At 31.7% G+C, this 139,456-nt stretch overlaps 21 protein-coding genes across 21 annotated transcripts; 10 read left to right on the forward strand and 11 right to left on the reverse strand.

Annotated features, from left to right (window-relative positions):
• The first annotated feature begins 14,407 nt into the window (after window positions 1-14,407).
• Window positions 14,408-24,130, forward strand: LOC131848055 (uncharacterized). Its single transcript, XM_059197811.1, has 3 exons — window positions 14,408-15,004; window positions 19,169-19,401; window positions 23,198-24,130. The coding sequence occupies exons 1-3, from the start codon at window positions 14,425-14,427 to the stop codon at window positions 23,951-23,953; spliced, it is 1,569 nt and encodes a 522-aa protein (XP_059053794.1). The 5' UTR covers window positions 14,408-14,424; the 3' UTR covers window positions 23,954-24,130.
• On the reverse strand, window positions 19,069-19,594 carry LOC131848093 (uncharacterized). Its single transcript, XM_059197848.1, has one exon. It carries the CDS (start codon window positions 19,540-19,542, stop codon window positions 19,141-19,143), a length of 402 nt encoding a protein of 133 aa, XP_059053831.1. The 5' UTR covers window positions 19,543-19,594; the 3' UTR covers window positions 19,069-19,140.
• A 563-nt stretch (window positions 24,131-24,693) lies between the features above and the next one.
• On the reverse strand, window positions 24,694-25,827 carry LOC131848090 (uncharacterized). The gene has a single exon (XM_059197844.1). It carries the CDS (start codon window positions 25,555-25,557, stop codon window positions 25,036-25,038), a length of 522 nt encoding a protein of 173 aa, XP_059053827.1. The 5' UTR covers window positions 25,558-25,827; the 3' UTR covers window positions 24,694-25,035.
• A 716-nt stretch (window positions 25,828-26,543) lies between these two features.
• Window positions 26,544-27,420, forward strand: LOC131848088 (uncharacterized). The gene has a single exon (XM_059197843.1). The coding sequence runs from the start codon at window positions 26,801-26,803 to the stop codon at window positions 27,323-27,325; it is 525 nt and encodes a 174-aa protein (XP_059053826.1). The 5' UTR covers window positions 26,544-26,800; the 3' UTR covers window positions 27,326-27,420.
• Window positions 27,421-28,181: 761 nt separating this feature from the next.
• LOC131848056 (calphotin-like) lies at window positions 28,182-39,458 on the reverse strand. Its single transcript, XM_059197812.1, has 4 exons — window positions 38,544-39,458; window positions 36,729-37,363; window positions 32,441-33,012; window positions 28,182-28,877 (listed from the first exon to the last, which is right to left on the reverse strand). The coding sequence occupies exons 1-4, from the start codon at window positions 39,386-39,388 to the stop codon at window positions 28,197-28,199; spliced, it is 2,733 nt and encodes a 910-aa protein (XP_059053795.1). The 5' UTR covers window positions 39,389-39,458; the 3' UTR covers window positions 28,182-28,196.
• On the reverse strand, window positions 32,320-33,107 carry LOC131848100 (exported repetitive protein-like). Its single transcript, XM_059197854.1, has one exon. The coding sequence runs from the start codon at window positions 33,038-33,040 to the stop codon at window positions 32,420-32,422; it is 621 nt and encodes a 206-aa protein (XP_059053837.1). The 5' UTR covers window positions 33,041-33,107; the 3' UTR covers window positions 32,320-32,419.
• LOC131848087 (calphotin-like) lies at window positions 36,583-38,540 on the reverse strand. The gene has a single exon (XM_059197842.1). It carries the CDS (start codon window positions 37,273-37,275, stop codon window positions 36,679-36,681), a length of 597 nt encoding a protein of 198 aa, XP_059053825.1. The 5' UTR covers window positions 37,276-38,540; the 3' UTR covers window positions 36,583-36,678.
• Window positions 39,459-42,423: 2,965 nt separating the features above from the next.
• LOC131848094 (larval cuticle protein F1-like) lies at window positions 42,424-47,247 on the reverse strand. Its single transcript, XM_059197849.1, has 3 exons — window positions 47,144-47,247; window positions 43,234-43,410; window positions 42,424-42,712 (listed from the first exon to the last, which is right to left on the reverse strand). The coding sequence occupies exons 1-3, from the start codon at window positions 47,153-47,155 to the stop codon at window positions 42,623-42,625; spliced, it is 279 nt and encodes a 92-aa protein (XP_059053832.1). The 5' UTR covers window positions 47,156-47,247; the 3' UTR covers window positions 42,424-42,622.
• A 5,604-nt stretch (window positions 47,248-52,851) lies between these two features.
• On the reverse strand, window positions 52,852-53,778 carry LOC131848095 (cuticle protein 16.5-like). Its single transcript, XM_059197850.1, has 2 exons — window positions 53,677-53,778; window positions 52,852-53,290 (listed from the first exon to the last, which is right to left on the reverse strand). Exons 1-2 carry the CDS (start codon window positions 53,692-53,694, stop codon window positions 52,949-52,951), a joined length of 360 nt encoding a protein of 119 aa, XP_059053833.1. The 5' UTR covers window positions 53,695-53,778; the 3' UTR covers window positions 52,852-52,948.
• Window positions 53,779-55,222: 1,444 nt separating this feature from the next.
• On the forward strand, window positions 55,223-56,192 carry LOC131848091 (nematocyst expressed protein 3-like). Its single transcript, XM_059197845.1, has 2 exons — window positions 55,223-55,276; window positions 55,625-56,192. Exons 1-2 carry the CDS (start codon window positions 55,259-55,261, stop codon window positions 56,090-56,092), a joined length of 486 nt encoding a protein of 161 aa, XP_059053828.1. The 5' UTR covers window positions 55,223-55,258; the 3' UTR covers window positions 56,093-56,192.
• A 1,185-nt stretch (window positions 56,193-57,377) lies between these two features.
• Window positions 57,378-58,055, reverse strand: LOC131848101 (nematocyst expressed protein 3-like; the record flags this gene model as incomplete). Its single annotated transcript, XM_059197855.1, has 1 exon — window positions 57,378-58,055. A coding segment is annotated over one exon (678 nt), but the record flags the coding sequence as incomplete, so codon positions are not given.
• A 2,450-nt stretch (window positions 58,056-60,505) lies between these two features.
• On the reverse strand, window positions 60,506-61,070 carry LOC131848092 (cuticle protein 16.5-like). Its single transcript, XM_059197846.1, has 2 exons — window positions 61,059-61,070; window positions 60,506-60,964 (listed from the first exon to the last, which is right to left on the reverse strand). Exons 1-2 carry the CDS (start codon window positions 61,068-61,070, stop codon window positions 60,506-60,508), a joined length of 471 nt encoding a protein of 156 aa, XP_059053829.1.
• A 4,055-nt stretch (window positions 61,071-65,125) lies between these two features.
• On the forward strand, window positions 65,126-66,088 carry LOC131848057 (uncharacterized). Its single transcript, XM_059197813.1, has one exon. It carries the CDS (start codon window positions 65,126-65,128, stop codon window positions 66,086-66,088), a length of 963 nt encoding a protein of 320 aa, XP_059053796.1.
• Window positions 66,089-68,869: 2,781 nt separating this feature from the next.
• Window positions 68,870-69,694, reverse strand: LOC131848096 (cuticle protein 16.5-like). The gene is made up of 2 exons (XM_059197851.1): window positions 69,651-69,694; window positions 68,870-69,214 (listed from the first exon to the last, which is right to left on the reverse strand). Exons 1-2 carry the CDS (start codon window positions 69,660-69,662, stop codon window positions 68,870-68,872), a joined length of 357 nt encoding a protein of 118 aa, XP_059053834.1. The 5' UTR covers window positions 69,663-69,694.
• Window positions 69,695-77,756: 8,062 nt separating this feature from the next.
• Window positions 77,757-78,470, forward strand: LOC131848098 (vitelline membrane protein Vm26Ab-like). Its single transcript, XM_059197853.1, has 2 exons — window positions 77,757-77,837; window positions 78,190-78,470. The coding sequence occupies exons 1-2, from the start codon at window positions 77,826-77,828 to the stop codon at window positions 78,409-78,411; spliced, it is 234 nt and encodes a 77-aa protein (XP_059053836.1). The 5' UTR covers window positions 77,757-77,825; the 3' UTR covers window positions 78,412-78,470.
• A 3,458-nt stretch (window positions 78,471-81,928) lies between these two features.
• LOC131848097 (vitelline membrane protein Vm26Ab-like) lies at window positions 81,929-82,584 on the forward strand. The gene is made up of 2 exons (XM_059197852.1): window positions 81,929-81,991; window positions 82,308-82,584. Exons 1-2 carry the CDS (start codon window positions 81,980-81,982, stop codon window positions 82,527-82,529), a joined length of 234 nt encoding a protein of 77 aa, XP_059053835.1. The 5' UTR covers window positions 81,929-81,979; the 3' UTR covers window positions 82,530-82,584.
• Window positions 82,585-88,565: 5,981 nt separating this feature from the next.
• LOC131848058 (uncharacterized) lies at window positions 88,566-88,985 on the reverse strand. The gene has a single exon (XM_059197814.1). It carries the CDS (start codon window positions 88,983-88,985, stop codon window positions 88,566-88,568), a length of 420 nt encoding a protein of 139 aa, XP_059053797.1.
• Window positions 88,986-91,350: 2,365 nt separating this feature from the next.
• On the forward strand, window positions 91,351-96,442 carry LOC131848059 (cuticle protein 18.6-like). The gene is made up of 5 exons (XM_059197815.1): window positions 91,351-91,396; window positions 91,736-91,949; window positions 92,336-92,363; window positions 95,842-95,908; window positions 96,041-96,442. The coding sequence occupies exons 1-5, from the start codon at window positions 91,385-91,387 to the stop codon at window positions 96,440-96,442; spliced, it is 723 nt and encodes a 240-aa protein (XP_059053798.1). The 5' UTR covers window positions 91,351-91,384.
• Window positions 96,443-102,165: 5,723 nt separating this feature from the next.
• LOC131848060 (cuticle protein 16.5-like) lies at window positions 102,166-114,773 on the forward strand. The gene is made up of 4 exons (XM_059197816.1): window positions 102,166-102,255; window positions 104,074-104,262; window positions 107,996-108,136; window positions 114,339-114,773. Exons 1-4 carry the CDS (start codon window positions 102,244-102,246, stop codon window positions 114,771-114,773), a joined length of 777 nt encoding a protein of 258 aa, XP_059053799.1. The 5' UTR covers window positions 102,166-102,243.
• Window positions 114,774-122,427: 7,654 nt separating this feature from the next.
• Window positions 122,428-126,658, forward strand: LOC131848061 (uncharacterized). The gene is made up of 5 exons (XM_059197817.1): window positions 122,428-122,501; window positions 123,146-123,545; window positions 125,384-125,515; window positions 126,028-126,098; window positions 126,328-126,658. The coding sequence occupies exons 1-5, from the start codon at window positions 122,490-122,492 to the stop codon at window positions 126,562-126,564; spliced, it is 852 nt and encodes a 283-aa protein (XP_059053800.1). The 5' UTR covers window positions 122,428-122,489; the 3' UTR covers window positions 126,565-126,658.
• A 4,351-nt stretch (window positions 126,659-131,009) lies between these two features.
• On the forward strand, window positions 131,010-136,388 carry LOC131848063 (fibroin heavy chain-like). Its single transcript, XM_059197818.1, has 3 exons — window positions 131,010-131,021; window positions 131,226-131,705; window positions 135,647-136,388. Exons 1-3 carry the CDS (start codon window positions 131,010-131,012, stop codon window positions 136,190-136,192), a joined length of 1,038 nt encoding a protein of 345 aa, XP_059053801.1. The 3' UTR covers window positions 136,193-136,388.
• The last annotated feature ends 3,068 nt before the right edge of the window (window positions 136,389-139,456 follow it).

Genomic DNA, 139,456 nt, shown 5'->3' on the forward strand with positions numbered 1-139,456 from the left:
TAGGTGAGATGGAGATACGCAGAACATAAACGGAAATAAAACATTAAAACTTAGGTAATCTATACCTATTAGAGTACCTCTTCAGTTACTTACTAGTTATAATAATGATTTACTTCAGCGGCAGTTTAATTAATTCAGCGATAATAAAATACTAATGGCGTACACGTTCTGTCTGTATAATTGAAGTTATAATAATGTATTTAATATTAGTTTTTTATTTATTAAACTATTGCGTGAATTTATGTTATTTACATTGCTTTGAGGAAGTGATTCGGCGGTTTTTTATGTTTTCCTCACCGAGGTTTGATTGGTGAATGACTTTGATCTTGAAATACGTATATAGGTACTTTCGATGATTGAATTTGCTATTAAAACGCATTTTCAATTGCGTACGGAAGTACGATAAGTTTATATAGTTTAAAATATTGCATATTTATATTGACAATCTGAAATTCAGCAACTATAGCCTTGGTGTTATAGTTATAGCGTACCGTCTTATTTTCGATGGCAGCGAGTTTGTTTCCTCGCTCAGTACAAACATTTGTATCCATAGGTATGGTTGTTTATATTGTCAGAGTATATAATATACATAGGAAGAAGAAAGGAAAGATTTTTTAAACATAAAACTATTAATATATAAGTATTATATATCAATTGTCCAGTACTCATAGCATAAGCTTTGTTTAGCTTAAAACTAGATCGTGCTGGGTGAATTGTCCAAGGTTATTATTACTATACTTTTACTAGAACTCTGTCATTCATATATATATATAAAAATATATTTTTTAATCTTTCATACAAACCGCGGAATTACAGGCTTAGTTTTCCGTAAAATCTCATTGTCAAATTCTGAATATATATGGCCCTATTGCTCACATATCATGCTAGGTTGACCTCCACGCGGTCTCCCTGGTAACTATCGTGATACTTGCTGGTAAATTCATAACGATGGCATATATGATATATCCTCCTCCTATTCTATTCCACACCATTAGCACGGGTGGAGAAGAAAATTTCTTCACCATCCATTCCAAAACTTGAAGTATTAGGATTCATTAGTGGTTTTTCCTTTAGTTAACTCTAATTATATCTTGGTTCAGACAAGTAACAATGGCACATTGTAATCTTTCTCCACTATATTGAAAATATTCACGCCTGATGTAATTAAAACTAATACATAAATGGCATTTACGCATTAGTGGTAAAAGTGCAAAACGTTTAATCAGATTAAACTAACCATGTGCAAAAACCGTATAATTCCTCATTATGCAACGAATGAACATGACCTTTTGTTATGCTCTGTTAATCGAAATTAATATAATTAATTATATTAATACAGTATCTGAAGGAAAACTAAAAACTTAGAAATATTAGAAACGGCGTGCTCATCATCATGCAGGTAGGTAACTTTCAGAAGAAGTACGCAAGTAAACCTTTTGCTTAAATCATATTTGTTGTAAGCGGGTAGGAATTGACTTTCAAATGGCACGGAAATCTTCAAAGATTATGCAGATATCTTTTTTCTCTTATACATAATCATCCTCATTATCTGCTTCTTCCTTATCCCATTTAGGAAGAAGCAGATGATGATGTATAAAAGAAAAAAGATTTCATTTCATATTAAAATCTTTAGTTAATATCAAGATGCGATGAATTCAATAATTTTTGTTTTAGAGATTTAACCAAGCTGGAAATTAATCGTCCTAATTATCTGAAACCTATATGTAATAAATATGTACAGAATAAGTGAAAGTAGTATAATTATCAACTATGTTCTAGTTAATAAGTAGCAATTAATTTTAGGCAAACATGACTCATAGAATTGAAATTACCAAATACTCTATTTTTAATTACGGATGTTCGATAAAATATCTGTGTTTTAACTCGATCAATATCCACGTATTGTTTGTTATTACTTAGGGGCCATCCAAAAATTACGTCACATGAATTTAATTATTTTTTTTACCTCTCGTATTGTCCTTATCACATTTGTGAAACCTCTTCCGTAGTATGACGTCTCATTGTTTTATAAATCTATTGAATAGTATGGACTTTTATAAAACTTTCATTATTAGTTTAAATTAATTATTTTAATGCTCTCATATATTAGATTCGAAATGTGAAGAAATTTATCCACCACTTGTTACAAAATATCATTTTTCAATCCACTACCGCTCTTTATTTGTGACATAATTAATCACTTTGTACAAAGTTAAGCTTTGGGTAATAATGGTTAATATAATAATTATATTGGTAACAATTTGAGGAAATTAGTTAATATTTATGATGTATGTATGTATTAATGTGAATATAAAGTTCCTGGCTATCGTTATAAAATATGTTATAAAAATGAAATAGGTATTATTAATTATATGCAACTATTTTTTAGAGACTCAAGTTATATTTTACATCGCGGGATATCTTATTTCATTTACTACCATAAAAGTACAATACGATTAGGTAGTAGAGGTCGTAAGGTTGTAAAGTCTAGATAAAAATAGACGCACTTCAAGTAACTGTTTACCATGAAAGTCAATTAAGAAGGGCGAACTTTTTCACTTGTTTGAGAGGATCAGACATGTTTTTTTCTATTTATTGAATTTTTAATTCTTCAGTAATTGATCTTAAAATATCCTATTAATGTTTATTTTTATTAGATAATTTGTATAAAATGCGTGCTAAAAATTATGTTTCTATATAATATAACTTCATTACTGTTATTCCAGATAGTCCTATTGTGGTTAGTGCTTTTGACATAACCACTTCGGGTCATTATATTTCAAAGTGGAAGCGAGCCTCTTGCTATCTCTCGATTAATGACAAATATAAGTATTATTAAATAGATACATTTTATTGTTCTCATTAGATAATTAACAAAAAATATTATTATAAGTATTATAGCAGGATATAAATTTTTTTATGTTAAATTTATATGACTATTAATTATACGCTTTGAAATCTTGTTTGTAGGTAGTTGTGTTATCTGTGGTACTACTAATGTTAATTAGTAGTACACTAATGTTTTTGTAAACAAATGATTTTATTGTGGGCTGGTTGGGAGGTTTATATGAAGTATGTCAATCGTAGTACGAATCTATGTCGTGGCCAAATCACTGAATATCATTTTTATTGTTTGTATATTTGTTCATTTTTATACGTATATAACTACTATAATGTATCAAATAGTAAAGCAATAGTCTACTTGTTTGGCTGTTTATAAATTAGCGGTCACTCTTGGAAACCTATTTTGGTGAATTCCACATGTAGTAGGTAACTAACTGCTAACCTGCTTCATTATCAACGTACCATCTTTCACTAAAGCACCGTCAGCGTACAGCGTTAATCAAGCTTCGTGAAACATTCCATTATTATTTAAAAAAAAAGTGTTAAGGTAAGACAACCGTTAATATATTTTAAATAAATTAAAGTATTTACCGCCACCATTTACGTATACAATAATTCGTGGATTATTAGCGCCACTAGCGATAAATAATAAACCATTTTATAACCTTACAATTCTTAACCATATTATGAAGTGGCTATCTGTTTTATTATCACTTTATAAATTTACTAATTTGAAGAAAAACTGTTAATAAATAAATTATAATATATCGGGTTCCTTATATTTACCCTTGGTTCTTTGCTTTAAACAATAAAATCCTCATCGTAAACGATTCTTTCGTTAAGGTGTCACAGAACCATATAAACCATGTCACGTGACATACAGTTATACGGATACTTATTAACTGGAACATATAACATCCATCTTTTTCAATTATAAAGCAATTAAAGATCACCCCTTCACTGATAGACTACTTTATGCAGTGTAAATGTCTTCGATTTGGTCACGTCAGATATATACCTACATAAAAAATAAAATTCATATTATACATAGGTCATGTAGTAGATGACTACAATAAAAATGTTAAACTGATGATCACATTCAACCAGATTTTTTTTTATGTGACTTAGTGTATAATTTGCATAGTTTAGTTATATCTATAATTAACTTTTATTTATTGATCGTTTAGTTTGAAAATATTTTGAATTGCACTTTGTTGAACGGCGATGAAGTTTATTGGTTATACTATTTTTTTTAATTATAATATAATATAATGATGTTCGATAATGTGCCAATTTTTTTGGCATATCCTATTACATCACTAATAGGGAATGGTATTTATCTATTTTTTAATACATATAATACACTCAGACTAATACAAATAAAGAAACTGTTTTGTAACGTGTAAATATCAAACCCACAACCATCAAATACACAGCGACGTACTAAACCACTAGATCACGAAGGTCGAGTAGGTATAAATAATAATCATAACCCTGAACAACTCCCAAAGCGGCATCAAGAGCCAAGCTAAGTAGAGCTTGTAATATGGGTACTAGATAACAGATATAAATACTTATGTAGATACATTTATTTAATACATACAGAGAAAACACATAGAACGATACAAGCAATCATACTCATGAATACAAATGTTTGCACGTAAGGAACCCGCAAAGAAATCGAACCCGCTACCATCAGAAAAAAAGTGGTGTGTTAAACCGCTATACCATCGTGGTCGACGTATCTATTGCGTACATACTGAACTGGTTATTACAATGTTTACATGTGGTGGGTGGAGTTGTATCGAACGAGTCAAGTTCATATTAAGTATGTACTTCCTGACGTATGCTGTAACTAAGTACCATGTACCTTGTATATTCAAGTTTTCTAATATCTGTTTTGTATAATCTCATTTTTTTTATATAATTGAAATGACATACAGGCTAACGTTATGTAGTAATCGTCTCTTAATATAGTTGTTATAGTGACGTCAGTGATACATGCATTGTCAATCCGCACTAAGATGACATGTCTCTCATAAGGGGTGAGCCCTTTACCGACATATAGGTAGCTTACATGGCAAGTTGCTTGGCGGCTGAAAGAGAATAAATAGGGAATAAATATGGGACTAAGATGTCTTTTTACAAAGTCTACCTAAATTCTTAATTTCAGCATGTTTTATAATATGTATAATGTCAAGCGATTTTTTTGTTCCTAATTTCAACATGTCTAATGTTGAAATTTGGCAAAAAAAAATCACTTCCTTCCTGTAATCACCACAGTATTAAATCCACTTTTATTCATGTGTTCTTACTGGTCAATAACGAATGAAAAAACGCTAAATAAAAAAAGATTAAATATTGCAAAACGTTTCAAATTTTCGTGCTTATTACACTTAATGTGCATAATGAATTGTTTCCTATCACGATTGTCTATTTTTTATGATCTTGGTTTCTGTTAATTATGCACATTAAGTCAATTACAGATGGATAAGTAGCACATGTGAATATACCGGAACTAACTATACATCCAAGTATATTAAATAGATATATTGTACAGATCCAAATTACGACGGCCTGAGCCGAGGGTCGGTGTCCTAGCTGTGCCATCACATTAAAATTGTATCCGTCATGCAAGAGCTGGTCATCAGTTACTCCATAAGCCGTTCCGTGGGTTTGAGGGCTGTATCTGTACGCGCCCTCGCGCCTGCGTGTATCGTTCGGCAATGCTGTTAGTAGCGTCCAACAGCAGTAGAACAGTTTTTTTCGCTTAGTATTTTTTTCATAAATAAAATATTATATAATAACAATTATTTACCTAATATTTGGTGTATATCCATCTTTTTCAATCTCTATATGTTGTATATCTTGAAAACATTGCTTTACACATAGATTAAAGCTATAAATATGATAGTATAATACTTTGTAAGTATATGTGTACAGAAAATAATCAACAAAACAACAAGTACTGTTATGTGTATTTGTTAAAACTTGCCTCGAATAACTAGCTTACATCTTAAAAGGATAGGAAGTACCGTCAGAATAAACACCAATAACAATATCGAAAATATGAAGCAACCTGTTATACAATGTGTACTTACACTTAATAATGATGTACCTAACCAGTTATAGATGCGTGTTTATTTATCTTTTAGTCCTAATTCACACTGGTCGTTGTAATTTTATATAGTATATTTTTTGTTTTGCTTGTCATATTGGGTTCTGATAACGTGATTTGATTATGTATTCTAATTGAATTCGTTTCTGATTTGCAAAATATTGAAATGTAAAATTGTATGATTATATCATTTAACATATAATGTCATTATTAGAATAAGGAAAGAAAACTATAATTTTCTTGCTCATCATGTAAGTAGTAGGTAATAAATAACTTTTGTAATTCCTGCAAGCTATCGGAATTTTTCAATTTCTAATCAGTGTCTTAGAAGCTAAGACAAAATCTAAATCCGTGTTCTTGTAAATTATTTTGTACATTTCTAAACCTGGTGTCTCTTTAATATTATAAATTTACTGCATGATTTGATGTATTTGATGACTACGTTTTGATGGCTTAATCTTTAAAAACCAGAAATTCAATCGACTTTTTTATATGTCATACATAAGAAAAGATAGATGACATGATTTAATTTGCCGTTTGGAAATCTTACAAACTTTTTTATGTACATGAACCGATCTTTCAATTCTTTTTATTTGAAAATTGGGTCTTCCGTGTATAAATGTTATGTGTACCTGACTAGTAGTTTTGAGTTATCATTTATTAGCTATTCGCCCCGGCTTCGCATTTTCCTCTGGAATCACTCTATCTGTTAAAAAAAACTGCTTCAAAATCCGTTGCGCAGTTTTAAAGATTTAAGCATACATAGGAACAGACAGCGAAAGCGGCAGCGACTTTATTTTATACTATGTAATAATGATAATGCGATTGAAGACGGGTTTTTCGTCACACGTATAATTAGTAGGGACGCAGTTATATTCGAAATATTCAAACACCCTGATTTTGAGACGTCCCAATATTTAAGTTAATTGAAATGTTCCAAACGGGTATGGTCTATCCCACTTTTCGTTGCTATCCTGATGGAATACTGATGACCTTAATTATTTACTCTTTTATTCCATAACTATTCCAGTTACTTTATACATTTTGATAGATTTGTGGCCCAAGTATTTAATTATGAAAAAATATTCCGATTTAATCAAAAGGTGTTTTTAAAAAAAGCGAGATAATTTTTTAACATAAAAGGTCTTTTAACATTAGTTTAAAGTTAAAATTATCCCTCTTGACTAAAAAAAATGACAATATTGATCTGAAAGAACAATACAATGATTGTGTGTTCTCTACCTTATAGTTCTTCTTACAAAAAGCTTGCCCCGCGTGTCTGTACGTCGATTTGTATATAAGATCGCTACGAAAATGATGATCATCAGTCAGCAGTGACCTGTAGTGACGCCTATTCGTTAGACGGGATTCAAAATGCATAAACTGGTACGTTATATTGTAAATGGATAGTTAGTACACATATTTCTGTTATGTAGTATAAATATTACCATTCAATTAATTTAATAAAAACTAAAATAAAAAATTCTATGATTTTTCTTACAAAGGATAAATTGTTTTAATTCAGTGACAGATACAGTATGGAAATGTATGTAAAAAACCAACGGAAAATTAGTTGTAAAAGTGTCCATAATGTTATTTATAAACTAGCTGAATTCTGTACCGCCTCTAATTCAATTGATGTTTCGTATAAAATATATAAATTTCCATTATAAATTTTCCGATGTTTTCATAGTGTTTTATCTATTCGGGTCAGACGAATTCAAAAAATAAGAGATAATAAAAATTGGTTCAGGTATTCAGCTATTCTTGAATTGTGAATAGTGTAATTAATCCGACTTTGTTTTTTTATATAGAGAATAACAGTAATATTATTGTCTAAAAATAATGAATACTAGGTTAATTTATTTCAAATTCGTTAACAACATGCAATCGATAATATGAATATATATCGAAATTATATTTATACAGGCCCGTTATATGTTTTCTCTTTTATTTATTCTTACATACTTTTTATTATTCTTTACTACTAGAAAATGTAATTTTTCTTTCTACTTCATTTAAAGTTTATATACCGTAATTGAATTCGTATCGAATAGGATGAAATAATAATTAATATTCCTAAATGTGTATGCGTCTATTGTATTCAACATACGACTGTCAATTCCTAGAAAATAATAAATAGAATATTGTGTTATTATTAGAAAAATATGACAATAGAACACTGAGTTCCATTCATTTCCGTTTAATATGAAGTAATTAACTTTGAACACAGAATTTAAAATAATTTAAAAAATGGTATCGCATCCATTCCCAAACATTGTCTGGAAAAGGTAATTACGAAATGAGTTCATTGACCGACCCAAAGAAGTCATCTGGGTTATTACGTCGTTGTTATAACAATAAAGTTAATTCTGTATTAAAATAATCTAGTAAAAAGCCAGGTGGTGTTTTTATCCCGTATAGCTTAATTTAACACTAATTTGTCCTTAAGTATATACTTGTTTGTTTTGACTGAAATATCAGGTCAATGACATTTATAAAAAACATTGGGACTGTAAACAAAATTCAGAGTCTATTTCTTGTTAGTGTTTGGTTCATTTTAGGTACCTTTTATATTATATGCCGATATTTTCCTAAAGGGCCGAGAACAAAGTAAAAAGGCCATTGTACCGCAATGCGTGCTGAATCTAAATCGGTATAAAATTGTTTGAATATTCTGTAAGTTAGCATATAGTTTTATAAGTAATAATATTTATTATAAGTTAATCCACTTTCACATCCCTCGCAGTGTACTAGGGTTACAGAGTCGATTCTACAAAGTAAATAACACATTTTATAAATATATATATATATATATAGTTTTCAATATGTATATATATATATATATATATATATATATATATATATACATATTGAAAACTGTTTTTTTCATATAAATACAATGATATATTAGAGTATATATGATTTTTTATGTAACATAATTAGGTAAATTTATTAACTATCAATTGAACATGATCCAAGTTACTAGACAATTATTTCACCTATATTTTACTAAAGCACTTACATGCATGTTTGGCTTTTATCTCAATGTTTATCTTAATTGTTTTACAGCTGTAGTGGTAGAATGAGATCGGCTTAAGTAAAGAGAATATTACGTACCCTTATGTAACTCCTAAAACTAATTAGAGAGTCTACCGCTGTTTCTATGTTGATGTATATAATATAGATTTTAGATATCCGAACAACAACAATTAGTAGGGTTCATTGAATTATTTCAAGTAAACTTCATTCTTCGAAATTTAAGAGGTTCCTGTTGTCAGGGCAATTAATTTATGTTTTGTAAACAAATTTATGCTCATCAGTTGTTATACGGAGTATTATCCAGTACTTTCATCTTTATTTTCGCATTGTAGAAAGCTAAATTCTCTAATTAAGGGATACCAGTCAAAGATGCTGCTTCCCTCTAGAAATATTCTTATCTTTCATCTCTCAGTATTAATAAATTCTGGATGGGATGTGAACATATATTTATGAACGCCATTTGTTCGTTAGGTTGAAATAAATACTACCTAATTATATAATTTAACTAGTAACCTCATCTTACAAGATGTCCACTACGGAGTGTTGATGTGTAGGTATATTCTGACTACGCTATATTGCAATTCAATCCCAATGATAAAGTTTTTATACTCTTTTTACGAACTGTGATTTGAAATGCTGAAAATATAGTATTATATAGTAGCAGTATACCGGCAATTGGAAAGGTAATGGTTAAGACTATATGGCCTAAACATAATGATAAGATTTTTTTAAGTATTAACTTTAATACAAGTAACGAAATATATATTCATTGTCTAATCTGGAAGTAAGGAGGTTTTGTACGATACAATAACAATACTCTCCGACCTGAGTCATAATAAAGAAGGGTTCATTTGCTACGGTTATTTCTCTAACCTTTTTATTGTAGTTCATTTCATCAAATAAAATCACTTAGGCTAATTGAAATTTGTATATGTTAATGAATTTGATTAAACATTCGGAAATTGTTTTTTTTTTATTTACTCTGATATATGAGTAAATGTATTTAATCTGAGATGAATATATCATATGTATTCTATTCTTATTTTGTAGTTATTTACTTTCTAATAAATAGATGCAATATACTAAACTCTTTAAAAGTATAATTGTCGCAGCTACATAAATATTAGTCTACTACAATATCCCTTTAATGTACCTTAATATATCATGACAAGACACATACTGTGACGGAAGTGTCTTAAGGCTGGTTAAAAAGAGACACGCCTAGGAAGGTGAGGTAAAATGTGTATTCAGCTCGCTAGCAAAAACGTAAAGAACCAAGAATATGGCATTAGAAAACAAATGGTATATTAAAACAGAACCTCAAAATATACAATTCAAAAATATATAAAATGCTTATAAATAAAAACTATCAAAGAGGTTGCCTTAGGCAACATATACTATATTTCTTATTCTCTTTCAGGTTGTTTTATTCGCTCTGGTAGCAGCGTGCGTCGCTGCTCCTAGGCCCGGTGGTTTGGTAGCGTACTCCGCACCAGCAGTAATATCGCCAGTGGTGTCGCCAGCGGTCTCCAGTTACTCCAGCTACTCAACCGGTGTGGTCCATGGCTCACCAGTGGTCCCCGTGGTTCATTCGTTACCTGTGGCGTATTCCAGCGTAGTTCATCCTGTATATGTATAAATGATTTTTAAAAAACGAACAACTTATTCGACCAATGTATAATCAGATTTTTCAATAACTAAGAGTTACATAACATGGAATCTAATAATCATATCTGTTTTATATTGTATTTAAAACGAACTTAGTTAAGAGGTTCATTAAAATTCTGTGATACTTAAAATAAAAGATAAATCGATCGTACACAGGCAAAGTAAATATGAATGTGTTCATTTATATATTTTTACTTTATTATGTTTTTTTCAAATAAATGAATTTATGTTATTTCTGTTGGTATTAATAACCATAATCTCAATGATTTCATGTAGTTACCATTCCTTGATTGAGTAAAGAATATTGTTTTTGAGGTGTGGAAGCTACTCATAATAATGAAATGAATAGAATAGATTACAAAACCATATATATGTGACACGCTATATCTATAATAAGTATACATATAAAACCGTAGAATATATTTATTAAGAATATAACAGTATTTTGAATTTTAAAAATTATAATTAAAATATTTTATGGCCGTATCAATTTTCCTTTTTATTACTACTATGCCTTTCGAATCTTCCGAAGTTCCCAAAAGTAATTCATCCACACGAAGGGCTATGATTTATAAGTAACTAGCTACCCGTGTCGGTTTCCTACGGGTGTCCAGGTGTCGGTATGTATTACATACAAACCTTCCTCTTAAATAATTTTATCGATTGCTAAAATTACAGCATTAAAATCTGTTGCCAGATTAAAGCGAATAGACTGCGGAAGTGGCTTCATTTTATACTATATAAAGATTTATCGATATTCTTTAATTGCATCCAGCTAAGCAGTAAAATGATTTCTCAGATGTAATAATTGACATTTTGCGTTAACATACATACTTGAACAAAGATTTGATAATAACCAAATTCGATGTTATGAATTTTATTATTAAAATGTCAAGCTAGAACACACATTCATATTAAGATATAAAATATAAACAGTACTCCTCAAGTGTTCAGCGGTAGGTACAATATTTCCTGATAGGTGTTATGTCTGCATAATCAGCAGTTTCTTTGAAACAACATACAGGTGATTGGAGACCGGAATAGGTGACCGAGAGTTTCATGCAGTGAACTTTGAGAAAAATCTCCCAATATTATTTTATAAAATATATACGCAGTAATACCATCCAGACAAATCAAATATGAAGATATAAATACATTTTTAATATGAATTACCGACATTATGGTGGATTTCCAAATAGGCGCAATCATTCCATCAAATAAATTCTACTCTTTCGGCCGTTCACATGGTTTTATACGAAAATCTATTTTCCTCAATCACTCAATATCTCTGACATATCGAGAAGCTACGATTATTTTCGTAGAGACGCGATATTACTTCGGAGCAACGAACTGTTGATTTGGTTAGGACCCGTAGATACAAAATTGCCATTGCAATTTGACGTGATCGCTGAGTAAATAAAAAACCGGTCAAGACCGTATTGGATAATAAATACAAAGTGATGTCTGACAGATATAATGACACACTAATCAACTATTCAGAGAATCTAGTATTATTGTGTAGCAGGATGGAGACTATACCCTCTCTTGAATAGTCTGGTACCTATCCGGCGCTAATCTTTTGCCAATCTATTATTATTTCCTTGTAATTTTACAGAATTAATACGAAACTATAATTTGGGCGCCCTAACTTCCCAAGAATTTCTTTTTATGACAATGAAATCGAGTTGTAATTATTAATTAATTTAGTAACAATGTTCTAAAAACCTTTCAAATACATAGTTATACAAATACAATAATATATATGTGCTATAAAAAAGGTAAGATTTTTGTCTATATTTTGAAGAGCTACAACAACAAATAGAGGGGGAGCATTAGGCGTTGATACACATACGTTTACATAGATATCTATCAAGAACCGGTGAATCTTCGCTATAAGAATAGTTGGTAAAGTCTTGGTAACTAGTAGTAGTCATTTTTCGATTATCACGTAATGGAAGAAATGATTGTGTTTATTTTTTTGTAACACATACTTTACTGTACAGTAAAAAGGACATAATTTAAAAAGGTACAACAATCTTAAGAAATTAATTAAAATTGTACAATGGTGATCTTATTCTACATTATTAGTATTCCTTCCAATTATTTGAATGATTGAGATGATTTATGGAATGGTGGAAATAGGAGCTTATACATATATATGTAATATTTATTGCGTATTATTAAACGATTTTGTAAATGACCATTACGATAATACATATTCTATAAAATATGTATTTTACATGTAAAGATAAAATAGTCTAAATTAAGTTTTAGTGTAGGCTAATTTATGTTTAAAATAGTCGATTTGAAGATTTTCTTCCGTGTTTACGTGTTTCTATTTCTTCGGACAAAGTAGCTTTTTTGGGATTATTTTTAAGATAGATATGTAAAAGAATATTAATTTTACAATCTGTTTTGTATTGTACGTGTATACTTATTTGAAAACACTTTTTAACACAAACAATTATTTTGTCATGGTCATGATAGTAATCGATTAAAATATAAAAAAAAATCGTTTGTATTGATATAGGTATATTTATATTATATTAATGAATATGACTTACTGTCTGATTACCGGGTGTTGCATCATAATTTATCAATGTCAAATTATGTAGTAACGGGACTATGCTTGTCTAACATTTCATGACTTTTATTATTATAAGTTTCACTAAAATAACTGTTTTATAACACAGGTGATTTTAAGGCATGGTGTTTAATATAAATTAAAATCACCTTTAACGTATGTATATGTTACAAGATCTATAATTTGTATCAAATACTTTAGATGTACATATTTTAAAGGGAGTGAAGTCACTAAGGCCTAACTTTAAGATAGATTGTTCATTGCATTAATACATCACACTCAAATAAAACTAAATAACAAATTACACAGTATCTTGTTATTGTATTATTGATATTTACCTACATTAATTTTTGATTAAATTTGGTAATATCGAATCTACTCATAACATTAATCTGTCTGTTTCAATCAAGAGTCGGATAACGAGAAAAGCAAATACAAAACAATAACAATAAAATAAGAAATATACATAATTTTTGCATGTGCAGCTAATAAACTCTAGTCGCTAGTTTTTTAAATTTAGTTTCAATTTAAAATTCAGGAATAATAAAAATAACAAATATACTAAAATAAATAAATAATTGACGACCTTCCGCTATTTAGCGTATGGACATATGTAGCATGAGAAGCGCACTATGTGCATTACTGTATATTTTAAGAAAGATCTGTGTGTGAGGGTGATATGTGCAAATAAGCTCGAATACGAGTACCTTTTTATTTTTTGTAATTATTAAAACTATATTGTCAACAATATCTTAAATCTTCCAATGTACTCAAGTAGAAAATACAAAATGTATCTATGTGAAGAAGGCAGAAGAACAAAATTAAATTAATTAAGAAAGGAAACAATTGTTAACTTAATCAGTAGAAGTGAATGGCCGTTTATCAAATTGTTCAAGGCAAACGCGGAAATAGTTCGAGTCCAATAGGGTATTTGTAATATCACACTATTTACTGGTATATTTAAGGTTGCTAATAAATAGTTGGACACTTGGAGCCTATGACGTCCTATGGTTCTTTTCTTGCAGCTAACCTGTAGCCAACGCCTTGCATATTTGCCAACGACACAAAGGTATCTGGAATACGCCTACAATACAGAACCGTATAAAAGCTGAACTGAACAGGGTGAAAACATCAGTCTCTCATTGAATATCAAACAACACAGACCACAATGTTCAAGCTGGTGGTGTTGTCTGTAGTCGTGGCCCTGGCGGCTGCCAAACCTAGCGCCATTGCTCCTTGGGGCCTTGGACTTGGTCTTGGACTCGGTGGTCACTTAGCCGCACCTCTGGCGGCTCCTGTGGTTGCTGCTCCGCTTGCAGCCCCAATTTTGAGCGCTCCTGCTCTTGGCGCCTATAACTACAGAGGACCGCTATCGCTCGGACCTGGACAACCCGCAAGCATCGTGGCTGCTGATGGCAGGCCCCTTGACACCATCAGCGTGAATTTGGATCGTGCTGCTCACTACACCGCGAGGGCCGTAGATGCTCATGGACTTCATTTGTTGAAGAAACGGTCAGCTCCACTGCTCGCTCCCGCTCTACCTCTGGCTCACTCTGCTCGGCTTAGTTTGCCTGTGGGTCCCATCGCTGCTCCCCTCGCAGCTCCTATTGCGCCCTTGGGTCTTGGACCCATTGCGCCCTTGGGTCTTGGACCTATTGGACCTATTGGCCCACTAGGTCTAGCCGGTGGTTTAGGTCATGGTGGAGTTTTAGTCAATCCTTTGGGCCGTGCTGCTGTTCTTGGCCATGGTTGGTGAATACGTATTTAAAATATAATTAGAATACTCAACAATGTAAACCTACCCACTCATAGTTTATAAAGAGAGTTACCATAATATATATACATATTACTTTTATTTCAATTAATTCCTCTTAAAGCGCATAACCCTGATTATAGTTATTCGCAGTTTCGTATTAATAGTTATACCTAATTTATTTAATATATGTAGGAAAGTAAACTAGTATCCTATACAGTACTTATTTAGTCCAAAATACTTAAAAAGAGTAACCGAGATTCTTTTTCTTTGATATATGTATGTAGACATCTTTGGAAATGTATATAATAGTGCCTGATGATTCCAGGTAGAGAAATTCTTTATGCAAATAAATAATTTTTCATGACTCAAAGAAATTCTCATTTAGGTGTAACTATATTACTTCTTACAAATTCAGAAAATTATCATTCATTTTTTATAATATTAGTAGTAGATTATATTGAGAAATCTATTTAATGTTATGCATCACTTTGGTAAATACTTAGTTGTTTATAATCAGGATACATATGGTATATGAAATAAAATGTAGTGAATATTATACTACCGTAGTTGATGCATATTGTATAGAAAATTACAATAGCACGGGATCCTCAGGTAAATTAACAGTATAATTAGCTACTAGCAGGCTCTCATAGACCGTGCCTTTTCATAAGACGGATCATATATGATGTGTTCACTATTGTCATTACATTATATACCAGTAAAAGATATGCGAGATTTCGTTGATAGTTGTGACATAAATTTTTACATTTACGTATGTCACTCATGTAGAGGCGCAGGGGTACGAGGTCACAAAAAGTCACATGTTTCGATTTATCAATCTATTCATGCAAGTTCGTCGCCTGTGATCTATCTCTGTCCTTGCTCTTCCTTAATCCATTCTTTTCAAATGATGAAACTAATGCAACATCCCTTGTTCGATATTTATCACTACGTCATTTTTCAATCGTATGGATTTATGTATAAAGACATTATTTATTTTTCATAATATTATGTCACTCTTAAAAACATTCTATACTATTACTGTAATCGTTTACCATCAGTTAGGCTTAATTAGAGATTAGAGATGATACAAGTTTTTTATGCCCATCCAATGGCATAAAAAACTTGTATCATCTCTATGAATCAGTCATATTCTGCCTCTCTAGGTACAACAATGTGACTTTGATTCTAATGGATAAACTTTAAAACACTTCTGTAATAGATTTTTAAAATTCTTTTACTAATATAGGAAGCTATATTATTATCAAGCTGTATAATTGGCGATCTACTTGGCATAAAAGGGCCTTTAGTATTAGTTGAAAGGAACATCCTAGTGGTCACGGCCTTAGTCTTTAAGGAATCAACGAAGATCAAGTATCAATAATAACCTTTTATTACTGATACTTCATGTTATATATGTATCATCGTGTATGCTACATTATATAAAAAAAAATTGAAATCTCAACGAGTAATATAAATTTTGGGTTTAGGTGAAGATGGGGCGGTTCGCTAGTACGAGTATGTATAGAATTAAGCATTGTGTAGCACGTTAACCAACAAAACTATGTCGAACAACTGGCGGTCTTTTTCGCAAAAGTTGGAGGAGTCCTCCGCATGACTTATCTAGTACTTTGTCTTTTTGTAACCTAAATCTATTTAGCTGTTCTTTTCAAACTACTGTAATGTTATTGGCCTCCAGTGACCTCAGATATTTAGTGTACCTAGTTAGGTGTTCTGGAACATGTTTGTAATACCTAACTAGTACGAATTTTCCGTCTGAAAAGTTCACGATTAAGACCCTGAAGATATATCAATTAACATTTTCATGTGGATAAAATTTTTGGCATTCTATGGATTGAAACATGTTAGGTAACAGTTATGTCGAAGATTTTTGGTAGTATGTTGTATATAAACAAAATTACTGCAGGAGAACAGCGAATCTATTTTGGCTAAGGGTTACAACTGAAGTTGAATATGAAGATTATGTTCAAGATAATTTTATATGACATTTAGGTAAATAGAATAGAATAGAAATAATTTATTCAAGTAAACTTAATTTTAAGCACTTTTATAACGAGCAAGATATCTATTAGGTATAGCTGGTTATTCTTTTGAATAATTATTGATAATTTACATTTTTACGTCGAAATACAAATGGCATATCGTACTCATTGACAGTTAATCATGACTTCATCTCCTTTAGTGACATAAAGCTTAGCATAATATGTACATGTGACCTTATGATACAATCTTTCTTTACCGTTGTAAAGGTAACAAACAGACAAACGGACATAGACATATAGATACATATTTGTACTATGCATACTGCATCATGCAATAATGTGTCTGTGTATGTATGAATAACTATAAATATATATAATAGAATAACTATAATTCTTCTATGCAATGAAATCCTTTCAGAATATAGAAATAAATATATACCAATTGAATTTGAAACACGTTAATGTTTTTTTTTATTTTACGTTTTTTACATATTTTTTCGTGTTCATTATCAAATTACAATATGGAATGGGGTGTTAAAGAAAATTGGACTGCAGTGATCGCCTTGCACAAAGTGGATATGGAGCCGTCAGTCATTTTTCAGACACTACAAAAGCTTGGTATCAGACGTATGATCATACTATCAACAGATACAACAACACTTCATCTGTCGCAGACCAGAAAAGATCGGGGTGGCCGCGTGCTCTGAGAACTACAAAGTTAATGCTGTTAAAGCCAGAATTCGTCGAAACCCCAGTAGGAAGCAAAAAATCTTACCGTGAGAAATAAAGGTTCCCGCTAGGACTTTGTCGCGTATCATGAAACAAGACCTGAAGCTCTATGCTTATCGTCGATATACAGGACATGCCCTAAATTAATCTTTACAATTAAAGACAGTAGATCGATCAAAACGTCTTGTCGCGGCACAGCACAGAAATATCCTCTTTACAGATGAAAAAAATGTCACGATTGAAGGGCACTACAACAAAGCAACAAGTGTACAAGTACAAGTGTACGGTCACATTTCTAAAGAATCTACTCAATTGGTCGAAAAGGTACAACGTGGTTATCGCCCTGCATCAGTGATGGTTTGGTGGAGCGTGTATTATCAAAATTCACAACAACATTTTTGTGAAAAAGGAGTGAAAACTTCTGTCAAAGTGTATCAAGATACAGTCTTGGATAATGTTGAGAAACCTCTTAGCAAGACACTTTTTAAAAATATACCGTGAACTTTCTAGTTGGACTTTGCACCTGGTCACAAGTCTGGCTTCAAACAATGTTCCGCACTTTATAAGAGCTGAAGACTGGCTAACACGCCGACACCGAGTCTCTTAAAAAATCTTTAGATCAAGTTGTGGTGAAAGATTAAAGGCCTGTATAAGGGTGACCCAATGGTGGCCGTTTCGAATAGAATATTATTTTATTTTTTGATGAGGATTTAATAAATATGTAGGTATGTATGTAAATATTAATAATATTACATTACGTTATTAAAAAAATGTATATTCATTTTTAATAGAACTTATGGCTGGACTAGGTATATTAATGGTTATATATATTATACATTGGAAATATTCAGGTAAGTGGTAACCGTAGGCTATTCATGAATTTACCAGAATGAGCACCATGAATATCACGTGATCATGTGACTCCCATGATACTCATGCGTTGACATTCCGGAGAACTAAGGAGTCATACCTCGTATCCAGCAATTTCATTGCCATATTCTCATTTACCCTTATAACAAGCTGCTAACTTTGTGAACGATGTTGCTACAAAGCCTATATATATATACGGATGAAAGTTAGGAGCTATTTTATCAAACGTTTAATATATAATATAGTAATAACTTGTAGTGATTTTTTTCGGATTAATTTATTTATATAAATTAATAATTCGGTAGTAAAATCCTGGGATAGAAATTATGATCCATTCAATCCAGTTAATCAAATATATCCAGTCAATGTATATACACTATATTTATGTATTATGCTCAATATGAACATCAGTACATATAAGTAAACAGTTTTGAAAGAATATAAAACACGAAAATAGTTTTTTGTAACATATATTTGCATTATATATATATTTACATAATATCATCAATTTTTCTAAGTACAGAATTTACCATGAAACGATGGGCGCGGAGTAGGTGATTGGCGACACATGCGAGACAATGGGAGCGCTGTAGATAGAAGGAACTGGGGCGATCAAAGGTGCAGAAGCCAAAGGAGCCAGGCCCAATCGGGTTACAGGTGCAGCCAGGAGAGGGGCAGAACGTTTCTTCAAAATGTGAAGTCCATCGAGTGCCTTAGCCGTGAGGTGGGCAGAACGGTCGAGGTTGACTTCCAAGGTGTCAAGAGGCCTACCGTCAGATGCCAGGATGTTAGCGGGTTGTCCAGGGGCCAGTGACAGCGGGCCACGGTAGTTGTAAGGCGCAATCAGGGGTGCAGAGTAGGCGAGTGGAGCGATCAGACCAGCCGACGCAGCAGCCAATAGGCAAGACAACACCACCAGTTTCATCATTTTGATAATGGTCTGTGTTGTATTCTGTACTCAGAAACACTGATGCACTAGTAAGATTGCGATCGGCTTATATACTCACATCATATGATTATCTACAGTAGGTGACGCCGGAACAGTTCGTGGCATTGAAAGGACTACTTTTGCATGAGAGAAAAGGTTCATAAGTTTGTCGTGTATGTTTTATTGTGCCTAAGGCATTAATCTGTTTGTTTATTTATTCAGGTGGCATTATCGAAAGATCAGCTATTTGTAAAACTTTTGTAATGATGATACAGGGAATGAAAACTGCCATACTTAATTGTAGAAGGAGTTTTTTAATACGATTAATTATAAAAATAAAAGTAAATTGGGTGGATATTCTTCTATTCTATTCCTTCGACATTAAAAGTAGGTATAAAGACAAAATTGAAAAGTCTTAAAATAGAATGCGCATTAATATACAGAAAGGAAAATAAAAAAATGGCATAAAAGTATATGAGGGACAGGACAAGATTTTTTTTATACTGGACAAAAAAATTGTAGCCGGTGTGATATGAGAGATAAGTATAATGATAAGAACTGAAATAGCTCGGAGGACGAGGTTCGATACTCATGTGTCCTTATATTCTACGATCAAATCTTTTCCAATTCTACGGGCAAGTTATAACAATGGGTGACTCCTGAAACATTATGGTATATATTTTAATGTAATATTTTAATTTAATATAATGTAATTGTATAATATTTTTGGATTACATTTTTTGGATGTACCATTTTTTATTCAAAATATATGCGGTATAGATGAGAACAAAATTTATATATATGGTAGATGGTGACAATGTTAAACGGTAACACATAGGTGATCATAGATAGAAATGGGCCATAGTTAGGACCTCCTAACTATGGCCCATGTAACAAGGATAGAGACAAAAGTAATCAAAACTACTTCATTAACATGTAGTTTCCATAACACATTGACGATAATTTGTAACATAACCTGGGCTACAAAATGGTTAGTTAACGAATACGCGAGACCTCCTCTATTCTGAACCTAGAAATATCTTCGTGATATAATCTATCTTTAGAGTTCAATAAGATCAATCATTTAGTTGTGAAAAAATAATAAACATACAGATAGCAGGCAATTTTTTGAATTATAATGGATATTAATTATATTATTGTATGATCTGGGATACTGGAACAGTTCCATGATTGTGTCAGAATTTCAGGCTTACATCGTATCTTTACCTCTAACAAAATAATAATAGGTGCATTAATTTATTCATACATTTTATATGCGGAAATACAGATCAAAGTTTAACAAAGACCTCTTTGCATATGTTTTGTATGGCCTAAAAACAGATAACTGTAAATATTTATTTTAATGCTATAAGCAATAGTGCACATATTTAATTCTCTAGTTTATTTAGACAATGTGTGTGGATGTCAGTAACAGATTGCAATTTTATGCTCGGATGCAAATCAAAGTGTTATTCAATGGCACAATTATACAAGCCAGTTGTTCCTATAAATAACAACTACGAGGTAAATAGAAATAAATGCTATCAGCATTAATATACATTATCTGATTATTGCTACATTTTATTTAGTAGATCTATTATTTTATATGTTGTACTAGGTGACCCCGCAAACGTTTTTTTGCTATATAAATCAAAATCGCTATTAAAAAGTAGAGGTTAGTGATAGAAGGGTGAAAATTTAGGGTTGTATGTATTTTTTAATGCCATATTATAAATAAATAAAAAAATTGTCCAAATAATAAAATTAAAATGGTGGTGGAAAATCCTCATCACTTAGGGCTTTGAAATATTGATAGTAGCTAATTCTCAGACTTACTGAATATGCATATAAAATTTCATAAAAATCGGTTAAACCGTTTCAGAGGAGTATGGTAATTAATACCACAGGTAACATTTTTTTTTAAAACGATACCTTAATATATAAGATTCAGAGTGTCGGCGCCTAATGGTTTATTACTCCTGTTTAGAAACCAGAGTCGTTTGATGAATGAACGACTGACTGAATGACTGAACTGACGAAATAAATCTGAACTGAATGAATCTGGCTGACAACAAAAATCCTTGTATGTAGATTTAATTTTTCCGACTGAATTTCAGGCCACGGGACTACTAATAACGAACTAAAAAATATCTGAGTGACGGCTATTGACTTTATTGTATACAAGTAGACACACTTATGTTAAAATATGCTCAGCGAAATGTGGGTACGTCAAATGTTGCATTCACCGCGTCAATGAACGACAATGTCTCTGACTATCAAATTTGGGATAATAGTCGCGAATGTATTATAATAAGGTATTGCATGTATATTGCAGCTCAATTATATATTTCAATTACTTAAGAGCAAACTTTAAAGGCCTCGATGGTCTAGTACTTCAGCACACCCACTTTTTTTCTACGGTCGCGGGAACGATTCCTCGCACGGCACAAACATTTATATTCATGAGTATGATTGTTTGTATCAGTCTGGGTGTTTTGTATGTATAATATGTATGTATTTAGGAAAAAAAATAATGTATTTATGTTTATATATAAATTTTACATAGATCACTCACTTACACACATACACACATACGCACATACGCACATACGCACACATACACACACATACACACACACACACATATACACATACACACACACACATGCTCAATGCACTCCACGTTTAAACTTAAAACTAGATGTATAACTAATTTATATGAAGGGGAGACCTGGTGTCTAAGTTACAGGCTATGGCTTACTTTGGGCTCCAGATTTCCCACAAATTATATTTGTGATTTTTATTTGTTAGCATTTATATAATAAAACTAAAATTATGTAATTTGTGGAGATGAAATAAAATATATTTATTTATTTATTTATTTATTTGTATCAGTTGTCTAGTACCCATAACACAAGCTTTAGCTAGCTTAACTAGTTACCTCGGGTCCTAGATAGTACTGTGTGAATTATCCTAATATTGTTATTATTATTTATCTAAATATAGTAAGTAATATAAAGGCATCTCTTATCGTGTCATTTGAATAATAAATGTTCAATTATAATTACTATGTCATTTTACTTGCTAATATAACTGGATTGAAATCATAAACAGAAAATCGTATTAAACGCAAGATTGCTAAATATTGATAAGATAATTAGTGGTAACTAGATAGATACAGTACAGTAGTAACTGGTTACAATAGTAATCGCTTATTTATATCGTGAAATACGAAATATTGTAGTAAGAAAGCTAAAAAAATAGACAGTGAATTATAATCTCAGTATTTTGCTTCCTGAGTCAGAACACAGGTGGCTAAACTTTCTAAACATTTAGTTTCTTAATTTTTAGCACGAGATTGAATATATATATCATAACACTTCTTATCACAGTTTTAATTTTAGTAATGTCTAATATTCATATATAACTTGAATAATACTACTATATTAATTGGCCTATTAATTACAATAATTAAACATAACTCAGGTAAACATCATATTGTTTAATTGCACTTTCTGAAATGCACATGACAGTGATGTACCTATCTGAGCTTCTGTATGGCCTTGTTAATTGTAAATGCCAGCTTCCTGGACGACAGCTTTGCACCGGTTTTGAAAACGAGATCGCCCTTAGCTTTTGTGATTCTTTTGTATAAATACGCTACGATGTATTGCAAGGGCATCAGTTGTCCTCTGCAACAAGACAAACCACAATGTACAAGTTCATAGTATTGTGTGCTTTCCTCGCCTCGGCTGTTGCCGACCCTCAGCCTGAGCCCCATCCGGAGCCTCAACCTGAGCCAGGCACCTTTATTGCGCCTCTACCGATCAGTCCCTACGCAAGTGTTGTACTACCAGCATCTACGACGATTACAAACCAAGCTAGCAGTGTTCTTCATCCGTCTCCATACATCATCAACGCGCCATTGGCCTACTCGCATTTCATCAAGAAACGCTCGGCACCACTGACGTACTTTTCACCATCTTACGTTGCATCTCCGGCTTTGGCTACCACCTACAGCGCGCCTCTCGTCCAGGGTGCACCTCTCATCTCATCACCATACGTTGCTCCACTGCCCTACGTTGCTGCAACACATTTAATCAAGAAGCGATCTGCTCCCTTCCTACCTAAAACGTACATCGCTCCCACAACCTACGCTGGCACACCTCTGTTGGCTTCACCTTACTTTTCCACACCTTACATTTCCTCGCCCCTGATTCACACCGCGGCTCCAATTATCCCGCAGCCCGTCACTCACTTCATCAAGAAGCGTTCTGCCCCTTTCATCGGTCTTGCCCCAACTTCCTACTCCCATCAGTCCAGAATTGATCTCCATTCTACCCCACTTTTCAATACTCCCTATGCTTATTCTCTGCCAGCTGCTCCCATCACCTACCCCCATTTACTCTAAACTGTGTTAACGTTAGAGTATCTACTAAAAAGTCAGTTTCAATTTGAAAATATAAATTCATTGTAAATCCTAAATTACCAATAACCATATTATGTTCCACTATGTACATATATTTCAGATATTTTTCAATTGTTTATAAATAAGATTTGGGATAAATATATATATTTTTACTCTTTACACTGGTTTGATTATTTATGAAAACAATTGGTACCAATTATTTCGTTATCACAAAAAATACAGATTAATGTATTAAACTTTTTAACTGACATTATTATATGTTAATAATGCCTTTATTGGTAATAATTAAATTAAAAAATATTTAGGTACAGTTTTTAATAATTTGCAATATTTAAGAAATCTAGAAAAATTAAAATAATATTTATAATCATTCATAATAGGCCTTGGAGTTTAAGTGCATTTTATTAAGTATATATAAAGAAAATGTCTACATATGTAACATATCTATATGAAATAATAAATTCTATATACTTCAACTGTGTCCTCCTTCAGAGATCGACCGTGAATCAAATTCGAGGCCCCTCCGTTCGCTTGGCAACCCTGTTTGATAGGTTATTTATATTGACATCTAATATTATGTAATGAATTTTTCATTTCAGAAAATCAGGTTACCATAACTACTATGTCAACCTATTTACTCATTCAGTACAATATTATACCTGGCATTGGTATACTTATAATCATATAATACTCTTATTATCATTCGGTATAGAAACACATACTATATTTATTACTTTATTAATTTTACAAAACACTTACAATTAATAGGCACATAATAACTATTGAAAAAATGACAAATGAATTTATAAATTAGTGAGATCTGCAAAATAACTTACCTACCTTATCATAACAAAAGAACATACACTAATTTATTGCCAGCTTTTTTACAAAAAAACTTTATGACAATTACAATAGAGATGTTTAACTATAAACTATAGACGTTCTTTCGTACATAGTTACTTAATAATCTTTCATTTTACATTTTCGAAAAAAGCTAAATTTAAATAGCGTAATGATCTAGTTTCACTATATTTAAACGAAAGATATAAATCACTGCGACAATTTTATTCTTCTTTATGTAGTTCAGATGTAAATTCATCATTTGCGATATTTTCAAACTTTTTGTAAGTTGCTGTTGATGTTTCAAAAACTAGCTGTTGGTGGCCTAAATTGTGTTCCCGATTTTCTTCAATGTAATTTTCTTTTATTATACCATTTTCTTTATTCCTCGATTTGAACTGTTCCTTTTGTTCATAAGCTTCTTGCAATTTATCAATAGAAATTGGATGTTCTAGAGCTCGCGCTAATGGAAGATTATGAAATATTGTTAAAGCGATTGGAGTAAGAACTGTATTTGATGTCAATGTAGGAGCAAAGGCGAGCACTTTTTTGTTATTTTCTGCCTCCGGGTGACTTGCGTATATCGTAGTAGCTGGACTGTAAACCAATGGTGCGGAAATAATGGCAGGCGTGTGTTTGATATCAATTCTCGATTGGTGAGACACTGCACTTGGAGCCGCGTATATGATCGGCATATTGCATTGAACTTTTGCAATCACACTTATTGTTAGAAATAGTCGAATCATTTTGAAGCGCACAATACTTGTAGTATATCATGTGAAGGGCCATAGAGTTTTATAGGCATATAACGGTAGATGATACGCCACGGCGCCGGCGGTGGCAACGAGTTCAAGTTCTCGGCCGATGGTCTTCAACGGGTCGTTGCGTCACCGCAATCTCCAGGGCACTGGCCGGATTTGAGATGCACGTATTATAAAACGTCATTTATGAATATTAATGATCGATGCACGTAAGACTGTTACTTAAATGCAATTGGGCTTGATTGATGTGGGTTAGAGAACAGGAATGACAATGTATTACGAAATAATGTCGTAACGCTTATCGTAGATTTTATAAATGATGTACGTGGTTATTGTAAATATCCAATATAGTTTCCAGGTATTTGATATCTTTTGCCTTTTTGTAGCATACTACGAAGTAACTAGTACTCCATAGAGTACTAGTTCTATCCCACGTTGCTATCTCAGTAAAAACTCTTACAAGGTAAACTTTATATATAATATTATTAAACTTTATTATTAACCGTATTAAATTTTATTGCAAATTACCTTGCATATATTTAGCATAAAACGAAACTTACTTAAATAATTACGCTGTACATTGGGATTATTCACACTTATTGATTCATTATGGAACAATTATGACTGTGCTAATTCTGTACAATATGTTTAAAATATTGATTTCATTCATTTAAGGAAAAATGATATAATAATACGGTTGAATAATATGTAACCATGTTACCTCAGAGTTCTGATTTAAAACGAAAAGAGGAACTCCTTCTTTTTTGAAATCAGTTAATATATTTACCTGTATATACATATATACCCATATATTACTGGACTACTAATAGTATGTAGATTAAATAATTGGTGTAATCTAGTGACAATTATTATCCTGCAAATTAATATTACATTGAACAATTTCTGTCCATAGACATTTATAGCATAATAAACTGAGCAAGTTATAATTAACATTTGGTACAGTACTATTTGTTGACACTGTACGCAATCTATTACTTCCCATTTATAATTGCTCATAGGCTATTTTAAATCAACTTATAAAAACTACAAATTCCATTTTTTGTTTGCTGTTAACGACAATAACGACAATCACTATGTTTAATAGCGTGTCGAATCTATTATTCGTTACTCAGTCCTGTCACTTTGATTCAGCATTCATAGTATAAGAAGGGAATACTCCAGATATCAGGCACCAGTTTACTTGTTTCACTGAAACCGAATAGCCAAAATGGTTTTCTTCGCGGTATTATTTGCTTGCCTTGTCCTGTGCAGCAGTCATCCAATATTACCGTTAGTGGTTCCAGCGGCTCATACACTGCATTCACCTATTATAGCGCCATATTCACAGCAGAGTTATATTGGACAGGGTCTGCTGGGTCAAACTTTGTGGGCCAAACCGCTCGGACATCATATTCTGAAAAGATCTCCACATTTAGTGGCCCCATTGGCTCACGGCGCGCTGGGTCTTGGCCCCGTTGCTCCGATCGGGCATGTAGCTTCTGTAGCTCATATCGCACCAGTTGCCGTCTCTCAGCAGTCTCGCTTAGATGTCCGGACATCACCAGCAGTAGTCGCTGCACCAGTTGTTCCTGTCGTGAAACCTATAGCCCCTGTGTTAGCTGCACCTCTTCTTCAAAAAGCATTGGTTGCGGCACCTTTGCATTATGGAGTTGGACATGGACTTTATGGAGCAGGATTAGGACATTACGGATATGGACATGCAGCTGCTCTTTCACATTTGGGCCATTATTAGTTTTGGAGACGTTGTAATGTGCATGTTTATAGCCTAGCTCTTTTGGTTTTGTGATTATTATTGTATAAAGTAGAGTTTAGATGTTGTAAAGAATATATGATGAATTATCATTACAACTTTGTTTTACTTCTATAGCTACTATACAAAACTGTAGTTTCTAATAGTTTTAAAACCCAACTATAACTTTCATACAATCCATTAATAAATCTTAAAGTAACATTTTTTCTTCAGAAAATAATAGTCTTGTGAGCATGTGTTTCTTTTACAGATCTACTTTTTAATTTCTCTTTGACTTGCTAAAATTTTTAAACAAGGCATTTATAAATAATAAAATATACTATGAGTTACCTATACATAGTAAAAAACTACGTATAAATGAATTTCAAAATTATTTGATATTATTGTATAGTCATTCAAAATTAAAATTCAATGTTATTATGAAAAACATCTTTTTTATAACGTTACGGATTTAGACATATTATTTTTCTATTGTACACTGTTGTGTATGCGTCCATTTAATTATTAATTATATTTTGTTTATTATTTTTACTGAGTAATTAAAGTATAATTTAATACTCTAGACCTGGACAGGTTTAATATGGAAATAATTTTTTATATAGCTCAATATGTATATTTAAAACAAAGAAGTCGCTTTGGTCGTATGTTACACCTAATATCTAGACTTATACACATATATAAGTCATATCAATATGTGTCAAATATGTGTGGTACATGTATTGGGTATAGTTAATTATTACACTCTAGCAGGACAAAATAAGTACAATAAAATTATATTACAAATTCATTTATTTAGGCAGTGCTTTACAAAATTTCTATCATTGATCAGACTTAGGTAATTAAGTCATTAAGTTTACCAGGGATGGACGCCGTATGCTCTGGGGACAACAGCAGAGTAGGCGACGGGGGCAGCATAAGAGGAAACAACAGGGGCAGATACCACTGGAGAGGAGTAACCGGATACGAGTGGAGCACTGTAGGCAACAGGGCTCACGGCGGGAGCAACCACGGAACTGTAGGCCACTGGAGCGACGCCAACAGATCGCTTGCGGAGGCTGTGTATGGCGAGAGCCTTAGCCTGGTAGTGGGCGGCACGGGCGGCGACAACTTCAGGTGTATCTAGGGGCACACCGTTGATGGCATCCAGGACGACAGCGGGGGAGTTAGGAGCTTGAGCGACAGCGCCAACAACAGCTGGGCTGACGGCAGAGACCACAGCGGGAGCGACGGCAGGAACTACTGCGCGGCCGTAGGCAGGAGCGACCACAGAAGCACTGTATACTGATGGTACACTATATACTGATGGTGCGCTGTAGACTGCTGGGGACACCACGGGAGCACCGTGCACCACACTGGAACTATATTGCGACACCGAGCTTACAGCAGGAATGCCAGCAGAGTACGCCAATGGCGCCACTGAAGCCACCACGCTGGGCTTGGCCGCCGCCAAAGCTGCTACGGAAAACAACACCACCAGCTTGTACATTGTGGTCTGTGTTGAGTTGTCTGATCGATGATATCGGATCGACTGATGCTTAATACATCTCAATGAGAGCTTTTATAGTACTTATCTAATTTGAATTATGACTAGCAAAAAATGCCACACAATCACCTTCAAACTAATCTGTGCCTTGGTATTCAAAATATTTATTAGTACTATAGGCGTATGTATTTTTTTAAGGCTTAACTTCCGTCATTATTTATTGACTTTGTACTTACTAAAAGTGTAATTATTATATATTATTCTTCGTTATGCATATGTATATATGTGTAATAGCTTATAATGTGATTCACGTCATTATTCGATTTACATAAGATATTCGATTTATGTTTTATTAATACTGTTTGCTTGTTATTCAAATGTACTACTTGAAGTCATCATTCTCTTAGTTTTGTGGCCTACTTAATTAACTAAGTTTGCTATGATAAATGTTTACATCTATAATAATACAAAATATTAAAAACTGCACAAAATATATATGTAAAGTTCAACAATTTGGTTTATTGGGATAATTAGTAGAAAATTTTAAGATCCGGTATTAAGGGTACGGTACTATACCAAAATATTGCTATATGTCAATGTCACTAAGAAAAACCAGCCCTCTAGTCCTTTATATGTATGGAAACATTAAATAATAATCTATTATAACTACTATATAAGAAAAAATTGATTTTATTTATTATACAAATATTCGATATCGATTTTATGAACAGTGATATAAAGATTCCAGTTTGATATGTACAAAAACTATTAAAAACTATTAATATATATAATAAAAAATATATATTAAACAGTGAAATATGTGTAATTGGGATAGTTTTCAAAGTCAAAGCAAACAAAGTCACGGGCATTCTCGAGTAATAGTGCATAAGTTGACATTGATTTATCGAATTGACATGTTGATGGTATTTAAGTCTTTTGAAAGTGAACTAACTAGATTAATTGTCGTTTAGTGTTTGCTTTCAATCAACTACAACAAGAACGAAGTTTTTTATTATTTTCACTATATTTTTGGTCTTCGTTAAGATCAAGTTAATGAATGGGATCTCATCTTCGACTCTGTATCGACAAAATTCAACTTTTTGAAATTTACTCGGATGTAGGGGGCCTCTGTTCTAATGATTATTCAATTTTCTTATTATTTTATTTAAACCTTTCAATATGTAGGTGTTCTTTTCTATTGTATTGTCTACAATACGAAGCGATGTTGTTATGAGCGGTTTTGAATATATTATAGTTTAGGTAGGTACTAACTGAAACCAGTGGTTTATATTCCAGAGCAAACAACGTACTGAGTTGCTACCTTTTTGCATTACTGTGGTACACATAAAGAAAGAATAAAGGAATAACAAAAATTTATATATTTATATTGTGATTACTTCTACTTATATACTCCCTGCTTTTTTTGTAATATATGTTGTGTTGTAAAATGTATGTGTGTCTGTTGATGCGATTATACTAAATATCTATCTATCTATTTCTTTTGTTATCTATTCTCTTATAGTATTAATTATCCTTTAAAGTTTATAGTGTGATTAATTAATTAACTTCAGCAATTTACTGCACTTATAGGTTATAATTGTTAGGTCAAGTTTTTGTGTACAATACTGTAAAATTAAATAGATGTTAATATAAAAAGTTTCTCTTACGTATAATTAGTAAAAATCACGGGATATTATCACATTTTATTTTTATTGAGTTCCCTATAATTAATCCCTTGATTTTTAATAATTACTCGTATAATAATGACCGCGTCAAATTTAAAACAGTGATATGGATAATAATACCATGTTTCTTTGTTTTATATGTTGTTGTTGTATATACGTTTTTTATTACATCATAAGTGCTTCATTATAATTGCGGCTTCTTCCGAGTTATTATAACTTTTTGAGCTTTATACATTATTGTCTTAAGTCATTTTGAAATGTTTTCATTATGTTATTCTGAATTAATTTGTCTTTCATAAGACATACAATAATGATAGGTATAGAATTTCCAAAGACGTTCCAGTAGTTCCCGATTTCATTTTCTTTAAAAAAAATCCCTTATCTGTCCCTATATTAATACTGGTAATTAATTCTTATTAGCCATTTTTTTATTTTAATTGAGACGGTATTTTTATGTGCATGTGACGTAATATTGCTGTCAATTGTACATTGACTTCGATGAACCTATTTGAAATCGAGAGTGTTTATATACTCGTATATGTTTCAATGATTTTCGTATGGTATGAATTTGTCGAACACTTCATCTTAGTTGGAGTAAGTCATTTGCGGAATAATATTATGTATTATTTAGTTTTAACCGCGGTCAAGAAGAAATGAAGGAAAAAATAACTATACTGACCTAAAAGTGGCGAGCTGGATGCCTATTGTCATGTCAATTTTCTAAAGCACAACACATATCTCGCTCGCTAAACTATCTTTAAACATTGGTGGCACATATACATAAAATCAGTCAACAAGTTAAAGAAGGAATCCATAACCAAATTTATTATTGCGTATAAAATATTAAATGAACTTTCATTTGATATACAAACAAATGACTAGATTAGATGACATAGAAATATTACCTTTTACAAAACTGGGCAATGAAAAATATTGCTCACGATAATGTATTATAGAAAAAAGAAAATTAGATATTTGAAGGAGTATAGCTATATATAAATTATAAATTATCTTACAATATTACAGAAATGCTGCTGTAATATTGTAAGATAATTAAAATAATAAAAACTTTTAAAAATAAAAACTCTTATGCTGAAAAGAAAATTGATCTCTGTAACACAAAAAATTAAAATGGGATTTGTGATTTATCTTAATTAATAAAAAATATAACAGTATCGATGAGTAAATAAGTTAGTTAGAGTAAATAATTGATTGTCTGAACAATCAACTATTTAGTTTGTGCAAATACCGACAAAACATAGAATTAGCAAGAACATATTATAGTATAAACTAATTTTGTATGCCCAGTTTTTAACTCATACATATTATTTTCCATATTATTATATGGAAAATAATCTCATGTGAGTAAAAAAGTAAAAAAGTATTTTGTATTAATTTGAGAAATAAAATATCTTGAATCGTAAAAGTCACTCAAATTATCAGTACAATTTTTGTATATTGTTTGAATTACAAGGTTTTTTGACTTTTTGTTACACTTAAATCTTGTATATTAAATTCTTATTCTATTAACTATAACAGATACCAGCCTTTTTAGATTTCTATATGTTCTGTAATATTGTTGATATATTGATTTTTAAGTTAAGCGTAACGGCGAATGCTAACTATATCTGACAAATGAAAACGTCTCCATTAAGTATTTACTGTATTAATTTAAATTTTATATATAATATCTTGAGAAAAAATAGTTGTGTAGTTCTTAATACGTTCTTCTTCTTTTTATTATAACAACAAAAATATTATTATAAGAATAATAATTGTTGTCAAAAGATTAAAAATAAAATAACAGATTAAATATTATATAAATTTTATTTAAACTCTAGTTACTAACATTTTTTAGTTTGATAGTACGTACCGAAACATTTAATATTCCGATTTCCGTAGCAATGTCTACCAAACTTTAGTTATTACAGGCGAGGAAAGTGCTAATGGTGAGGAGAGACCAATGGGTGAGGAGAGACCAATGGGTGAGGAGAGACCAATGGGAGAAGAGAGACCAATGGGCGAGGAGAGACCAATAGGGGAGGAGAGACCAAGAGGGGAGGAGAGACCAAGAGGGGAGGAGAGAACTGGGCCCGCACTATAGGTGGAAATAACAGGACCAGCAGACAGAACGGGGGATGTAATTAAAGGTGCAGAACGTTTGCGAATCAGATGGGCGCCAGCCAGTGTGCTGGCTTGTAAAGGAAGAGCACCGGTGGTGATCACTTGAGATGCACTGAGTGGAATTCCAGGTGCAGCAAGAGCTGGACCAACGAGGGCTGGAGCGGCAATAGCAGAAGTTCCCAAAACACTTGGCGCGATAACTGGCGTAGCGATGGGTGCGCTCCTGATGAGAGTTGGTGCAATAGCGGCTGTGGTTAGCGGTGCAGCTCCAATTGTTAAAGGCGCAGGTCCGATCGGCAAAGTGGCAACGGGTGCACCATAGGAAATCACTCCGGCGTTCAGAAGTCCTGATGGCTTGGCGGCGGCCAAAGCTACCACTGATAATAACACCACTAATGAATTCATTGTAATAGTTTTTGTTGAATCCGACACAATTAGCAAACGTATAAGAACAACTGATGCTCACTATTGATTTCTGTATGTATTTATACTGTCTACAGAAGTGGTTTCCATAAATTCAAGTTCAACAAGTCACATTTTGTCCTTGTGTATGTAATATTTGATCAAATCGCATCATGCAATATCTCCATAAATTTACAACATACCGACCAAAACAATGAAGGAACGAACCGAACAGCTGATGTAATAAAGTCACATATTTCAAACTTGGTAATTTTGTAAATTAAGTATGGAATGGAATGCCAACTCTTCAAATGCTTCCGTCATAGAAAATTCAATTACATAAGATATTATACGAAGAAGGTAAAAATAAAAATATATTATCACAAAGCAAAGAGGCACTACGACTTAATTCAATTCAAGGCAAAGAGATTATAACGGGCGCCCACCATTTAGGTACTGTAGTCCACAATGGTTTGTATATAGTTAGACAAATAAGTGAATTATAAATAAGTAGGTATTAAATCTAAGTAAAAGGGTCAGAATGTGTATTATTAAATATTTATTTATGCATTATTTTAAAAGTTACTAACAAAATATTAGAATTCTACTATTTACCGAGGTAGAGTTTGTAAAATTTCGTCTGCTTGTAACTACTTCTGTGTCACTTGTTTCAGCCGCAAAACAATTTTCTTTGTAATATTTATTTCGGTTGAAAGTGACAACAGTAAAATTAGAGGAGATGGAGTAATGTCATCTTAGTCCTGAATGGCAACATATGAGTGATGATGTGATTAGTGTAGAGTAGTACTGTTCATGTACCGAAGCGACATTTCCCATTTACATTCATGTCACATAAAAAAACATTGTAATTTTAATTATATAAATATTTGCAGGTTTTTAGTTGGTTGGCTTTAGCATCTAAAAGAGATTTTGACGATCATGTTTCCAAGCCATATGGTATACTCGCGTGTCGTTTTTTTGTCAACGTTTAAAAACATGCGACAATAAAGTATTGAATTTATTGCAATAAAAAAAGGTCTCAAATTATTAATACTTAGGTGGGTATAGGTCAGGAAATGCAGATTTCTATAACATTTTAACAGATTATTATTACATTAGCTAGGACATAAATAGCATCAAGAATCAGCTTAGCTGTCTACTCTATTATGTAACTATTAAGTTGTTCGGAAAGTAATTTAGTTTTTCCTGACTGAGAATTGAATTGAATTTTTATATATTTTGAGAGCTCATATAGCAAGGCTTGTGTGTGAAAAATACCAATTAATTCTAGGCAGTAGTTTTTGGTTGGTACCCTTTTAAATATGGAGAGCCATAAGCAGCATTTTCGACATATCTTACTGTTTTACTACAGAAATGGCAAAAATGTTATTCAAACCAGAAATAGATTGAGCGATGTGTGTGGAGAAGGTGTGTTAACAGTACGCCAGTGCCAGAACTGGTTCGCTAAATTTCGATCCGGCAATTTTAATGTCGAAGGTGCACCACCCTCGGGAAAGCCAGTTGAAGCTGATAAAGGCATTGGTGGATGCGAACCGGCGAATAACAGCACTTATAATAACATCCCAGGCCTTTTAAGTGGTCATAAATTGTTAAATTTGATAAATTTAACTTCACTCCGATCTCACGTGTTTTTATTCACCGGTTGGCACTCCACACACATCGGTCAATTTCTTTCTGGCTTAAACAGCATTTTTGCCCTTTCTATAGTAAAACAGTTAAGATATGTCGAAAATGCTGCTTATGGCTCTCCATATTTAAAAGGGCACCAACCAAGAACTACTGCGTAGAATTAATTAGTATTTTTCACACACAAGCCTTGCAATATGAGCTCTCAAAGTATATAAAAACTATAAAACTTAAGTTGAGTGCAAAAAATACAATTAAATCCTCAGTGAGGAAAAAATGAGATTACTTTCCAAACAACCTAATATAATTGAAAACAGTCCTCTTGAAGAAAAGTGAAAAACGTGAATTATACATGAGCCGTCACGTTAACAAGTGCTACCCGTATCTGACTATGACTGATGTGATCTGACTATTTAATAACAATACCTGTATGTATAATTAGCATGAAGCTGTTGTTAAGAAGTAAACATTTCATAGAATACATTCTATGAATGAACTACAAAAAAATTGCTTAAAAATGTATTATAGTAACGAATAGTACTGTTAATATAAGTTTTTAATGTAGTACATTTAAAACTTGTATTAACAGTATTTAGAAGCTCCTTCCTATCGTTGACGGTTTATTATAAAATAATTATATCCTTAAATTAGCAATAAGTGGAGAAATGTATGTCTTTTCAGGTCGACCTTACATGCTGGAGACATTCGTAGTTCATTCCTGGAAAACTCATTACGAACGCTTACTAATTGACCCAATTTCATCGTCACCCTTACAATATTAAAGTGATTAGTACTAGGCAGACATACTGTAATATTATTACAGTATTAACGATGGGTATTAAATAAAAAATACTACTCTAATTTGATCATTACTATATTGAAATACCCTTGATTGAATAATCAACTTATGTTATAAAGAAAGTGAGTTTCTTTATTAGGCGCAATTCAATCATACCAAGTATGTAATTTAACAACTTTTAATAATCATTCATTGATGGTTACACCGTGATTGAAATTTATTTAAATTTTACGATAAAACTTTTATCAACAACGTCTATTGTCAAAGACTATATATACATATATACCAAATACTATATATATGTGTGTATGACAAACATAGTAGTGTGTATTTTTATTAATCTGAGTTAGTTTCAACATTATTTTAAAATGAGAAAATATGAGACTTCTTTCTTCATTTGGCCATAAATAGCAAAATTTCATAATCATCCATTTGTCTGTTGTCTTAAAAATGAGTACGAAGTTTTTGCTTCACTAATTAATACTATGAATTAGGATGTACCAAATTATTATGATTATAGATAGAATAGAATAGAAAATCATTTATTCAAAACGAATCCGAACGGGCGGTAGATAAAAAAAAATTGTTATGACTATTTAATTTATGTCATAACAATTTTTTTTAGCTGTCTCATTACAAGAAGAACGAGCAAGAAACTTGTATGATGCTGATAGCATATATAAATACATTTTTAGATTGAACAATCACTCTGTATGGATTTTATGATGAAAAATTAATAGGTACGAGTACGAGTATAAAATTGTTAGAATATTTAATATTTTCTAACATATTATCTTCAGCAACTTTAGGTGATTAATCTGAAATCGAAATGCTCTAATTCATAAAAATATAATTTATTATGTGACATGGATAAATAAATAAGGGTTTATAAACCATGAGAAATGTAGATAATGAAATACAAAGTAGTGTTTTCTACGGAATTATATTACTGTTTTTTATTGGATTACTATAACAATTACTTATTACAACTATCTAGATATATATAATTAATTTATAGCGTAATATAAAATTGTTGCATGCTTAGTGCTTTATTTTAAAGTAGATACTGTGGTGAAGTGTTCAAAATAAAATAACAGAATAAGTAATAATAATTTTATTTAAAATTTGTTACTAGCGTCCTTTAATTTGAATTTATATATCAAAACGGGAATTACTCCCGTTTCCGTAAAATTTCCTACCAAGCTCTAGCAATAAGAGGAGATGAGAGGGCTAGTGGCGAGATACCGATTGGTGAGACGATGGGACCAGCTGGTAATGTGGAGATAACGGGAGTTGCACTATAGGTAGACACAACAGGGCCAGTAGATATAATGGGGGATGTTAACAAGGGAGCAGAACGTTTACGAATTAGATGGGCACCGGCCAGCGTACTAGCTTGTAAAGGAAGAGCACCCGCAGCGATCACTTGAGAGGCTCCGAGCGGAATTCCAGGTGCTAGAGCTGGGCCGACTAGGGCTGGAGAGGCGATAGCAGAAGTTCCCAAGACACCTGGAGCTATAACTGGCGTAGCGATGGGTGAGCTTCTGATGAGAGTTGGTGCAATAGCAGCTGCCGTTAACGGTGCTGCTCCAATTGTTAAAGGCGTAGCGGCTGGCACAGTACTGATAATGGTAGGAGGAGAGTTGATGTCAATCCGAGACTGCTGCGAAACGGCAACTGGTAAAGTGGCGACAGCAGGTGCACCATACGAAATCACTCCGGCATTCAGCAGTCCTGAGGGCTTGGCTGCGGCCAAAGCCACTACGGAGAATAACACCACCAACGAGTTCATCGTGGTCTGTGATGATTCTGGTATCAACGATAAGCGAATAAGAGTAACTAATGCCCAAAGCTGATTTTGTGTGTATTTATACTGTTTACTGAAGTGGTTTCCATAAATTCAAGTTCAACAAGTCTTGAGTATCAAATATTCAGCTGAGATGGATCATGCAATATCTATATTAATTTGCAACATACTATCTATCAGTCTAATAAGATAGGAAGGAACGTACCTCTACCTACCTCTGATTTGATGTATATATAAATTATTATTAGATTTAAATTATAATTTTTATTTATACTACGATGATCAAGCATACACCCCATCTTACGGTAAACGGTTATGCCGCCTGAAACAGGAGTGTCACCTGCGCATTGCCATCCCTTAGATGGTTCATTAAAATAGCAGTTGAAACTTACAAAATAATTACAAATCCTGTCACTATTTCATTACATAAATTAAATAATTCATAGTTTTACATTTTAAAAACAAATAAAAATAATAAGCAGAATACATGCTCAACTAGTTTAGAGGAATTATTATGTAAAATACTTATGTAAATGAAATAGTTGTAACGTTATGATATGTTTCTTCCGATCGGCATATTTTAAATTATATATTGTTACGAATAGTAATTCTAATCAGCTTCAGGTATTTTGTTATGATTGACAGATATTTAACAAATTTAATATTTAATGTATGACTTGGTTGTGAGTTTGAAACCCATATAGTACAAAAATTGGTATTCATGAGTATATCTGTTTGTATTGAATCTGTTTCTAATCCATAAAAGAAAGATGTGTCAATATAATTTGACGGCGATGGTAGCACACCGCCTAACTTCAGATGGTCGCGGGCTATTGATGCGCGGGCGGACGATGCTATTCCTTGCACGGTACAAACAATTGTATTCATGAATATGATTTTTTTATAGGTTTAGGCGTTTTCTATGTATATTATGAATGTATTTATAAAAAAATGTGTCTAGTTAGGTAGTAGTCATATGAATTATCTAGTACCCATAACACAAGTTCTGCTTAGCTTGGGACTAAATGGTGCTATGTGAATTTTCTTGAGATAATATTACTTTGTTTTGTTTTTAAATGTAGGTACATATATCCAATGGTAATTTAACGCTATTATTGATATATTAAGTGATTATTGAAAAAGTACCGACTTATTATTTTAATCTTTATTCACTACTTATTTACAAGCCATACTATCGTTCGATGTAACCTGAACCGAGGAACTGTTTCCTCAGTTTCCGTGGTGACGTTCACCAGGGGTGCACACTGTAGGCCTTTGTAATAAGAGGAGTAGAGAAAGCCACTGGAGCAGAGTATGCGGAAATGACAGGGGCAGCAGCCAATGTGGACACGACCGGAGCAGCGCTGTAAGCGGATACGATGGGGGCGCCGAGGAAAGGTGCTGAACGTTTCTTGATCAAGTGTGCACCGGCGAGAGCCTTAGCTTCAAAATGGGCAGCACGAGCAGCAATCACTTCAGGAGTATCAAGTGGCACAGTGGGACCCACAAGGGCGGGTGATGCAATAGGAGTCTTCAAGTAAGCAGAAGCGATGTAGGATGTGGCGACATCGGCGGTCTTGTACAATGTCGGTGCAATGGCTGCCGTGGCTAGTGGTGCGGCGTAGGCGAGAGGTGCAGCAGCGGCTACGGTACTGACAATGGCAGGAGAAGACTTCACATCGATGCGGGACTGAGATGAGATTGCAGCAGGAGCGGCGTAAGCTGCTGGGGCGGCAACCAACGCAGGCTCAGCATAGATGGTGCGGGCAATGGGAGCTACGGCGGCAGTGGCTACCACAGCCGGGGACGACTTGATGTCCAGGCGAGACTGGGATGACACAGCGGCAGGGGCGGCGTACAGTGCTGGGGCGGCAACTAGTGCTGGCTCAGCAATGATGGTGCGTGCAACAGGCGCTACAGCGGCGGTAGCTACCACAGCCGGTGATGACTTGATGTCGATGCGAGACTGTTGCGAGACTGCAGCCGGGAAGGTGGCGACGTCAGGTGCAGCATATGAAAGAACTCCTGCGGTAAAGGGTACCGATGGGTGGGCAGCAGCCAACGCCACCACGGAGAACAACACCACCAGCGAATTCATCGTGGTCTGTGATAGTTCAGGTGTGAACGACGAGTGAATAAGATTAACTGATGCTTTCTTCTGATACGCGAATGCATTTATAGTGATCGCAATACAGTTGAAAGAAAAGTCAAGTACACCGAGACCGGTTAATCATCGTAATAATAGGATGGAAAGTCAAGTAGTTTTCAATGACATAACTATAATATTAATAAAACAGTATTAATGACAAATATGAAAATGTACTAAAATAAATAAACTTAGATGAAATTAAATTAGCAAACAATATAATTTTGATGTAATATCACTCGTGATTTTTCAATGTTATTTTTGTAATAGTTAGTATAGCTGATTTTGTTTTCAGAACCAATTATTTATCTATAATTAGGTAGTATTCATAAAAATAATACCTAGTTAAAACATGAAGTTTCTAATCCAAATCATAAACGATAATAATCAATATATTTAATATCCTGTTAGTATCCGATTCTTCTAGTAGCTTCTTAGTATATATATATATGTACTGTTATTTATTTATCAGACTGGATATCAATAACAATAATTATATACTTTCATGGTCAGCCCCAACCGATAACCAGAGATGTTGTTGTAGTAACCGCAATATTTGACATACACACATACCCTTTAGTATTTGAATCCAATTGAGTTGCAGGATGCGAGCTGTCACATGGATTAATTTGGTATGTTATGCATGTTTACATCGCCAGAGAGTGACAAGTGTCTCTCCGCATTTATTTTCGAACTTGCAACTTTTACGTTGTACTTACCTATATAGGGTTATTAACCAGTAGGGCAGAAACGCACACCAACGTAGTACTGCGCGATAGTAATATTAGGGCATGTATTTACGGTGACAAAAACTATATTAAAACAATATTTCATTTCAATTTATTGAATAAGGCTAAAGCATTAATGTAAACGCGTTGTATATTGTCAAACTTTAAAAAGACCAAGATTTTCAGTTTTGTTCTTTTTATCTGTAAATAATTACAAAATCTATTTTTTTGTTTTAATATCCTATTATTATTTTATATCGCCTATTTAATTTTTGTTTTATTTTACAAGTCGTAGAATTTCTTCCGAATAATTTATACACATAAATAATATAAGCAAGTCCGTCAATTACATTTTTCTTTTTTGATAAAATACTGCGTTAGGTAAGGGATAGTAAGATATAAAGTTTGTAACTATATTTAGATTTAGATTTAAATTTATTTACTCAATTCCATAGAATTGTATATATACAGCTAAAAAAGGCTTCACAATCACTTAGTGAAATAAATTCTGTTATATTCTTCCAGTTTTTTTTCCTACAATTCACACAGCGCTATCTACTCGTCCCAAGCTAAAGAAGGGAAGAATTGTTAACAGTGGGAGTGAGTGACCCAATTGCTAGCAATATTACTTATGCGCATTACTTTCTAGAAACCATCGTGTTAAATTTCGGGTGGATTCGCTATGATAGGCTAACAGATCTGACTTCATCGTCGTCCCATTATCTTTCACTAGTGTCTTATCAGCTTACACCGTTAGACCCATCTACCCTTTTATCATCCATCAATATCATCCACTATAAAACAAAATAATGAACAAGTAAGTTGAAAGTAAAGTCTTTACGGTGCATAGGATATTTTTAACCTGGTAACTAACATATCGTAGTAGGCAGTTCAAACTGTCTATACTTATGCGAGTCATTACTGAGAAGTTATTTATCCGCCAGTAAGTACTCGATAAAGCAAAATGTTAAGGTTTGAACGGCCTTGGAGGCTTTCATGTCCGCGATATGGGCGTAGGCTTTACCTGTTATAAAATATATAGAGCTGTTGCAACAAACCTGATCATGTTTCTTTGTTTGCTATAGTTGTACATAACCAGGAAGTTTGCGATTGTTTGTGGATACATACCTTCCTAGAAACTATAAAATTTATTCTTTCATGTATCTATCTACTCTCACTTGAATATACAAAGCCACATAATAATAGTTTATCTAAAGATTTTTCCAGATATACTTGACTGTCGAGCCTGTAAATTTGTCGATGTTAGAGATTTAACAGCTCTAGATTTTAACTAATACATATATATACACACATTTGACATATGTCATACGATTATCTACAAAAAAATACAAGTAAAAAATAAATAGGCCTCCGATTAATTACAGTAAGACTCTCTCACTTGATAATTATGGAATTTGGTCTTAATGGTGGATGAAGTTGATGATCTATTTTAATCATATATATATATAGTAAAAGTATATAAATACTAAAAATATACTATATATATATATATATATATACTAAAAATTATTTTGTATTCAACGCATATATAATTTATTTAGCAGTAACAGTTTATTTACAACCGCTCGTAATATATTTGTATCATTTCATTTCATGTTCTATATAAGTGGTTTGCGGAATTTGCTGTCCCATATAAGGAGTCTGACATATTGATCAGCACCCTTTGTCAGGCGTTATGTAGGTAGGTACAAATGATAAGATATACAAAACAGGTACTCAACTGGTCGCATGTTCAACTCGAATTATACCTTTAATAATCCCAATGGAATATATTATTTTTATTTATTACTGAATATATAAAGTGCCTATGGTAAACACATAACTAGTTTTAAATGTACTATAAAGTAAAATATTGAACTTGTTTATTTTTTTAAGACTTTGTTTGAATATTGCCCCTTTCTATAAGTATTATAACAAACGTATTATTATATTAAAGGAATTCCAGGTCTAAAATATTCATTTGCCGAGCCATGTCCAAAATATCCTAAAATAAAAGTACTTCATTATCATGAAAATATTTGTTTGCCGTAGAACAGTAAAATTTCTTTATTGTATGTTTCTATCATATTAACAAATTCTTACGCTGTTATTCCATCAAGTAGTTTAAATAGATAATTTTCTATGTACCTGGATGGCTGAAATAATTATAAAAATGTCATACATAAAATAAACTAATAATTTTCAACAGCTAAACGAATGAAATTTTGAGATGTTTAATTTGAATACAGAAACAACATAATTTATTGCATTTTGTTTATTGTTTTTTCTAAACACAACGGCACAACTATCTATCTCCTATGAGTTAGATCTATGTTCCTGACATTCTGATTTTCTTATTGTTGTAAAATAAATATTGACTGTTGCACATTCCGGATTAGGCACTGATGTTGATGGCCGAGTGGTAGGGGCAGGTGTTCGTGCCCTGTTGGGTGGTTGCTTACCACGCATGAGCATAGGGAGAAGCTACCAATGGAGCATGAGCAGCGACAATAGGTGCTGGCGCAGCAACCACCGCGGGAGACGCGATCTGTGTTGTAAGAAATATTTATTATATCAAATCAAATTCAAATAATTCAGTATTAAAAAAGTAGTAAATGTAAAAATGTGTCTTTGCCTGCTGGCTACTGCCTGTTGGCATTACACAAGAAAACGGGCGAATGAATTTAAAAAGAGAATTGAGGTAATAGTAGATTGCATCTATAGAAAAAGATAGGTAATCTTTTATAAAAAAAATTACGAAGCCACGCGTTATATTATCTTATAGGTAGTATATACGTTATAATAGGGTAGATTATTTAAATCAAATCAAATTAAACTTTAGGTACATATGTACTATTATATGGTTGTCAAGCTTTTGTGTTTTTGTATTGATAGGAGAATATTGAATTTCAATGAAATGGTCCATATTCTGATAAGATAATATAATAAGTATAATAAAATATTTTTTAGTCCTTAGGAATAGTAACTTGTGAATTTCTGTCGTGTCAAATAACAATTACCATTATTTTTAGTACTAGTTTTAAACACTGGAGTATAAAATATACTTACCCTGACAGTGTTAGCGTAGGAAGTAGCCACAGGTAAAGCGGTTTTAACTACTCCAGCGCTGACCAATGGAGCACCGACAATACTGTGACCCCAGGGTGAAGCCAGGGGAGCGGCAATAGGGGCGCCGATATATCCGGGTGCAGCGGCGGCGACGGCCAGGAAAGCGGCGAAAGTGACCTTAAATTGTATGAAGAGTAAAGCTTAGTATACGGATTACTTGATGAAATGTGAAGTTAATTCAATTAATATTATAAACGCGAAAGTTTGTGAGGTGGATGGATAATATTTGTTGCGTTCACGCTAATAATTCCCATGAAAATTGGTGTATACAGATAGATCACATTTTAAATTAATTTACGACATCATATCATATATAATGATAATTATTATATTTTTTATCCTTATACTTTTTTATACTTGTAGTTTGCTGTGCAGTTCGCGTTTAATTTACGCGAACTGCACAGCAAACTACAAGTAGTTGATATCAGTTATAAGCTTCTTTCTATTGTTTTCTATGGATGTTTTATTATCGCTACAATAATGAGAGTATCTGATATATCCATGATCTATAGTTATATATACTAGTTTCATTTATTGTAATTAGTACAATACTAGAATGTCCACAGAATGAAGTAATAAAATAAGATTTAAATGTATTTACCAAGCTTTATTATTTATAAATATATAATTATGGATCAGCTGCAAACAAGAATAAACAAGTATGAGTATTTTATATGGGTGTCAAATAATTGACCTTACATTACGCTGTAGTCATATTATTAAAAATCAGGAACAAATATCTAGATTGCAACATAGAATAATTAGCTCTTTACATACACTATAAAATGGTAGTTGAATTTAGAACTCTATAGTGCCCGCTACTATTATTAAGTTGAATTTACAAATATTCTATTTATAACAGAATTATCTTCATCATTAGAGGCTATATAACCTTCTTTGTTAGCAATAAATATATCAATTTCATTATTAAGTCCCTGATTTTTTTTATAATAAAAATAAGCATTATTTTTATTATAAAAAAAAATCAGGGACTATTATTTATGCATATAATTAAATTACAATAACTTAAAGAGTAAATTTAACGATTAATACGCAGTCACTTAAAGTAAATTTGGATCAGGGCTATGGTTGTCACTAGTAGATGTCTCTCTTCTATGATATTTAACTTATTTGTTTAGAAGTTTTATGGAATCTATGTTTATTTTAGAAATATTCCGTAATCCTCTTTTCATACTAACATGGTAACGAAATACTGAAATAATTCCAGGAATATGCCCAAATCACACAACGATGTAGGCGGATGTTAACAAATACGTGGTATTTGTTGTTATGTCTACCGTCTTTAAGGGCGTTTGTAGGACATGAATTAGTTCGCAATCTATGTACAGATCTAGATAGTACAATCTAATAAGACCGGTTCGTAGACAATTGTGTCGCCGGTACTCAAATACTTGACACAAATTCATTTTATTTATAAATAGTTTTGTTATTTGGTTCCGAATTGATTCTGTAGACTTTTATAAAATACTTTACTGAAATATACATTAAATTAATTATGATTATGACATGTGAATGTGAATATGTTTTTTAATTAAAAAATAAAATAGAAATAGATACAAAATAAACTATAAAATCATACTTTTTATTGTTCCTCAGAATTAACTAAACTTAAAATAAAAAAATTTAATTAATTATGAATAATAAGTTTTCTGAGATAAGCTAAGATCATAAGTTGTTCCCCAAAAAGAAAACAATTAATTCAGATGAAATTTTATATTCATCAATAGGGGAATATGCTTCATCGATTGCAAAAGGGCGTTTATATATACGGATAGGGATATATCATATATTATTCTTGTAATCGACGCTTACCTTTACTTACACCGGTGTTGATACACAAATTTTGTCATCAATCATTATAATTCGCACATGATTGATTTATTTCCATACTCTAAGGATAAGCTTAATTTATCATAAAACGGATAGAAACTACACCTCCTACGACCTCGGGAGGTCGTTGTCGCTGTAGAGAATGTCAGGTAATGATAAAAACAAGAAACTAAAAATAGGTAATGAATGCTCTACAATTACACTTCATAAACCAACCAGTCCGCAAAAATGTGGTCGTAGTTGGATAAAACATGGTATACCAATTTATACAAGTAATAAATCTAGTCCAATATGTCTATACTATGATACAAACGCAATGGTCGAACATTTAGAAAATCCATTTTACTACGTTTTTATATTATGATGTTCAATTTAACCACATCATTGTATCAGATGAATGATTAAAATAGACACCTTATTAATTGTATGGTCAAAATGACCAACCTAATATATTTGGATTAAGAAATATAAAATTTCGCACAGTAGGTACATATTAATATTATAATTAAATCAAGAATTTTGAGAATACGTATGTTACTATCATTCAAACGAAGCTCGTTCGATTCCACAGTTTTGAATTATTAACTATTGGGAAACAAATACTAATAGAGATGATATTACAATTATTACAATTGATATAAATTCCAAGCTAAATTACAAACACTTCTATACCTGAGTACAAGGTATAGAAATATGCTGCTCTTATCAACAGAATTAGAATTAACACCAGGCAGCTCATTGCCTAGTTTTGAACTACAATATTGATATGCAAATGACATGTAGTGCGAATATAATATTTGCTTTGATCGTCTATATGACTCACTTGCGTATGTTTTTATAGCAAAATTTAACAATTTAGAGATCTCAGTTTGAACTAGAAATCATCAAAAGTGCATCGAGAACTTTAAGTTGCAATATTTGGTGTCACATTAAACTAACTTATTTTATAGACTAACTTATTTCCATAGTGAAATATGAAATGTTGGCTGTATATTACTAATATCTACATACTACATATAATAGCGCATTAACGTAAGACTGCTTAATCCTGGATTCACATTTTCTAGGAGTTTTTTGATTTTACAGGGTTACTTTTCAACAAATTAAAAATAAAGGAACTTATTAATTTTTTCCTATTTCTTTACGTAATATACATATATCTGATGCAATGTTTTCGTCAATTATAGGGTTTTATTATGTAACAACAACAGCCAAAGTTTCGTCCGGAAACTTTGTACCTTTTAAGGTTTAATATGACGTTTTACTTTGAAAATAATTTGACAAAACTATCGTTCAAATATATTAGAATTTATAGGTTGCTAATAGACTATTTTCTTTTAATCAACGATGTGAATTTTGTTAAGATTTAATTATCTTATTTTTAAGTATGATTGTAGTAGTAGTAGGTAGCTCTGATATTAGAATGTAGAAGGAATAAAATTTATGAATAATTTATATTTTTTTAATGATAGATCTAATTAAAATGCTTGTTATATGTACATAGTTAAATTATATTATATATTAAATCCAAGCATTCATTTTAATGAATGGAATATTGAAACGTTTTTCATTTATGGATTAAGCTAATGATGTTTTAACTTTGAACTTTATGTAAACAGGGATTATTCTATTTTTATTCATTATTTATGGAATCAACTATTGATTAATTTCGATTGAGTATTATTATTTTGTATCATGATAGATATGTTATCACATTACCGCAGCTTATATCGTAGACTGTGTTTTGGGTGTAGGGTGAAATTAAGCAAGTAAATTACAGGATAAGAGGCATGACGTCTTAGTCTTCTGGTATTGCAACGCATGATTGATACCACGGGTATTACAAGTCCATAGTGATGTTCATGAATATATGAGATGGTTACCATTTACCATCAGCTGGGCCATCACTTTGATTACCTTTCCAATTACACAATATAAAGATAAAAAAAATACAAAACAACTTATAAATAGATAGTTTATAATAGGAAATTACTCTTACCAGCTTGTACATTTTGAAAGGTGGGTGTTGGGTGGTTTGTAGTGAAGAAGTATGGATATGTAGGAGCGAATGTGCATTGGACCCGTTAAGTGTGCCTTTTATAGTGCTTAGACACATGGCTCGGCCAAATCCGTCTAACCCTACCTACCTGGGCCTAGGTCGTTTGTGGCAGCCTTCAGGTTTGTACCGTCAGCAAATACAATACAAAGGAATTGATAAGCTACAGGATTCTAATCTCATTGTTACAACAGTCGTAAAATATAATGTCAATGTGATTATTATAAACAAATGTGAATTTTTTGAACGTTTTTTGTAATCAAGTGCACAAACTATGGCGCATCGATGAATCGTGTCTTCCAGCCGCCGCAGACAATATTTTGCATAAGTGTCCTTAGAATAAATCAAAATCGATAATAAATATTTTTGTGTTTTTGTCTAATATAACTTATTTACCATTAATGCACGTTTTTCACGTTCAAAACTGTGGGTTCAAAACATTCAAACTCATCTATAATATGTATAGGTAAATAATTTTATTTTTAAACCTAGAATTAGAACTGCAATAGTAGGTGCTTTGCGTTAACTCTATATACAATATGCTGTGAGCAGTTCTATATTATAAAATCTTGGTTACATATTTATTATGAATGAGTAATATTAATTAAATATTACATCATTGCCAAGGAAATAAATGTGCATTTAAATCAATTGGAAGGTCTTTTTAAATAGAGGACCTTTATTTGTACAATAATCAAAACCCAACTGTTAATTGAGTACTGAAATTGCGTTGTTAATACTAGCATTATTAATACAATGAGGTAACTAATGTTCTTTTTAAATATTTAACCAGTTGTAAAAATTCCAATTTATGAATTAGTAAGAAGAACATTAGTGTTTCATGTTATTTTATGCCAGACAAAATAAAATGAGACACTAACATGCATGATTGATTATTTGCCACTTATGTAGGGATAATTCCCTATTTATTTTTATTAGTCTAACGACTAATTTAAATTCTCGTATTACGATAATTAGGGAGATATCCTACAATATCAATGAGACGTCCCGTATAAAGTAGAGCTAGATTGTAACGCGATCCTACAACAGGCTAACGACATAGGTATGTGCGCTCTTTGGTTTAATAGGATTTTATTAAGAAGATAAAATCCTATAAAAAACATCTGTGAAAAAAGTATGTAAAGATATTTAGTAGAAAACCTGTTACAGTTATTGTACATTGTACTTTAATTATATTTGAAGTTCCATACTTAATAATTTAGAAAAATTAACATTACATATATTTACATCGATTGATTTTATTATACTTTAACATTTAATAACGCTAGTATTTTGAATGTGAATTTCTATACTATAATAAATTGATTTGCTGATTGTAATTAATGCTTTTAAATATAATTTAATTATTTTATGAAAAGTAGTTAAAGTTTATGTATATCATCATATCATTCATTGTAAAATATTATTAATTTAGTACACAAGATTAGATGTATACCTACACCAAAATGTATAAGTATTATGTTACTGACATACAACATATTCTATAACACAACAACTATAAACAGTTTTGATACATTAAGATTTATAATTTATTAACAAAACCAGTTTACTCATGGCATCTTATAAACGAATAAGATAGTACAAATACTCACTTCCGTATTAGTTTTTTATTACTTGTTTAATTTATTTGTGTTTCAAGTCTTTTGTTTGTCTATGCCAATTTAGTTTTTTTTATATTTCTAGTAGTATCATTATAATGTAAGAGAATGAAAAGGAAAAGTTGGATGAAAAAAGTAATAAAAGTGTAAGACAAGTTCCGATGTAATTGATTAAGAATAGGGCAACCTAACTTGTATAACATGACTCTTTTCAAAAAGCTCTTTGAGAGGAAATATAGGAGGGACAAGACCTCTTTGTCGGTCTGAATAAAATACAAACACAGAAAGAAGCTATGTATACGTATAATATGACGGGAATATTGTTTGTGATAGAGCCAAAGGGAATGTACCCATGTACCCATGCAATATTTCTTAAAAATAATAAGAATTATGTATTGTATTATGCTACCCCTTGTGCAATTACGTTTTTGCAAACTACACATGTAGCTACAAGAATCTTATAAATTTAACAACAATAAAAAATAAATAATTGCAATACGTACACATGTAATATTACCAATGTTTCTTTCTACAGCATTCTTGGAGAGACAACGGAATAGAAAACTCAAGTATTGAGAAATACTTTTTTCGGGATATTCTAGTGTTATTTTTTTCTATTCTACAATAATTTATTACTTTAAGACCTTATATAATTAATTATAATTTTTATTTAGAGTGTGCTTATTACGTATTTAAAAATCGTTATATATACATATATGAGTACAACATTTTTTCTTGTAAACTAGTAAAGTATTTGATAAGCCTATTACTCATTGTGTTCAAATAGAAAGAGGATTTAGAAGGTATTTTCGGACTATCCTATTGCTGCAGAGGTTAGGAAAAGAGCTTTTTTATATTCTTTAGGTTATCTTTTATTCATTTCATATTTCGTTCTAATAAAGTTCATAAAAAATAAGCTAAAAATAATCGTAACTCTCATAAATACTTACTTAGATTTTTCTTTAAGGAAATAGTCTCTAAACTAATGTATTTTACTGATTATTAATTTATGTGTAATTATTAATTAAGTAGTTAAATTACATATGCAGTTCATATTAATTAATAAAAAGTGGACTTTGTACAAAGTCTACGTGAGTGCTTCAGACTTAATGCCACTCGGGTATTTCATCCACCAAGCAGTTTGCTTAGTAAGTTCTGTTTTGGTTAAAGTATGAGGTATGGTAGTGAAATTATAGAATAGGAGTACACTCCATATCTTGTAGTTAAAAATAATAAAGAAAAACAAAGGGTACCACGGACGTCATATGATATCCGTGTTGTTATTTTCATGTATGGTTGTCAGTTATGGTGGCCCGTCAGCTTATTTGCTATACCACATAACATATATAAAAATATTATAATTAAGTACAATAAATATATACTTCTATAATATTAATACTAAATTACTCATTTCAAAAGAAATCATTATTTACTATAATTCGTTAAACAAACTATAAACTAAAAAGTTTTGTACAAAGCCTTTTGTTTTTTATTTAAAATATTTAAAAAATAGTTAATTGTCATAGCTAAGTAAATTAATTACTATAGAAAAAGGTATACCGTACCATAAAGTTATACCTAATGTAAAACAGACATCACGTATATATATACCTACATGATTCAGTGTATTACTCTAAGACTATTGTCAACAAAACAACGAATTCGAATTATTCCTTTAGGAATCGATAAAGCGCAATTACCATATTAGTCCCTTAAAATACTTATTTATTTATTTCCTAATATTATGAGTAAATTTTATTATCTAAAGTTACCTGAAATATATTATGGCAATTTAATAGTTAATATACATAGTTTTAATATGGTTCTTAAAAGTGTATTAGTTCGTTAGAGTAACAAACAACAGAAATAATTATACTACTAATGGTTGGCCACAACCGGTTAAATCATGACGATGTACATATACAGTTATTGTACTTACATAATTTTAAAGTAAATAAGTATAAATTAATAAACTCACATTCAGAATTATATCGTTAGTGTGGATCTGCTATTATAACATTTATTGCAAAACATACAATGTACCTTCCTAGCATGCATGTAAAGTTTTTGTTTCATTTAAACAAGGGATCATAACCATTTAATCCAAGTACATAAAACTTAGCCGGTGACTAAAATTTATTTCTCTTTACATGAAATTGTCCAGCTGTCTTATACGAGCGCAGTAAAGCAGGGCAGGGCGTTTTCAATGACATTATTATATTACACTTGTAAGAACGTTGGTCAGCAGGGTTGGCAACCACAACACTTTATGCCCAGTTAAAAGAAGTAAAAATCACGTACAAAGGATCATACAAAGTCATCATATTTTGATCGTCATAAAATCACGCTTGTTAATTATTATCTTAACTAAAAAAGGTGTATATAAATAAAAAAATAAAATAAATACATAATTGTGGTTATAGTAAAAAATATTGTACAAAAGTCTGAAGAGTTGAAGGCTAAAAATAAATTTTAATATTCAGCATAAAAAAATTAATAAAGAAATATAAAATTGAAGATAAATGAACGGAAAGGTATATTAGGTCCAACTAAACTTTAGCTCTTACTTTAAAACCGGTCACAATGATTGAGAACAATCACCATTTCCTAGTCAGCATTAATGCAGTACGAAGTATAATATTACGAAGTACTCTTGTACCGAATACATAAAATCTCGTATCTGTACGAGGATCCGTGTACGGTTGGCATCCCTGTTGGCCAGCTGACTTATTAGCCCATTTTATAATGGCATCGACGGGGGCTCAGATCTAGATAACATTTATGATACACGTGTGAAGTTAATAATTAATTCAAAGTCACATTGCCTTAAAAAGAATAATTTTCAAATCTATTTAGTAAGTTATTTTGTATAGAGACAAGTTGTCATGTTATGTTTAAGGGATGATTATTTAATTCTTTTAAACGCGAAGCAATACGGTCGTAGCCTAGGAAATTATATTCTACTATTTTTTATATTTGACTACCTCGCTGGTTTAGTTCTTTAGCATTCCGTCTTACTTCTGAATCGATCATGGTTCACATTTGCATCCGTGAGTATCATTGATTGTATGTAGATATTTTCTATGTAAGCATATATTTATGCAAGCTATGCTTAGTTTTGAGGTACTTGGCAGTGTGTGAATCGTCCTTAGTTGTAATTGTTAGGAATTTGGAAATAAAGTACCATATATATAAATATTATTATACCATGATATTATTTTATAGGGATAGTGGTTTTTACATATCAAAGCCGACGACTTTGTACCTAGCCTTTTCTTGTAATGGAAAATATAATTTGAAATACTATACTTGATTATCGTAGGGTTAATTTCTGCAGGGTCAAGGGTACGTTACCGTCTCAATATCTAATTACTTAGTATGAGTATTCTAATTGTACCTAGCATAATAACTTCAATGATACATACAATAAAATATGCATTATAGCTGCCCTTATATCTAATTATCGTCACGTCTGTAAATTACTATAGTTATGAAATGTCTGTTTGTATTGTGACTATAAATAATTGTTCATTGTACCTAATATTATTTTAAGTAGGAATAAATGCCTCTATTTATATATTATATTATTATAAATATTATATAGTCATATCCAAGCTTATTTCTAGTGCAATAGATGTATTGATTACAAATTAAATAAATCAAGTGGTTCCCATGTGGATTTCAATCCTATACACAAATGTAGTTTCTTACGGTTTTGCTATGTAAAATTGAAAGGCGTTTGGAATATACTCAATATGAAACACATAGTAGATTTTTTAAGAGATTGGTATAAATATGCTTAATAAAAATATCTCTACGGTACACTGGTTTATATAGATCATAATGGTTATAGTCTATAATATACTTAATGTATGAATATTATAATTTGTCACTCGAAGTATGGTTGCTTTCTTAAAGTTATTTAGAAGCTAGGTAATGAAAAATTGTGTTACGGGTACTGGTTTATTTTTCGATCTACCCAATCCATATCATAATGGTAATGATTTTGAACACGAAAATAAAATACAACAATATCACAATTTAACTTATATCTCAGTCAACAACAATATATTTTATATTACAATATAATTTTGAGCAAGTCACTAGGCAATGATATCACCAAATTTGTTTATAAAAAGTACGGAGATGAGAGGTATTTAGCGGCTGTCACCACTGGAGCACCTGGGGCAACTAATGGGGCAGCTGGAGCGACGTACGGGGCGACTGGGGCGACATATGGGGCGGCTGGGGCGATGTACGGGGCGGCCGGTGCAACATAAGGGGCGGCAGCTACGTATGGGGCTGGAGCAACGACAGGCGTAGCAACAGCATGGTTAACGGCATGAGCTGAGTAGGAACTGGCATATGGGGCAACGTATGCAGCTGGGGCAACTGCTGGTGCTACAAGTGCTGCCGGCGCTCCAGCGATAACACTAGCTTTTGTGGTGGTAATGGCGAGAACGAAAATGACCTGGTGGACAAAATAAAAAAATTCATCAGAACAGCTAATGTATTGCTATAGATAAAAAAAATAATAATCATGCGTTAAATGATACGATACTGGCGCATGATACGTATGTGCGATCTGCTGAAATACTCATTTTATTCACACAGTTGCGTAGAAACAATTTAGATTTAATTAACGCGTATTGTACCTTTTTTATTAGTACAATAATAAAAGTGGCGTATTTTAACAGTTTTCCAAGACTTTTTGTTCAATTCAAAAGCATGATTTTATCATAGATATTGATGAATGTATGGTTAATACAGTTATTTTTTAATTGTAATACTGATTTATGTACTATATAATATTATATATCTATTAATACCTTTTTTATTATATTATTTGGTACTTACAACAAATTTGGCGATCATTTTGCTTGGATTTTGTGACTGCTCACAACTGGTCTAGTGTACTAAGTAATCCGATGGACTGTGTCGTCTCCAGGGTAACGCAACATTTTTATACCAACGGTAAATTCGTTGAGCAATAATACAGGTGGCGCATGCGCGCAACTAAATAATGCGCAGGACATGGCTCCACGATTTTTGGCCCAGACTGGATTGACGAGCTGCGCATTCTAATTTTGACTTTGTGCACGACAGTTTCACTATCAGTTATATAACTACCGAAAAGAAAAAAAAAATAAACCTTTTCTTTGTAGGGCATCTTAAGCCTGGAAGTCATTTGAAACTTATAATATATACTTATATATATATATACTACCTACTTGTATTTTTTTTTACATATTGGTAACAGAACGTAGAGTTGAAATTCAATTCTTTGGGAAAATATATTATATATCCGGCAAATCTACCTAGTTGTTATTCATATTACTATTAAGTAATGTTTTTTGAGTATCTATACGTGACAGAGATAATTCTGAACAATATCATTCAGAATAAAAGTATCTATACTATTATTATACTATACTTTTTTTATTTGTCCCTTTTTGCTGTACGTAGCAATTAGGTATAGAGTTCATGAAAAACGCGGAATGTATTGGCATTGATGAATAAAGAATATCTTCTGAGCAATTCCATATCTGATGTGATATGGATAATTTCGGCCGAGCCCGATAGTAAAACTGGTTGTTTATTATATTATTCTTGGAAATGTGTTTAAGTTTTCAAAATTTACGTTCACACCAGTAAATATAAATACCTACCTCTCTATTGTTCTATCTATATTATGATAGATACATAGTAAGTGATGTACCTACCAGATTAATATATTTAGATTCTAATACAGCGCTGGCGATAAGTTATAGCCACTAGATATAACATACAAATTACTTTTCAATTAAATATGTGACTTTGGTTAGAATAGTCCCAAACTAAGCAGAGATTGTATTATGTGTACTAAACAACTATTTCAATGAATAATTATATAAATATATTTGCATTCGAAATACCTACATATTGAACATAGGGACATAGAAAATACCCAGACCATCATATCAGATCATCAAACATCATCATATCAGAACATCAAACCAGATCATTAAACATGTTCAAATTAAAACGGTGTGTTAAATCGCTTGGCCACCCAGGTGAAAATTATGTATTTAAGGTACTCTGTGATTATGAGTAGATAAGTAATTGATTGATAAAAAAAACTACCTTCGTTATTGAAAAGAAAGTATATGTATGTTGTAGATTATATAATTTTTTATGCGTATAATTTTGCTTTCACTTGTCGTATCGATTGGCTATTGGTTGCAATAATTTCACAATATAAGCGTTTCCCAATGTGCTCCATTTCTCCGCTGCGCCTGCGCCGCGAATCCCAAATGACTGCCGCAATACGTCAAATACTTATTTTGTAGAACGTTTTCTGAATTACAATAAACAACGATATAAAAGGCTTAACTTTTTCTGTTTTAAACACATTTTACAGCTTCTTTTCAATAAGGAAGGTCCACTACAAGTAAACAAAATGTTCTCCATCAAATCTGTGAGTGTCCTTAAAGTAAATGTTTACATGATTATCATATTTACGAGTAACTTTATAACTATTATAAAAAGGACACCATCTTCTTAGTCAAAAAATTCAGATTTTTATCTATTTATCTGCTCGTTTATGCACACTAATTTTAGAAATGACACAACTGTTTTGATTGTGATTTTTATGAATTATCAGTATCAAACTTTTCCTAAAATTTTATGTGTATTAAAACTTAATTTCATTCGATTTATAAACAAAAAAATAATCTGTCTTATTCCGAATACCACAGGTAAAGTCGAGTCGTGCGCAACTTGTATAAAGTAAATTTGTTGAAATTTTATATATTTTTTAATCCAGATCGTGCTCATCGCTGGGGTATTGGCAAGCGGTATTGAATCCAGCGCTGTTCCGGCCATCCCAGCAGTGGCAGCAGCTCCACTAGTGGCGCCAGCTCATGTCGGTTATGCCCACGCTATTCCTCAAAATCTGCCACCTCATGCTGCACAAGTAAACGTTGTGAGCAAAGCAATCAGTCCGGTGGTGGCTGCTGCACCTTTGGCAACACCATTAGCGGCAGCTGTTGGTACGCCCTTGGGTGCCCCATTTGCTGCGCCCCTAACTGCCCCATTCGCTGCGCCCTATGCAGCCCCATTTGCTGCTCCATACGCCCCTTCACCTTACCTCGCGGCAACAGCACCTTACGCTCTTCCTCCAGCACCATACGCGGCTTATGCCGCTCCTGCAGCTTACGCTTCACCCTTTCCCTATTCAGGTGCTCCTTTAGTCCGTTCACCATTGGGTTTGGCCCCAGCATTTGTACGATAGACTGAAGAGAATATTAGGACACTTCCTTTCATAAGACTAATAATGAAGACTAGTTTGTTATTATGTGTGTAATACTACTATTATTTTTGTATTAAATAAATCAAGAACATGATTACCTTTTTATTGTACCTACCGCTAAAACTACTATCTGTTAAAAAAGTATTAATATATTTTTTAACATATTTATGTACCAAATTTCCTCAGACTTTTAGATATAACGAAAACTCATACCAGAGATTTCTTTGACGTCTGATCAGCCAAACGACTATACAAAAATGACTACATACCTATATATGATGTTAGTAGGCTAATAAATTACTATTACGACGTCTTTTGTAATATACTCAGTATTTTTTATTTTTACCAAACGTCTGTAATTATTCTAAAACAATATTTAAATACAACTATCAATAACCCATCTGAATTGATATATTATACTTATCTTAAATAAATATGTATTAAGGTTTTATGTCTCGTATAACTGTATATTTAACACAATTTATAATTTCAGTAATGTTGGTAGTAAGTTTGTATTACGGTATCTACATACATGAGGTGTAACGAGATTGAATATAGATATCAATAAATTTATTATATATGGGCAACGCCTTACATTTTAGCTAATATTAAATAGGTATATTGTCACCAAAATTGATCAAAGTTCGAATGTATGTAATATATACGTTTAGTATCAAAAAAGCAACTCTCAAATCGTATTGCTTTATTTTTTATTAAATACGAAGTACTCTAATCATCAACATATAAAAAATTTCATATTGTTTACCACTCACATTATTAAAACAGTAATTTACAATAACATTTATTAAATTCCATATATTTTACGTATATTGTTTTAATTTTTTTTAATTAATTCATGCTAAAGTTTAACACTGTTCTCGTTTTAGACAAAAAAAAACTTTTGTATATGTATGAGTGTATACACTCATACATATATTCGTAACTATTTATAGTCAAAGTCAGAACTTATATATATAATAAGAGTTGAACACTGATATGTCTTGCATTAAATAATAGTGACAAAGTATTATGGTATATTTAGATTTGTTGCAATATATGTCGTTAATTCATAGCTTAATAGCATTATCTATGAATTAATAACTTATATTACTACAAATCTATCTTCAATATATGTAAGATGTATAAAAAAGGAAAAACAAGACAAGAAAATCATTAAGTTATATTTTTTTATTACAAAAGTATAAAAGGGCTTATCACATCGTAACACTTATCTATTTATAACAATACAATACTCTAAAGACTAGATTCACTTCCACAATAACTGTTTAACTATAGGCGCTGGTGCTACTGTAGCTGGAGCTAAGAATTTATTGTACAGATGAAGATGGTTGGCATACGGCGATATTAAAGGTACAGCTTTAGGAATGGCGATGGGCGCTGGAGCAATAGCAGGAGCGAAGACTGGCGATGGTACTGCAGGTAGTGCCACAGGTGCTACTGGTCTCACTATAGGTGAGAAAGGTACTGCTGAAAATGTAGGAACAACACGGGCTATTGGTGCTGGCAACAGCGCGGGTGCTGGTGCTGGCAACAGCGCGGGTGCTGATGCTACTGGAGCAAATCGAGGTAGAGCAGGGGCGAAGTATGGAGCTGGAGCTATAGCTGGCGCGAAGGCTGGGGCGGGTAATGCTGGAGCAGAGGCAAAGGCTGGTAAACCAGGCGCAATCGCTGGCGCTGGAAATACAGGTGCTGCCAACGGAGTAGGAAGTACAGGAGCAGGCAGTGCTGGAGCAGGAACTAAGGGTGCTGGGGCGATAGCTGGAATAGCAGGTGCAACTGCATGTATGGATCTTACACGACCAGGGAAATTGTAAAACGGTGCATATCGTACTATAGGTATGGATTTTACAGCAGGTATAAGGTGACCTATTCCGCTAGCTTTACAGCTAGATATGGCGGCTATGGTGAATAGGGTCTGAAAAGAAAATAAGTTTAATTAATTCCCTTTTAATATTAAATATATACGCAAGGTATGCAGGCAATTTGACAACTGTTAACTTACTAATTTTATTGATAACATTTTTGTGTTTGATATCACGACTTGATTAGACAAGTGTCAACTTGGAAGTGTGTTGATGAATAATTACGTGTCGTTATATAGTTCTATACTGTTGCAAGCGTGATGTGTATATGGCCACAATGGGTTTCACTTTCCTTTGACAGGACCGGTGCATGCTCAATTAGATGTCAACGCGGGCTCTGGTTATCGAAACTGTGACAGGCTAAAAGTAGCTAGATATTATATAACAAAGGTTTATAGGGAATGATACGTAATCAAATGCAGTGGACGTGTACGTAATAGAAATGAACTTGTCTATTTAGGTTAATATTCCAATAGAACAATTGTAGGTCATTACAATGGAAAATCCCTAATGTATATTATGCTGAGTTATTGTGCTTGAGATATTATGCAGTATGAGTATAAATAAATATAAATTTCGTAATGTTCAATTTATACATTAATATATACTAGGCCCTGGGTGGATAGCTAGTTTACAATATAATTAGTATATATTCATATAAACCTTCTTCTTGAATCACTCTATCTACTATATTTAAAAAAAAAACAGCGGAACAAAATTTAAAATTATGCAACGGATTTTGAAATACGTTGCATAATTTTAAAGATTTAAACAAGGGGACGGACAGATAGGCTTTCCTAGTTTAGGTTCAAAACATTCAGCTGACATAGAGACAAATACAGTCTAGTTCTTTGGTGGGGTTACATTAATCTTAGTGTTACAAAGTCGCTATGGCTCCCTTCCCATAAAACTGTCAGATTACGTTAGTACAAGTACAAAAAAATTTAAATTTTAGCTTAATAGGTTTGTCATTCGATTTGTTCCAATTTATGTAAAACAATTCCTACACAAATGTTGGGATACCGTAAAAATAAATATCGATCAGAGAACTAGCAGAATCCTGAAAGTCCTAATATATAAAATTTATCAAAGTTAGCCTGACAGAGAATACCTAGTACTCATGATAAATTTGAATATAATTACATGAAATTTTAAAAAATCACAAAAGTACATAAATAAAATCACAAGTTAGGTTTTATAAGCCAGCGTTTTATAAATTAGTATTAAAATACTCTATTTTTAAAATATTAATATTTCATATAAATAAAACTAAATGGACCGATCTTTCCCTGTGTCTTTAGATGTGATTGTTTTTGGTAGCGAACCCAGGTTGACCTTTTGGCAGTAGATATCTATGTAATGTACATACTATAATTTTCCTACGTAATATGATGTAATAACAATATAACGTCCTGATAAACCACGTGTGTAGGACGTCCTCAGTATGACTCGTATACAGCACGGCAAAGTAGAATAACCGTCTTTGGATCGAATTGTAATTAGTCACGGCTACAACGTAAAGCTCAGGTACTTCATATTCCAAAGGAGTATAATAAATATGACACAATTTCAAACACACGCCCACTCCTAACAATGCAGTAATTAAGTTTGCTATAAAATGTATGTATACTGAAAACTAAATAGAAAAAGTAGGTCATTTGAGATATAAAATAGTTCTTAATTAAAAATTAATTTATCAAATTATTGAAATATTAATAATAAAAAATGCTGGTACTATTATCTCAAATAGAACAGTTAGAAGCATTTTGATCAGTCGAAGTCGCGATGATGACAACGTTAGTACATGTCACACTACTAGATGTATTTGAATCTAAATGATGGATATTCTTAAATCCAATATTTCCTAGAGGGGCGAGCCAAGGGCCATTTATAATAATAATTATGGTGATGTATAATTCTTATTTATTGCATTTGATTTCGAAATTTATGGCGTACATCATAAAAAATTACCATTGAAGTGTATACTTAAATAACATGATATGTGTATTTAATACTTAATGAGAGGCATGGAATACTACGTGTCAACTCCTATTTTCAGCACCAAAATATCGTAAGAGGTAACACAATATACAAAGCAACATCGACGTAAGTGAATATATATATTAAATAAACCTAAGTATTTTCCTATTTTAGATATATTATATGTAATTGTTAAGACCATAAGGTACGGCATGGCTTCCTACGTCATTAGACTTCAATAATAATACATCAAGAACTTTGAAGGATTTGCAAAACTTTCTTCAAACTGTACTAAATATACCATCTATTCCTCTATGTATTCAGCAGTGAAATTTTCTATATAATGTGTTACTACCTATATAGTACCTATGTGTTTGTTACACGGGGACCCATATTGGTCTCAAAGGCGAGTATTGTGTAATCTAAACCATTGTTTTTATTTATAAACCATGGAATCCAAATAACAATAACACATGTTATATTATAACTTTATTTTCATTACATAAAAGTTATACTAAGTTTCAGTCTTTATTTATTTTAGGGCAACAAAAGGGGCAGAAGGAGCGAAGTATGGAGCTGGGGCGACGAAGGGCTCAGCGTAACGAGCATAAGGGGAGAGTATAGGAGCAGGTGCTGCTAATCGGGCTGCTGGTGCGAGATATGGTGCTGGTGCTGCAACGTATGGAGCAGGTGCTGCGGCGACATATGGGGCTGCAACTGGTGCGACATATTTAGCAGCTGGAGCTACTAAAGGTGCCGGCGCTGCTACCAATGGAGCGGCGACTGCAGGCGCGGCAACTAAAGGCGCTGCAGCAGCGACGAGACCATTGTAGTTTCTTGAGATGTATTGGGAGCTTGATGCGGTGACAAAAGGAGCAGGAGCGGCAACCAATGGGGCTGCAGCAGCTACAACTGGGGCAGGTGCAGCCAGAGCAATTGGAGCAACGCTAGGCTTCGCAGCAACCAATGAAATGGTGGACAGAAGGAATATCTAAAAATAAAGTTTTTATTAGAACATACGAAAGTAATACGTTTCAATATTCTATTAAGGAATTAGCAATTTTTTTATCTATGTATATACTTACGATTTTGTACATTTTGTTTGTTGTTTATCTGATGAACTGAAGATGAGTATGTGATGCCTGCAATTTGGTGACTTTACCTTTTATACAATAGTCCATAGTAAGATTCACATTGTGTTACGTTTCGTCACAGTATTGCGGTCACTTGTTGAATTCTACGCACGCATTGGGGACGACATTACGACAATAAAGCTGGACCGAGTGATAACGTAACATTGGTCCAGTTAGTCTATTTTGAAGATAATCAGGTCTTTTAATCAAAATGTCAAGGTTTTTCGAGTGATTCACGACCCTACTCTGTGTGTATAGATAAGTATATTGTGAAATTAAAACTAAGTTGATCTGTGGTAATAACCCGGAATGTGTGCCTAGTATTAAGTTAATATCTATATAAAAACTTGTTGTTCCAAATACCGACATCGACTTCTACTAAATCTATTTAACAAGAGATATACATATATATATATTACATATATATACAATATACAAGTATAATTATTAAAATAATAATTAATTACATTGCAAGCTAAATAAAAAGTTATTTTGATAAAATAGAATACAATAATCTGTAAACTACAACATATGACATTAAACCAAAAAGAATTCGAATTTGTTTACAAATGACGGAATTAGCCTGAGTCAACTCCTGCTATGTAGTCGCTTAAAAAAGGCAACTTTACTATAAAATTATCTCCGAATTGTTTAGGATCTATACACATCGTAATGTACAGACTTAAAATATCAACTGACCGATCTAACGTACATTTTGTTCACTCATCCAAATTTGTAATCAATAGTATATTTGCCCAATAAATTCAAGACTATAAGCAATTCTATCATTTATACAACCCTGAAATCTGCTGAAGACAACCTCACCTACCATCTGAGCATTCGAGCCGCATCATCACGTACCAGTAGTATATAAACTATAAGTATACTAAAATTCAAACTACACCTTCTACGCAATTTTCATCAAAAGGGGTACAAACTTTTTGCTTCACGTATTAATATAGCGGTTATGTATTTTATAGATTTATTAAACATCAATTTTTTTTTCCTATTAAATTAAGCAAAATGCACAAGTAAATTCATTATATAACCGCGAAATTTTTACTGCGGATAGGGATTCAAACGTTCCTATGATTGCGGAAAAACTTTAATTGAAAAATTCATTATATCTATTTCGTAATCATCCTTACCCAAGTCATACATTAGTTACTTTTAAACTACCGCTTTTAGTACACTTTTTCAGGTCTCAACTCGAATAACTTTTCATATGTTAGGTTGTTAGACAATTTGATGACGATAGTTAAACACACTGCTGACACTCATTAATATTAACATCGTTGTTTACGAGTCGGCTTTTAATTATTTTTAATGCAACCTAGTCGAAACGTCAAAGGAGGCCTTATTTATCATAAAATTATTCGTGTTAAGATCTGATTTACTGTATATATTAGCAATCAGTATAACGAATAACTTTTAATATTGATCATGAGTAAGAGCCTGGTTGATCCAGGTACGTTATTGCCAAAGTTTGGATAGGGATACACACCATAGAACAGTGACGTTGAAAATTATAAATAACGAAGCAAGTATAGTGTTGTAGTTTAAATATTCAATAGAGCTTTACTTTAAGTATTATTTTAGGAGACATGTGAATTTCCTTCTCTTTTAATTCTCCGGTATTTCTTGTGCATCTTACATGAAATTCTTACGATAACTAAATGAACTTCTATTGTTTTCTTTATAATGTTTCCCTTGTTTACCCATGTTTTTTTCAAGCTTAGTGTTGGGTATTCTGTAATTCTAAGCTTATCAGGTATTAATAGTTTTTGTATAAAAATTGTAAAACATCCAAATTAGTATAAAGCAGGTATGATTCTTGAGTGAACCACTCAAGAGTCATCATATACACGATAGGATGAGCCAATCCATATAACAGTCACTTAACTCTGCTGTGTGTGGTGCACTTCATGTCCGTAGGCAACGGTTAGCAATTTTCATCTGATTGCCAATGTGTTTGCTTGCATATTTTTTGCTAAAAAATAATAAACGTATATATTTTGATAACATTAATCTCTCTTTGACCTACGAGTATGGTTGACTGGCAGAAATGCCTCAAGGTATTTAGTCCAACATGTGCACCTTTATTTGTGTGTTTGTGCATTGAGGTTTTTATAAACAATAAAAAAAAAATTGATGAAATTACTTACATTTCCAGTAGTTATTGGTATGACTACTGGAAATGTAAGTGTAACTACGATACACTCCAGTAGTTTGATTGTGTAATATTAAAATTATTTATTGACGAAAATCAAACGAAAAAAATAAAGACAGAACCATGTAAAATGCCATCTATAATCTTGTTAATTAATTAATTAAAAATAGTGCATGGCGTATTTCAATAAAAAAATAACTGTTTGTAATATTGAAATAACCGATTTTTACCACTTGTATGTACCGTATTTATATTCATATATAAATACGGTACATACACCAAGATAATTTTTTTTACAATTTTTGTCTGTCTGTCTGTTTGTTCAACCAATGAATGAAATGGTTGGACCGATTTTGACGGGACTTTTTTTAACAGGTAGCTGATGTAATAAGGAGTAACTTAAGCTTTTATTATAGAAAAATATTTCTATTAAAAAAAAGTTAAATTACACGCGGACGAAGTCGCGGGAATAGCTAGTACTACATATAGACCCACCTTTAAGAACATATCACATAACTGTGAAAATTTCATTCACATTACTCTAGCCGTTTTACGTGAACATTAGCATAATATAAAAGACAAACAGAAAGATTTCGCCTTGTCAATCTCTACGATTTTATTATACATATGTGAATATAAATATAAAGTATACATATCAATACTGTAAGTTTTGGAAATGTTTTTTGTAAATTAATCTTAATCTCAGGAAATCAAATCAGTAATTTTTAAAGACTTCTCTCGAATAATATAGACGAATTTTGATCATTAACCGATAATCGAACCTGAGATCTCATTTCCGCAATCAAACAAGTCCACCACTGTGCTGATGGAGGTCGCAAGTGACGTCGTTATCGTCGCGTCTTTGGTGTTTACTTCTTCGTCACTGACTTTTAAGTGCTTTGAAAACATTTGATGTATCTTAATTTGAAAATAGAAATCAAGTTATATGAAATGTAGATTTGATAACGGAACCGGAAAAATAACAAACTATACTGGTTAAATGTTTTTTTAATATAACTGGAATGAGAAACGAGCTGATGGTAACTGGTAACCATCGTCAATGTACATTAACAATACCATGTACAAACCGGTATCTTATCTTGTATTATCTCACCCTTTACCCTAAATATATCTAATTGTGTCATATAAACAATTACTATTACGTGTCCAATTAAAAGGCAAGTCATAACCCACGCGTAAGCGAGAACGACTGAGAGAGACATCTATATAAATTGTGCTCTATAGGATTGTCTATAGGATTTGCTATAGACAATCCTATAGACTCCCTTATCTTTGAAGATCCGTTGCATCTGCATATCTAAATAGAAAACATGCGTTATGTAGATATATATATATATATGTGTATGTTATGTATGCATATAACAAGATAACTAGTCCGGATATACTTCTATGTACTTTCCCAACAATCAACTATGTCTTTATTATTCCTTTGACGTTTTCAATACGATTTTCGTAGCCATCAAGGCCCATTGTCCTTAACTAGTATACTGTTAAGTATTCAGTGACACCCGCTTCATTGCCTCACTACGATGCAAAATTTGTTACACCTATATATAAGCGAGGACTCCATATTCTAGGGCCCGCATTATTATTTTAAAGCCGGCCAGGCAAGGGAAGACCACTATGTTTCTAACGGTATTCTATTATATGATAATAACATATATTATAAATATTAACTAAGAACCTATTCCTCCCTTGGAAATCATTGTGGTTAATTCCTGGAGAGTTCAAAACGATGGCCTAAGTGACTTGTTTTCATGATCCTTGCATGCAACTTAAGCTGATAACAATCATCCATTATCACTACTACTCTTCATTTTATATATAAATGAATAAAATTATTTTCCAGGTATTGGTATTATCAGCATTGCATACTGCCGCACAATGCTCTGGAATCGTCAATCCGGGAATCTTACCTGTAGCTGCCATCCCAGCAATTCAAAACGGACCTGTTGTCACAGCTGCCAGTTCGCAATACTTTGAGAGAACTTTCAACCGTTTGGTGGCACCACCCGTGCTAGAACCTGTTATCCCTGTCGCTGCTCCACCGCCTGTGTTCATTCAACCAAGCCCCAGCGCGGCTGTACCAGTTGCACCTATTAACCCGCCAGTCAATGCACCGATTCAACCAAACGTCGCTATAGCCGTGGCGACTGCTCATGCTGCTGCTCCTGTAGCCACTATACTTCTCCCACCATACCCCTTCGGTCCTCCATCAACTATTGGTTTCATACCACCATCACCACCTATCAATGTACCTGATGAAGATAGAAAAGAATCTACGACCGAACCGAATACAAAAACTGAAAGTAAAACGACTATAAGAGTACCAGAAACGACTACACAGGTGCCATCGAATTCAGATAACAGTTTCGTTCAAGCGTTACCATCGAATGAGAACGTAAATTTTAAACAGTATTATGCACCGCCTCAGTACCCACAGGGGCCTTCCCGACCAAAACCACAAAAGCTGAAGACATCCGTCGAAGTTGTTCCTGTACCTTTACAATACATATCTCCGCCACCGATTGTGCAACCTACTCATGCGTCAATAATAAAACATATACATACCTACGTACCAGCCAAGATTATTATTAGACCAGCGTCGCCCTACAGGATAAGGAAGGTTAGAAGACCAGCTCGACCACAGATGTACCGAGCACCGTTGACAGCCAGAGTAGGCATTCCTCAAATTCCACAAAATATTGGAAGGCCTATTACACGAGACATTGAACCTACCACTTTTAGACCCTTTATAAGACCTACTACCAAGCCTCCAAGAGTATTATAGTTAACAATAAATGTCACTAGTTAATTTTAGCACTTGTCAATATTTAAAAATACCTCATGTAAATAAATATTTATATTTTGTTATTAAGTTTGGCTTTTCTATTTTTTTTTCAAATTTTTTCAAATCCGGTGCTGATTGCATGCATACGAGTATATACTGAATATACTGAATATTCAAATACAACGTTTCTTAATTATTAGGTACGAAACAACTACTACTACTACTAACTACTTAATATATTTCTCTACTACTTTGTTTTACAACTGTGTAATATAACAGCTGATATTTAAACTAAGAGGAAGGTTTGCAAATACTATATATTAGCTAGTTATTCCAAATTAATTGTTTATATTGAGTGTAATTATACAGAATTAACTGTAAATTTCGATTCGAAATTGTATGTCATACAATACATGAATGCAGTCTAGTCAATTAAAAGATCTTCATTAAATTATCGATTGGGTATATTTTTAATTTCCAGAATTATGATATAAGCCTTGTACGATTTTATAATTAAAAGATTACATGAAAGGAGAATATCTAAATGAGAAATTAGACATCAATTTAGATATTATTGCATTAAATGTATTGTAAACCGAGGTAGACTTTGTCCTCCTTGCTTTATAAGCTGTGGAACGGTTGAAGAGTAAATAAAGCATTAGCTTTATTTTGTTATTATTATTATTATTTTATCCTGTTTTCTCATTAGAAAAAAACAGGATTTAGCGACATAACAGCTTAGTTCTTCATAATTGCTATACATGAGCGGTATCACGGGTGCTACATGATAACGTGATGCGTGGGTTGTCTTTCAAATTGTTTCCATTTCCATTATATTAATAAATTGTTTCTATTAATATTAGACATTATTAGCCAATTTTGAACTCGACTTTTTTAATCTATTGACATTTGAAAAAATTGGTAAGAAACTGAATTCATACGCTTTTAAAATCAGTCTTCTACAGTTGTTTTAAAAATTAATACTTTTACTTATTAATTTTTTTTTTACTATTATAGTTATGTACTTTATTATTTATTTTATTTATCTATGCTTCGCACAGGTACAGTTTACATAACTTTTTTCTAACATACAAACACAATGGGACAAACGAGCTTGCGGCTCACCTGATGGTAAGTAATTACCGCCTCCCATGGGTACCCACTACACCAGAGGAATTGCAAATGCATTAAAGAAGGTCTTTTCCTGAGGGTTACAACGTCGTATGGTCTTAATAAGTAACTATATATAATATCATATATTTAATACATGTAATATTATATATAGTACATTTGTACTAATAAACATATAATTGTATAAACACATATATTTCATATATTTAAAGAAAATAAATTTTAAACAAGGTTAGGAAGACTTGTTGATTTTCGTTATTGCTATTTATTTTGAAGAGGCGTAACTATCGTTCAAGGAATTTAAGCTACTTCACAGAGGCGAGTTAGTTTCGAACGAGTAGATTTTTATATAGCCAAGCTACTTCAGAGGGAAAGATTTGTTGTGTTAGTAACGGTTTCTGAAATATTTTGGGGGATATAGATACCACTTCATTACCTTCACTGAATGTAACTTTATAAAAATAATATCTGTGATTTATTTATTTATTATTGATTCAGTTACTGTGCATTAAAGATATCCACAATATAACTTCTAATATAATAAAAAGTAGGTATATATCAATGCAAAGACCATTTCGTGTATACTAAATTTATTTAAAGCATTGTATAAATTTCGACCCTATGTGTATTTGCTTAGTAAGAATACAAGGTACCTGTATTCTTTGTTTTCGCCTGAGTGTGGCAACAGATAACTTTTCTAGTTTTCACATTCAATCTTTTTCTTCTATCATTACTAATAAGTGAGAAAGAAAACAGACTTATAACTTTTTTAAAGAACATGAATATATGTAGTATGTGACAGAGTGTTTCACTCTAATTCCATGATCAAGTAGATACAATATCAATATAATTTGGTCAGCGGCCCCTTATCTTATGAGGAGTCAATGGATTTTGTAATTACAATCAATCTAGTTTCTATTTTAAGGTTTTCATACTTTAATATTTTGTATCATCTTACTTAGAAACAATGTCTGCATATCTAAGCTTAACCTGTATTTCCATACAGCATACTCCTAAAGTATTTTGGTGCGATATTCTTTTGTTATATTTCCATCTAAACCGTTAAACAATTTTTAAAGAAGTTTAGTATTTACATATTATATAGATAAAATTATGGAGAAAGGTGTAGGCTTATATTTCGTTATTAAAATAGAAGAAATGAGTGAAATGTAGGTTGAACGTTTGTATGGGAACATTATACGAATTGCTGGAAAATTGTTTTACAGTGAGGTTTGAGCTATTTTGAAGTGTTTAGACCTGTAGCACCGCGATCATATAGATCTATTGTACTCGCCCTTTTCATAGTTCGCGCGTAACAGCTATCTGTTTATTTTAAATAGTTCTAATTAATTGGTACATCGTAAAATTCATGTTCATTGAAATAAGAGACTGACTAGCATTAGGCTCACTCGTTACACACTAGTACCTACGATAGTAAGAAATCAACAATCAATTAGTTAATTTCTTACTATCGTAGGTACTAATTATTACATTATGTCTCTTTTGATGAACAATATACAATTGTCCTACAATTACGTATACAAACATACGTAAAGAAATGTGATTCGAGAGGTATGATGAAGATGAAAAGAGTAAAAATGCAATAAAAAAGCTTTTAATTAAATCACATATAACATCTTAGCAGTCATTTTAAACGGCAACAACGCTAGCTGGACCTGCAACGTACGGAGCGGCCACGGCGGCAGCGGGAGCGACGTATGCTGCTGAAGGTGCGACGTATGCTGCTGAAGGAGCGACGTATGCTGCTGAAGGAGCGACGTATGCAGCCGAGGGTGCGACGTATGCAGCCGAGGGTGCGACGTATGCAGCGGGAGCGGCGACATAAGCAGCAAGTCCGTTGTTAATGCGGTGATAGTACTGGGAGCTGGTTGCGGTCACAATGGGGGCTGGTGCTGCCGCTACTAACGGGGCGCTGACTACTGCAGCGGAAGGCTTAGCGGCGCACATGGCCACAAGAGCAGAGAGGACTAATACCTGAAAATATTGTTTGTTTTAAATAAATGTTCTATTTAAATAGCGAAACTTAAAATAAAGTTGCTACATAAGCAGTACACAATTACAGAATGTAGTGTGCCCATCCTTTTCATATATTGCATTCCTTCTTAAGGAAGATACCTACATAATAACCAATTATTATTAAAATACTACAAAATACTTTATAATAATAAAAAAATAAATATTAATAAGTTTAGTTTAGAAATAATTGGTCCAAATGGGACAGTGGTATTTTATCGCCTACGCCTTTGTACGTAGTTTAATCTTATCGTCTATTTTTCATATACATAGGTACATATTTTTTTAAATCATGCTTTATTACTAAAGCATAGTCAATTGCTGTCATATTGCCACGATTGGGATGATATTTTTTTATTATATATACTCGTAATACAAGAGTTTTCAAATCACTTACGATCTTGATCATTTTTCTTGATTGTATTGTTGCTGATGAAAGCACAAGACTTGTACTGATTGGCACTGCACCAGAACGTTATATACTGTTCGATAATGTTTATGACGCAACATTTACTTACACGGCTGCTTCTTGGCATTGGTTGATGCGTGATATGAATCAAGCCAGATTTTATTCCTTTGGAGAATACATCGCTACATTGCTTTTTGGAAGAAGGACTAGTAAGTAATTCCTATTTGAAATTGAATTCTCAGTAGTACTTTTCAGAGCATTAAGAATGAAAAACTGTTCTGGTTTTTCAGCAAAAAACTTAAGTAGTTATGAGAAAAGACAAAGTTGTCCTTTCTGGTTATGTGTAAGTCATTTCGTATAACATAATGTGAGCAAAGGTAGTTACGGGAGAGAGATATCATGAATGGAACGCGTATGAGATTTGTAAAGTGTCGGCTAGATTTGATTTTACGACATCTTGGAAGTAATTTAGGGTATAAAACCACTAGGTGAGGATGATTTTTAACCTACGACTTGTTGGTACAAAATAATAAAAAGTTACTAAAAACTCTCAGTCGAGATAGAGGACAGCAAAGATAATGGGAATTTTAAAACGTATGATTTTTATATTATACTTATTTAAGAACGCAGGTAAAGTCAGGAACAAAGAAAAAACTAGCTGTCTGTTACATAATGTCCAATAAGGGTAATGTAGATTGGCGTTAGGAGGACCTGGATTTGACATCTTCAATTGTCGCCTGCGAGGGGAGCACTGGGAATATTTGTTATTACATAGTTGTATTTCACCTTTATCTCAATTTTAACTAAATTTATATAAGAAAATGTATAAATCAATTTAATTTAATACGAAGAATTTCAATGTACAATTTCTAATGCTCGTATTAATATATACTACTTTTTATTTTCTATATTATTATGTTAATATAGGACATACATATACGGTCTATATGTCTATCTAAAGTATTTAGCTATTTCGCGATTTCGCGATATTTTCTCGACCCCTATCTTATTATAGTAGATTCAAATATACTGAGCGAACTGTGTTGCGTTCAGCATAACATCGAATGTTGATAATATTTCTAACTAAGGGTTATAGGTAAGGACTTCTTAGGAATGTTACTTTTAAACTATCTTGTTTAGTACGCATTTTTAATACTTGTATAGTTAATCTGGTTAAAGACCACATCGTATCTCTCGAAAATAAGCTGGTCTTTATAGTTTCAATGGACGGAAATGGAAGCGAGTGCAGAGGTCACTCTAAACCAGTGCAGCGGAAGGACTTATGAACGATGTAGACCAAATCCTATAATTTTCGTAATATTAATCCAATGGCACACAGTTATAAAATGCAAATTCAATCCTGGTCGCAGTGACATGTCGCGACTGGATTGACGGTATTTAAAAAAAACTGCTGATACCTACCGACAATAAAATTTATGTACTTCAGTCAGTTCGTGACTACGTCTAGTGCAACCTAAACTATATATTACACGTAATATTATGTTATCTGTGATATTACCTAGAAACTTCGCAAGCGAAAAATACCTTAATTACTATAGACATATTAATTGTAAGCGTCTGATTGATACTGATTGTATATATCCAACATTAGCAACTAAACCGTTAGCAGCTAGATTTCCAGCAAAATTATTAGCTGCAATATTGCTACTGGCTAAACTGTTGGCGACTAAATTATTATTAGCTAAACTACTTGAAGCTACGGAGTTTAGTATAACATAATATAATAGATACCCGTCAATCTATTGCTTTTTAGAAATAATAAATTATATCTTTTATAAAAAAAAAATAATAACAGTAAATCTGCAAAAAAGTAAACATTCATTTTTGCAGTTTAGTCTAGTGCTAATCGACTGTGTATCTTTTACTAGCTATAGGTATAATACAATAGATATGGCCTGTGCTAAATTGAAACTAACAATAAATAAACAAGTTAAATTACAAGATTTCACTTGTATTAAATAATTAATCTGTATAATGAAGTTTCTCATGAAGTCAGTTGTATAACGTGTTTATGTCGTATCCAGGTCGTAATGGAAAAGGCTTCACTATTACAGCCCACATCCAACAAGCACGTGATGTAGTAACTACCCAGTTAGCCATAATAATTAATATATATGACGCTCACGGTAGTGCAGAGCTTCAATGCACAGATTTTTTGTAAAGAAGTAATTAGTTATGGAGAATTGAATAGTTGTTGTACAGTGTGTATATTTTTATAATTATAATATGTTTTATAAAAAAATAACAGACTAGGTGTACTATGATGGCTAAATTTTATTCTAATTAAAATACACTATTTAAAGCCACTTTTTCTTTTTAGTTTTGATCCATATGAATGTGATGATTGGTAGAACGTTAATGGTACCTATACTTTGAGGAGTCAAGAGAATTGTTAGTAATATGGATTAATAACCTAGATAATACTAGCAATGTACCAAATCAGGCTGACCTTCATGCGATTCCCCCTGGAAACCATCATAATTCTTGGTGAATTTGCCACGATGGGCTAATTGACTTGACCTCAGATTCATCTTATCATCCTCCACTGGTATCCTTCCAGCGTATTCCGTTAGCACAGACAAGTGTATCATTCCATTATCATCCCTTAAAAATACCTATACTTTGACGGGGCACCGCTAGAGGCCGATAGGTTGAGGACGAAGTTAGGTTAGTTTACTTATAGAATTAACCATAACACATGGAGGTCGACTGACTTAACATTACAAGCAATTGGTCCCCATTATTTCAATTCGCTATCTGAGATGTACGACGCAGTACTTCATTCTATTGCTGCTATGGTCACTTTTTATAACATAATAAAATTTATGGATATATCTAAGAAAAGAGGCTGTGCGTTATATTTTCTCTCATGAAATCTCCCCAATATCACGGACATAATATTACCACAGATAACATAATATAGTATTACTTTTTGAAAGAAATATTTGTTCCAAAAAGTATGAATATTATCTCAATTAATTGTTATGTAAATTAAGTGCCCATCCATATTCGTACATACATAAAAACTAGTGTAATGTTTATTTAAATTCACTTAAGGAAAGTTCTTTTAGTATAAAAACATTCAAGTGGGTAGCAAATTGTTTTCAATCACGTGATCCTGCCCACGGTATCACGTGTTCTAGTAACCACGCGACGTTGTTCAGGCGTTGACTGAATATTGTTTACAAGTTTTTATTTACTTCACTAAACAAATTAAGAGCACTTAATTGAACCGACTCTGATGGTTCTTTCTGAAATTTATAGAGCTTTCTTCTTGTTGATCCGGTATCAATTTTGGTAATAGGTAATTATATTTGTTTTTTTTGTGTGACACATCTTAATTAATTAATTAATTAAAATCAAATTAAATAATAAATGGTCATTGGTACTTTTCTAAATTTATATTAACCATAAACATAGTACATACATTGTAGACATATTATTTTAATCATTTATCACATTATTAACACTTATATAAACAAAGATGTCGCAACTTCTGCTTGTATCTTAAAGTCCTTTAATATTTAAAGAACCACGTCACTCTTACTTTACCTAATTAATTCCGACTCAAATTTCCTTTGTGTTCCTATATTGAACTCTTGTCGAAAAAAGTTTTGAGGGTTGATACAAATAGCATTAAGGATAATTTTAAGCTCGCTAATGTTAACTATCAATAAAAACGATTGTAACATCAAGGCAAGTATGAAGCGAGTACTTCAGTCTAACATGTTTAGTTTTCACAGAAATTGAAATGGTTGCGTTTATGTTGGTTCATATATTTTATGGTATGTCTTCGAGTGTATATTTAGCGTACATAATAGGTATATGGTGCGGCATAATTGTAGGCGGAGTACGCTATGGGGTAATCGTTGTATACAGAGTAAGATACAGGAGCTGTGTATGCAGCGGCGACAGGCGCTGTATATGCTGCCACCTCAGGATATACAAGAAGTGGCTTCGCCGATGCGAAAGCCAGGAGGGCAGCAAATAATATCTGTAATCAATTTTTTTTTAATTAATAATTTGTTATTTAGTTCTGTGCTGATTTTTTAGTTTTTGTTGAATTTTAGCGTAACCGTATGACCGGAACATTTTGTTTGACCAGGATCAAGCGATTGTGACTTACAAATATTATATTATTGTGAATAATTTATGACTATTAAAACGCCGCGTAGGTTATAAAAGATAAGACATAATTTATTTTTACATTTCTAATAATGTTAAGGATTCTTTTTAAATAAGAATAGCTAAGCAGAGGATATTCTATTACAACTATTAATACTATAAATGTCAAAGTGGTTTTTTCTTTTATATTTAGATATTTCTAAATGCTTTAGGGCTGGATATATTTGAATGAAATTTACTGTACAGCTATTACCAATTCTAAATTAGATTAAGATTTTGATTTTGATCATTAATTATTTATTTGAACTGTATAACTTATCTCTTCACAATTAAATGGTTCTAAATGAAAGTTGACGTTATGAGATATTATATGACTAGGACGGATATAGTCTCTATTTTATTTCAATAGAGAATCTGGAAGGAGTGAAATAGGGAATAAAAGTTTGTCCAGACGTAATCGCGTTGTAATACTTACAAATTTGAACATAATGCTGATGTGACACGCTTGTTAAGTGAATACGACGGTAATGATAATGACACTGGTAGTTGAAAATCACATTATATATGACATGGAATACCTTGCGTATGATCTTGTATGGAGTCAAACCCGGATAACTAGACAAAATATCATCCTAATGGTTCATTAGTATTATGGTCACGTTCAACCTTGCTTAGATCCAGTCCACTGCGAGTTCAAGGGCTCAAAAACGTATTCGGAACTTCAAGTAACACAATTTTGAAAATGGATGTACTTTACATCTAGGTATAATATTGATGTAGATAAGTTACTTATCACTTTAGTATCAACAAGGTAGATGATGTATGTACATCATTTGTTTAGAAGATTTTAATCATATATTTAATGGAAATATTTTCTATCTTTGTTTAAAAGAAGCGGTTCCACCCGCATGAAATTTATAGCCTATATGTTATTCTGATATATAAGCTGCATTACTGTAATTTTTTATCCAAATCCGTTCAGTAGTTTTTGCCTGAAAGAGTAACAAATATCCATCAATACTCATTAACTTTCGTCTTTATAATATTAGTAAGATAAAGGATCTATATCCTTTCTCGGTATAAAATCTATCCTCACGACATATTTTATTAAAACTCTGCACCCGTTAAGTCGTGAAACAAATACTCATAAAAACAGTTTCATAATATAGTTATAAGATATCATGAATATTATTATAGATATCTATGTGCTAGATCAGTCATAGCACTCTTATACCTTTTTAATACTGAAGACATATTATCAGTGGTTGTACATGTTAACTATCAAAGTGAAACAACAGTGTTCGCAATTGTATGTTTAAGATAGTTACGTAGCTATTGCTATCCTAATAAATATATAGAATAAGAGGAGAACGGATTTATATCTGGGTATCACTAAGAAGAGATTAATTAAAATTGAGTAGCATGTAGTTTTGACTGGAGGTGGAAATGATATAAAAAATATATGCTATTAAACGTTTAATTGTATGTATTTATATATTTCGACAAGTTTACTGGATTTCTGCGTCAGCCTAATGACATTCTCGCACGGTGCGATGGCATAAGTTTCTTCATTACAACGACTGGGCGGCGAACTCTCAGTCGCCGGTATCCGCTACCAGACGATATTGTAAGCATCGTTACAATTAGTAGTAGAAGCCACTGAAATATTGAAAGTACACGTAAGTAAGTACACATATGAGACAGTACGAGACAATGAGACCTTTAGTAGCAAGGAAAGTAAGGCGGTGTGCTAGACTAGACCACGGCCTCAGTGGTCTAGTCTAGCACATCGCCTTACTTTCCATGGTCTCGGGATCGTTTCCTCGCATGACACAAACATATATATTCATGAGTACGATTGTTTGCATCGGTCTAGGTGTTTTCTATGTATAATATGTATGTATTTATGAAAAAAATATAACTATGTATTTGTATCAGTTATCTAGTACCTATAACACAAGCTAGTTTTATTTGAGTCTAGATGGCGCTGCGTAAATTGTCCTGAGATTATTATTATTATTATGACATTAAATGTTCTTACTCTTTCTCACACAACATTTAATTATAGTATCACAAATTTTCACATTTCAAGTATGTATAAATTACAACAGACTAGAATTTACAGACGTAGATAAAAAACCTTTCATTATTTCAATTTTCTTACAGGTATCTATTATTATAAGTAATTAAAGTTTACACAGACAAGCTATATAAAAGTATACAGTTTCCTTTTCTCTGTATTTTTAGCCTGTGTAGATAAAGAATCTAATATATTTAGATGGACTTCAATAACATTGATAAATAGAGCAAAATTACTGTAATCATCAGGAAGGATATTCTGAAATATCCTTCGTAATATGTTTACATGCGGTAATTTTGATTATTTGTATGTCAAGATGTCTCAGACATAAATAAATTAGTATTATACATATTGTAAAAGGAGTGTCTAATTGTCAGCCTGTCTATTTATAGATAGTACGTATATTTATTATTTTATATTGTTGTATAAGAGGATATATTTAGAGGTGACATATGGGCATGCGTAGTAACTAAAGTACAGAGATTTTATGTCCATATGTTTGATGATTACACATTCAATTTAATAATTTTCTAAAAATAATGGGTAAGGCATACAAGATATATTAATAAAACTATATATGTGCACAGATTTAGTATAATAATAATAGATGATGACGAAAATGAAGGTCTAAATTTATTAAACAATATCCTATAAAAAACTTTTCAGAACAGAGGAAATTTACATATTTTTAATAGACATGTTAGGATAATATACACTACGTAATTGTTTAACTCTGGCAATTCGCAGTATTATATATATGACATAAAGAAATGCATAAGAAAATAATTCTACATTAAAAAACTAGGTAAGTACTCACCGTTTTCAAAAGCATCTTGTTTCAATGAGATTGAAAATACTTCACGAGGTGTTAATATACTAGCCTAATTCAATTTAAGTTGATTAAAAAGTTAACCCGTTACACAAATTGATTGTACAATTTAATCGATTAACTAATCATGAAACGTAACTTAATAATGTGCATTAATTGTTTTAAAGGCTATTAAACTGGGAAATACGTCTGTTAATGATTTAATTTTATGCAAAACGTATTTCCGTTAAAACAAGTTCTAATACAAAAAAATAATAATAAACAAACCTTTGTATTTATTATTTTTATTAAAGTATTAATTAGTAATAGAATAAAAACAGTTTTTATAAGATAACATCTTTGATTCTCGACTATTTTCCTGAAATAGGAAAAATGGGTGTGACGTGGTCGAGTGGAATGAGTAGTCATGCTCACTAAAATGTCCAGACATGTGGCGGCGTGGTGGGCCGGGTCATTGGGCTCCCTAAAATATGGTCGAGCGCAGTGATGGCTGGCTCATCCGTCATACTCGTGAACGAGTGCTGCTTGTAGGGACTGGTCTGCTCTTATCACTACGACTGATTTAATCTTATTGTGTTTTTATAGTTGAGCCTAAATAAATTAGTGCTGGTTGGAGGTTTGTATTCACACGTTTCGACTTGTAAAATGTGAACTTACAAGGATTGTTTAAAAGAGCAACACACAAGTTTCTTGCTTATTCTTCTTGTGATGAGACAGCTTTCCGAATAAGCGGTAGATTTAAAAAAATGTTGACTATTCAAAAGTGCTTAAATTAAGTTTATTTGAATAAATGATTTTCTATTCTTGGGTATCACATGTACCTACTTAATTTTTCTTAATATGTACATTTAACACACAAAGTTATCACAAATTTAGAGAATTAAAGAATCATTGTTTATAAGACTGGATAACTATCTCCGTTGCATGGCAACGTCTCTGATCAGTGTTATTACTTGATATTCAAAGCATACGCCGCAAGGCTGTTTCTTCATAGTGATTCTTCAACAAACGTTTAGTATAAAATGGGAGTGAAATACGACACAACATCACATTCAAAAGTATTCTTGAATTCAGCTGCTTCTCCAGACTTACTTGTAAAACAAACAAAATGTTCAAGCTGGTAAGATTTTTAATAGTTAGGAATATTAATTATATTTAATTTAATTACTCATTCTACATACATACATTTTAACTAAAATACTACTTATAATTACTATAAATTTATAGTAAACCTTATTTGAAATATTTTGCTTATTAATTATTGTATTTGAGATATGTAACTAATTAAGTTATAACCGATCACAGAGAATACAGTAACAAAATAAAGTAATCAATTGTTCATTTAAACTTATGTAATATGTCATACTTTATATAATCATAGGTTTCAATTTCGAAAGAGGAAATCTAAGCAAACTACACTAACGCAAATTTAATACATCAGTTAGTTTTTACATATGTGTTATTAATTTCAGTTCATATTCGCCTGCTTCCTGGCCCTCGCTGCCGCCAAACCTGGAGTACTAGCGCCGGTGGCGTACACCGCTCCCGTAGCGGCGGCGTACACCGCGCCCGTGGCGGCCGCGTACACAGCACCCCTCGCGTACTCCGCGTACTCCGCCTACACTGCCCCTGTTGCTGCGTACTCGGCGTACAGCTATGCCTCACCATACACCGCCTACTACCTACGTCGCTAGAATCCTGTAATAATAAAAAAATAATAAATAAATGTGTTATCAAAGCCGAACAATAAATTATTAAGCACAAATGATTTTCTGTTATTATTTATTTATTTATTAACTATAACGTGAATAACAGAGTACCTAGTTACATAACAATGCATTATACTTTAAGTCACAACTTTATATGAAAAATAATGAAATCTATTTGTTACATGTAATTCAACTCAGATTCTTCAAAGGAAATTGAATGTTGCATCGTATTTTGTAGTTTCATGCAAAATGCGTTGCAACATTAAGTTTTTGTGGCCATAATCGAAATACAAATACGTGTGATGTGTATTATTTTGTACGTTTTTCTATTAATACACCGGTTGCTTATCTGCTACAAGTACATTGCGTACTTGAATTAAAATTGGTACTTTTAGGTTTTGATAATCATTACTTTTCAGGAACAAATATAAATATATTTTGTTCCTGAAAAGTAACAACATAATATATATAGATAACTATTGTTATTTGTGAAACAAGTTTATTTTACAAATAACAATAGTACTAGGGTAGTAAGATAAAAAATATACCAATTTATTTATTTATTAGCATACAAAACAGATTACAATCAATACATTAATATAATTAGGAGCGTGTTGTTCGGTACAAAACTGGATTGTAATCCAACAGAATGTATGCCTAAAAGATAATTTATATAGACGCATTCAATATACGCTGGATAAGGTTATGTAATAAAAAGTAAACTAAATAGAAAATAATATATAACAACGTGATGCTATAAATCATTATGTTAAGAGAAATTTATTTATACATAAAAAAATAGGTAAATTAAGTATATTTTGACACACTTTAATTTAACTGTTTACGATGGAAATTTAATTGTCTCCGGAACTGAACCAGTTTTGATGGGAAATATATATATTTCTATTCGAGACAAGAATGTATTTATTATTATGTATTGGCGACACATTCGAACTATTTGATAATCAAATATGAAGTATTATTTGAGTAAACCTGTAGATAGAAAGTGTTATAAATACTATTGCGTGATCTAAATTTCGTATTAAAGTTTAACAGAGAAAGAACAGTCCAACTGATGATGAATAATTTTATGTAACAAGCTCAGGTCATTCTTTTGTCGTTTTATGTACAAAGAGATTAAAATATTTCAGAAGTTCACTGTAAGATGCAAGTTTACGACCTAAGCCGCATATAGCTAAGTATCTTTAAATAACAACTTTGAATACTTTCAATTTGATTGCTACGTAGTCTATAGAAGAGAGACCATATCCGAGTTATATTCTAAAAATATACAAACGAGTGAGAAATAAATAGAAATTAAGCTTCTATTCTACCGAAAGTTTTTAGTAGATCTTGTAATTAACCCAAGAAGACGATAGCTACGGTCAACAACATTACAATTACATAAGTCTACAGTTAATTATTTACTGTAACAACATTAATTAAAATAAGCTCTGAAATTAGGTGACAATATCGGGTGACAATACACACATAAATACAGTAGTTTTCTGTACCTTCTATTTGTAATTGAAATAAAAAATATTAATTATTACTGAATTAAATTAGCCTCATTAACCTACTGCAGTTGGCCCTTATACATAGGCCTTACGTCGGTGAATGTAGTTTTCTAATGTAGGAATCGATCTCTTAACATAGTAATATTACTATATAGTGCTAAGGGGCAACCGGAATAAACATTAAAAGAGAGATATGGACATCACATCATCAAATGAAACCTCCAGTACGCCTTATACATTTATTTTTTAGATAAGAACGAAGTATATGATCTATTATATCTACGGGTTATATGATAAATACTCAAATATCCATTAACATTCACAACTAATGAATGGCTGGGCCATATTTAATTATTTCTGATTTATTGGAGTGATGTAGGATAATACATAAAAATTCTTATAGCGAAATTTAAAGAAAAATATGATTAATGTATTAAAACTGATAGCGTCAAATCTAATAGCCTCGATAATTCTAGATTATCCCATATCAGATAAAATAGTCAAATATGTAAAATAAATTCTCAGTGTTATATTATTAAGACCCCAAATGGAATGAAACGAGCATTAAATGTTATGGGATGTTTATTATAATAATAATATATATATAGTCCCGAGATAAGCAGAACGTATGTTATGGCTACAAGAACGCTGATATAAATACCTACTTAAATAACTCACATAGAAAGCACCCATACCTATACAAACAATTATACCCTTGGATGCAAATGTTTGTACCGTACGAGGAATCGAAACCGCGACAATCAGAAGTAAAGTGGTGTGCTAAATCCATAGTTAGACCACCATGCGTGCTAAATCGTTAAATCGACAAGTTGCAGAATAAACAGATAATGCAGAAGACAAATAAAGCAGAAGCAAACTGAATTATTTTGATTGAGAGAAAAGACATTTAATTCTAGATTTTTATAGTGTGTCCCAAATAAAGATTACTTTAAATATTGTTAAAATAGTAGGCAAAGAAAAAATATTCAATTTGATGGCCCTAACTTATTTTCCTAGGAAAATAAGTTAGGGCCATCATATATAAAAATCTGGAATTAAATGTCTTTTCTCTCAATTTCAACTATTTACTTGTAATAATGAATTATAATTTCATATAAAATAGCATACATTATAATTGAAGTCATTGTATATTACACTTTATTACTACGTACTACATTGTATAACAGGGTTATTATTATCTTCTTTATTGTTACTATCAAAAGAAGCCCTGTCACCGTTACTTAGGTACTTCTGACAACGGTGTCATGTTATATGATGTCATTTTGTAAAACCACAACAAGGAATTATTCTTATTATATTACATTTATATATATTCTTTACTGCACTTTTAAATACAGTTCTAAACTTAAACATATACAGAGTGAGCAAAGGTGGACTTATCTCTAAGAGAGATCTCTACCAGTCAACCCAACAGTGTGGCATAGCTAGTGGTGAGTAGGTAACACCTGTGCAATTAAAACTATTATGTTAAAATCTCCAAAAGTTGAAAAAATAAAATATTTAAAATTCAACATATTAAATAAAGTTCGAATTATATTATAATTATAATAAAATATACAATAATAAATAAAATAAACATTAAGAAAAGTTATATATATATATATATATATATATATATACATACATATACAATTACTATAGATATCTACATATATTACACAAAATACAAATAATAAAATACATGATGAAACGAATCATACTAAGGTCGATAAATAGTACGATTTCAACCTTTTCTTAAAACAACCGATTGATGGACTTTCCTGTATCTGTACTGGTAGTTTGTTCCATAACCCGTTAATTAGAGAATACTTTGGTCGAACATGCTTCTACGACCTTCCTAACAGTCTGAAGATACTTATTATTCCAGGCATACGCACCAAGGCTATTTCTTCATTGAGAGTCTTCGATACAATCGGTTAGTATAAATTGGATCGAAACTTAATACAAAACATCACATACGCTACTACCATTGTAGTCACTTGTTTCTTCTGAAACCTTCTAAACCAGTAAACAACATGTTCAAGCTGGTAAGTTTTAACGGAATATTGAAGTTTACGTTCAACTGAGTATTTACTCGGAATATATAATTAAGTGTGTGGAATAGTGAGAATTTTTGAAATCGGGCAAATTATTTTGTTTCTTTATTACAAATATACAAACAATAAAATATTTCTTCTTCGTAATATATAGATGTATGTTTATTATTCTGGAATTTAATTGCCGTAAAAGTAACAGAAAGTGAAAGAAGAAAAAGTATAAGATTTATAATAAGTTATGTAACTAAAACAGAGCACAATAATAGGAATTCAATAGTGTTAAAGCTTATATTGTAATTCATTTCAGTTCGTCTTCGCCTGCTTCCTGGCCCTCGCTGCCGCCAAACCTGGAGTACTAGCGCCGGTGGCGTACACCGCTCCCGTAGCGGCGGCGTACACCGCGCCCGTGGCGGCCGCGTACACAGCACCCCTTGCGTACTCTGCGTACTCCGCATACACCGCCCCTGTTGCTGCGTACTCGGCGTACAGCTATGCCTCACCATACGCCGCGTACTACCTACGTCGCTAAAATCACAAATCTTTAAACGTGTTGTCAATTCCGAACAATAAATTATTATTAATCACATGTATTTCCTGTTATTATTATTTGTGCAATAATTAATATTTATTTTTACTACTTACTAGGCATTCACCTATGCCTCAGTTTTATCCAGTACTACCAATTGACAATAATGTATGTAAATGATTGTCAATGGATATTAACTATCAAAGTGTTTGTATATACGTAATTACATACAAACACTTCGATCATTCCTGTCCAATTCACAAATACCCTCCAGGTAAACAGATGTGAAGACCAATAAGTCAAATAGTCTAGTAAACTAACTTTTATCCAATTTTGGAACTTTAGTACTGATCAACTAGTATTTATGGATACAAATGACACATATTTATAAAAGTAAACTCATAAACCATTTTAGGCTCCTGTATGTCTATATAATACGTTCATGGCATCGGTATCGCCAAGATATTGTCTACTTACTTACTGACTTATTGAAGAGTCATGCAGATAAAATAAATCGAATGAACAATTCAATTGTACAATTGAGGAGCAATATAAAACTTGTTTTCATTAAATATATTAATTTAAAAGGTGTTTGTATTTTTTTTTTACTTATTATAATACTATCTCTGATTTAAAAGTACTTCTTGACGGCTCTATTTACAAAAAATATGTTTTATTTTAATGAATCAATAAAAAGCTGTTCATAATGTATGTAGTCTTAAGAATTTATTTTATTTATTTAGGGTGTAACAAATTACATGCTCAGGTACAAATAAACTTATTTATCTTTCACTAAAAAGTATTATGCTTTTAACAAATAAAAATATATATACAAAAATGTATAATAAAACATTAGCGGTCACCTACAACAGTAATCTATTATGTACCCTGTTACCTGATAATCTAGGTCCTATGAACATCAACCAAGTATACGTTGGGGCTTTCAGACCCAATGGTCTGTGGATAGAAACCGTATCAATTTACGGTTTCTATCCACATATCCAATCAAAGAAGTACCCACACTACCATCCATATTACCAACTAAATGGCCACCCACATTTCCGCTCATATCACCCCTAGACTCCAATCAACATATTTGTAAAAGAAAACAAATACATTAAAAAAATAAGTAATTTTTTCTCAATTGAACTCTATTTTATATGCGGCAGCATGTTACACGATGTCAATGTGAAGTATGAACCGATATGAACTCCGAATACTTCTTGGTTTCTTATTCTTAGTCCTCATCTCCTTTAATTGAAACATCAAATATATGCACTGCCTATGCAAAAAAATATTAGACCTGTATTGTATATAGTTACTATTCAAGCAAAAAAATATGAAAATAATCGTTAGAAAATAAAGGAATTACATCGGTTATTTTATAAATCTGTTAGTTCAGCAAGGTGCCTGTTATTTGATGATGATCTCAAATTATATTTTAAAATTAATAGCTACTTTGATTGTATTCTTCTCTAACAAGATATTGATTCCGTCAAACAATGGAGTGAGAAGAATGACTTAATGTTTAATATTGACAAATGTTCAGTGTTAACACTCAGTCGATTAAAAAAACCTTTTATCTTTAATTACTGTCTAGACTCCACGTGTCTACCAAGAGTTAGCTCTGTTAGCGATTTAGGAGTGTTAATGATTGTGATGAGGATTTATCTTTTCGTGAACATATCGTAGGGATATGTCGCAGATCATACAGATATCTAGGATTTGTACAGAGGCAGGCCCAACATCTGAATAGTGTTGAAGCTATCAAAATTTTGTATAATGCTTACGTTAGGAGTATTTTAGAAAGTAACGCTATCATATGGAATCCACACGAGACAAAATATTCAATGATGATTGAAAAATTGCAAAAAATGTTTATCAGATGGTTATACTATAAACAATATGTTTATCGAGTAGGTTATCCACATTTATATCCGAGCACTTTCTTGTTAGGTATGGTGGGATATAGAGCCCTCGAAGTGAGACGAAATATATTACTCCTGGAGTTCGTATTCAAAATTATCAGAGGAATAAGATATAATCCAACTATATTAGACCTGATCAGCTTTCACGTCCCAGAACATAGAAAGCGTAATCGTAAATACAATTTATTTGCCCTGCTCCTGTGTAGAACCTTAAATGCTGATCATGCACCACTCCCAAGAGCACTCCGTCTGCTTAATGAGTTATATAATTTTTTCCACTTGACATATTTAATTGTACTGCCACAGAGTTTCACAGAGCGGTAACAAATTTTGTGGAGTCACAGTATTAGTATATTTCTAGATTATGGATATTATTGTAGCTGTTTTTATTTTCATTATTTTTAATTTTGTTTCTTTTTTTTATGACCTTATTGTTATCATTACTATTATTATTAATGTATGTATTGCATACGTTTTATTCCTTGGTGAGTGCATTGGTATTGTACTGGAATACTCACTGAGAGCATGTAATTTTATAAATAAATAAATAATGATTATTTTCTTACTGATTCTTACACATATCTTCTCGTTTAATGAGAACAAAATTAATATAAAATACTTAATATATTGTATATAGTATATTTACTAATAACTGAATACTCATTTTTAGTTTTGTATTTGATATTGGATAGTGCCAAAAGTGTGATGTATGAAAATAATGAATTAAGTCTTTTATGGCTCACGTATTTATACGGCATTTCACACAAACGTTTGTTTTGTAGAACTAGAACGAAATGGTAATTTGTCTCAGTTTGCATAACAAATTAGTTCCTTGTAAATAACGAAAGTTGATAGGTACCTATGCAACTTAATTGTAATAAATTATTAAAGTTAAATATCATATTAAATAATAGGTATTAAATTACTATTCATTTTAATTCAATATACACACGAATGTACTATTAACTAAAGATTTATTTGTTTCTTTATAATCAACTTTTTAAATAGTGGTACCTGTACTTACGTTTCAACAAAAAACACGTTGAAACAATAATTTTATGTAAACTTTGTTATATTTCTAGTACATCTATAGTAGTAGTTTTCATCGATTTCAGTCGCCAAGCAGCATGTTTGTATGATGCTTTAGGGTTGAAAGACTGAAATAGGCCAGTGTAATTAGAAGATATAGAGGGAACTCTTCTAGTCCTAGTGGAAACATGGCAGTCACATGTTCGTGATGATGTTAATATATAGACCATACAGTTATTACAATCAGCTTTTTTGAATCACACAAACCCATAAGTTAATTCGGTTAGTCCTTGTATCAGATTATATTTTTTTCTATGATAAGTGGCGCCTTGTCCGAAATATTTTATGATTTTATCGTAGATCAAAAAAATACATAGAATATACCTTTTTATAAATCGTATATATACGTCAAATACTTGAGCCTTACTTTAATTATTTTTATAATATTTCAGGACAATTCACACAGGGGCCATCTAGTCCCAAGCTAAGCAGAGGTTTTGTTACGTAAAAAAAAGTATCTTGTATTTGTATAGAACCACAAATACATAGATACTTTATTTGTAAATGAACACATAATATATGAATATAGAAAACACCCAGACTGATACAAACAATCATACTCATGACTATAAATGTTTGCGACGTGCGAGGAATAGAGCCCGCGACCCATGGAAGTAAAGCGGGGTCTTACCCGCTAAGTCACTGAGGCCGTCAACCGTATCTTACATATAGTTTTGCAAATCCCATGTTTAAATAAAAACTAGTTGCAATAAGTATTTTTAAACACATATAATTATAGGAATGTCCTTTATAATCTGAGTTTACTAGAAGAGAACTTTTCCCATATTGATTATTTATTTGGTAATGCAATAACAAACAACTTTATTGCCTATGTAATGTAAAATAACAACAGGTTACAGTCGCTTCCATACATGCACTGTGCAACGGACATGATGTGACGGACACGACATGTCCTCAATTGAAGACCGTGGATCCTTTCCCCCTTTACCCCTTTTGCGATGCCATTCGTAATGACCAAGGTATTATGCCTCCGTACTTATTAAATTTTTACTCTGCTACTTTTTTAAAACGTAATTAATCAATTAACATTTAATAATAAATAGTTACAAATACATCATACATACATTAACAGTCTTCTAAAATAACTAGGTTGTATAAAAACACAATGTTTTATGTCAATTTATACAACACTAATGAAATAAATTTAATTATTAGTCTAATATAAATTGACACGAAACTCTCGATAGACAAGCGAGCTTATTCTTATATTTTTTGTAAAACCTGATCGGACGCAAACAGGTAGTCCATCAAACTCGTTAAGTTATATTAATTGGCTAAGAAATATTAATATAATTGATACATACGTCATAAACGTCATGAAATAATGTATAAGTTAATGTGTTTTACCTCAATAATCAATTCAAATAATTACAGTAATTACTAAAATGAATTTATTTGTTATGTCACGCATATTACAAGTACGGATATAGGATAGAACTTTCTCTTAAAAATAGCAGGAAATTGTGAGCTTGAAATAAACAAATAATTCTACATATATTATCTATACGAAGCTATCCAATGGTGATGTTTTCTATGTATAAATTGTATATAATATATATAGAAAACATCCAGCATGTCTTACTTGTATGCTGCTATACACAAGCTTTAGATAGCTTAACTTGGGTCTAGATGGGACTGTGTGAATAGTCTTCAGTTTATTATTATTATTATGGTTTATTTTCTTCGCTAATTATTTTATATTAATATTGTCTATATATATTTGAACGTCGATTCATTCTAGCATCATAAAATGTTTATTGACTAACTTTATAAATGTCAACTTCTGATTTTATTTGTTACGACTTTTATGTATATAGGAGGTATCGCTAAAATTGTTAGCTATAACATACGTTGTTTATATTAAAAAATTAGGAAAATAAATTTGCATAACAAAATGAGTTGATGGACATTTGATTTTGAACTATTTAGTATTGTAATGTAAATCACTGCGGACTTATTAGATTTCACATTAATATTAAGTTAAAATAATTGTAAACACAACAAACAAAGATTAAGTAGACGTCGTTAAATACATGTGTTATGAGGTGGATATAATGGATCTGATTGGCGTTGAAACATTCAAATTGACAACTCCATGGGGGTCTCATGATAATTTGATGTCAGTAGTCCTGTTCCGGTACATAGGCACAGATAAAATTATATTATATAATATAGGCGACTATTACCACTTACCATTAGATGGCCTGTCAGCTTTTTAGCCGTTCCATTTACATATTATATTTACTTACTTTCATTTTGAGATTGTACTTACTATCGGATTGTCAGGTCAATAAGTATTCATTCATAGATAGTATTTATTACCATATATATATAATAATAATATATAGATATTTTTCATTTTCATCAGTGCACCGCTAACAAACTTTCTCGGCACCACTCATGGTTGACTAAGGTAGATAAATCCACAAGGTGTATAGTCCTCCATTCATTTTATTTACATATGTGCATTGAAAGAAAATAAATAAAAATAAAACAAAATAAATAACGCAATACCTGAGATATTTTATTGAACTGGGTTTCAATAAAATATCTTAGGTATTTAGTAGCTAAGAATTTCAATCATGTCTATTTACAAACAAACAGAGCGGCATATTAATTGGTCCATTCGTTTAGGAGTTACAATGCCGCAGGGAAACAGACATACACGTCGAACATACGACACTTCACTTTGTAGTTGGTTAAAAATAAATCTCTATATGTTATATAGATTAGTGAGTAGTTAATTATGTGCATAATCCTGCTGAATTTAGTATTAAAAGCGAGAGTAAAACCCAATTGATTTGAAAAGCAAAGAGAATTGTTCAATTATGTATTTTTCATTATGGTATTTTGTTCAGGATATAACAAGTAAAGTAGAACACTAAGGCATAAATAAACGTATTTATTTAGATATTCAGTAGTTATATTTTTCACATATAAGCAAATCTATACAAAAACTTTGAACATCAATGTCATTATATTAGTATTTTTCTAAGTGTTTCTAGCTTGACATATAACTACCTGATAATCCATATACAATGGGCATCAAACGGGGGTACGTTGGGACAGCTACACCACTGTAAAGGCGTCCGCCTATACCACCAGTAATACGACCACCAATAGCACCACCCATACCACCACCCATACCACCGCCCATACCACCACCCATACCACCTCCCATACCACCGCCCATACCACCACTCATACCACCACCCATACCACCACCCATACCACCACCAATGCCACCACCAATACCACCACCAATACCACCACCAATACCACCACCAATACCACCACCAATACCCCCACCAATACTACCACTACCAAAACCTAAAGCCCCTAAATCGAAGTCAGTCAGACTGAATGTCCGACGTGGAGTTAGTACGGACGCATTGCTGACTGCAACCAGCACGAAGCACATCTGTAAAATTGAAATAAATAAAGGCATTTCTAAACTTGTATGTGTTATAATAATATATATATATATATATTTAGTATATATATAGGTAATAAAAGGAGGAATTCTCAGATCGACTACATTTTTTATGAGTTAGTATCTTAATCTTACACTGTTATTCAAGTTGGTCGATTTTGGATTGAGGCACTTCGGCCAAGTGAAATAAGACTATAATCGCATCATAAGAATTTTAAAATCAAGAGGTTTATATAAAACAAAGTTCTGATGCAACATACAAAAAATATATACAGTCGAAATGAGTAGATTATATCAATTATTTTATACGTACCAATAAATGCATTCTCATTTTTTATTTTCCTACTTATGATATGGAAGAGCCAAAAGTGTGGTGTTTCATAACAATGGCGCAAGTAATTTATGGCATACGTTTTTATATGAATTTCTGTCAAGCGTTCGTTTGTAGAACGAAATGGCAATTTGTCTCAGTTTGGATAACAATTTAGTACCTTGTAAATAATAAAAGTTAAGTACTATACTTAATTGTAATGAATCAATTGAATTTCCTACTTACTTAACTTTTTATTTTGTTTGTATGCATGGTTCACGTAATTCGCTCTGTAATATTACTGTTCAATTTATTTTGATACAATTCAAAATAGTATTCTATAATATTCTAATTTTCTGTAAAGTAAAATAAAAGTTATATTTTTAAAACAAAATATATATATCATCTTTGTATTCTGTATCATTGTTTTCTACTTATAGAATAATAACTATATTCCATATAATAAATTGGTTATACGTTTTGTAAAATAAACATAACGATCCTCATTCATGATACTTTTGTGTGAATTTTAACGGTTATTTTATACAATTATGTCAAAGTGTTGTGTCATTGCGGTTTACTACCCTTACTTACACTAAAAGTGGGTTCAAATATGGCTGACATCAAAAAATCTTTGTATTTATGACTAAAGGTGAAGGCTATTTATTTGTACCGATAGCAAAATAAAATTTAATTTGGGAGACGCCGCGGAGCCGATAGATCTCCTCTTGCCCAGTTGGATTTAAGTACTCGTATACCCAGAAAAGATGAGCATATCAAGTGTTGTATGTCCATTACGTTGACAATTGATAAACCCCCTGACTATATCTTAGACTATATCTGACATAATAGTAATGGCGTTATATTATTATTCAATTATTAAACATGTCCCCATTACTATGAAACACTATTTGTACACAGTGCTATAACATTCAGCGTGCTGATAAGTGTTGATAAGCTGCTAAACTCTGAGTTAAATTATTATTATTCACAATTTACGATAAATGAATATCAATTTCAACGATGACCAGGTTGTAATTTATGATGAAGTTATGAACTATACAATAAGCCACCAGTGATAAATGGAATGTTAAAAATATAGGAGAAGGTCAGGCCAGATTAGGTTCACTATTTTGCAAATAATATAATAATGATACAGAAAATTAGCAACAGCACGCCAGTGGAGTTAACAGTGTACTAGGAATGAGGAGCCACCCTATTACTAAAAACCCCTTTGTCCTTACTAAATAAGAAACACTTGGTCTGCATCATGTAAAAAAAGTTATTTATAAAAAACATTCAAATTGAAAATCATTTCATCGAAAATGCTATAATGACAAAAAATAGCGCAATTAAAGTGCGTACTAAGTAGTGCGTGCGTAGTAAGAAACAAAGAATACTATTTATGAATCGCCTCGAGCTAACGTTTATATTTAACATATCACCTAGTTTGTATATTTATTAGTATAGATTGTTTATTTATCTAATATTAGACAATATAAATACTTAATAATAATATGAATAGAATAGAAAATACTTTTTTCATATAAACTTAATTTAAGCATAGTAAATATATTATAGTAACTATATCTATAGTATTTATACCGTATAGTATCATCGAATGTTTTAAACCGCTAGACCACGGAGGCCGACAAAATATTTTTTGTTTGTTATGTAAACTGTTTACATAACAAACAATTAAGTAAATTAAGACAAAAAGTAAATAACGAGATAAAAAAAAATTAAATATAATAGAAAATTATTTATTCAAATAAACTTGCATTAAAGCACTGTTGAATAGTCATATTTTTTTTTCAATCTACCGCTTATTCCGAAAGCTATCTCATATAATATGTAACTTTACTAGTATGTGTTTTATAACGAAATACTATCCTTGTTAACTTCTCAACTCTCATACCGACCATACTAATCGCAATTCAAAAAACGTGGCCCACAAATGCAAAGGAGGTGCACACATCACGTTGCGTATGTCAGCCTTCAGAACTTACTATAAAGTACGCCACAAACAGTAATTGAACATCATTCAGTTCAGTAACTCAGTGAACAAACAATCAAGATGTTCAAACTGGTGAGTAGATAGTTACATTTTATGGATTCCTCGTCCAATTAAAACGGGGATCGCAATTACGACGGCCTAAGCCGAAGTTAGAACCCCTAGCGGTGCCTTCAAACTAAAGTCGTATCCGTCAGGCCTTCGTCCGTTCTATAAGTCCTTCCGCGGGTTTGGAGTGCCATCTGCACTCCTTCCCCATCGTCCGGTGAAGCTGTAAAGGCCAGCTGTAGCCAAAATAATTAAAGTAATCCGAAAAAAAGTAGCTTAATTTAAAAGTAGAACAGTTAACTACGACAATACACAAGATGAAATTATCATAACGGTAACTTTACAGTCAAACTTTTATTGTTTCAGTTCATATTCGCCTGCTTCCTGGCCCTCGCTGCCGCCAAACCTGGAGTACTAGCGCCGGTGGCGTACACCGCTCCCGTAGCGGCAGCGTACACCGCGCCCGTGGCGGCCGCGTACACAGCACCCCTCGCGTACTCTGCGTACTCCGCCTACACCGCCCCTGTTGCTGCGTACTCGGCGTACAGCTATGCCTCACCATACGCCGCCTATTACCTACGTCGCTAAGTTTTAAAGAAAGCAATAAAAGATTAAGAAATGTATGCCGACTCCGATTTATAAGTGTGAATAATAAATTGTTAAGCACTACATTTTACTTTTATTTATGTCATCTGATCATTTTAAAGCTGTTACTGTGCGTAAACTGTTTTCAGCTTGATAAAATGATGCACTGAATGCAATGTATTTTAAAATTTGTGTTAATAAAAACAATGTATTAATTTTTGCGAAAATAGACAATTCAAAAGATTTTTTTTTATTACTACAGATATTCATTATAATCCTTACTAATATTATAAATGCGAAAGTAACTCTGTCTGTCTGTCTGTCTGTCTCGCTTTCACGCCAAAACTACTAAATCAACTTGAATGAAATTTTCGTATACAGATAATATAGACCCTGAGAACGGACATAGGTTACATTTTAATGCGAAAAAAGGGTTGTAAGGGGTTAAAAAGGGGGATGAAAGATTGTATGGAAGAACGTCATTTTTGAAGCTAGAGGCTTGAAACTTATATTTGAGGCTGTTGATTAAATATAAATAAATGTGACATTCATTGTTTGTAAAAAAATTACCCTTACAATAGGGAATGAAAGTTTTTGTGGAAATTTGTTGTTTGTGTGGTTGTGGAATCTAGAACGATTAAACTTTTTTCTTTGACTTTTTAGAGTTAGTTTATTAAATATCTTACTAATATTATAAATGTGAAAGTAACTTTGTCTGTCTGTTTGTCTCGCTTACACGCCAAGAATACTGAACCGATTTAAATTGAAATTTGAAACAGACATAGATAGACTAGATCCTGAGAAAGGACATAGGTTACTTTTTAGTGTGAAAAAGGATTGCAAGAGGATTGAAAGGGTAGATCCATGTATAAAGTTAAAAGCTTGAAATTTATTTTTTAGCCTATTGATTAAATATAAATAAAGAAATAGGTTTGAAAGATTGTATAGAAGTGTCCTCAGTATCAAAGTTAGATGCCTGAAACTAATTTTTTAAGCTGTTGATTGAATTTTATGGAATTTTTGAAGTTAAAACGATGAAACTTTTTTATTTGACTTATATTGAGTTAAGTTATTAAATATTTTTCATTATTTACGCGGACGAAGTCGCGGGTACAGCTAGTAGAATATATATTACGTTCACAGATTTTTTAAAAGATTTACAGGTGAGATATATTATATCAATTATATAAAATAAAACATCCGGAAAATGTATACATTATATAAACTTCGAGTTATTTTCACAATTAAAAAAATATATATATATATATATATATATATATATATATATATATATATATACGAAATCAAGCAGCATTTTAATTAAAAAATCCACAAACAATGGTCCTCTTTAGGATATCTATTGAACTTGTTCTTCTCAACCAAATATGTAGCGAGGAATCGGATGAACAATGGAGAAAACTAAACTGTTATCTTATTCAACACATTTTATTTATTAATAGTAACCTAAGAAATATTTCTACTAGCATATAATTCAGAAAAATAATTAAATATCATTCTGCAACTGCTGGTAATGGTTGGCAACATAATAGAAAAGTAGATATAAATATACGGATTCTTAAAAAAAGAGAGACCTGAACAGTAAATTGTGCCAAATGTAGGGACTTAAATCAAGTATTTACCTGACATAAGTGTTTTATTATAGAATCTACCGTCTATATCCATACGTAAACGAACGTAACTTTCGGACGATGACGCATATCTTAGGACAATTCACACAGCGCCATTTAGTCCCAAGCTAAGCAAAGAATTTGTTATTCTTCGCTAGGCACTAGACAACTGATGTAAATACATATTATGTATATATTTATAAATAATATGTATTTACAAAAATATGTATTTAAAAATTCTATATACCCATATAGTTTTTGTAATTTATATAGAAAATACCGAGACCGATCCAAACAGGATATACTCATGAATATTAATATTTGTACCATGCGAGGAATCGAACCGGCGACCACGGAATTAATACGAAACCGTTAGACTACCGAGGCTATTTATATTATTATTATATTAAAATAATAATATCTTAGCACAAAACAGCGATATCCCAATCCAAGTAGAGCTTGCTTGTGTCATGATGACGTGTCATGGCTAGATAGCCAACTGATATAAAGCCATAGATACATTTTTGTAAATATATACCTAGAAAACACCGACACCGTCATATAGTATAATGCAATATAGTGGGCTGAAACCTAATTAAGTATAAATCAAGTTAGAATAAGCATACACTAATGCGAAAAATTAAAAATTTGGGTATTATAATAAATATTTCTTTTGTCATCCGTCCCACTCTTTATTTAATGATAGAGCAATGGTCGCCCTCCATACAGTCTAATCTTGTTTTTATCTTCCCGATTCTTGTCCAGGATAAAGAAATCTAAGGACAATTATTGTTTAAATTTTATCCGTAAAATTTTAGTGAGTACCTCAATTCTAAAACAGATATAGTTGTAAATGTATATATATAAATTATATAACATTTTGTTAATGAAAGCACTTTCATAGTTTCATTATACATTCTAATGATATTACCTATCATGTTCCCCCCTAAGTACAGAATAATAACCAATATATTGAATAATTTTAATGTGTAGCATAGATATATATCTTTTTAATGAAAATATACTACAAAATATATAGAACAGACTCGTTACATTATTTAAAGTGTTACAATAATTATAATCTAATTTTCAACCCAATCATGGTTTAATTCATTTAAAATTAAATGTACTTGTTATTTAAATGAATTAAACCATGATTTGGTTGATGACCATGATTATTTAAAAGCTAAATAATAATGTACCATTGAGTTTATGTCATTTGATTTATCTGTTCGACTATTTATGTGTGCAGTTTGCACACATAAATTCTATATCTATTCACGATATTGACGCCTGTACTGATTTTTTAATATTTTTTAAGATTAATTTTTCGATTCAATTTGTTCTTGTTGGTCCAGATATTTATTTAAAATTTAAAAACAGGTTCTGTATGGTATGAAGGTATGAAGCTGTTTTTGTGAAATATTTTTTTTTGTTCAACCAGCATCTTATGATTTAATGTCGTCCACTTTAAATAGGCACATTGACCTCCAGGGTTGTTGCAACTAGTCTATTATAACAACGAGCACGCACGCACTGACCTCTGACGCAATGTGACGACTGCGCCTACTGAATCCTTTATGCGTGCTCCACGGTTGTATACAAAACTGAACCAAAGTTATTTCTACCTATTTTTTTAAATGATATGACAGGTATGTCAACGATAATGGCTAAGGGTAGGTCGATCGACGACCTGGTTAAGATCGCTAGAAAGCGTTGGTTGCGAGCAATGCAGAACCGATCGTCGTGGAAATTTTTGGTGGAGGACTTTGTTCAGCAGTGGACGTCTTCCGGACTGAAATGATGATGGTGATGATAACGGTAATATATAGTTTAAGATATAGAATTAATCAGGTTCATTGCAGGCCACAAAACGGGAACATGCACTAAATGGAGCATTATTTGAAAAGTTACAAAATTTTAAATCAAAGTAAAAAATCAATGATAGTTTAAAGTATTCATTCCTCATTGATACCTATAAATAGAAAAAATAGGCATAATTAAGTAAATTTATGAGTATAATTAGGTTCCAATATTTAGAAAATATTTTGTTTCTAAAATGTTTGTTCTATAGGTAATAAAAAATATAACATCTCAACTTTTAGTGTAAAAAAACTGTTGGTTTGTTTTTGCATAAACCTTTGTTTGATGTATATCTTGAATTCGGTGCAACATTGGAACTAGTAAGTAAACCATCCCTCGTAATATCTCGAAACTATCGCCTGTAGTTGACCAATTAAGTATTTAAACTCACTACAGTTACTTTTTCGATATCAGTCTCTTGTTTAAATCAGAGCAATCAACTACCAACAACATGTACAAGCTGGTAAATAAATATGCATCTAAGACTATATCCCAGATATTTAAAACAAAACAAAAATCCATGTAGAATATAATATATATAAAATTTTAGAATTTACATTACAGTTATTTATTATATTACATTGTATATTTTCAGGTTATTTTCGCCGGACTTCTCGCAGCCGTAGCTGCAAAACCAGGCATCCATTCTGTTGCCTACCCAGCTGTCGCAGCTCCTGTTGCAGCAGCGTACACTGCCCCATTTGCGGCTGCATACACCGCTCCAGTCGCCGCTGCGTACACCGCCCCCGTCGCCGCAGCGTACACTGCGCCAGTAGCAGCTGCGTACACTGCGTCATTAGCAGCCGCGTACACTGCCCCAGTCGCCGCTGCGTACACCGCCCCAGTCGCCGCTGCGTACACTGCCCCAGTCGCCGCTGCGTACACCGCCCCAGTCGCCGCTGCGTACACTGCTCCAGTCGCCGCTGCGTACAGCGCTCGTTTAGCAACCGCGCCAGTCGTCGCAGCAGCATACAAAGCTCCTATTCTACTTAAGTAAAATCGAAGACTGCTCATATTTTACGAATTATGAAAAAATAAAAGAATAATTATCTATTCATCTATGATTTAAATCTTTATTATATGTAACTCTATGTTAAAAAGTCTGCGCATTGCAGTGAATATATAAAAATGTTCTTTTATAATAAAAACGAAGAAGAGGTTCATTTATTCTTAATTCTATTGATAAGTGGTCTATATTTTACTCGTCAGAATTTTGAAATCAAACTATAGATGAATACATATTCTATTGTTGTTCTAAACCATAAATGCATAGGATCTCTATATATATGACAAATAAAATAATTACTAGGGGTCCCAATAGAAAGGGCAATAATAGAAATAGTACTTTTCTTAATTCGATATTTTTTCATCGGAATAACTAACTAAATACACTTTCATATTATGAACATTTTAGGATTATAATGAGGTAGATAGACCATTTAAATACATACAATATCTTTATATTCTGCTAATGGTCAAGAAATTAATTTATTTTAATTTATTCTTCGATTTGAATAACCTAGACTAAATATATAATAGGCTATAGAACATAAGGAAGTGGTATTTCTTTATTAAAATCATCATGCGGCAATAAAGTTACAAGGATCATAAAGAGAGTAAAAAAAATGTCTGTTGAACAAAATATTATATGTTTTATTCATTAATCTTGAAACTGTCTCGAAAGAGGATACAAATTCTTTACATGTTTGAGGCATATGTAAATTAGTTACTTGTCGTTTTAAGGATGCAGACCTGCTTTGTAACCGGCTTAATAAATGACATAACTAGATCTTAAATGTGTGTGTTATCTATTGATTGAGACTTTCGAACACCTGGGCTATTAAAACCTAATATATAAAATACAATTTTTTAATAGTCAGTACATCAAAATTCTATAAGAACTTGAGCAGATAATATTCTGCTTTGTACCTAAGTTATAAAATAATATATACATATATAAAAATTCGTAGAGGTCTAATGTCTGTTCATAGAAAAAATACCGTGTCAGGGGATGTTAGAAATGAAATAGAAAACACATTTAGACTTATTTCTTTTTTCCTTCCTGTTTGTCTATTTGTATCGCCGAATCTGTTGCACTGATTTAAATGAAATTTTGTATGGCACACCGTTTTAAATATTATAATATTAATGACGGAAAATTAAGAAGTTTTCATTGAGTTACAAATATAGATTATGTTATTATAATTAAAAAAAATTAAAAATTAAAAATAAAATTTCTTATTACACTGGACCAGCACATAACATTATTTTCTCAGAATTCTTCTCCTTTACTAAATATGTTTGTAAAGGTGATGGTTGTCTCTTACTATGATATAGATGCCATTCCAATTACATAGAAAATATAATCTCATTCTTCTTCTTTTGCATTATATTTTATCGTAATAGGTACAGGTGAATTTATTGCAGTATAATTAAATCACGAAATATTAAAACGAAGTACACAAGGAGAATTATGAGACAATATTTAATCAATAAGTACAAAGACAAATTTTATTACACTTGAATACTGGGGTGATTTATGTCAATATTCCATTTGAAACTGGTTGATTTCTATAGAGATTTTCGTCCTTATTTAAGTCTTATAAATTATAATGAACAGAATTTGGCTACTTTCAAGAACTTATTAGAGACTTTTGGAAAAAATGTGCAATTACCTTTCCAAATTTTGGGAATAAATAGCACTACATTATATTTTTACGTTGTAAAAAATGACAGTATTTTTAAGTAAACATAGTAACTTCGTGTGTCTATACCTACTTCTTTATTAAAGTGTTATGGTGCTAAGTCCAAAGATAAATTTTGATTGAAACATAAACTAATTTCATAAAATTTGTATATACAGTGTTCGAACACCCCATACTATAATTAAGTATTAACATCTGAATGCTGATCACTATGTATTCTGTAGGTCTTTGCCTTCAGTCGGAATGTTTAAGCATGATTTCTACTTTTCTTTTTAGTTTAGTTTTTAGATATTTTGGGATTCATGCTATCTGCATATATTACAGAGCAATGTATGATTTAATCAACAAAGAATTACTCTGAGATATATCATAAGAATATGTATACACAACCTAAATAGTTATTGAGTAACAGATATATAAATATTCTAATGATTGGAACAATCTTTTAATATTTATGCGCCAGTTTAACTCGGCTAGCATTCCAGTTAAACTATAGGGTTATTTTGAAAGAAATCAAATGTTAAAAATATAAGAATATAAAACATCAGGCACGTATCACAACGGAAGCTTACACTTTCTCTCTAGTAGAGATGTGTCAACTCGAGTCATAATGTCGGTAGTCGCACCTACCTATATCTGCACCTACCAGCACCTACCTGTACGATCGTAAATTTAGCTACAGATTTTAATGCGGCTTTTCACGTGAATAGGTTCGTAATCTATTGACTTTGATAAAAAAATCTGAATGTCGTCGTCATGGCGACGCCGGGTTGATCCTTTAAAAAAAAACTCACTGTCACATTATTGGGGATTAATAAATAAACAAACAAGAATGAATTTTATCCTTTCAACATTAATTATATAACATTTGTCGATTTGTATTACGCGATCATAAATTCGATCGAACTGGATCCGAGACATTCAACGGTCAGGGTCACGGATAGTAATTATATTATGCATACAACTATGACTTTTACTATCAAAACCACTACAAACAGTAGAGGCATGTCCGTAAAAATATTACTATTGACAAGAGTGGTATCCAGTAGTGTCCACTGATTTACGAAGGTACTGTTACATTGTAATTAATAAAAACATTAGTATTGTTGTGTACGATTAATTTAATTGTCTATGTATATCGTATCTACTTCTTATTTTTTTACGTAGTTGAAATGGCCAATATACTTGATTAGCACTACTACATCTCGTTATAATGTAACGGTCGCGATACTCTTGTCTTGCCATTTCGGAGGACTAAGGTGTCAGATCATGCCTCTTAAACTGTAATTTCACTGCCCTATCTCACCCTGCAAGAGAAACACATATTATAAAGTGGCGGCTGAAATAGACTGAGGTACCCATGCACTTTTTCCAAAATGTACGTACGTAAATGGTGTAGGTAGGTAAATAAATTCACTGATAACATATTCTCGGTTTATGATTTTATTAAAATCGTCATAGATTTCATCTATAAATTGAAAACGAATATATTTTAATACAGTAATAAGGCTTATATAAATTTATTATATATATAAGGCTTAAATAAATATATGTAATTACATTTATTCGTTATTTGATAAACCTATTAAAGTATTCTTTGAAGATATATAATTTAAATATGGAATCTATGTGGTTCCTCCACATTTTGGCAATTTAAGCAAAATCCATTTTATATCTATTATGTACATTTTTTTTGTATATTTAAGCTAGCTAGTTACTCGTGATTTTGTACGCATGGAATTTTATTTTTTATTAGAATCTTTTGAACACAAAAGTAGCCTAAGTTAGTCCTTATAGCATTAACTATCTACTTGTGAAAGCGATCCAGCCGTTTCAGAGATTAACAGGAACAAACAGACAGAGATTTTTTTAAGTTGATACTAAACCTACGTACCTACTTTCATAAGAATTTAGTGAAAAGTTGTTAATTTAAAAATACAAACAGACGCTTCAATTTCATTTATTTCAACAGCTATTATTGCTTTAATATACATGTGAAAGGATCCGTGCAAATTATTTAATTATAGTTAAACAGTAATACTAAAATATTGTCTTTATCACTTATTAACTGTTTGTATTTAAAAGGAAAATTAAAAAAAGCAGACGAATTTGTATGTAAATAATATTGTGTGTATTAGAGATTAATACTTCACATTTCAACAAAATTAGTTATAGGTTGCAAATCTATTGGAATATTATAATAAATGGAACTCATTTAATTTTGACAATTTCGTTTTGTTTTCAATGCATATTTAATATTTCATATTAACGTAATATAAATAATAGTCATAAATATCCAGTATCCATTTAAAGTCAAATGCCAAGTTCGATTTAAAATCTCAATAACACATCATTCGCAGTCATTCAATGAAAACAGCTCCTCTCTTGGTATGTATTTTAGACACAATATTGTTCATTATTACTATTATATAATAAAATATGATGAAAATTAGGAATGTCTTTTTGTGACTAAATTTAAAAGGAGGACGTAATATAATTCTATTTTTCCATTTGTTGACAGATTATAATTGTTATTACTATTTTTCATCTCCAGTAGTTTTAAATTGAGAAGATAAAAATGTGTTGGTTTCGCATAAAACTAATATTTATTATGAATTTAAATATATGATGTGAAACTAGTTTTCACTTAAAAATCCATGATAATTACAACACAAAACATATATTATAATGCTACAACTATTTATGATCAATAAAATTGTATAAACAAATTCAAGTCCAAGGTCGTAATTATTACAACCTTGAATCCATTAAAATTAAGTTACATTGCGAGTACCTGCATAGAAAATTCTACGCGTGACAGATCCTTACCGCCTTCTACGTCAATTGTATTCAACAACGTCACACAGGATGTATACAATTGTTTTTATTCTTGCCAATTAAATAAAAGTCTGTGTGTTTGGAGTTTATTTAGTCTTTTACTGGATATAAATCTGGTAATAAAGTTATTATTTTTATTTATTCCATGCAGATCATTGACTCTAACACCCAGATTTTGCTTTATGGCTTTAAATTTTTTCTCGTATTGGGGAAAATTATATAGCTACCTTGTTTAGGAATGCTGATACTATAACATAACCTGTTTATTTTTTGTAGAAGCCGGATTTCTATTCGGATTACATATTGCATAATTTTACAAATTTTATGTCATGATTTCATAACATATTTATTTTTAGATTAAATTCATCATAGTCTTTCCTTCCATACAATTACTACAACTTACCTCCTTTTCTTTGTGGAATGGAGGATGATAAGATGAGTAAGATGATCACCGAGAATTTATCACGATAGTTGCCAGAGGGGACCGCGTGGAGGACGACCTAAAATCGTACATTGCTAGCAATGGGGTCTATGTATATTAATATATAAAGAAGTCATTTTTGGATGTTGGTTTGTCATTGTAATGTGACATGTATTTTGGTAACATGGGCGAATTGACTAAATCTGCAAATAAAATAAATGTGCAAAAAAAGCCATTTTGGCCTAACAATATTGATTGGTCCTTTTTACTATAATTCTTTCTTACCACTGTAAATAATGTCTACATCCCTACGTCACTTTAGTTAAAGTTGATATGAAATATTAACTAATGTATAATTATTTTTGTGATATAAATAAAAATGGTGGCAGATGACACTTTAAAAGTAATATGATTTTATGGTTTTAATGATACAAATAATGGTTTATGCGTACTACATTCGTCAAAGCGTAGATATAATGACAGAAATATAATTTCAATAAATATACTTGATACCTTATTGCTTTCAGCAACAACGCCACCTTATTGTAATTATACATGTGTTCTTTAATATAGCTTACGTTTTTTCTTATATTTAAGTTACAAATAAAGTATATTATTTTTATTTCTCTTGATACAATAAAACATCAACCTGTCAATGGCGCCATTAAAATAATTCATGTCGCGTACAAGTCCTGAACAAGCACGTCTCACCAAGGTACGTAAGCGACAAACCGATGCCAAACCAATGGGGTCATCATCGAATCCTTATATATTTAGCCAGGACTAGGCTACATCAGTTAGTGTTTAACAGACGTACACAAACAAACAATCAAAATGTTCAAGCTTGTAAGTACATTTTAATTTTTATAATTTAATTATTAATTTAGGTAATTTTGTACCCAACTTATATTGGCGTAAAAAACACTTTATTTAACTTCACAAATTAATATCAAAAGTACCTCTCATGATACAAAGATAATAAATGAGTATCATCTACATAGTCTTCTGTTGTTTAAATAATATTGACATTGTCTAAGATACTACAACTATGTAATATTATATTATCTGTGCTACAACTAACTAATTTTTCCAGTTTTCGTTAGCATAATAATTCATCAATAAAATTAATAATGGAAAAGTATGCATAAATGAACAGGTTTTAGCTTTATATATATATGTATCTATACCACATAAGTCTACACAAGAGCCTTAAATGAAATGTTAAGTGTATGTTTAAGAACTGTGCAAAAAAAAAAAACGAAACTATATGGTACACCTTTAATAACTTATTCTAGTGATTCTTTGGAGGTACTGTTAACCTAATCTTAAATTTATCTGAATCTATCTAGTAGAATTGAATTGATTGATAGTCAATCTAAGCCCCGATAATTTTGGAAACGTATTAAATAAGAGGCTGAAATGTTCTTTACATATGAGTACAATACGTACAGTCGAAGTTGAATCTTCATCCACAATATTAATCAACCGTTATCCCAGCTGGTAATACCAACATAATCTGGCTTGTATTTTTTATTTCATCTATTCTCTAGTAGATAGGTATGATAACATCATAATGATAAGAACAACAACATATGATAAGAAATTACTTAAACCTTTATAATTTTAAATCTTTAGTAGCTGCTTGCTGCTTGTATCTTGATGTTTTATCTATATTCATGTCGTTAAATTTTGAGAATGCTTAAATTATTTTATTTTTAATTGCTTGTTGCTTAAATAAGAATTTATTTATTCTGTGTTTTGATATTTTATTATGCAAAACTGTGATTTGTATGCTATACAGGTAGCGTGACTGTTGTGTCGATACATGGTTTTAAAGAATGTCTAGGACGAGAGTTCAGTACACATACATTAAGTAATCTTGTAATGTGAATTAATGCTGCAATAATGATGACAAATACTTATAATATGAATTTTTGCACATATTAACTTTAACTAATATTTAGTTATTAGCAATATAATCAGTTTTGCTATTTGGAATTATTTTTACACACTTAATTTTATTCAGGTATTGTTTTTGAAGTAACTCATTTAAAATTAATTTATATATATAAACATAAATATGTTTTTTAAATATGTTATAAATAAAATATATAATTATAATTGAAATAATATATTTTAAATGTTAAACGTGATGGATTATTGAGATTGGTACAAATGAAATATTTAAATATCATTTTACGGTCATATCAAATATGAATTGATCATTACAACTAAAACAACGATTATGGATCCTTTCGTAAAAAATACAATTTTGTTTTTGACATCACTAATAACTACCTGTAGTTTATCGAATTTTAACATGAATGTAATGGTAAGTAAATGTCTGGTCTGTTCAAGACATGAAACCACAATGGAGAGGTACACTGTCACAAAAAAAGAGCGTTTTGTCGTACCGTTAAATAATTCGTGTTAAAGTTGTTTGTAATATACGGTAAAGATACCAGATTTCAAATTAACAGATAAACTTTTTTTTTTAATTCATGACGGACAAAATCCCAAGCCGATTCATTTAGTAATATTTTTAGTTTTTAAACTTACAAAATAAGAAAATTGTACTACCGACAATTATAAATACTTAAAATAATATAGATATGATATAAATAATAACACAGTTTAATTAATTTATAATTTGTTTTATTACAGCTAATTTTGGCCGCCATCTTGGCATTCGCTGCCGCCAAACCGTTGGTGTACACGGCGCCAGTAGCCGCTGCGTACACGGCGCCAGTAGCCGCTGCGTACACAGCCCCGCTGGCTTACTCTGCGTACAGCGCATACTCGCCCGTCGCTTACTCTGCCTACACTTACGCTTCTCCCTACTCTTACTACATATGAACGAACCCGATGACAAATCTCTATACAAAGACATCATTATTATAGATTATTTATTGAATCAACGAGGATGAAGAAAAGCATATCGAATAAAATCTAAGCATACAAATAAATTTAAATTTTTTATTTCTTCGTCTATTTAAATATCTTTATTAAATGTGTTTTAGTACAATACATTAACATAACTAATTTTTCACAAGTATAAGGAAATATTAGAACATTTAATATAGTGCTTTACAAAGAAGCAATAAATTAATAAGGATCATGATAATAAAGAGAAAAATATATATCCCGTTTTAATCATAAAAATGTATACCACATTTTTATGATTAAAAAGAGATTTTTTGGTAAACACATAAAATTAAATACGACTTTGTCTGTACTATGATTATTAATTAATGTCTTTATCTGTCTGTAATCATGCGACGTTATGATACCATGTAACGGTAGAATTTATCTTCACATGGTATCCTTTTCTTTGGAAGTTCGTGCTTCATACATCTACCGGGTAGATGTATGCACACAGTTTCAAAGACCTATTTTTTATCGTACTCTATAAAATCTTGTAGTACGAGTAATTTTAATAATATACAGATTTACTGACTTTGTATATTACTAACTAGTATGACGGTAAATCGTAATGGCGTAAACAAGAGCATCATAGTAAACCTTTCGAGCATAATTGTTTTAATATAGATTATGGCAATCAATTTAAAAAATCACAATTAATATATTTATTTCATTATTATTATTATATATTATTATCATAGTGTTACATCGAAAGAAAAAAATTGTTATCTGGCAATAATTTAGAAATTATGAACATGTATGTGTCTACAATATAGTAGCTATGTAGACGTTTTTTTTTATACTACTATGGTGGCAAACAAGCACACGGCCCATCTGATGGTAAATGGTTACCGTGGCCTATGGACGCCTGAAGCACCAGGGGTGTCACGTGCGCGTTGCCGACCCTTAAGAAACCTTAATATACCCTTCTTGAAAAACCCCATGCTGTAGTCTCGTGAGAAAACCTCGGCAGGAAGTTCATTCCACAATCTAAGTGTACGCGGGAGGAAGCTCCTCTGAAACCGCACTGTCCGAGACCACTTAGGTTCCAGCGTGTAGGAATGAATTCTCTGTCGATGGCGAGCGGTGCGATGGTGAAAGGTGGCCGTAGGCATCATGTCGAACAATTCCTCATAACACAGTCCGTTGTATAATCGGTAGAACACACAAAGCGAAGCGAAGTCTCGCCTCAAACTAAGTGGCTCGATACCGTCAGAGAGATTGGGATCATCGACAATTCTCATAGCACGTCTCTGAACCGAGTCAAAAGGACCGAGAGAAGGTATCCAGGTGCTCCTGCCCAAAGATGAGAGCAGTACTCCATGTGCGGCCGAACTTGAGACTTATATAAGAGGAGTCTCTGGTCCGCAGTGAAATACCGCTTCGCTCTATTGAGCACACCGAGTTTTTTGGACGCCAGCTTAACCTTTTCTTCGAGGTGACTACGGAACTCAACTGTGCTAGAGATGTCGATACCGAGAATCCCAATACTCTTAGAGATGGTAATGGACGTGTTCTGGAATTACGGAGCCACAGCAAAAGGGGTTTTCTTTTGATAGACGTGATATATATTGTTTCCTTTTAATTTACGTAAATTAAATTACTATAGTGGCATTACTATAGAAACCTTACAAAATATTTTACTAATATTGGTTACCACAGATAATGTTATACAGTAAGTGTAGTTAATATTTCAGTAACAATTACAGTACTCATGTATGTTGACAATAGTAATGGTACTACTTTTTGTACTCTTCAACTAATTGAGTTAGAACCACAGATAACATAATGTTACATAGTAGAACATATTTACAGAACTAATTCTGTAAAATATGTGCAAAATATCATCGTGATCGCATATTGTCAAAAGGGTTAAAATTCGATTCGAGACTTCACTTTACCCCTTAAGCAGACAGGAAAAAAATAATAGTTACCGTAAGTATAAAAATTAAAATCAACGTGCATCCATTACAACTAACTTTTTGACTGAGATTGTTAATTTGTAATAAATACTTGAATTGGACCCGTTTTGCAAATCAGCCTTGGATTAGACTATTATGTCAGAATAGTTGTTTTCGTTTTTTTTTTATTTATTAGCTAGCCAGAAAATAGAGTCTTGTATCAATAGATTAAAGGTTATTTTGTATTTGAAAAATCCTGATTTTTATTAAGTCCGGTTTTTGAGTGCCCCTATAAAATAGGCGTTTTTGAGAATAATAACGTCATTCAGCGTCGATTGCCTGAAAATAAACCTTCAAAATGTTCAAAGTGGTAAGTTGATATATACTCCACATTTAATATTATTTCATTATTCATATTTAGATTCATATTAAGATAAATACTAATGCGACTGTATGATTGATTTCATAAATAACATCTTAAAATAAGTGTTTATCTTAAAGGTAGATTATGATATGAGGACACACTAACTTTTAATTAAAAAAACAGCAGATGAAGTGACAATAATAATAAACTAATTACATTTTGTGTTGCATTGCGGATTTCTGCTTTATTTGTTACAGACTCAGTAGACAGTAATTAGATTTATTCCATTATCATTATCTGCAATGTGTGAAATCATAAACATTTTTTGTACAGATATAAGTATTATAAGATAGTACATTTATATTGTGTGTACGATATGTAATGTTTTCTTATTTATGGTACAGACGATCATTTTTCATCATTTTATTAGTGACGAATCTCACGCCGTCAGTAGGTAAATAAGCATTTTGGTGTAGCAAATTATCGCCTCTAATCAGAACGCATTAGGTTGTGAATCAGTCGCTAACCATATGGTATCAAGATCGCGACAAGGGTGTACCAATAACAATTTATGATATAGACACTAGCGCTTAGCCCGGTTTCGTACGCATTTATATATTAAATAGCTTAATAAGCTCATTATGGGGTTGTGTTTTATTTTTTCTCATGTTGTTGATACTGTAGTTGTCTATAGAGAACAGAATTTTTAATATTATATTTAATTTATTTAATATTAGTTTAGGTATAGTTGAAATCTATTTATATTTATTTTTATATTATTTAGATAATAATATACATTTTGTTATACATCTTCTATAACGATATTTCAGTAAAACAATTGTTACAATATGAATAAATTACAATAGCAGTAAATTTGAGAAAATACACAAAGTAAAATAATAATAATCTAAGTCAATTGAAGCTCAAAATAACTTTAGCTTCTACTATGAATACTAAACAACTGATAGAAATAGTAAAACATGTTTTATTAATTATATTATCATAATAAGTCTTCTTTTTAATTTAAGTTTAATTATAATATTTGAGACAAGATTCACTAGCTCACACAATATTAACACGCATTGAAAAAACAAAAGATTTTACTGAGTACAATAAACTATTGAAGTACCGGGTGTTTGCTGGAAGAATATTGCTGTTTAAGTTGTTATAATAATGAAATAAGTAATGGTTAGAATTTATTGTATACAAAATTTAATAGTGACGCCACGGTATGTTCGAGAAGGAGTGAAAAAATATATAACAAAACAAAACAACACCGATGTTCCATGCGTGAAGTTCCAAGTTTGAATTTTATAATTTTATTTTAAAATAATTATTTGGCTATTTGTAATTGCAAAGACGGGAATACAGTATGTACTAGATAATTTTAATTTTTCAGCTCATTATCGCCCTTGCTGCAGTCTTGGGCTTTGCTGCAGCCACGCCGTCGGTGCTGGCTTACTCCGCACCGATAGCTTACACCGGCTACAGCCCGATCGCTTACTCAGCTTATAGCGCTCCCTACGCGTACTCTGGATTTGTACCTTATGCTTACGGAGGTTATGCAGATTATCCATTCCTTTTCAAGAAACGCTAAACACACGACGACCTTATATATGAACACGGACAGTTATCTGATTATTAGTTATTAAGTAATAAATGTTTTTTTGCTGGTAATGTTTTATTTCATATTTATTAACATACTTCAGCTTTGAATGGTATTTAATTTTTCTTTCGGATATGAATCTTTTTTTTAATTTTGCATTGGGTTTAATGTTATTATTTTCAAATTTAATATATGTTAATAAATAATAATAATAAATCATGTCAATTCAGATAGTGTCACTAATAAACTGCTAGTAGTTCCTATTTTTATAACCATACATAAAAACACCCAAATTAAGAATAAAGAATTAAGAAGCAATTATATTCATGAATACGGTTTGCATTGTGAATGAATAGAACTTGCAATTACCAAAAGTACTAGATCACTAGAGTACTTTGATTAGTACAGACCCGACAAACGCTATCTCACAAATATCTTACTAAATGGTTTAACTTACTGTCACCAGGTTCGCAAACTGTCAGAGGGAAATTAAAATAGTTGCAGAAGGTTTTTGACATGTTCAAATTTAATGAGCAACATTCATTTTCCCGTTCCTTAAGAAACTGCTAGAAAGTTTATAAATTTCAGAAATAAGAAAATTAATGCTAGCTAAGTTATATTGTTCTCAAGTCTTGCCAAGGGAACTAAGGATTAATTTATAAATACATAACGACTCATAAATACATCTAATAATGATTACAAACATTGATATCATGACGTAAACTTTACATCCAGTCAATTTTATGTACAAGTCGGTATCGAATATAAATCACACCTAACCTGGTACTATGCCGGTTTTAAATGCCACAATGAATATCAAACTTACCTAAGTTCGAAGATAAAAATAGCTAAAAATAGCAACTAGGTAAAAATCATGTTGATTTTTAAAGGCCATATGATGATTATTTTGTTCAAAATAATAACAGCATAATATTAGCTACGAATAAAAAAAAATTGTTTCATATAACAAACGTTGTCTCCTATTTTTTGAGATAAGAAGAAGCGTATGTCTGTCTTCGTGATAAAGTCTTAATGTTAATTTTATTAAAATCGTATCGTAATCGTAATCCCAAATGAATCTATTACTTTACGTCGACATAACAACTGTAGTTTAAATAAAGAAACAAATTTTGATACTCAATAACAACGAAAGAACTTGTAGATATAATAAATACTAATAAGATAAAGGTTAACCTACTCTCAGGAAATATCAAATAAAATAATCGAGGTTATATCTCATATAAATCTAATATAAATGTATATAGATCATTTTGTTCATCTTATTAAATCATTAAATGAATTCAAATGTGTTTGTGATGTTTCATAAATATATTCTATTTGTTACATAAACCTTGAATTGCTAGTGCTATTACGTCACACCTGAACACAAAACTGCTAAATATCAAATCCAATGTTACATTTTGGCGCTTATTCGTTTTTCCGAATATACTAAATACCTACATAATTAGACATTTACAAAGTTTTGGCATAGTAATTACATATAAGTAGATTTCTACACATTCATAAACGATAATTAAATATTTTAAGTTATTACAACAAATTATTGCAGATAATCTCAATCTAATCTATTATATGTCAGTATTATATCTAGTTCAATTTCCAATGTTTCATTGTGGCTGTATTTTATGGGACTGGCACTTTAAGTTTGTACGATGTATCTAAATATCAAAGAAACTAATAAAAAAATTGTTATAAACACATAACATACCTAATCAAACATAAAGCCTAAGCAATAATTTCATGAAAATAAAATGAATTATAATAACCCGATTTCTAAAACAGCAGACAAACTAATAAAACGAACTTATTCTCTTAATTTCCTAGAAAATCGTGACCTAAAGACTAGGAGCTAGATCTTTACTTGCGCTTATTTGTAAAAGAAAGGAAAGATAATTAATACTTAGTTGTAAACCTAATACGTGAGGATAAAACATTCTGAAAGAGAGTACTCTCACCCTGAGATACTAATAATTTGAATATAAAGAATAATAATGTATTTTTATTTTATATCCTTATTATTAGTTCTCTCAGTGTTTAATTCGATCATTTATAAATATAGATACTAATCGAATCATGCGATTAACCATAAATTAATGTTTATTTTTTATGAATTCCGATTTTTAGGGTTTCAATAGACAATACAAAATAGCGATAAATTAAAAAGAACCGATATTCTAACGTAAAATCTAACGTGTATATAAAATATAAAAGTACATGTAATATCTATATAACAGAAAATATAAAAAGATATGACTACTTATCATAGTTGTACAGAAATTGACAAATAAATATAAAATTGCGCCTGGTTTCAATTAATGACATTTAAACTAAACTAAGGAAATCCTAGTCTCATTAATTTATAACATTTATTTAAACCAAACATAATATTTAATTAATTTAATAACTACTTAAATAATTTGTTTAAATAAAATATACGTATTCGGAACTCAGTATTTAATCCAATTCACACTTGACTGGCTTTTAAAAGGTAGTCACATAATAATTAAGATGATCTGAATCTGATTAACATCAAATATTATAAGTCCAGATCAAGTTTAAGAAAATAATATATTTCAATTACTAGTTTTTACTCAGTATTATATACATAATTTAAAAAGTCACGAATAAATAAAATATCAATTATTAATTATTAATTTATATTAATCACGTAATGGTCACTTGTCAACTGGGCGGATATCATTTTTACTCACCTAAGTCGTATATAATAATTATAATAAAGTGGCCTACGTAGCACGATATAATTATATGTATAATAGTTCTAAATAATATGTATCAATTTTGACTCATGAAGGTGAACTAGATCAGAATAGTTGTTATAATAAAGAAGCTTTAGGCCGGTAAAATTTCCATAATTATGTAACTATCGATCGTTGTTTAGATACACCATTACGGCTATGATCCCTTGTGGTGTAGGCAGAGCATTGTCAACTGTTAACGTTGTATGTTAAGTTTTGTATTAATAATAATAATTATTATTATTAAGTTTTGTAATATTTAAATTCAACGTGAAAATGAGCAAACTGGTTTTTTCATCAAAGTTTCATGCATAATATCCCGACGCTCTCAAAGATCTTTGTTAAAATCATAACATACGTGAACAAACTTTCTGCACATATGTTTGAAGTAAACAACAACAACTAATGACTTTGAGTGTACTATAGCTTTCCCTTCAACCAGTCTCAATTGAGTTTTGTGTAGTGATCTGGCTTCTGAAACAGTGCTTTATACATTTACAGGCAACGGAGAATTATATTTATAAGCACTTAGTGGAATATTAAACAGTAAATGTTATATAATATGATTTTATGCACATTTTTTATGAGTGATGATGGAATGGTGCACCTTCCTATGAAAACGATAGGCATACTGTATATTATATGACATAGCTGGGGTGTCATTTAAATATGATAAGTACTAGAGTGAAGACAGAAAAGTCAGTCATTGTGGCGAATTTACTATGACCACCACGTTTCAAGAGATAACGGGGTGGAGGTCGACCTAATAATTTGACAGCGGTCGATCTGTACATTGTTAACAATTAAGCCTATTACCAAAAATCTCCTATATCAATATTATGCATTATATTTGACACGTGACGGGATATCGTTTATTAATTATATAAGTACGCTATTTCTATGAGTTTCTAGCAGGTCATTCCATATTTTTACACATATTTTTTTAATTGGTTGCTGTTTATACTGCTTTTGTAATGAGAATACGCATTACACGCACTCCATGTAACGACAAATATAATACATACATATCTAGGATATACTAGCTGGCCCTCGCAACTTCTTCTGCATCACACACACACTTGATATGTGTTACTATATTTCTCTGAATTCACATAATATCTCATTAATTTATACAGTATGTCCTATTTTGATGTATAAACTATGCTGTATAATATATTACTGTAAGGTTTCGTCAATATCCGTTCAGTCATTTCTGCATGAAAGAGTAACAAACATCCATCCATACTCACAAATTTTCGCGTTTATAATGTTAGAAAGATAGTAGAAAATAGGATGTAGGGCTAACAACATATTTTATTAAATGTTGAAAATCGATTATCAAGGTATTTATCACTAATTCGAGCGAAGACGGACACTAGTACCAAAATTTGCATAAGTTGCTTATTTATGCAAATAACATTGATCATTGCTCGTCATTATTATGATATTCTAAAGCAAGGCCACCGGATGTTAATTGAAAATACTGGCTCGAACGTTTTCGATATTCAAAAGTAGATCAGGTTTACAACAAAGCCCACACATATTATCTAATATAAATTATCATATTTAAATATATGGTGATTGTTAGTTTTTATAACAATTCTATCTGTTATGACTTTATACATTCACAGCTTGTGTTTGTTTAGATTTATAGACTTAATTTTCTCATAAAAGAAACAGGTAGGTACTTAAAATGAAAAAAAAAAATTGTTACAGATGGGACTTGTTATTTGAATTTAATAGACTAGACTACTGAAGTAATTACTACTGCTTTTTATTCTTTGAATGTTATGAAAGGCTATTTAGTAATTAGGCAGCCTATTGTTAACTCTGTCTTACTGATAGTAATGTAAATGTAAATAATAATATAGTAACTAATATAATATAGTAATAATATATATAGTATAGAAGTATATATAAAAGTATATAGCATATTAATTTATATAACTGTATTTTCTATGTGGTAACAACAAATAGTTTTCGTTTAATTCATTTCATTACATGCTCGTTTAGTGAAAAACAAACTCGTTTGTCGTATCATACTTTATTTTCAATATGGCTTAAAACTTTAATAAATGTTAAATACATTACATTAAAATAGATACAGGTAAGCAAAACTAGGCCTTCCTTCTCTGCGCTTTAATTAGTATTTACACTCGCACTTATCACTGTTCCATAACATTAGTAAACACTTCATACATCTGTATTTGCTAACTTACAATGTGTAAACTCGCAATTGGATCTGATAGTCATTACAGATCTCTTTATATAAAATTACAGAAATAAGAAAACTTTAGACTAATTTATATGATTTCTTGAAGGTACATCGTTCATCGGAATTGGCATTGGAGAATACGCACATTTTTATAAATTTATTTTGGTTATCAAATCATAATTGGAAACAATTATATAAACTAGTTATAAATATTATAATAGTATATATAAATTACGAGTCTGAAATTAGAAGATATAATTTATATATTTTATGTCAATCGCAGTTTTAAGGCAATATATTGGTTAAACTGTACCGTCAGGTATATAAAATGATATTATAACTAAATAGATATTATAATGTTATTCGCAAAATCTTTTGATATACTTATTTCCATTAATTAATGTTATATGAGTATACCTTAGAAAGATACTCTCCCTACGCACAATAAAAATACGTTAAAGTTGATTTGCCAAATTAGCCTTGAATACATTATGTGTCACAAAGTGTATAAAAATATGTTATTTAAATTTTTATATATTCAAAACCGATATGACTTGCTAAAGGACTCATTCTTAAAACAAGAGAATAAAGTCTATTTTATGATTAGAAATTTATGTATTTGCGGTCTGGAGTCCGGTTTTAGAAATCTACTATAAAACAGCCGCTCGGGATGAGCCTGATATCACTCAGATATTGTAGTCTGAAATCAATACACAACCATGTACAAGCTGGTAAGCAAAATATGATATACTTTTTAAATAATATGTACATGTATTTTAGTGCTTTCAATCATAACAAAGTATGAAATAATAATGTTATAAAATAAATCTAATTGTTGTTTAGTAATAGTTTCTAACTGATTGAGATTATTACCAAAAATATTTAAACATAGGCTCATGATTGGAATCCCAAATGGGATAATCACATAATTTACATTAATAGTTGCATTGTTATGAATTCAAAATAAAGGAGAATCGGACGTTTCAAATTTTACCAATATTGATTGATAATGATTATTCACTAACTGCGTCTTATGTAGTTTACGTATTTTTACTACAGTTGATGCATTCAAATAAATGTAAAATAGAATAGTCATTCATTGAATTATGTACAAAACCAACTATAACTTTATTTTAAATTACAGCTGATTCTTTCCGCTGTTTTGGCGATCACCGCCGCCAAGCCTAACGCCTTAATCGGCGGATTCGGATATGCCGCACCAGCTGTGGCTTACTCCGCCCCAGCAGTAGCGTACTCTGCACCAGCTATCACCGCCGCTGTCGCCCCCGCCGTCGCCCCAGCCGTTGCCCCGGTCGCCTACAGCGCCCCAGCCGTCGCCGCCGCCGTAGCCCCCGTAGCATACTCCGCCCCAGCCCCAGTTGCATACTCTGCCCCAGCAGTAGCTACCGCCGCTGTCGCCCCTGTTGCTCCCCTCGCCTACTCCGGATACCCAGCATACTCTCCCTTCGGATACTCTGGCTACGCTACTCCCTACGCTCTCTCCGGTGTATCCACATACGGCCCAGCATACGGCTACGGCTACAGCAGCTACCCTAGCTACTACTGGAAGAAACGATAAATTTTAAGATGACTATTTATTTGTTATAGAATCAATGCATTAAAATTATGAATTCAAAATAAAAAATAATTGTTGCTATAATACACTTTTTAGTTTTCTTTGCCACTTTTAGAATATTTCATGGGACATAACCAAATAACAACTAAAGAATATAATTTAATTAACATAGTTTTATGTACCCAGTTAACTGATATAAAGTATAATAACAAGATATTAATTGTTGTTTTCGTGATGGGTAAGATATAATCTAATAGGACTACCTGTATGGTAATTCCTTTGGTTTTGAACCATTACATTTCAAATACGTTTAGTTTATTAGCTAATTCTGTGAACACTGTAGATTGTGGTTGATATACCAATGCGATTTTACATAATTCAACTATGAGTATTACTCATGGTTTTTAAGTAAACGTCAATAATACTTCTACGATTAATGATAATTAAATTCTCTGATATGGTTTTTAATACAACTGCAAAAAGGAATAGTCTATTGGGATTTTTATTTATACAATTATATTTTATAATCGTGGAACTCGTATGTTGATCTCATAATTTTGTCATAATTAGTACAATTACCAACAATATACTGTTTTTTACTGTTGAGAAACTCTTTTGATATTAATATATTAAAAGTTTTCTTGTATTCTTTAATCAAAATTATAAAAACTAGATTATATATTATGTCACTTACTTCACTTACCATTAAATACATTTTTCCAATCTTAAATAGTTTTACTACATATTTCTACAACAATACATTAAATAAGCTGAGAAAACTTAGATATGACGGCTGATAGGGATCAGTGGAAGAAGTGGACATACTACGCCGACCCCAAATAATTTATTATATCACTAGCTTCGCACGAGTATTTAAACTAATTTATATGTACAATTAATTCCAGAGAAATTACACTGATGGTGCACATAAACAGCATGAAAATCATTCAGTAGTTTTTGAGATTATCTCGAATGTACAGGTAAACGTGGAGAGGAAATTTATTTTACTACATGTATATTTTAATAAATAATCTTAGGACAATTCACGCAGCGCCTGACCTGTAGACCCAAGTTAAGCTAGCTAAAGCTTGTGTTATGGGTACTAACTAATTCAAAAACATAGATATTTTTTATTTCGTAAATACATACACATTATACATAGAAAACACCCAGACCGATTCAAACAATAATACTCATGAATACAATTTATTGTATAGTGCGAGTAATCGAACCCGCGACCATCGGAAGTAAGGCGGTGTACTAAGCCGCTGGACTACCGAAGTCATCAAATAATAAATAGATTAAGTAAGTAAACCCAGAGTAACCAAGGATTATCAAATGGTACTAAAGTAATTATAGGTTATATTGGTAGTGCACATCCCTCCATGTGCAAATACCAAAAAGATACGTAATATTTTGTACTCTGAACGCCTGTAATATTGCCTACAACATTAAAATTTCGAAAAGATTAACATTGACATAAATTTTTTATAGGTATATATAATTAATTATGGATCGCGGGCTAAAGTGATTTGCCTGGCCTGGCCTAGTTTTATGAAATTTAATAGATCTACTCTTAAAAGTGTATGTTGCTACATAACTCCCTCTCCGGAGAAATTGTACACAACGATTTTATATGTTACGAGCACGACTTCGAACCCTTGTTATTCATAATAACCATAGGCTAACTTATCTGTTTGTTGTTCTAAACTAATTGTAATGTAATAAAACGTAGACACAAAATTTTACGGGATAGGTACTTGCTATCGTAGAAACCGTATTCAATATTTTTATTTTACCAATTTATATGTGTATGGTAATTTATACCATACACAGTTAAATTATTAATTCGATAAAAATTTTAGAATATATTATTGTAATTTTGTCATATAAGTACAGAAAATAGACTTGTAAAAATATTTAATGTTCAGATACAGTTATTTTACGATTTTAATACATTTATGATACCGTTACGTAGTATGCTGCCGTTACAAATTTTAAAGGTAGGATAAGTCGGTGAAAATACTGGTTTAATAATTGAAATTATGAAAATTTAACCACTGAAATTTCTGATTCGAAATTTTCATATAACAATTACATTCATTAGTGTACTAAAATTAGTTGACTACCAACCTACTAGCCATTGCCTAAGTGACGTACCTAGAGTTGCCGCCAACAATACCGAACGAAAACAATTAAGGGAAAAATATTTTTTTCCTATTTGAACCGCATCAAGACAATAAGTGTATGTGTAATATAATGTGCAGTGTCTAATAAAATATATACAAAAAATTACTGTTAATTGGTAATAAAATATATGTACTGCTACATTAACTAATTTACTAAAAGGTTGATATCCGGATACAATTCAATTCTAATGACTATTAAATTTTCCTTAGCAGTAATGAAAAAGAATTTATGTTGTGACGACAATATTTTTGTTAACCTTTTTATCCAGATTTTGTGTGAAACAACTTTATAACTAATACTAGATACTATTTTCCCATACATCAATCAAAGAAGACGATCGCCCTTCGTATACGTTATTAAGTAAATCAGATTCGTTATGTCACAGTAACCTTGATGAAGGTAATAATTTACTAAACTGATATATTATACTGAATTATATAAAAATAAATTCATACGAAAATACACCTTCAAATTTAGAATAATAAGTTTGTTTTTATAATCCGCAGTATGCTAAATCATAGGAAAATCGGTTATTGTATGGTTTTAGTATATAATGGATTGGTTCGATAATTCCGATATCAGTTAGCTTTGACAATCCGAAACCATCAACATGTACAAATTAGTGAGTAGTAATATATTAATCTTAATTTAGTTAATTAGCAGAAAAGTTGGTTGTAAATATTTACAACATATATTCATAAGATATAATACATTTACTTGCACAATATATTACTTTATTGATATGTTTAAACAAATTCCACATCGCTATGGAAGAGTATGGATGGTGGTTGGTCTATAGATTAGAACAACCCCTCTGTTCTTCAATAGTTATGATTATGTCAGAAATATCATATTGTATTGTAATATATGTACTAATATAGGTAATCATTAAGTGGACATATTTACAGTACTACTAAAGTATGTGTTGTGCCGGTTTGGTACCAAATAGGTATAGTACAAACATGTACGTTCATAAGTAAGATTGTTTGTATTAATAGAATAATTAAAAATAATTAAAATGTTTTCAATTGATATTAGAAAATATATTGAGGTAATGTTATTACCTAATAATTAAATTAATTAAATGGTAATATTAATTTAATATTGATTACCTCTACGCAGTAAGTCTCATATTAAAAAATATAGTATACTATTGCAATAATTATAATGTTGATAATATGTATCTTACGTATATATCCTTCATGTATCTAAATATTTCCTTTTTATTTTCAGTTTGCCTTCGCCGCAGTCCTGGTGCTTGCTAATGCCAAGCCTAATGGATTTGTTGCGCCGGTGGTATATTCACCCCCAGCAGTGGGCTACTCTGCATCTGGAGTTGGTTATTCCGCACCTGCATTGTCTTATTCTGCCCCTGTAGTATCGTATTCATCTCCAGCTGTCCCGTATTCTGCCCCAGCAATCTCTTATTCAGCCCCAGCCGTATCCTATTCTTCCCCAGCAGTCTCCTATTCCGCTCCAACTGTGGCTTACTCAGCTCCTCCGGTATATTCAAGACCCATTGTGAGCTACCCCGTAGGTCCCGTGGGATATCCAGGCTATGCACCAATCAGATATCCAGGCTATGCACCTATTTCATACGGATACAATTTAGGTTATAACAACTACCCACTTTACTACTACAAGAAACGTTAAAATAAATTTAAATGTACGAGACCTAAATGTACGAAGCTGCAATTCCTATATGTTGTTTGAGAAATAAATGCAACTATATATATTTCTCAAATTACATATTTCATTGTCAGTAATTCAGTGTTCATGACAAAGATTCGAATATGCCAAAAATATTTGTAACGCACATACATTGTTAAAAATAAATTAATACAACATTATATTACATCGTTTAATTTTATATCCTAATTATATTATATAACTGATTAATTTCTATTAACAGTAAACGTAATAGAAACTGATAAATAATATTAATTGTCTAAACTACTAATCTTAACAATATATATAAAATAATTTCTAGCAGGACACATTATACCTGATGACTTTTTGCGTCGTTCAGTAAAAATTATAGCATATAAAGTAAGACAGTACGTAGTCAAACTATAATTTATAATCAATACTATATATAAATCAAATTAAATCAATACTTATGTTAAAACAACTACTGTGACTGGCTTAAAAACATAATATAATAATAATAATAATAATAATAATAATAATATTTATTTCAAGAAAAGACACTTCACATGAGACACAACTTTACAAATATAGATCTTAACTTAACTTAACCTATGACTGTTAAACAAAGTGGTCAGTTGTGTTTATTTACAACGGTCTCTGCACTAAGCATAGCTTGTATCGCAGGGGCCAGACTTATGGGACATATGGGAGTGTATCATATTTCTTTGTTAAATGCCAAATAATATTATAGTCTATTATCATTTTTTAACTAAAGCTAATTAATTAATAAGTTTAAATAATGAAATAGAGCCTCTGTTAAATAAATAACATAACAAAAAAAATACTTCTTTGTGTTATACATATTATGCCATACTTTTCACCGCACGGTAAACTTAGTCATGCGGTATAGATGGGATATATACCATAATTATATATGTATTTATAACGTCCCGATATATTGAAGTTGTCACAAGCGACCTAGTCATCAGTCGACTGAAGAAGCACGACAAGACAATTCTATCTACCTTCTTACCATTTTTCTCCACATTCCATCGCCAGTACCATTTAGAAACAAATGTTAATCACATCAAAACACAGCCATTGTATAACCTTGACGTAACGGAGTATATTTTGGTTTTGATTTATTTTTAACTATACCTAACACTGGATTCCGTGAACTGGTGACATAAGTCCGTCTTTCCTGTCACTATTTCAAGTTTCAGTCTATTAATTATTCAGTTGTAAATAAACAATCATAAATAACCCTGGACTATTAATACAGCGCCATCTAGTCCCACTGTAAGCAGAGCTTGTATTATATGCACTATTTTTTTTTTAAATACATACATAATATACATAGAAAACACCCAGACCGATCACAAACAATCATACGCAAGAATACAAATATTTGCACCGTGCGAGGAATCGTAACCGCGACCATCAAAAGTAAAGCGGTGTGCTAAACCGCTAGACCGTTCAATCCGTCCATAGTTTTGTTATTATCTTTTATTCTTCTGATGTGGTCCTTACTACGATGCAATTCGTTTAGTTAACTATTAAGTACCTATAATTTACATACTTTGTATACCAGAGATTTCCAATAGAATTCTGCCCTTAGAAGAAAGTAAACTTAGTAAGAACTTTACCAGTAATGTAAATACTGTACGGATCTTATATTTGCTGAACAAACAGACGATTTATGCTATTACTCCTTTTGTAAATAATATTATCACGGCAAATAACCCTTTTATGTAAGGTTTATGATAGTAAAGAGTCTTCTGTGACTGACTAACTTTTAATGTAAATATCAAAAACTACTAAGTCTGGAAATATAATATTTGGATCATACGTTTATGATGTTATGATAAATTCGTCATAATAGATGTTTATCTATTATGACGAATTTATAAAATTTTTCAATTTCTCGAATCTTTTGTTACAAAACCAAGATCAACAGCTAGTTAAAAATTACAATAAATGTAATGTAACACATGTTTTATAGAAACAATGTTTCAGTAGCAAAAATCAGACATTGTCGGTACGAATTATTTGAAATAGTGAAAAGACTCAATAAATTTGTATGAACCATAGTACACCAGACTGGATATACATATATTATATTCTACATGATATTAACACTGTGAAAACGGGACACTAAAATCAGGCCCTTACTAATCCTGTACTTGCTGAATTAAACGAAACTTCTTTTCTGCTGATGGAGATCATCGCTTTGCATCTATATCCTTATAAACACAATTTTAAGCTGTAAAAAAGTACTGCTTCTTCATATCTAAATATTGAGTTTGTCACCTCACCGACTTAACGCCTACATATTTTTTTAAATGTAACAATGTGTGCCAATATTTAATTCAAAATTGATATTTAACATACACAGTGATTTATATTTGACATCTCATTGCCAAAATATAACGAATTTTAAAATCGAGTTTAGTTGCGTATTTTTTAAAAATATAATATTATTTCTAATCTACTTTTTTGGTGGCTTGATACAAAAAACACTCATTTTCGACTTATACATAATAGTGTTATTTTTATATAGTTTAAGAAAATCAGGCTAATGGATGATTACTAAATGTACAACTTAACAACTGTATTTTGTTATATATGTTGTTCATATATTGTTTGTTATACTATATTATGTATTATAAATACAACTGGAATAATGAGAAAAATATGAAACCTACAAAGTACTAATAGGTATCTACAAGTACAAATCAATTAAAGTTTGCTTTTAAAATATATAAAATATATGCATATTAACTAAATAATATGTTATATACGCTAAGTATTACTTACTAAGGGGTAACTAATATAATTAGATATAATTTATTACTTTTTCGAGTAGAGTAATGTATTCTATAAGAGACGAGAGACAAGAACCGCCTGTAGTTGCAACGTATGTGTCGAACAAGTTAAATATGCTGAAATTTCATTAAATATATCATACTTTGTCTATACAGCAAGAATCTTTTAAAGAAAAAACTAGTACATGTGTAAATATTAATAGGTACTATTATTATTAGTATGTATTAAATCAAAACATATGTATTATATAATAATCACCATTCTTTGCCTAGGTAAAGGAGCAAAAGAATGATATAGTTTAGTGGAGTGCAGAAGTCAGTAAATAAGGATACGAATTGGAATATATAGCAATGTTGCGGGTAAAGAAATGTATTATAATTATTTAAAAAATATATTAAACTCTTAAAAAAAACGAATTCGGTGTAAAATCTTTGAAAAGTTGTTTACATGTTTAATGTTTGTTGGCCAAATTTAATAATATAAAATTATATAACTTCTTGAATTTATGATTAGATTACGTTTCTTTTCTGTTTATCTACACACAAATAATATTGTATTAGGTATATGATCATAAAAATACAATTAAACTATTCAGTTTATTGTATTAAACAATAAAAGCTGCTAAGTTCTTAATACTTATTACTATAGTACTAGAACAGGTCTAGGTTTATTAAATTCCAATGTTATTATTATGAAATATAGAGGTAATAAAGTATATTCACTAATAAGATTAATTTAAATAAACGTTTTTTACAGTCACCATATCCGTCAATCAGTGTGAATGTCCTTTTCGTTAAAATGTAAATTAATGATATCAAATAGGACGAGTTTGTGTTTAAACGACAGAAAATTAAAAGACATTATATAATTTATACATTTCTCGACCCACGGAACTTTACGTTATTTTGAATCTTAGGTCAAAATAGTAGAATTTAATTTTAAAATGTTTATATATTACAGAAAAGAAAAGAGTCCGGTTTGTCTGTGTCCTATAAAATAAGCGAATAAGAGCAATCATCATTCAGTTCAACTGTCTGAAACGATACCGCAACCATGTACAAGCTGGTGAGTTGGACCTTTATTATATCTTGAGTTAATAAACACTATTTTAAACCTTTTTCACGGTAATTTCAAATTACATACATTGTGTAAAGACACCTTTATACAATATAGCCTTTCTTAAATATATTGACGACCTCGATAGTGTAGCAGTTTAGCACACCGCCTTAATATTGAGGGTCCCGGGTTGGTTTCCTCGCACGGTACAAACATTTGAATTCAAGAGTTTATGTTTGTATCAGTCTGGGTGTTTCGTATTTATATTATGTATGTATTTACAAAAAAAATTACTATGTATTTATATCAGTTGTTTAGTACCCATAACACCAAGCTCTGCTTAACTCGGGACTAGATGATGATGTGTGAATTGTCCTAAAATATTATTACTATTGTGTCATATACACCATTTATATGATATATGCAATCCCAATTAGATGTTACAGTTAATATATGTATATTTTGTTTATGATTATTAAGACAATCATGTGAATTATTAGTCGACCTTCACTTTTAATCAAATTAATTAGTGATGAATTTTTCATATATCAATTTACTTCAAATGTTGTAGCATATTCTATGAAGTACCTGTAGTTTCTATATAGACAGTATTGTATTAGCATGTAAATAAAGATAATAAAAAATCTTTTCAGTTGATTGTTGCCGCATTTCTGGGTGTTGCCGCCGCCAAGCCCGGCATCTTGGCGCCAGTAGCGTACACCGCGCCTCTGGCTTATTCTGCCTCAGCAGTATCTGTTGCTGCCCCAGCAGTACCAGTAGCAGCACCCAATCTCCCCATTGCCACACCAGCTCTCCGAGTTGCCGCCCCAGCAGTATCAGTTGCCGCCCCCGCCGTCCCTGTCGCCGCTCCAGCTGTACCCGTCGCTACACCTGCTCTCCGCATCGCCGCCCCAGCTATCGCCGCTCAAGCTATCGCTTATTCTGGCCCAGCATACGAGCCATTGGCTTATTCAAGTTACGCTGGACCATACCCATATGCCTACAACTATGGATATGGCATTGAGACCTACCCATCTTACTACTGGAAGAAATAAAAATGTAATACATTGATCCCGTAAACAGGCTATTAAAATGTACAAAAGTTCACATTAAATTACTACCTAACATTAAAAAATATTTTATTTATCAACAAAAATCCCTGACATATTATTAAATTAAAAAATGTTTAATTTGACTTATTCAAGTATTAATTTTTAGTATGAAGTGACAAATAGTAGTGAAATGTGTACATATTTTAATAATTTTTAAGTAGTAGTATAGTAGTAACTAAGTGAAAATATCACAAACTGGGTCATCAGACAGGGAACAAAAGTAATAGATGTACTTTATAGACTAGACCATTTAAAATTGAGTTGGACTGGACATATGCTAAGGTGCAAAATAAATAAATGGAAGCAAGCAAGCGACTCTCTGGTATCCTGGAGACTGGGACTAGAAGACAGAGTCGCCAAAGAATACGCTGGAAAAATAACATCAACCTGACTGAGACTGAGAACGGTCCCAGCGTTCAACAGGGTTGCGGAAGACACAGTTCAGTAGAGAAACTTGGAGGAGGCCTATATCAAAAGGCACACATTAAATAAATATCGAAGTGTACCCCAACATTCAGAAAAAAGGGCTATGTTATTATTATTCTAGTAGTAGTACCATTTGTTCACATTCATTCATACACCACCTACATACACAGACACTCTACACTCACACGTGTTCACTCGCTACCTCACTCACTATTATATTTTTATTGCATAGTTTTAGATATTTTGGCTTAACTAATTGTCCGTACATTTAGACTTAATTATTTTGCACAAGATTCATATTCTGGTTCCTACAGGACAGGCTCAGCCTGGTGCTATTGTGAACATATAAAACATATGTTTGGTAAATAAACAAATTATTATTATTATTAATAGTTTAAAAATTATATTACTCATACGTCAATATAAATTTTAATAAACGGATATTATAAGGAAGAGAATTCACTAATGATGACAACGAGCACTTTTAATATCCTTCACATCAACATGTTAGTAGTTTAATTAACCACTGAATTTTATTTTAATTTATATTTTATGCAAAATAACATGTCCTGTTTAACTGGTCGACTTAATGCTTGATACATCATCACAGGATTTCAATCACATAGGTATATTGGCTTAGTAGAATGGTGTAAATAATTACAAAATATAGGTTAGCGCCCTACTTTTCCTTGTTAATAAGTATACACTAACTGTAAACCTATTTTGGCAGTTTCTTTCTATTATCATAAGATTATCATTAATTATTCCCAAATTAAAAATAATACATATAGATAGAAAGCGTTTCATTATTGTAGAATAATAATATAAAATGATATAGAGATAATTAATTCCTTTTAAGACTTGATCACCAAAAAATATATTCAGTCTTTAATGTTTCATTTTGTTCTGAATCTATCAATGCCAGTGGCGAAAGCAACATCCACAGAAATATAATTATACAAAAACACACATCAGATGTATCTATTAAGTCAACGAATATATATTACTTCTTTCATTCTTATTTATTTATTAAATTTTATACATAAATACAAAAATAAAGGAGCATGTGACACCTTAAGGCATTTTCACCCAGTCAACCATAGGGCAAACAGAGATTGGGAAAGTGTAATGAAGTAAATGACACGAAATAAAAATAATAAAATGAAGTTGGTGTAAATATAATAATATTAATAAATTAAAAATATAGGTATATCCAAATGTATACATACTCAAAACAAATACAAATGAACAGTGAAAATTCCAGTAATAGCGGGGGATGATTTTGACAATTTGCAATAAAATTATGTTATCGATTTAATTACAACAGTCTTTGGTAAGATTATTTAATTAAAGGTAAATTTGGTAGCACCATATTTTATGTCAAAGCGCAAATCATTGTAGAGTTTAATAGCCTGATGCATAAAAGATGTAGAGACGAAGCTTGGACGATGAGCAGGAACGTGCAAAGTAAAGACAAAAGTTATGGTAAGATATGTCCCCGTGAAAAAAGAAATTTACTATCAAGATATGTATAGATATATATATATGTTATCTTCGATTTTCGTGAAAAACGAGAATTCCTTTCTTACTGATTTCTCATAATAGAAACCTATATTCTTAATTTAAAACACCAGACAAAATGTACATTTATCTGTTTTATTAACCAGATTTCAGATGAACAATGCACATCTTAATTCACTTATTATTATGGTATAAACAAGTATAGCGAACTTCACAATAAAATCGGTACAATGACATTTCAAATTTGTCACTGTATTCTTTAATATATTTTTTTTACTGTCGACAGATTTGTTTTTTTTTTTAATTAACCTTGGATACCGCTTTAAGCAAAACAGAATAATTATAATATTCAAAAATGTACGTCGTAGCTGCCAAAAAAATGAATTTTAGACCCTGAATCAACACGTTATAGACTGTTTTATTTTAATACATGCAATATTCAAGAATTAAGTTAGCATACCTGTGATCATATATAAATTGGCCATGTAATATGATCATGCATCATTCTGTTTCCAGAATTTCAACAAACACAACCATGTACAAACTGGTGAGTGAGAAACTGTACTATATACTACTATACGTCAATAATAATTATATAATACTTTTCGTATTTTGATTATATTTTGCCATTTATTTTTTATATTAATAAAATATATGTACACACAATACAAAACATTTACATATAAATTCTTTTACTACAAGGCTATAAATTTTATGTATATGTAATTCACCTGAAATAAATTATAATAAAAAATGTCTTGTCTTTTGAATTGCAGTTCATCTTAGCCGCCGTTCTTGGCTTCGCCGCCGCCCTCCCCGGAGGTTTGTATGGCTACTCTGCACCTGCTGTAGCAGTTGCCGCCCCAGCTGTTGCCCCCCTCGCCTACTCTAGCTATGCTGCCGCCCCCATCGCTTACTCCGGATATGGTCTCGGTTATGGAGCAGGTCTTGGATACGGTTATACAGCTGGACTCGGATATGGCTACGGACTCGGCGGTTACTGGAAGAAGTGAAAAGTTTAGTCCCAATTCAACTGAAATCATTATTTGACCACGCATATGTTCGAAAATAGTTATGACACGAAATAAATCGTTTTCATAGCCCAAAGTATTGTTTTGATTGTTGTTATTGAATAATTTGTATAAATATGTAATTTACTACAAAATTATATTCTAGGATAAAAGGTAGAATATATAATTACTATTGCACAGTACGCATGGAACATACCTACATACGCCGCATCTATCTCCCATATGGATAGACAAGAATAAACAATAGGAATACCATTACTCTTCTGATTACAATAGTTGTTCTTTGCATTAATAAATATCTTCATCTCCAGTGATAATTCAAAACATATATCACTACTCCTTTTTATACCCGAGGATATAACAAAGGAAACCCATATTACGCTATGCCAAAAGAAGGAAATCTATTCTATTATCTCCCTCTTTTATGAGGAACGACTTTGGTTGTTCCTTACAACCCATTGCCACCCATCTGTGCGATCAAGATCCCACAGATGGATGATAATGGGTTGTTATGATATCACATACAATCTGTTACGATTATTTTCAATACGGCGGTATGTCAACATAGCACAGACTGGCTCTTAGCCAAGACATAGTTTGATTTTTTGAGATATAAGATATGTTATAGGTAATCATGAAAAGGTAATGAAAACACAGACAGGCAGAGATTGTTAATTTTGAATTGCCGCTGCAACAAAATATTACATTTGAATTTCGAAATCTGTCATTCTTTATGAATAATCATTGTGTTTTCTCATTTTAGCACTAATCCGTTGTCAGACATTTTGTAATACAAAATGGTCTATGTGAAAAGTCTTTCAGTAAGACTCAGCACCAGGTCATAAAGCTCGTTCGACCCAAGATTGGTTGGAAACAAACGTTCCGGATCTTATCAAAGTCTAATGTGAAGACTGGCCGTCATCTAGTCATGGTCTTAATGCTAGATTATAATTTATGGACAGTTTTAGAGAATATGACTTGCCCTAAATAATAATATTTTTGTATATAATAGTTTTGAGTCCCTAAAGGAATCCACAAGTTAGGCATTGAAGAATTTACCGACAGAAAGAGATATTTCTAATCATAACAGGTCTCAACGTTTAAAGAACTATATGGTAGCTAATGAAAATTAATTCCAATAAACTTTTTAATGCTCTTATATTAGTATTAGCTATTGCCCGCGGCTTCGCTCGCGTTAATTTATCCCCTTAGGCGTGGAATTTATCAAAATCCTTTCTTAGGGGATGCCTACGTCATAGTAGCATTATGCATGCAAAGACTCAGCCCGATCGGTTTAAAATTGACAAAGGTTCATACAAACTTTCATCCCCTATTTTATCCCTTTGGGGGTAGAATTAATCAAAATCCTTTCTTAGCGGATGCCTACATCATAACATCTACCTGTATGCCAAATTTCAGCCCGATCCGTCCAGTGGTTTGGGCTGTACGTTGATAGATCACTACGTCAGTCACCTTTGAGTTATATATATTTAGATTTAAACTAACACATTACAATAATAAATGTTATAGGCAATATTACGGCAAGACTAGGTATAATATTAGTGTGGAACACTATAGATACACATTAAACGAATTATTCACTAATGTTCCTCTACGTCAATGTTTACAATTTTAATAATGATTTCATGTACCTACATGAAAGATTTCAAATCTAGAAAAAAAAAATTATAACCTCCTTTTCAAGCACATCATCGACATGCAATTGATTGTTTGATTGGCTTGTATCATTTAATCATCATCATCAGCCTACTGCAGTGAACTGCTGGATATAGCCCTCTACTAAGGCATGCACAATCAATTTTCAGCCCTTCTCTTACAGTTACTACCCGCAACCCTATGTATGTCATCGCTCCACGTTTGATTTAATCCGTTACGGTATAAGTATAACGTAACAAGAAGAATCATTAAAATCGGATCCATTAGTTTTAGCGAAGATAATAATATAATGTAACAAGGTAGAAAAATAATGTCCAATTCTAGGATTCCGTTTCTAATTTGAAAAAAAAATCATAACATGTTAATATTAGCAAAGTCGGCTTCTCAATCGCGACGTCAATGTGTCTAACTAGTTGTGTTATATTAGTCTATACATTTAACATTCTAATCAAGATGAACTAGCTATTAAATTACTATCGTAAAATCAAAAATAGAATTGTGTAGGTTTACACTCTTGTTTTGATTTCATTTAAATAATTATACAATACTACCGCGATAGCCAACATAGTTTCCTTAAAATTAGTTTCATTTTATAAAACATGTATACATGACCTCGGTAGCCTTACTTCCAACGGTTGCGGTTTCGATTCCTCGCACGATATAAACATTTATATTCATGTGTACAATTGTTTGTACTGATCTGGATGTTTTGTATGTATATTATGTATGAAATTACAAAAAATATATTTGTGTAGTTAGGTAACCATAACAAAGCGTAACTTAATTACGGAGTCGATAGCGCTGTGTGAGTTGATCGGGTTTACTATTATTTTTAAAAATTATAATTAAAGTCTACGAATATAAAAATTTTTGAGACACTAGATACACAACTGCCCCTTTAAATACCTTATAACGTTAACCTAACGGAAATGCAGCGCGTGTAGAGAACACTCTTACTCGCGGAATGATATATAGAATGGAAGAAGGACAACACCTACCTGACGGGTTAGTTGAAACCACAGACTACGGAGATAAGAATATTTGATAGAAATAAATGAACTCGAACTACGGATGATAATCTGAATGTAGTTTGAATCAATTAGAACAGACAAGAAACTCTCTCTCTCTTATCAAATGCAATTGTACATTATTATAATAATACCTAAATACTAAAACATAGGTTTAGGTTATAAATAATGGATAATTGTACAAATGATGAATGAAGCAGAATATGTATACTACGTATATATACACCATTTGACAAACCTGTAAAGTTTGATATTATTACATAATCACGAAATATGCGCATAACTAATAAAATACAGTATTGGCACAGATAAGATAAATTAGTGTTGGCAAATCTTCAACTTGACGGTCTCGGTGGTTTAGCGGTTTACCCCGCTTTAATGCGCGGGTTTGAGTCCCTGCATGAGACGAACATTTGTGTCATGAGTATAATTATTTATATCAGTCTTGGTATTTTCTATGTATGTATTTATAAAGAAAATATTTAAATATTTTATTAGTGTGAATTGTTAAAAAAAGAAAGAAAGAAAGAATTGTTTACTTTTACCTAATTATGAAAATATATTTAGAAACTCAGGGTTATAATTTTATTTACTATTTTCTAAATCTTAAGACATGAGTCCTTTTTATTGGTAATTGAGACAAATTAAAATAAATTTTATTAAATCAGACATCAGAGTGAGGTTTTGACAATACATTATTAATAATGATTTTGATTTTGATAATGGTTTTGCAATATTGATATTGGTCTCAAACTAATATTGAACCATCAAGAATTACAACTAAGTATTTTCTTGATATTAAAAATCTGTTATTAATCCTTGAATTACAAAGAATGCGATTGAGTAATGTCTTATAAGTTCAATATTTTATTATTGTATTTGAATCTTTATTAAATACTTATATATAAATCAAATGAAATCATTTTAAGGTTTTCGGTTAATACGAACAATTCCGTACCGATCTGATAAGTAGCTATAGATATCAATTTACAAAGTATCCAAAAACACCTAAAATTTCATCAAAATCCTTGAATTCCATGTCTATAGATAATAGTTACCCCTTTCCATTACATTAGATATACAATAATTACATTAGTTAGGTTTATTTCTTTATTATTTCAGTTCCATAGAATAAAGTTTACTTATATACGGTACATAATGAAGTCTTGCCTGCAAGGCAAAATATATATTATTTACAGACTGCAATATTTACCCTTTATATTAGTTGACTAGTTGTATTGTTTGACTACACGTGTCTGTAGAATGTATTCTACAGACACGTGTACGTTGTAGCGTGCTATACTGTGACATCAGAACAATACAGAACCTTATTTCTTTTGAAGCCTGTATTACATTACGACGCACAATATTACGCTCTAAGGATTCTCGCTTTTGCGCAAGAATAATCAGTGATAGAATCGGCTTTGATCAACCCCAATTACTAAATAGTTTTTACTGCTGTCTTCAAATTTCTATGCTAATATAATTAATAACCTTGACAATAATATATAAATTTAACACATTTTATAACTTTAAATTATAACAGTAACCACGAAAGATTTTATTTTAAACCTTGAGCCACTAGAATAAAGGTCAGTTTGATATTAATTCAGTTACAAAATAAGAAATTAATGCCATATTTCTGCGGTTGTATAAAAAAGGCCTGGTAACAGCACATAGCATCATTCAGTTTTGGACTGTCAAAACTTCAAAACAAGAAATATGTACAAATTGGTAAGTTTTCAATATAATTGTTTTATCGGGCTACAAAACAAAATTTAATATATGTAATTGTACGAGCCATTTTTTTTAAATGCAATGAACATAAACCTAAATAAATATATTTGAATCATTGAGCATATTTTTACAACGTTTCAAATCATCAAAAATAGTAACAATTATGAGATATATTATATAATAATTTATTTACAATTACAGTTCATCTTCGCCGCCATCCTCGGCTTCACCGCCGCTAAGCCTGGCGCACTTCTCAACTATGGATCGCCAGTGGCCGCAGTTGCCGCTCCATCTCTAGCTGCCGTCGCTGCCCCCGCAGTGGCTGCTGTTGCTCCTGTCTCCCTTCCCGCTCCAGTCGCCGTCGCTGCTCCCGCCGTTGCCGCCCCCGCAGTGGCTGCTGTTGCTCCTGTCTCCCTTCCCGCTCCAGTCGCCGTCGCTGCTCCCGCCGTTGCCGCCCCAGCTGTTGCCCCCCTCGCCTACTCTAGCTACGCTGCTGCCCCCATCGCGTACTCAGGATATGGCCTCGGTTATGGAGCCGGTCTTGGATACGGTTATGAACCTGCTCTCGGATACGGTTATGGACTCGGTCTCGGATACGGCGCCCGTCTTGGACTCGGCTACAGTTCTGGTCTTGGACTCGGCTACAACGCTGGTCTTGGATACGGTTATGGTCTTGGAGGAGTCTGGAAGAAGTAAAAAGTCAACCATAAATTTAAAATGAATTTATTATTCATATTTAAAGCAAAATACTGTGATATATAAATAAATTCCTAAATTCACTTAATATTTTATTCATTATTTCACATTTCTATTTATTCCAAGTAATAAAAGTATGTTTGACTCATCGTAATGAATCTACATTAAAATGGATAAAGATGGAAATGGATATTGGATTGAATGGAATTTGCATATATCTTCTTTTAATAAAGATTAAAAGATATATGTAAATTCCAATTTTAAACTTTTATTGTTAAGACTAACAATTAAAGATTAAAATTAAAACAATAAATGAAACAATGGTAAAGACATTTTTTTATGTAAGTATATATTTTATATAAATTGAATGGCAAGTAAGTGTTACCTACCGCTCTGATAGAAATTGATAACCACCATCTAATAAGTACAGGAATACCACCACGGATATCATGTTCTCGTGTAAGATAAGTCCTTATCCAGCCACAACCCAATGATGTGTTATCATAATAATTGAATAAGTAACATGAATTAATATATAAACAGTTACAATTAAAATTTGTTACTTAGGTGTATATGTAATGTATTGGACTGCCCATAAAACAGTCACATAATAAGTAAATCATAGTTTGGCCCAGCGCTAACAGCTACGCCTAGTGCAGGAGCTGTTCTAAATGTACACAACTGATCCCTTTTGTCATAGGTTTTGTTTAAGATCAATTTATTTGCTTGTGTCTTTAGGAAACTGTTATTTTGATAACAAATAATATTACAACATATTATCACATGTACTGGAAGTAGCAATTATACCAATAACGGGCCTAGTGCAAGATGCCCTTAAATAAGAACTCCTCGAAAGGGCAACGGTATCGGTGGTATTACAGGTGCCATCTGATAACGTGATAGCCTTAGTGCTGTTTATGCAAATATTGGCTAGGTCACAGCTTACAATCAGGTGGGATATCAGCTTAATGTCTAGTTACAGCTGTTTTTTTTTCTTTTTACATTAATGTAATATCGCTTGGTTGGTTGTCACTGTCCCTACATACATACATACATACTAAAATATAATGTAAACATAAATCTGTATAATTATATTAGGTACTTACAGTATTCTTTGATAAGAGAAAAAGACTAAAGACAGAGTTTCTTGTAATTTTTTCTGAGCTCAAAATATATTGCAATACTAGTTAAATTAGGTTATCATAAGCGTCTGTAATATAACGAATGAATGAAAATTTTATATTGTACGCCTCACAAAAAAAATATTTGGTTTTTGACAAAAATGCAAACTACAAAGTGTAGGTACTAAATAATTTTTCTTGACTATTGAGTCGAAAAAGCAAAACCCCTCTTATTAATGACCACTTATTACGGAGTGAAAAGAGTTAAGCAAAGTTTTACAAAACCAATCGTTATTGCTACTTCAATTTTAACAGGCGTAATAAGAATATATTACATAGTATAATCAAATAAATACGCCATTCAAAGCTAGTATAACTTTTCATTATTAATTGTTATGTTTTACGGAATTGGATACAAGTCCTCTAAAATCTCATCTCTTGATCTCTCTCATCTCATCTTATATGCGAATATGTCAACTGCCATATTATATTATCAAGGAAATTGTGATGTTAGGAGAAAATAATGAATTAATAACGCACTTTAAAAAAATACAGAATTATTCTGATCACCACATTTGTAGCCACAGGTAATTAAGGGTTGAAAGCGGTTGAAAATAATATCACAGAGCAGGCACATCATACAGTGACTATTCCTATTAACAAACCTCAAAATTTTGTCATAGACAAATTCAATAAAATTGTAATCGATCGCTCTCTGTGGGTACATGGAAGATATATGAAAAGATATTAAGTATCGGAGAGTTTCATCAATGTAACAGAACACAAAAACCATAACTGTTATATCTTTTTCCGTTTGTTAGTGTGCATTTGTGCACGCTAATATCAGAAACGGTTTAACCTATTGAGCTTATGTTTTCATTAATATATTATGATAAGCTTCATTTAAAAATTTGTGTTTATTTTATTCACATCGATTCATGACCGTAAGAGTTATACGAATATTAAGGGGTACATGAAATTGCAAGATAAGGCAATGTAAATTGAGATTTTGAGACAGTTGCATCAAAATCTATATTAAATATTCACTATTTTAACAGAAACACGATCAATAACATATTTTACAATATATTTCTAATTAAAGCGTCTTTTTGACATAGATATTATAATTTGAAGTTAATTGAATTTTGCCGGTCCTTAATATTTTCATGTAACTGGAATGGCAAAGAAACAGCCAACTTGGTAAAAGTGGCAAACATCATGTCGTCTAATGCCTGCCCAGCCTCTTCTTGATAGCAAAGACAAAAAATATCCATGTAGACCAGTTCGTTAAATGTTATAAAACACAGACAATTATTTTTATATGTACTTTTATTCCAATTACAAGTAACGTAAAGTAAGACAAAATTTCTATTTATTTAAAGGCACACACACACAAGGCATTGTTATACTAACAACAAAATACAATACAATACAGTTATGTGTATAAATTAAATACAATGCAGGTACAAAAAAAAACTGTGAAGTAACGGTGCATAGCCCATACGCAAAAAGGCAGCACCTCAGTGTATTGTTTGGGCGAATGCACTATAGAATAGTGGTAGAATGTGAAAGCAAAGATCAACAATTAGGTTAGGCCTAAAAACCGTTTTCTTTAAATAAATATTCTACAACACGTTCCCTCGCGTTTGGAAACAAGGTCGTATCTGAAAAGTAATCTCAAAAAAATATTAATAAAGTATTCTCTCTTGAAATTTATAGAACATTAAAACAGAATATCTACCTATAACTCATATAGTTTTTACTCTAACGAGTGTTATTTTTCATATCATCCTTGACAATATTTTTTAGATTTTGTATTTTCGTATTAGGAAAAATGCAAATTGAACCACGAACCAAAAGGTTAGAGTTCGTTTTCTTAATAATGCAATCAGAATTTAAGAGAGAAGTCCGGTTTTTAAATAATCCTATAAAATAGGTAGTTAAGACGAACCCACCATCATTCAGCTGCGTTAGTTTGAAAACTAAGCATCATGTTCAAATTGGTAAGTTAACTTAAAACCTTTCGATGTCACAATACTTTGCAAGCGGTAATTAAATTTATTGTAACCTAACTGTATGAGCGAAACTAATTATTTCCCTTTCCCATAATTTTTTGGAAACTGAAAAAATACATGAATCAGTAATAGTAGTACAAATTCAGACCTATCTAATAAAAGTATTAATTTCAATACTATGTTGACAATTGTTCTCGTCTTATTTGTATAATTGTATTTAAATTTTGGCTGCACATCGATAAATCAGTTTATATTTCTATTATATATATAATTGAACTATAATTATATTCACTACACTTTATATAATTGACCGCATTTCTGTTCAAAAATACGTTTATCATTTTTTTATTATATTAGAAATGGCGAAGTTTTCTACTCTGAAATGGAGAATATATTTTTTTGTGAAATACATCTTTATAAATAAATCTTATTTAGATTTTATTAATTATATTCAAAATTGAACATATCGGTAGAAATGTTACATATAAAACTTGACAAAGACTAATCTTTTAAGGTCATAAGCCGTAAATGGCAAGATCTATATTTAGTTTATACAATAATTTTCTAAGACAGCTATATATGAAGTATTATGATTCTCATTCACAGTTTGTTACCTACTATATTAATAGCTTATGTTACTAATTGAAGCACTTCAAATATGATTATCTTATTGAAATTGTTATTATTTACCTACTATACTTTAATATACAATATATGTATTCGTAAATGTGAAGTAATCTGCATGTATTCTTACATATAAATATTAATCAGACTTTTTGTTACTTTTCAGTTCTTATTTGCTGCCATCTTGGGCATTTCGGCCGCTAGCCCAAGCGGTGTCTTAGGTTACGGTGCTGCTTATGGCTACGCTGCCCCAGCAGTCAGTTACGCTGCACCAGCAGTGAACTATGCTGCACCAGCTGTCGCAGCTGTTGCCGCCCCAGCCGTCCGTGTTGCCTCTCCAGCAGTGGCCGTAGCGGCTCCCGCCGTCCGTGTCGCTGCCCCCGTTGCCTATACTGCCCCTGCTGTATCGTACGCCGCCCCCGCCGTATCGTACGCCGCTCCCGCCGTATCTTACTCCGCTCCTGCAGTATCGTACTCTGCTCCTGCCGTCTCGTATTCCGCTCCCGCAGTATCATACTCTGCTCCTGCCGTATCTTACGCAGCCCCAGCAATTTCCTACGCTAGATCCGTTGTAGCCCAACCTGCTGTTGCTTACAGCGGTTATGCTTCTCCCCTCGCTTATGCCGGATATGGAAGCTACGGTTATAGCGGATATGGTTTAGGATACGGTTACGGCGCCGCTTTCCCCTACGGTTACTGGAAGAAACGTTAAGATCCGCCTTACCATTGATTTAATAGTAGTTATTCATGTGATTCGCCATCGAATAAGTATTTGACATAGTAATAAATACCATTTGTTTATTAAATATGCGTCTTTAAAATTGCATCTGTGTGTTCTTACATTCCAAGGATTTTACTTCTCCTCGCATTAAACAGTATGATATACTTTACTAGATGTTAGTAGTTATACAGATGTCTTAAGAATAATGTACCTATCTAGTCTGATGAAATACACGACTCTTATTTTACAAACATAATTTTATTTCTTCTTTTCTCTCTTATGTAAGTATGTAGCAAATATTTAACAAAGCTACTAGATAACAATTAATACATGGTTTCTATACTAGAGTACCATTAAAAACTTTGTTAACAAAGCTACTAGAGAACCATTAATACATGGTTTCTATAGTAGAGAACCATTAAAAACTTTGTTAACAAAGCTACTAGAGAACCATTAATACATGGTTTTATTTTTCCAACTATAATCCGTATTGACACTATCTCTTATAAAGGTCGTGAAGGCACGTCAAAAATTCGTCTTATCACTGCTGCTAACATTGTCAACTGTCGACATTATGATAAAATGGCCACATGTTACTAAATTAAGTGGCAGAGTGATGCTATCGCTGTCTTAGATTAATTTTAGTTTTTTTACAATAAGTTGGTGAAACTAATACATATACTCCCATTATAAAATTGTACTTTCGCCTGCGCTAACGATAAACGCTGGCAAACAAGTACAGAATAAAAGGATGAGTATAAACAAGTAACCACTATAATATCCAGGAGTATTCGCGTGGTCGACGCGACACGACGATGATAGATCGACGTGACGTAGCAATGTACAATGCTACCACTGAAACTACTATAACAATCTGTTTCGGTCGGTCAAACCAATATGGTCCCACCATGATAATTAGAATTTTTTTAATTTATTTTTTAAATTAAGAAGTTTGACAATTCTTTATTGGATTATCATGTAATTTGTTAAATTCATTACAAACTTTGTAATTTGTTATATAAGATATTTTTATGAATTTGATACAGTTCCAGGTAAAACTATTGATTTATATATATATTCATAATATTAAAGAAGCTTAAGTTTTAGAATACTAATGGTATAAACAAAAAACTAATTAGCCATTATATAGCGAATCCAAACGACCGTATCGAATCGTTTACCGAGGTATTTTGTACAAAGTTGTCTGCGTAGCTATCTATTTCTTGAGTCTAGGTGACACGAGTTGAACCATCATTTGTTCGTAAGCTGTGGTATCACAGGGTATCTTCTTTTTAAAAAGTATGCAATATATCACTATAGTAATAAAATGTTTTTATTTCTTTTTAATTTATTACAGAATTTTACAGCGGTTAAATTCAAAACATTTGTACATCACAATACAATTTATACATTTATATAATATGACAATATATTAAATATATATATTTCGGAGATTTAAGAAATAATAATAATAATAATTGAATTTTTAAAAAATTTGTTATCAATTATTGCGCCATAATATTTTTGCTTTATAATATGAACTTATGCATACTACGGAACTTCATTTAAGAGCTATATTGGTATTATAAAATCATAATACAGTCTTATTGATAATAATATCTATTTATTAATATATAAATTGTGGGATATTTAACACTGTATTTCGGACTGAAACATTCGGTTGAAGGTTGAAATAGGGCAGGGTACTGTGGCATGACACCATAGTCCTTAGGATTGGCAACTCATAGGTTGTAGCAGGAGAGTCATAAATTCTCTATTTACCATCCTCTATTTGAAATCCATACTAACAAATGAGAATAAAACTAGCGCACAAATCAGTTTGCATTTCATTGTTTATGCAAATTATAAATAGTAATAAAAGTTATTACCCACTCAGCACTACCTATGCCACTGTTTTAGGTTGACTGGAAGAGATCTCTTCTAGGGACAAGTCCACATTTTCTCACATTGTCTCTAAATTATAGTATCATTCTATTATCTTTGCAATAAAGAAAAATATATATATATAAAAAGTACATTACTTTACTTTTTATATCAATTTTGGCAACATGGCAACCCCCTGTGCGTGCACCGCAAAACTGGAGCGGACTATCACATGTAGTACAAGCAAGTTGTCGTTTAAACAAACCTGGAAATTTTAGTAGGTACTATCTGACAGACTGACAAAAACACATACCAGGGGTAAAAGTGATAAACTATAACAAAGTTATAAAATCTAACCAAAGAAAAATATGGGTAACAGTAATAGTACAAATGCGAAAACAGGTCCGTCTTTCGGTTATAAGAATTATTGTATGTTGTATTTTATTGTAAACGTCAAGATAAACATTATCTTGACGGCAGACAGTATCTATCTTTTATTATCTCAAAAAATATAGACAACTGGCTGGAAAGAACAGATATTAGAAAAGAATAAGATATTTTTTATACACCTCTGTCTCATCTAAACTAAACAGAGGCTGGACTACACATATGACATAAATACCTTAATGTTCGTACATTAATATCATTTAGACCAAGACCAAACCAACAAACAACTCATGAATACAAAATATTGTTTTGTATGGGAATCAAATCCTCGACAAACGGAAACTAAGGCAGTGCTGCGACTCTGCGAAACCAACGAGGTCGAACGAATTATATAATGTCGTTTCAAGTTTTCAAGATCAGATAGATATGTATAATAATAATATGAACTTCATCTGTCCATCGCATTGTAAATGTTGTATATATTTGCCAATCTAATAAAATGTTATTGAAACTTGGAAACAAAATTAAATGGTATCGCAAAATTTTAACTGACCTTTTGGAATACTACAAATATCACACTCTGTATGAATAATGAAACAGGTTTGACGACACGCATCAAAAATTCGTGCACTATTAGAGTTTTCTGTATCTACATTAAGGTAGGCTTAATTAATATTTAGATACACGTTTATATATTAATCGTACCTTATTTACTAAAAGCCTATATACAACGACTTATTACGCTAAAGTTGTATAAATAAAACGGGCTTCCACATAAATATTATTACAATATCTCACAAAATGTTAAATATCACGTAATAAAATATCTATTCAGCTCAAATCATTAACAAGCAGCTTCATTTATAAACTACCTACCGCCGTTTTGAAGGACGAGATAAAGCAAAAAAATAATAGGGTACAGAGACATGACACTACATGATAACCCAGTGACATATGCCTATTTACACAACAGCATTGCGTATA

The sequence above is a fragment of the Achroia grisella genome, unplaced genomic scaffold (genome assembly GCF_030625045.1).
Source record: "Achroia grisella isolate CSIRO2021 unplaced genomic scaffold, CSIRO_AGI_Agris_v1 utg546, whole genome shotgun sequence".
NCBI classification, from domain to species: Eukaryota; Metazoa; Arthropoda; class Insecta; order Lepidoptera; family Pyralidae; genus Achroia; species Achroia grisella.

Bases quoted from the DNA above. Each gene is read 5' to 3' on its own strand.
- LOC131848055 (XM_059197811.1), top strand. From the start codon at position 14,425: ATGTTCAAGCTGGTGGTGTTGTCTGTAGTCGTGGCCCTGGCGGCTGCC. The intron at 15,005-19,168 runs GTTGGTGAATAC...GGCGCGGAGTAG, and splicing joins TGCTGCTGTTCTTGGCCATG to GTGATTGGCGACACATGCGA. The intron at 19,402-23,197 runs GTTAGCGGGTTG...TCTTTTGTATAA, and splicing joins CTACCGTCAGATGCCAGGAT to ATACGCTACGATGTATTGCA.
- LOC131848093 (XM_059197848.1), bottom strand. From the start codon at position 19,542: ATGATGAAACTGGTGGTGTTGTCTTGCCTATTGGCTGCTGCGTCGGCT.
- LOC131848090 (XM_059197844.1), bottom strand. From the start codon at position 25,557: ATGATTCGACTATTTCTAACAATAAGTGTGATTGCAAAAGTTCAATGC.
- LOC131848088 (XM_059197843.1), top strand. From the start codon at position 26,801: ATGGTTTTCTTCGCGGTATTATTTGCTTGCCTTGTCCTGTGCAGCAGT.
- LOC131848100 (XM_059197854.1), bottom strand. From the start codon at position 33,040: ATGAATTCATTAGTGGTGTTATTATCAGTGGTAGCTTTGGCCGCCGCC.
- LOC131848087 (XM_059197842.1), bottom strand. From the start codon at position 37,275: ATGAACTCGTTGGTGGTGTTATTCTCCGTAGTGGCTTTGGCCGCAGCC.
- LOC131848056 (XM_059197812.1), bottom strand. From the start codon at position 39,388: ATGAATTCGCTGGTGGTGTTGTTCTCCGTGGTGGCGTTGGCTGCTGCC. The intron at 33,013-36,728 runs GTATCTCGCCAC...TGTTATTATCAG, and splicing joins TCCCATCGTCTCACCAATCG to TGGTAGCTTTGGCCGCCGCC. The intron at 28,878-32,440 runs GTAATAACTAAA...AGATGTATTAAG, and splicing joins CATTAGCACTTTCCTCGCCT to CATCAGTCGATCCGATATCA.
- LOC131848094 (XM_059197849.1), bottom strand. The intron at 42,713-43,233 runs GTAAGTATATTT...CTTACAACACAG, and splicing joins CCTACGCTAACACTGTCAGG to ATCGCGTCTCCCGCGGTGGT.
- LOC131848057 (XM_059197813.1), top strand. From the start codon at position 65,126: ATGAATAAAATTATTTTCCAGGTATTGGTATTATCAGCATTGCATACT.
- LOC131848058 (XM_059197814.1), bottom strand. From the start codon at position 88,985: ATGTGCTTCGTGCTGGTTGCAGTCAGCAATGCGTCCGTACTAACTCCA.
- LOC131848059 (XM_059197815.1), top strand. The intron at 91,950-92,335 runs GTCGCTAAGTTT...TTTCGTATACAG, and splicing joins ATACGCCGCCTATTACCTAC to ATAATATAGACCCTGAGAAC. The intron at 95,909-96,040 runs GTAAATAAATAT...GTATATTTTCAG, and splicing joins CCAACAACATGTACAAGCTG to GTTATTTTCGCCGGACTTCT.
- LOC131848060 (XM_059197816.1), top strand. The intron at 104,263-107,995 runs TGAACGAACCCG...TTAATTTTTCAG, and splicing joins CTCCCTACTCTTACTACATA to CTCATTATCGCCCTTGCTGC. The intron at 108,137-114,338 runs GTACCTTATGCT...TTTAAATTACAG, and splicing joins CCTACGCGTACTCTGGATTT to CTGATTCTTTCCGCTGTTTT.
- LOC131848061 (XM_059197817.1), top strand. The intron at 123,546-125,383 runs AAAAATGTAATA...ATTTAATTAAAG, and splicing joins ATCTTACTACTGGAAGAAAT to GTAAATTTGGTAGCACCATA. The intron at 125,516-126,027 runs GTAAGATATGTC...GATCATATATAA, and splicing joins AAGTAAAGACAAAAGTTATG to ATTGGCCATGTAATATGATC.
- LOC131848063 (XM_059197818.1), top strand. The intron at 131,706-135,646 runs GTCTGGAAGAAG...GTTACTTTTCAG, and splicing joins ACGGTTATGGTCTTGGAGGA to TTCTTATTTGCTGCCATCTT.